We start from the raw sequence: 144,179 nt of genomic DNA on the forward strand, positions 1-144,179 counted from the left end.
GTCGTGATTGTGGACGACATACTATACTGTGACTTTTTTGTCATGATTTTGGACGACATGCTACACTATAATTTTTTTCCCTTTAAATCACATACGTTGTTATATTTTTCATTATGATTTTTTTGTGTCAAGCACAAACTGGAGAGGGACCCACAAAGCAGACTCACAGACTCAGATAAAAGTGTAAGGTCTTTAATCAGGCACAAGAGTAATCAGTTACACAGGCAACGGTATCCAGACCAACAGGCATCAATGGTGGTCAAAGGTGAAGAAAGTCTGGCAACAAAGGAGGGGAAGACAGGGACCTAAATACTCTTAAGACAGGGGAGGCAATGAGACACAGGTGAAACACAATGAGACACAGATGAAACACATTAGGACACAGGTGAGACACATATGAGACACATTAGGACACAGGTGAAACACACTGAGACACTAAGAGGGCGGGGGCATTCATTCATTTTCCGTAAATTCTGTTGAGGGTTGCGGGGGGGGGGCTGGAGCCTATCCCAGCTGACACAGAGACAGATAACCACCACTCACACTCACACTTACAATTAAGTGTCACCAGTTAATCTGCACTGCGACCTGGGAACCACTGGGAGAACATGCAGACTCCACACAGAAGGGCTCCCCCTTGTTCTTACATTTTTTTAACCTTTTAACCAGTTTTTTTTCATGACATACAGTACTATTTTTTGAGTTTCTTTAATAAGACTTTTAAAATCACATACTATACTATATATTTTGTGACATATACTATTTTTTTAATGACATACTTAGTATTATGTAGTCATTTAATCTCATTTAAAACACGATTTAAATGTTTTTTTAGTTTCTTTAATGACACTTTTTAAATCACACACACTATACTATGACTGTTTTTTTAAAACATACCTTAGCATGTTTATCACATTTATACCGTGACTTTTTTTCATGACATTTTTTAGAAGATTTTTTGGCACACTGTTATGATTTTTTTATTTTTTTTACACTTTATACTTTTTTTATACATTTTTTTATGACATACAATACCACACTTCTTTATCACATGCTATACTATGATTTTCATTCACTTTTGAAAATTATTATATTAAATAGGCCTGTTGCATGACATTCTGTAATCTCAATTATAGATTGAAATTTCTACGGAATAGTACAACAATTTTTTTGTTAATTACAATTCAGTTTGATACTTGTATTGTGGTTATTCCCCAGGTTGAATCACATAAACATGTTGCACCATCACAACAGAAAACATTTAACCTTTTCTCTTTCATTGTATGATAAATCAGTATCAGCTGTTATCCACCACATTTGACCTGATCCCTTCAGAGTTAATAGCCTCCAATTTACTGAACTAATTTCAGCTACATTTGAAGTTTAGGATACACTGAGAACACAGTTTACACAATGTGTCAAATTAAAAGCAATTAAACAGTTAAGTACTGTTTTTATCCATCATGTAAACCATTTTACAGGATTTTGTTTACTGATTAATTGTCGGTGAGACACATTTAGGTACGCTGGTTATCAAGTGTTTGAGCCGTGCCTGTAGAGAGTGGTGTGATAGATGAACAATGCTCTCACATTTCACTCAAACTGTTCAGGCCGTCGCACAAAGGACGTGAGAAGTGTGACTCACCAGTTTGGCCTTTAGATCATGACATAATTAAAGTGTAACCACAGGACAGACCAAGGTGATAAAACCTGGGTCAGTCTTCTTTCTCAGATCCTTCTGGAGACGTTTGTAAATGTCTCAGTTGGTTCTTCTTCTTTAAATGTGTTTGCAAAGAAAACACCAGACAACCATTTCTTATCTTTCCATCCCGTTTATTTGTAGTGCAAAGTAGAGCGGACAGAGCTACACATCTTGCCTCAGATCCCTGTATGACGTACGCTATGCTATAACCTACTAGACCATTACATGATACAAACAACCTAAATGTTGAACCCTTCAAGCTATGCAAATGTGCAGCAGAGATAGTGACATAACACCATAAATATAAACTCAAACAATGAAACATGAGTAAAAATAAAAATGTGAACACAACAGCAGGTTCTGGTCTGAGTGGTCCATAGCACAAACATTTACAGGAACTAAGAACAAGTCATCAAAACAGCAGCTCTGATATGGGATAGACTAAAATAACATCTGTTGAAGGGAAAAATAAACCAGTAGTGAATGAAGGCAGAAGTAGTGTTGATGAATGCGCCATCTATTAGAGGCTTAACCTTTAAACCGCCTCCGACTTCCTGTCAGCAGACAGCTAAAGGATTCCAGCGTATTGATGAGCACATTTCCTTCCAGTTCGGTCAAACTGTAAATGAGGTGTAGCAGCGGTAAACAGCCATTAGCTGAGTGATTATCCTTATTAGTGTTTTCATCATAATGGACTCACATTTTGTGTTTCGGTTTTTCCAGTCTTTGTGATAAACTAGGAGGCGTTTAAAAGCCTAAAGTCACATCAGTTTAAAGTGGTGAGTGCAATTAGGTCCAACCCACAACCAACACCCTGTTTTAATCTTTGGGAAGAGAATGAAAAAAAAAATCATAGTAAGGGAGCATTATTAAGAAAAATCAGATGCAGGTGTCACGTTATCAGCAGCCATGTTAAGATACGGCTGCAGTAGACGAATTCTTCAAAGGAAAACTTTGTTATTTTTCAGCCTGGAGTCTTTTTTCCTGTGTTTTTGTGTCTGAGTGACTCATGGGAGCAACAATGTTTGAAATAGGTCCAGTATTGACAGAGAGTGCTGCAGCTAGTGGTGGAGGAACAATGTAATCACTCGAGGGAGGTGTGTCCTGTAAAAGTGTTTGTTTTTGCCCCTGACAGGCTCACATTGTTATTAAGTGTCTCACAACCTTACAGAAAGGATCCTGACAAAAACTGAAACGTTCGTAATGGAGTCTTTTCTTTTCAGCTAAATCTTTAAGATAAGAGTAAGAAATGCTTTCTGTACTCATGCCACGTTTTGTTGCGCTCAAATGAATTGTTTTCAATGAGGACATGCGGCAGCGGCGCTCTAGCGTTTGAGCAACTTGAGCGTTTGAGTGTTTCTTACTCTTATCTTACAGATTTTCACGTGTTCATGAGGGCCTGTTTTTCAAGGCACGAGGGCTGCAATCCAAGAAAAACGGAGTTCAACTTTTGGAACGCAGCGCTTACTGCATGTGTGACGAGGAACAACCAATCGCAGCCAAAAGATATCTTTCCCTTCTTCCAAAAATCTTAGTCCGTAATAAAGTTGATCATTTTGGTGCAGGACTGCCAGAACTTAACATCTGCCCAGCAAACGATATGCCAACACACAAATAGCATTTCAAACAGCAGGATTTCATGTTAACAGGCTACGATACAGTACTTGTTAAGGTTGCTTAGCAACCTCAGATGCAACCTGCCACCGCACTCTTGAAAGCTGGCACAGAAAAGGCACAAAAGTAGCGCCCAGTGCTCGACCTCGCGTTTTCCAGGCGGGTAAAGACGCGGCATGTGTGCGGCCTCTAACACAACAAACTCTTCCCAGCACTGGTCTCTCCAACTCATCATTCCATTGTTTTCTTTCGAGAACATGTCACCTCTCGTGAGTTTTTAGGACGAGACTTCTCGTTAGCAAGACTTGTACACAAATCAGATCGGAACAAACTTTTCATTTCTCTTCAGGGTCCTTTCCATAATGCTGTCAGACACTCACAGTAACAATCTGAGCCCGTCAGTGGCAAAAACAGACATTTTAAATGGCTGTAAAGTGACAAAGCACACCTGCTCTGAGTGGTTATACTGGAGCCTGTCCACTGCTGCCAGCTGCTCTCTCTTGATACTAAACAAGTTTCAAAAATCACTGTTCCCATCAGTTACTTAGACCCCACAACATGGGAAAATAGTATCCAGATTGAAAAATACTGCAGTTTCTCTTTAAGTAAAACCTTCTTGTACCAAATGAGACGAGGAGATGGGGGCTGACACTGCAAATACTTCAGACTTCAGTCTCATCCATCGAGGGAGTATTTTTAGTTTTCAGTGAGGCACTAAACACCCCGACCTTCCAGGAAAGTGCTTTGGTGTTTCAAATAATTCTTATCATGAAAATTAAGCTTAGAGAAACTGATTCAAGTGAATACGATAGGAGAAAAGACTAAAGCCACTAACACACCCTCACGGTCTTTACATCGCTTTGAGTTCCTTCTAATTAAAACAAAAAAGCTCAAACTCAGAACACATGGTCAAGACGACAAAAACAAAAGCTATGAGAAAATCCAAAACAAACAAAACCAAGAAGATGTGCTGACGGCTGAGTGTTCAGTCTAAAGCCTGGGTGGCTTCATGTCTTCTTTAGCACTTACAGCAGTAAATGTAAAACCCCTACTAACTCCTCTCTGACTACACATGTGAACTGTAAATCACATTAAATCCTACCGTATAACATAAAAGACAAAAAAAAAAAAAGGTTTAAAACATACCTTAAAGAAACAGGATCGAGTCTGTGAGGCTACAGAGGAAATAAAAGTCACCTTAAAAGGTGAGACAGCCTCTTTAATGACTCCCTCTACTCTGGTCTTCTGTTTCTGTGAGTTCACTCTGATTCTAACAGCAGAGTTAAAAAAGTCTCCTCCAGGGCTCCGCTGGGAAAATAAACATTTTCGTACCATTAAGAGCCAGCAGGGGGCAGCAGCAGCATGACGAATACTCTGAGGTGCAGTGATCCAGTGAAGGCTTTAAGGCAAAGATACAGGTGACTGTGGATCACCTCGTCTTCTCTAGGCTTCTATCCAGCGTGTTGTCTCCTGTCTGGACGTCTTATCTCGGGTGGTGTCGCATCAGGCCTCTCCTGGCGTTGGTGGACTGCCTCTGCTGAGCGAGGAAGGACATGGCCTGGTTAGATGGCCCCAGACGCTCGCCAGACACTTGTTGATGATACGCCATCCCCTGAGCGAGACAGAGACCAAAGGAGGAGTGAAGAATCAGGTGTGGGTGTGAAAGACAATGCGTAGAGTCAGGACGTGTGTCTCATGCAAATCACTGACGTCCAGTAAAAATCCTTGTTTGGATTCAAATAAAACATAATAAAAAAATCATAAAATCAAAGGTGGCAGAATTGTTTCTAACTAGAGAGAGACACTACAGATAAAAACATAAAACACCTTCAGGCTGTCTCCGTGTTTCCACTCACCATGTTGTACCAGGCAGTAATGATGAGTTTCTCCTCCTGGTCATGCCTGGCTCTGCTCTTCTCGTAGTCATGCTGAGGAGCAGATCATCGTGTGTTAGTGAGATTTAAAGAGCTGCAGTGAACTGCTTTGTTTCCTCATGTCAAAAGGTTCGTACCTCCAGGTGCTGGATTTTTCTCTCCTTCTCTGTCAGCTGGTTCTTCAGAGCCTGGATGTCAGGAGACACGGGCGCCGGCTGCTGCTTGGGATCCAGGGTTTTGATCACCTGCACACACACAGGACGTTTATTAAAATATTACTCCACTCATTTAGTGTTGCACTCCTGAATCACAGAGTTTAAAGCTTCATTTATAACATCTGAATTCAAAATTAACATCAGCAGGGTTATACTACTTGTAGAATTAAGCCCAGTAAAGACCAAAGAGTCGAGACGAGATGAAACCGTTTTAAAATGTGCAAAGAAAAGTTGCAGCGGTGTGAACTGGTTGGTCGGCTGATGGTGTCACCTGGAACTCAGCTGCTCAAATCACCGGCTGCTGCTTTTAAAGCATGTCACCTGTTTCTACGGCCAATTGGCTTGTAGTGAAGTCTGCTGATCAAGTCAAAATGACCCCCAGACTGCGTGTTCGCTTGCTGCAGCAGGTGCTCCGTCCCTGCTGAGCCCCCGCCTGTCAGCAGACCAAGCAAAGCACCCCAGACGTCCCTCTCCCCAGCAACACCTTCCAGCTCCTCCTGGGGGACCCCAAGGTGTTCCCCGGCCAGATGAGATACAGTCAGGTCCATAATTATTTGGACAATGATACAGTTGTCGTCATTTTGGCTCTGTACACCACCACAATGGGTTTTAAATGAAACAATGAATACCTGCTTAAAGTGCAGACTCTCAGCTTTCATTTAAGGCTTTTTTCAAAAATGTAGTATGAACCGTGTAGGAATTACAACCGTTTCTTCACACAGTCCCCCGACTTTAAGGGCTCGTAAGTATTTGGACAAACTAACATAATCATCAATTAAACAGTCAGTTTTAATACTTGGTTGCAAATCCTTTACAGTCAATGACTGCCTGAAGTGTTGGACACATAGGCATCATCAGATGCTGGGTTTCTTCCCTGGTGATGCTCTGCCAGCCCTTTACTGCAGCCGTCTGCACTTCCTGCTTGTGTTTTGGGTGTTTTGCCCTCAGTTTTGGCTTCAGCAAGAGAAACGCATGCTCAGTTGGATTCAGGTCAGATGATATGACTTGGCCATTGCAGAACATTCCACTTCTTTGCCTTAAAAATGTCTTTGGTTGCTTTTGCTTTTGCTTCAGGTCATTGTCCAACTGCACTGTGAAGCATCGTCCAATGAGTTTTGAAGCATTTGGTTGAATCTGAGCAGATAATGGTGCCCCAAACACTTCAGCTTTCATCCTGCTGCTCTTCTCAGCAGTCACATCATCAATAAATACAAGAGAACCAGTTCCACTGGCAGCCATACATGGCCATGACATAACAGTACCTCCACCATGCTTCACTGATGAGGTGGTGTGCTTTGGATCATGAGCAGTTCCTTCCCTTCTTCCTTCTCTTGTCTTCCCATCATTCTGGTAGTTGATCTTTGTTTTATCTGTCCATAGTATGCTGTTCCACAACTGTACAGGCTTTTTAGATGGTTTTTGACAAACTCTAATCTGGCCTTCCATTTTTAATGGTTTGCATCTTGTGATAAACCCTCTGTATTTATTCTAGTGAAGTCTTGTCTTGCTTACAAGAGCAGCAGGATGAAAGCTGAAGTGTTTGGGGCACCATTATCTGCTCAGATTCAACCAAATGCTTCAAAACTCATTGGACGATGTTTCACAGTGCAGATGGACAATGACCTGAAGCATACTGCAAAAGCAACCAAAGACATTTTTAAGGCAAAGAAGTGGAATGTTCTGCAATGGCCAAGTCATATCATCTGACCTGAATCCAATTGAGCATGCATTTCTCTTGCTGAAGCCAAAACTGAGGGCAAAACACCCAAAACACAAGCAGGAAGTGCAGACGGCTGCAGTAAAGGGCTGGCAGAGCATCACCAGGGAAGAAACCCAGCATCTGATGATGCCTATGTGTCCAACACTTCAGGCAGTCATTGACTGTAAAGTATTTGCAACCAAGTATTAAAACTGACTGTTTAATTGATGATTATGTTAGTTTGTCCAAATACTTATGAGCCCTTAAAGTCGGGGGACTGTGTGAAGAAATGGTTGTAATTCCTACACGGTTCATACTACATTTTTGAAAAAAGCCTTAAATGAAAGCTGAGAGTCTGCACTTTAAGCAGGTATTCATTGTTTCATTTAAAACCCATTGTGGTGGTGTACAGAGCCAAAATGACGACAACTGTATCATTGTCCAAATAATTATGGACCTGACTGTATGTAATCCCTCCAGTGTGTTCTGGGTCTGCCCCGGGGCCTCCTACCAGTGGGACGAGCCCAGAACACCTCTAACAGGAGGCGCCCAGGAGGATCCTGATCAGATGTTGAACCACCTCAACTGACCCCTTTCAACATGAAGGTGCAGCGGCTCTACTCTGAGCTCCCTCTGGATGTCTGAGCTCCTCACCCTATCTCTAAGGCTGAGCCCAGACACCCCACGGAGGAAACTCATTTTGGCCGCTTGTATCCGCGATCTCATTCTTTTGGTCACTAACCAGTAGGGTTGCCCATTGACGATAGAAGGGACGAGATCGAGGCTGAACGAGGCTGAGTGAGAAGAGACAGAGGGAGGCTGCTTAGTGAGAGAGCTGAGGGTGGGGGGAAGGGGGGAGATCAACGCCTCCGCCCGCTCGACACTAACGCGCATGTCACGGAGCGGTGAACAAACCAAACAACACAATGTCAGAAGAAACTGAAAAGATATGCCGTCTATGTAAAGTCAACTTGCTAATTAAGGAGCCATTACATGTTCAAATGCCAAAGAGAGGCTATAAGTGAACGTTTCAGTGGCGACACGTAATGACCGCATCCCTGCAGGGACTGGCATTGCGGCCGGGTATATTGGGGCGGGGACCCGGGTAAGAAAGATAATTCTCTGATGTTCTGCATGAAAGTATGGGTACACTGTTTTGCACCACGTGCAACGTTGTGGTGGAGCACAAACAAAATGCAAAACATACTGAGAGAATCCCCGAAACACGGTGACAACAGACGAGACAAATCACCACGACAGAGGCTGCTGCATCAGGTCTATTGCACGTGCTCAAAGAATCAAGGTGAGTTAGATATGGTTAGGAGAAACGTTTTGTAGTCTTTTTTTGCAGTTTTCACTTGCTGCTTCAATTTCATTGCAAAAAACATCTAAAATCATCACAACCTGCATCACAAATTTTCAGAAAAGCTTCTGTGAAATCAGCACACTTGGGGGAAAAAACAGCCAGTGAAATCCTGGCAGGCCTGCTTGAGTATTTCATACAGCAGATTTCACAGAGCTCTGGAGCCACACAAGGCTTTACACAACTTTTTTTCTCATGTGCAGTAGTACAGATTTTGATGTGAGAAAAAAATAACCCTCATAGTTTTGTTTTAGAGCCATATGCTGAGGACAACATGTTCCGTTTAGGTGGACTGACCGTTCTCGCCTTCTCCACATAGCGCTTGTATCGCTCCTCCATCTGCTTCATGTCCTCGTCCTTCTTCCGCAAGATCTCCTGGAGTTCATCTATCTTCTTTGCCACTGAGAGAGAGAAAATAAGGACAGTGTTAAAATAGAGAGGAGAGAGTGGACACTGGCAGGTGCTCAGACAGGCAGAATATTACATGACTTACTGTTGCCGTCCACTTTGGGCTCCAGGTCGTCAATGACTTCTCTTTTCTTCTGGAGATCTGAGTGAGCTTCATGGAGCCTCTCCCTGCAGTAGCCACATGCCAGGAGTGTGTGAGCTCACTTTTGTTTGGGACTAACAAGGATAAATAGTCTGTAAGAAGCAGCAGAGTACTTACAAATGTTCCTCGAGCTTCTTCTTCAGTAAGGAGGACTTTAAAGAAGAAGAAAAAAAAAACACACATTAAAATCAAATCAAACACACAAGGCTTTTTAAAGAACACACACATACATAGACACAGTATAAGCTGCAAAAGTCAAGCTGGCAAAGAGTTAAATCACGGGCCAGGTGGACAGAGGGTGGGCCGTACTTACGATGGCCTGATTTTGGCAGAGTTGTTCGATGGGGGCAGGCACAGAGAGACAGACAGAGAGGGGCAGGCGTTAACAGTGAATCACCACAGCAAACATGGGTTAAAATCCCACACAACATAAATCAAAGTAGAACAAACAGTGCAGTCCTCGACAGCTGAGTGTTTAACAGTCATCTTCTAAATATACTCAAAACACCATGCAGCTAGTTGATAAGGTTTTATGAGGAAACAAATGTAGGGATGCACCGATTTATCAACCGAACATCGGTATCTGCTGATAGTCGCCTTGTTGACTGCCATCGGCCTGTCAGCAAATCATATGACATTCACCAATGGCAGTGGCTGATGTTTTTCTGCTGTGTCACATCAATTTTACTCAGGTTAGAAGCAGGACTCGAGACTAACAGCATGGCATCATCCAGAGGACAGAAGGACGAGCAGAGATCTTCCCCGGGACGCTGCCAGGATGAAAGGACGCAGTGAACTCACTAATTATTATGTATTTAGAAAAAGTAGGGATGTGTGCAATTAATTGACGAATCGATTAATGTTGCCACCCTCGCCAGTCGGCTACTCGTCTGATAAAGTTAAGAGAGCGTGCATGACAGTTACCATGTGAGCATGTGTGTAGATGTGTTTCTGAATGGGATGAGTTGGAATGTTAAACACTCAGTAAGAAATATGTTGTTTGTTCATTTTTATTTAGTGAGTTGTGACGTTTTATAGGACGTGTAATGTTCACAATGCACGGTGCGAAGTGTCACATGTTTCAGAGACATTTATAGTGCCGTTTGGTTATTGAAAAATGTGATTAAGAATTTCTAATGGCTCTTTTAATATACACAATATCAACTATAATATTAAATTGTGTGAAATTTTAAGTGTTTTCTGGGCGTTTTCTTACTTTAAGACTAGTCGACTGATTTAAATGTATTTGTTTAAACATCAATAAGTCTTCAGGAACATCCCTAATAGAAAAGCTTTTGAAGCATTTCTTTATGGGATGTTTTTCATGTGAAAGGTCAAATTAAAGGTTGTTTCATAAGTCTGTGTGATTGAATTTCATTCAAAAGGTAGTGTAAGAAAAGGGTGAATGACCTTAAAATAGTTATTTTTTATAATGAAGATATCTTTGCTGCTCTGGCACAAAAGGGGGGAATAAATAGCAACAAAAACAAACTGAACAACAACGTCAAAAACATCTGTATCAGCTATTGTTAGCGACTGTTATTTTAAACAAGGGTTCCTACAGCTTAAGGCAACATTAACACTTTTTAAGAAGTTTTTAATGCCTCTCAGAATTAAATTCAAGTCCAAAAAGAAAAACAAACAAACAAACACACGTACTGAGATCGATTACGTAGGGTTAGGGACAATTTTACCCACGTATTCACTAGAGTTAAGACTTTTCTTGCCGGTTCTGTGTTTCTCACTCTGCCTAAATCCTCATTGTGTTGAGTTTAAAAAACATTTTGCATAAATACACTGAGCCTCATTTGGATTGTTTCATAAGATAATTAGGAGGGAGTTTACTCATTTTCTACATTAAACCTCAGAAAAAAACCTGAAACTGTCCCACACAAAGATAAATATTTATTAAAGATATTTTTGGCAAATAGCAGGAAAGCCATAACTCGAAAATGGTCGCAAGTTGAACCTCCAACACTGGCCCGACGGCTGGGGATTATACACGAACGATACTGTATGGAATACTGTATTTATTTATTTATTTATTTATTTATTTTAAGGCTCGAGCTCAAGGCTTGTCAAGCCATTGTGAAAGTGTGACAGTGTATGCCAAAATGTAAGTGAGAAAATGAACTGTGATTTGACTTTATAACACCCATGACAACCTCCAAGTTAAAAAAAAAAAATCCTACTTCCAATGTCTTCGCATTTGAAAGACTGATTTAGGGCCTTGTCTTTAAATAAATGAATTCAATGCTTTTTAGGACTTTTTACAGATTCGCAGGAACCCCGTTAAACATCATTATTGGCCAAGAGTTTTACCATCGGTGCATCCCTGATAAAAATGTTCCCATGCACACTCTGTAAATAGTCTCTATATTCTGTCAACATGATTGTAGGAAACTATGATTCGTGATGAGGAGAGTTAAAACAAAAGTGGGAAGGAAGGTCTCCCGGCTGACTCACGTCCTCAGTCTTGCTGTCCTGCTCGTGGAGCGCTTTCTGGAGGTCCTCGATCTGAGCGCGCAGCTCTGAGATCTGCTGCTGGTTTAATCTTGGAAACAAACAAGAAGACAGGTTAGCAACAGAAGGAGCGAAGAAAGATACAAGAAACAGAGACAATAATAAGTTAAAGGAACATTGTGGAGGGAGTAACAAACAAACGGGAGGTTGACGGTAAAGATGAAACACAAGGTTATGAAGTTGATACTGTGGGTGGAAGATGTATGCAAAGTATCATGTGGATCTGTGTACATCTGCTGCAGGCGGTGTTCATCTATTCCCCCAAGTGTGCTGTCTGGCCATTCACCGCTTTGCTCTCTACTGAGCATGCTCACTCCACTCCTCTCCTCCTGTTACTGTTGCTGAGGATGCTTCCCACACCCTGGGCCTGGTGTTGCATGGACACACACACACACACACACACACACACACACACACACACACACACACGCGCAGTCCACCCACATGTCCACATGCCCACAGGCATGTAAACACACACACACACAGTCAAGGGACAATCTGGCTTTCTGCTGTCTGTCCTCCAGTCCAGCCCACACAGCTCAGTTGAGCACACAGTCCAGAGGGTGAGTTGACATTTAGGCAGATATCACTCCTACCGTCAGCCAAACAACCAGCTTAATGTCCAGGAACACACAATATGGTGGCCTAGAAGGATTACTTAACACAACAAGAACAAGAACTTGGACTGCACATTGAGTACACACACACACACACACACCCCCCTACCTGTTCTGAGTTTCCAGGGAGTTCTTGCTGCGCTGAGCCTCCTCCAGCTCAGCCTGCACCTCCACTAGTTTCTGCCTGTAGGTCTCCTCCTGGACACACAGCATCTTGTTTTCACTCTGTAGACGCACCACCGTCTCCCTATCCGAGGAACAGAACAGTGAGAGGAGAGGGGCAGAGGAGGTGAGGGGGTAAAGAAAGTGGAGGGCAGATAAAATGGGTCAGAGAGTGGCAGAGGCGAGGAAGGTCTGCTGAGTTATCTGACAACGCCCCGACCTAATGTGCAGCACTGCCATGTGTTGCTATTTCGGGGGCCAACTGTGCCTCGGACTATAGGAGATGAATATAGAGCAGGAGTGGGCTGCTGATAGTGACACAAGTGCATGTGTGTTACACGTTTAGAATATAATCGTTTACACTCAAAGGAATACTTCACCCACAGAATGACCATCTGTATGTTAGTTAATCATGACGAGTAGCCCAGAACGGACAAACCAAACACAAGCTCTACACAGGGGATTTGCATTTGTGTGTCAGCTACTGTAGTGAGTGTTGGAAAACCACAATTTTTTATCGTTAAACTGCTTTATCCAGCGTTTTTAGTGGTTTAAATCACTGGGTCCGTTTGTTTTGGAGAGGAGGGAATCTTCGTAGATAATTCAACTCCTGGTAAAAACCTCATGAACAATGAACACTGAAGGAATTCTAACTGGGAGAAGTTTCAGCTGGTTGTAAGTTGCAATCCTCACCACGAGATGTCACTAAACCCCCTAAATCTTACACAGTGTTTCTTTATACGGTAACGTTTTAGCAGAAATGCTTGTGTTTGTTAAATTCTGAGCGTAAGACTGGATAAATGACACTTGGATTATATTGCAGGAGTTATGTTAGAGTTTTTAAACAGATGCTTTGTTATAGTTTTGCCGTTGTTAAACGTGGTCCCCGATCAATCAATAAATTAACATGTAAACAGAAAAAAAAAATTTGGTCATTTTTTTGGTTTAGGCATCTGGGGCCTCATAAAGCTTGCTTACGCACAAAACGGGGCTTGAAAGTGGCATACGCCACTTCCCACGCAAAGGTTGAGATTTATAAAAATAAACTTGGCGGGAGAATGTGCGCACCTGTAAGCAAACTCTGAGTCACGCGTGCGCACATTTTGGAGACACTGCGAAGTGGCAACGCAGACGGCGAGGTGGAGAAGTGGAGTCAGATTTTTATTGATGTCTAATACAAATTTAATGTCACACTATATCCACCTTAGATCCATGTTATCATTGAAATTAAATCCAGCAGCCTTATTTTGCGCTTGGAGTGAGTGATAATTGTTTCATAAAAACGTTGTAAAATCCAACTCAAATCCTGAATTGAAATTCTTTCTAAATACGTATTTAATCCGCACTGCCTCTAACGTCTCATTGTCCACTCTGTGAGCACAGGAGGGGGAGAGGATGGCGCGACTGCATGGAATATATTTATTTATTTAGCTAAATATTTCCAGTGCATTTATCATGTCTCGAAATACAGCCATTAAGCACAACCGTTACACTCATTTCATCAGCCCTACTTTGACATGTGCATGACAAAACCGGCATGAAGAAACGTGTTCGCCTATTACACTTTCATCTTTGAATTGTATTTCAAATTACACGTTGTATTTTGGGACAGGGATACCACTGGTTCATGCTGTAATTCAGGCCGGGAGTCTGATCAGACCAATTGCTATAAACATATAAATACTGCGGTGACCCTCGTGCGTTTTTTTTCCTCTGTCACTGTCCGTGCAGTCCCACAGACACAGCTGACAGCATCAGCAGCGCTGACGTGTTGCCACTTTTTTTTTTGCTTTCCTTTATTAGTGATCCCGCTGCTGTGGCCACCAAATAAAATCTTTCTTCAGTCCTCCACCTCCCGTTCAAGGGTCTCTAGCTCAATCTCGGAGAAATTCCGTTTTTTGGTTCGTTTCTCACACCTGTCGCTGTGACTCACACAACGAGAGAACACTCGCATGCCAGCTTATTTATATGCAGATCGCATTCATGAGGTGATTTGCATGACCATTTATGGTTGAACTAGGGCATGTAGAGGGCGGAATATGAGGCGGATCTGGGTGCGCACAACTCCAGGAGGTCTGTGATTTATAAAGAGAACACTGTGTCCAAGTGTGCGTGCGCACGGTTTTATAAATCAGATTATTTTTTGGCGCACGCCATTTTCAGCTTTTGGGCGCACGTCAACTTTTAGTATGAATCCTAAGCACTCTTTTATAAATGAGGCCCCTGATCAGGATCCTCCTGGGCGCCTCCTGTTAGAGGTGTTCTGGGCTCGTCCCACTGGTAGAAGGCCCCAGGGCAGACCCAGAACACACTGGAGGGATTACATATCTCATCTGGCCTGGGAACTCTTTGGGGTCCCCCAGGAGGAGCTGGAAAGTGTTGCTGGGGAGAGGGATGTCTGGGATACTTTGCTCAGCCTGCTGCCCCCGCAACATGGCTTCGGATAAGCGGTTGAAAATGAATGGATGGATTTTTTTGGTTAAGTATTCCTTTAAGTTTGACTCCTATGTACACATGTATTCCTCACACCACAGATACAGCATGACAAACATACTTGAGCTCAGTGGGCATGATCTCTGCAGCGAGGTTTCCTACTGTGACATCATTGTCACACAAGCCTCCTGCAACAAGACAGAGAGAGAGAGGGAAGTGTCAGTGGGTAACTAAATTAACTAAATTTAATTTAAAGGGTAACTTCAATATTTTTCAACCTGGACTACAGCTACAGCGCACCAACTGGGCAGTCTGCACTGTCAATTAACGTCTATTTAAGTGCTTGTTTTTGCCACTGACAGGCTCAGATTATCATTTTAAGTGCCTGACAACATTACAGAAAGAACCCTACAGAGAAATTAAATATTCTTCTGTACCTTTCGCTTGTTTCAGTCTGTTTTGTGTTCAAGGAGAAGTCTCGTTCTGATATCTCACTGACTTTTTCACATTGCTTAAATCAGCTAAATATTCGTGCGTGACACTGAAAATCTTTAAGCTTAAAGAAAGATACAAATTTCAAATTTTGTTCACACCAGTAACTTGTGCAAAAAAACACGGGAAAATAGGGTCCAGGTGAAAAATATTGGAGTTCTCCTTTAATGATCCTTTAATGAGGCAGTTCAGTTTGTGAATCGACTCACCAGTTCCACTGAGACACCTCTGTTGGACCTGTGCACACCTCAGCTCATCGTTTGTCTCTCGAAGTGTGTCTCTTTCCGAAATCAGACGCTAAAGAACAAAGCACATCGAAACAGAAACTTCAGCTTCAATCAGGTTTCCATGTTAAAAAACCTTCTTGGCAATAACATGGTGTCTACAGGTATCAGACACAGATTTAATGCTTTTAACGACTTTTTAAAGATCATTCTTATCCAAATTTAAGACCGATTTTTTTGGACAAATCATCTTTTTCTTGCATTGTAGGTTAGGTATAAAGGGAAGTAGTGGTGGTTCTGTTGATTCAGCTTGATTCATTTTGACCAACAAGTAAATAAATAAATAAAAGATGGGTGAATAAAATTAGATAAAATATTTGTGGCAAATAAGGCCTCACAAATTCAAATTTAAGACTATTACATGACGCTGAAGTCCTAATATTCACTAAATTGGATCCAAGACATTTTCAGACTTTTTAAGGACACTCTTAATAAACCGGATTCTGATTGATTCCTTGTTGCAGGGCTGGTGTTGCTCTGTCTTTACTTGAATGTCCAATAAAGGCTTAAATGCCAAAGATATATATTTATAAAAATCAGGGACCGGTTGCATTGAACACCTTAGTTTTCCCCCTAAGTATGACACCTAAGGCTTAATGTTCTCCTTAGCTGAGGCTGTGTGTCATCTGTCTGTGGCTAATCTTGCAAACTACTGGACCAATCAGCCCAATATGTTTTGTGCACATTTATGACTGTATGCTCTAGGACCCCTCGTCAATTCACATTTCCTTAAAAACCCGGAACCGGTTGCACAAAACACCTTAAGATTTCTTCTTCAGCATGACACTTAAGGCTTCTCTCACTGTAGGAAGAAACAATGAAAATGAATTCTAAGGGTGGGTTAGTTTTTTCATTTATCACCATAAACTGGGTCACGCTGCAGTTAAGATCAGTCAGTTAAGTCAGAGGAACCTTAAGGGGTTTTTTTTTTACCTTGTTTGGTTGCTAAGGTCTTTTGTGCAATGGTCAAGGGATTCCTTAAGACCAAGACAAGGAGAAAACCGTAAATAAAGGGAAACCTTAAGAAGACTAAAGGGTGTTTTGTGCAACCAATTTTGTTTTGAGGGAAACCTTAACTGGAACTTTAATGAAAATCTTAACTTAAGGTGTTTTGTGCAACCAGCCCCTGATATTTAGAAAAAAAGTAATGCTCCATCAGGTTTTGTTGGACAAGCTGTGAAATGCGCATGAAAATGGACTTAATTTAATTTCACATCATTAATAAAAAGACAGTAATTAGGGGAAATCTGATTAACAGCATGAGCATCAAACCCTGTGGAGCGATGAGTTTCTTTTATCTGGACTCACACACTTCCTTGAAGTAGTACAAGTAAATGTACACTTCATGTCAGTACAGTATGTATTCCTTAATTACTCCCACAAGTAAGCGAGGACATTAATCACTCCTGTCAGATTGCAGGAGGTGTTAGAATTGACACAGGACGTGGGAGTCCACTGAAGAATAGTACGATATTTGCCTGGCAACAATTCCTCCTGCGGGGATGTGAGTCCTGTAATTACCACAACAAATGTTGATCCACGCAGGATTGCCATCACAAAAATATATGAACTATATCACTGCATGTTGTCTATTAATATGACAGGGCTTCAGTGTGTGGTCATGATATCAGACAGAAGCTGTGCACTGATAAAACAGCTCAGTAAGAGCTCTCTGTAAGAGGCACGTGTTCATTCTTTCCCCACCACAGCTGAACTTTTATTCTCTGACAATGTTCACCAACTCACTTCTTTCTCCTTTAGCAGTGCGTCATACTTGTCGTGAAGGTTCTTGTACTCAAACTGCCATTTCTCAGCTTTCATGGCCTCTGCTGAGTGCTTGGTGTGAAGCTCATGAGCCTGCAAGTCAGAGAGCATAGCAACAGTCTGCGTTGGCAAGAGCTCTCTGTAAAAACTGCAAGGTTTTCCAAACACGTGCACACACCAGACTGTGTTTAACATCGCTTGGACGTCAACACAGGAATAACTATCACTCCCTCCTCCTTTCAGCCCACAGCTTGCCTGTCTCTTGTAGGTGTCCAGCTGATTGCGGACAGCGTTGGCCCTGCGGAGCTCCTCCTCCAGCTCGCAGGTGCGCTGCATGTACACGGTGTTGCGCTCCTCCAGGAGGCGCACCTGTCTGCGCAGGTCTCCCAGATCCTCCAGCTTCCTCTTGTACGTCTCCACCAGAGCTTCGAGCTGGTTCACCCGGTCAGACGAGTGCCTGAGGGGGAGGAGAGGACAGTGTGGGAGGCGTTAAGTACCAGAACAGAAATATGACTTCTAGCTAAGTACACATCTACACGGATGTATTGTGTTTAACTATGAAAATCAACAACTCTGACGCAAGCCAGTGTCAATGCATGAAATTCATATTATCAACACAGATGTCAGAGAGGAGCTGAATGGACGTCTGTGTGTGGGCAGTGTGGGTGTTGTTTCTGAGAGTGTAAATTGATAATAGATGAACTACTGCTTAAAGGAGAAGGCTGGTGCTGTTCTACATTTTTAAATCCTGTGAAAAGATCAAAACAACGTGTTAGTTTGTCTCTCATTACTCTTCTACTGCTTTGTTTCTGCTAGTGAATATTTACAACACTAAAAAAATGTATGTGGGATTGATATAAATAAACTGTGCAGTGCCTAAATACATGATAATAAAAGAACATCTTGTTCAGAGCAACAGTGAAGCTCACTGATGTGTTTTTAATAGTTTCTGTAACACAGAGGACTCACTACAGCAGACTCTGCAGGGTTTCTACACATTTCCTCATTAAATTCCCAGACTTTTTGAGACTCAAACGTCAAGAATTCTCTGTAGATTCAAACCATATTTGACATCTGAATACAAATAACAACTGTTGGCATGTACAGTACAGGCCAAAAGTTTGGACACACCTTCTCATTCAATGCGTTTTCTTTATTTTCATGACTATTTACATTGTAGATTCTCACTGAAGGCATCAAAACTATGAATGAACACGTGGAGTTATGTACTTAACAAAAAAAGGTGAAATAACTGAAAACATGTTTTATATTCTAGTTTCTTCAGAATAGCCACCCTTTGCTCTGATTACTGCTTTGCACACTCTTGGCATTCTCTCGATGAGCTTCAAGAGGTAGTCACCTGAAATGGTTTCCACTTCACAGGTGTGCCTTATCAGGGTTAATTAGTGGAATTTCTTGCTTTATCAATGGGGTTGGGACCATCAGTTGTGTTGTGCAGAAGTCAGGTTAATACACAGCCGACAGCCCTATTGGACAACTGTTAAAATTCATATTATGGCAAGAACCAATCAGCTAACTAAAGAAAAACCAGTGGCCATCATTACTTTAAGAAATGAAGGTCAGTCAGTCCGGAAAATTGCAAAAACTTTAAATGTGTCCCCAAGTGGAGTCGCAAAAACCATCAAGCGCTACAACGAAACTGGCACACATGAGGACCGACCCAGGAAAGGAAGACCAAGAGTCACCTCTGCTTCTGAGGATAAGTTCATCCGAGTCACCAGCCTCAGAAATGGCAAGTTAACAGCAGCTCAGATCAGAGACCAGATGAATGCCACACAGAGTTCTAGCAGCAGACCCATCTCTAGAACAACTGTTAAGAGGAGACTGCGCGAATCAGGCCTTCATGGTCAAATAGCTGCTAGGAAACCACTGCTAAGGAGAGGCAACAAGCAGAAGAGATTTGTTTGGGCCAAGAAACACAAGGAATGGACATTAGACCAGTGGAAATCTGTGCTTTGGTCTGATGAGTCCAAATTTGAGATCTTTGGTTCCAACCGCCGTGTCTTTGTGAGACGCAGAAAAGGTGAACGGATGGATTCCACATGCCTGGTTCCCACTGTGAAGCATGGAGGAGGAGGTGTGATGGTGTGGGGGTGTTTTGCTGGTGACACTGTTGGGGATTTATTCAAAATTGAAGGCACACTGAACCAGCATGGCTACCACAGCATCCTGCAGCGACATGCCATCCCATCCGGTTTGCGTTTAGTTGGACGATCATTTATTTTTCAACAGGACAATGATCCCAAACACACCTCCAGGCTGTGTAAGGGCTATTTGACCAAGAAGGAGAGTGATGGAGTGCTGCGGCAGATGACCTGGCCTCCACAGTCACCGGACCTGAACCCAATCGAGATGGTTTGAAGGCAAAGGGGCCAACAAGTGCTAAACACCTCTGGGAACTCCTTCAAGACTGTTGGAAAACCATTTCAGGTGACTACCTCTTGAAGCTCATGGAGAGAATGCCAAGAGTGTGCAAAGCAGTAATCAGAGCAAAGGGTGGCTATTTTGAAGAAACTAGAATATAAAACATGTTTTCAGTTATTTCACCTTTTTTTGTTAAGTACATAACTCCACATGTGTTCATTCATAGTTTTGATGCCTTCAGTGAGAATCTACAATGTAAATAGTCATGAAAATAAAGAAAACGCATTGAATGAGAAGGTGTGTCCAAACTTTTGGCCTGTACTGTATGTTGCATACTTTGTCAGTTTCTGACAAATCCGAAATATTTTCTAACAAGCTCACTAGAAGCGCCCGACTCAGGGGTCAACCCAAAGGACCCAAGGACGGGCTGTGGGTCAACCCACCCATCACTAGCACTCAGGTACTGTAGCTCAAACAAAGCAAGTGACACTAAACCCAGACAAGTTCATCTCTGCCTAAAGAGGAAGTAAACTAACCAGGGCTACCTACACAGAACTGAAAATGAATGAAACTAGAACTACCCCCCCCCCCCCCCCACACACACACACAGTGAAGCTGACCTTTGACCTTTTGGATATATAATGTCATCACTTCATCTTTATATTCTATTTGACCTTTGTGTGAAGTTTCGTCATAATTATCATAAAAATTCTTGAGTTATGGCCAAAAGGTGTCACAGTGACTTTGACCTTTCACCAATAAACTCTGATCAGTGTATTCTCCAGTCCAGGTGGACGTTTGTGCCAAATGTGAAGAAATGTCCTCAAGTTGTTCTGGAGATAACACGTTCATGAGAATGAGACGGATGCAAGGTCACAGTGACCTTGACCTGCGACCACCAAAATCTAATCAGTTTATCGTTGAGTCCAAGTAACTTAAGAAATTCCCATGGTGCGTTTCTTAGATATAGCCTCCATGAGAATGGGGAGGACAGACGGACAGATGGTTGGATGGACAGACAACCTGAAAACATGCCTTCAGCTACGGCTATCGCTCATGCAGAGGCATAAAACATTAAAAATTCAATTTTAAGCATGCCTGTGTAGCCTTGTTGATTCACTGTGTCCATGGAAACGACAACACAGCCATAGGGGTATCCTTGTACTGACAAGGATAGTCTGTTTACTTTTCTGATAATGACATCACTATGTGACTCATAGATGTTCAGACAAGTTTATTCTCTGGTTATTTGTGATGCAGCAGATACGTGCAATTCAAAGATACTGATGCTTCTTTTTTCAAACTAATTTGGATATCTGGATTTGATCCAGTTTTAAGGTACTTGCTGGGGCGGAGTGATTTTGCACGCAGTAGCGTACAGGTGTAGAGGCAGCTCTGCGTAGGAGTGTGGTAAACATTTCTGGTGGCTGGCTGCTAAAAATGCCATGAAAACACTCTGCTTATACGGATTTATTTTTAGAAATTCAGAATTGTATATTTTATAAAACAGCATAGAAGCAATAGTCTGGAAACAAAAACATTTCACCATACTTTCCATATTTTCCAGACCTGGAAATTACTAAAATCAGACTCCATACCAGTGTCAGAAATTAGCAAGGGCCACGGACCATTTGGCCCACAATTTATCCAAGAATGCCCCCAAAAGCCATGTTCCGGGGGCCATGTATTTATATTTTTAACAGCATTACAATCTGACATTAAAGTATAATTTTATTTTCATTAAATTAATTTACCGTCACGTCTACAACTCATTTTCCAGACATAATCAACGAGATTGTACTGATTACGTGAGAGTAATCTGATAGAGAAGGGGAGGGGGCTTTGCTGTACCATAAGTATAAACTAACCATTTCTTGGGTGATCTGTGTCGACACAATGATAAATTAATGAAAAATTAAGGTAGAATGAATGTTAAATTTTAAATTAACTTACTTCCAGGATTGCATCTAAGGAATTTATAGTAATTTGGCCTTTTTAACAGTAAAAGTAACTGTAATGTGGTGAAACATTAGTACTGCTATCAGTAGATTAACGGTTAAATCATCACATTTAAACTGGTTGAATTATAGGAAATCTGAGTGATATTTTGCAACCATAACTTTATGTAACCCATTATTCATTTCATTTATAGTGGTTTCTACTGAAGAGTGAAGACACTATCTTAGTTGGTTTTGCTTTTCATGTGCTTATTGTTAGAACATAATTACAATTTTTTGATGGCCCCCAAACATTTTGAAAATGCCCCCATTTTTGAGACCGTGGGGGCCAAAATTGCCCCCAAAATATTTTGTTAATTTCATACCCTGCTCCATACTTTTCCATACTGTGTAGGAACTCTGGCTTTGGCTACAGAGACAATACTTGTTAAAAGGGATCAATTCATTGCAGGTGTTTGTCTTTTCCTGGGATTTGTTGATTGTAACAAATAGGGCTGCCCCCCAATACTTGACGAAACGTTAGTTGACCAGAAAGGTCATTAGTCGGCAAGATTTCATTGGTCGCTTAGTTGCAGAAAATGAACAAAAAAAACGTGAAACTATCAGGAGCTGTACCTTGTCAAAATAAATCCAAACCTATATGACTGGATCATGTGGGAATTTAATTTGAAAGGACAGACACAGGAAGTGTCCACGCTCAGCAGTCAGACAGGAGTCAGGTTAATTTCCAGGGCTGGTACCTGCGGTTATTCCACAGGCTAGTTAATAACATGTAGGGCAGGAAATCCAAAGTGTGGGATCATTTTGAGAAGGTGAAGGACGAACCCAAGGTGATATGTAAACTCATCTTCATTGGTCGACTACAAACATGACGTATCATCTGAAACATGGAAGTAGCTACATGCCCATTAGCCCACAGCGTCATTAACAGGCGGCTCGCTCAGTGTGTGACGTGCACTTGTAGATAAAATATAGGCCTATATTAATGAAGGTTCATTAGTACGGTTTGTATTTCTCTGTAATGTAGCACAGTGTTAACAATGTTACTGATACTATTCTTTCTCACACCTTCAACTCAAACCACCAAAATATATCATTTAATCATTACATTCATATCAGAAACATGCAGGAGACTAGTCCACTGATGGACCCTGATGAGGACTGTTGGTCGACTAGGAAAATTCTTAGTCGGGGGTGGGCAGCCCTTGTAACAAAAATACAGAGCATCACCAGACTTGAAGAGACAAGAGATACATTGTCAGTCACCATGGAGCTTTCATGACTGGTCTCAATAAAGAACTGGTTGATTCAAGTTAAATAACAGCCCATAAATTGTCTTATTCACAACAACTGCAGAAGGTCACCTACTATTATCTCAACGAGAATTGTCACCCAATGTTTACAATGCATTACATAAATGAAAATCACTGTAAATTCTGAATGAGCTGCATTAATGTATCGGGTCTTCCCTCATTGAGATTACACACAATCCCAAATGCTCTGTTGGAAAGCTACAAAGCAGAAAACACAAACCCTCAGTGTCCATGTGATGTGACGCCCACCAAGCATGACTTTCTGCAGTTTGGCTGAGTACAAACGTAGGTTAGCTTGTGAGAGGGCCTGAACTGTTTTCCACAACAAATTCAACTTTACTCAGGCGGGATTTTGTAAGAATAACAGCGCTGCTCTCACCTGAGGATGTCCATCTCGTCTTTGAAGGCCTGGGCCTCGTGCGCCAGGCTGGTCAGCTCTTCGTTTCGTTTCTGCAGCTCGGTGACCTCGCGCTCCAGTATCTCTCCCCGCACTCGCATGTCATCCCTGCTGTTCTCCAGCCTGAGATACATATGATGGCAGAGCAGTGGTTTGTGTGACTGAGTGAACTGAATGGACTCATTGTCAGATATAAAGTGGAGCAGTATGACTCAGCAACAGCATTTGATTTACATGTATACATAATGTTAACTATTACTGTACTTATGAATGTCGAATTCTTTGAAAATCTCCAGCTACATTTTCTAAAATTTAATGTGCAAATGTCAAAATGTCTGTTATGTAAATGCCTGATGAGTGTTTGCCAGATAGTAATCTGGACTGTCTTCCTCAGCAACTCTGAAGGCCTAGGCACACCAAGTCTGTAAATTGTTGCACATTTAAAAATAAATATGTTGTTTTAATCACATTTACAGACTGACGACAAAACTTTCGTACATCAATTATGCTTTTAGAACAGGTTCAAGTTTTGTCAGGTTATTTGAATTGGGCAGTTTGATATAAATATTCAACTATTTGTTCCTCTTTTCTTTGGAAAGTTTACACAGGGTTCAGCGGTACGTTTAGTGAGCAAGTGATATTCAGGTGATGTAGTTAAAAAGCCAAGTTAGCCCTTTGAGCTAATACGTGCTAATTACGACGGATTGGAAATGTGCAACAGCACTGTTTTGCCGACCCTAGGTATCCAACACAGGCCAGAGACTGTATCATATCAAGATGCTGTGAGATGTAAATTCACAACTTTTAAGCAGAAGGCAGAAGACAACGTTATCTCAGAGCCTTATCAGGCAAAGCCTCTCCTCTTCTAGGCAGACTCTCCTGGGTCTGCAGCTGCCTGGAGTGCTCACTCTGAAGCTAAATCTGGGGACCGAAACATCCCCAGAAGTACAATGATTAACCCAACAACTGCTCGACTTAAGAATCTCAGTTGACCATGGGGTCTCCGACTGATAATTCCAAACCTTTGACTTTCACACAACAGCCCTAAAGAGTTGTCTGACAAAGGAAGCAGTGAAGAAAACGTGGCGTAATCTGCGAGACACATAAATCCGCAACAAGAGAGAGTACCAGGCCAGACTTGGACAGTGGGCCAGCAAGAGAAAGAAGTGGAATATAGCCTATGGAAGAAATGTCCGTATTGAAATCTTCCACAACATAGAGAAGGTGACGTTAGCCTATCCTGAAATGCACAGCAGGAATGACGGTGCTACAGCAGAGTGAAATTTAATAGCCGCACAGTATCATTTTGTAACTCAGGTAAGCAGTGTGTTGAGAGAAGTGACAGCCAGGGAGGTAACTCAGGTGGAGCAGATGTGTCTTAACATTTTGTCTTGTATTGCATCAGACTCAGTGTGCAAAGTTTCCGTGCATAACAGCTTTTATCAGATGAAGACTTTTTTATCTGATGAAAAAAAACATGAAAAATACGGCTTGAGGTGCAAAGGCCTCAACTCTGTGTGTGTGTGTGTGTGTGTGTGTGTGTGTGTGTGTGTGTGTGTGTGTGTGCTGCTTGTACCTGTAGTTCTCCTCCTGAAGCTGTTCCATCTGACTCTGCAGCAGCAGCAGCTTCTTGCTGGTGATGGCAGTAGAGGAGGCGTCCAGAGAGTCACAGCGGCTCAACTTTTCCTTTAGGGAGCGTGTCTCTGCCTGTAGGGTCGACTTCTCCTCCAGAGCCACCGACAGCTGAGGCAGAAGAGAGAGGAAACAGAGGATATTGTAAAAACAGGCGTAAAGAGCAGGACACTGGGTATGGGACTGCTGACACAAAGAACACAACGTGACAAAGCTGTACGAAGAAAGGGAAAGACAAGAAGATGCATCAGAAAAGTCTTTAACGCTTTTCTTTCAAAGGATAACATATCAAGAACACTGACACGAGCGGTTGATATCTCTCTGAAAATAAACATGACAAAGACACAGTACTGGCACGCGACAGATTCAAGGATGAGAAACACAGATCCACAGCGACAAACTCACCGTTTTTCATGCTTAGAGGACATCGATCACATGCTTTGCTCTCATTTTACATGCTCATTGGCCAAAGCTAGTTAGTCAGCTGGTGTGCGATGGTCTCAGGCAGATGGAACTTTCTCAATAGTGAAGTTGTTAGCATTTACCCTCGGGGTCACAACCAGACTCTCGTGATGTAAACAGATGAATATGCACAGCTCCATTAATAATACTGGTTATATTGTTAAAGTTCAGGGGGGAGAAGTGTTTTTATTTCAAGCTGATGAAGTTACAAAATGTTTGTGTTTGAGTTACAGTTAGACGAGGTGGCATTCCAGTATTAAAAAAGGGGGAGCGTTCACTTACCTGCTGGACATCTTTCCAGTTTGAACACAGCAAAACCCTACACTGAACTTTAAGGACAGATTGCATGCTTTAGCACAGGACCAGTAACAGTAAATAGCTTTCAAAACAACACAAATGACTAATCCCTAACGCGTGGGCTAAGTAAGTAAACAAACAGGTGGGCTGAGAGCAGTACAAATTATTGTTGGCTACTGCTCCATCCCAAGGCAATGTGTCAGTTTTATCTCGATGTTATGCAACTATTGACTGGAATTTATCTTTAAAATACACAAAATTAGTCCCCTCGCAGTCGGTGGTGCAAAAACAAGCCATGGGAACACAAACAAAGTCTCAGGCAGGCTAATCAATAAGGGCCAGAGCACAAAAGCTGCAGGCGCACACACATTCAGCAACATGCTGCAACCACAGAACAGATAAACTGGGCCTCAAAAGAAACTGAAAGTCAGGAACATTAAAGGTGAAATAGTTTTATATTACTCCAAAACTACAGAATAGTTTGTCTTTTGAGATAAAACCAACAGCTCTGTTAGACAAATGGAAGATGAAGCAGACCCAAGCACAAGCACATCATTTCAAAGTTAAGCTCTGAAGATATTTTTGGAATCACAACTTCCTGGTCCGTTACATGATGCCTTTGGACCCATTGAGACTTTTTCCCATAGACTCACATTGTGAAAGACGTCTCGTCACAACCCCATGAAATGACTTAGGGTGCTTTCACACCTGCCCTGTTTGGTTTGGTTCAACAAAACTCAGGTTCCTTTGCCCCCAAGTGAGGTTTGTTTGGGCAGGTGTGAACACCAAAACAACCGGACAGAGACCTTCTTGAAGAGGTGGTCTCTGTCCGGTTAGAAATTAACTCTGGTGTTGTTCGTTTGTGGTGAGAACGTGTTCCAACGTGATCCTAACATTAAATGCCACTAGTGAAAAAACCCCCACTTGCCAAGCCTTATTATTGTTGCCAGGCAACCACGGACTCACCTCCTTTTTCTAACCTTCCCGTGTAAACATTCTACTGTTGATCTATTCATTTTCGTTATCTGACAGTAATCGGTGTGTAGTTGCTGACATGTTGAGGCAGAGGGTACTGTCTGTAGCTCTGGCTGAGGGTGAGAGGCTGTCAGCAGATAAACAGAGATCTGTGTGGGTACATGAGACCCTAAAAAAGAGGCTGGCTCATGGGAAGTACCACCAGTTGGTCCAGGAGCTTCTCCTCCATGATGGCTGTTTCCAGGCAGATTTTAGGATGACTCAGGGGCAGTTTGACAACCTGCTGTCTATCGTCAGGCCGTATAGCTCTGGGTATCCAGCAACCACTACCACCAGTTTCTCCTCCATTGTTTACCAACTGTAAACTTGTTGTCATGACCACCACAGAAGGCCCGCCTCTCAAATCATCCGACTGGACAATAGGACAAGAGATGATGTGTGGTGTTTTTCCACTTTGAGTTGAAGTTTATTTAACTGGAGGAGTTCAGAGCACTCCGGCAATAAAACGCTAAGTGCCTAGTAGGGCTGTCATGAGAACCAATACTTCGGTACCAAGTCGATGCCAACACGCAAAAAATACGTTGGTACCTGTTTTTTTTCAGTACTGTAAGTACCGGATACAACTTTGCCCTCAGTGGGCCGTGTCATTTCCTGTTGGAACTGGCAGGGGCAGTATACACATGTCAGTCTGTGCCAAGGACGAGCGCCGAAGAAGAACACCTGTTCTCCATCATCTTTGCTAGAAACGATGGATTCTACAAGTGCTAGAGCTTAGATTGGGCCAAAAAAAATCCAGCCCGACCCCACCCGAGCCCATGCATGTTCTGGCGTCCCTTTAACTGTAATTATGAGCCCGAGCCCGGTTTTAACCCGACTTTTTTTAAGGATATGAACGTGGACATTGAAGGCTGACTTTCGTCTTTCTTTCCATGGCAAGCCTTCGTCATGTGCCTCCTAAGTGTCAAGGTCCCTGTCTTTTTGCTGTCATATACCAGCATCGTGCTGCACATGGTACGCCTGACGAAGCCGACACACACATTGTCACTGTCGAACACTCACATGTGCGCGGCCAGTGGCACCGTCAAGGGGTATCGAATGAGTATCGAGAATCATGGAAATTCACCAGTATTGGTATGGACTACTGAAATTCTGGTATCGTGACAAGCCTAGCGCCTAGAGCGCAGAAATGTGAGGCATGTTGCAATGCAAAACCAGCGAGCAAAAAGCTTCATTCTCATTACAAACAATTACAAAAAGGCGCCCTCAGCTGCTAAAACGCTTTCTGTGTGATCAGGACCTAAGATTTTAACCTGGGGATGGCTCTTACTGTGATGCAATCACAGGAGGTGCCACGTAGTTGTAACAGAGATTAGCTCTGACATCGACTGCTCTTCGAAAATGTGTTTACAAAATAGGACAACAGAAATTCTTGGCAGACTTTGGCAGGCGACAGGCTGCACACATCCAACTTCTCAGCAAGGTCACCTACTTATCTTTGCCCTCTTGTTGTGTGGAAAACTACAGCATGAAATCAGATTGCGGTTGCTCAAAGTCTGATGGAGAGAGGCCAATTATTGGCTGAATTCTTTGTTAAACCAATGTGAGTTTGTTTGGCTGCACTGTAAACAGATACAGCAGTTGGTCATGACTGTAATTCTATGTAAGGAGTGTTTGCTGCCCCTAGAATACTCTGTCCCGTTGTATTAAAATGTACTTGATGTCACCACCAGTAACCACAGGCGATGCCAAATCAAACAGGACTAAAATTTCGAGGACTGGAAGTCTATGGCCTCAAGAAATGTTTGCCAAGTAAAACATAAACCCGATTTGGTGTACCAACCTGATGTTCCAGGTCTCGGCAGCGCTGGCTCAGGTCCTCCTTCTCGTCTGCCTCCTCGCTTAGAAAATAATACTTCCTGGACTGCAAACAAAGAACAAGGAGACAGAGGAGATGTTATACCAGTCACAGTAGGAGGGAGAAAACATTAATAAAAGGGTGCGGGAAAACACAAAAGAGGGATGTAACAGATCCTCTGCGTGAAAAACAAGCACACAGAGGGGGAGTGAAAGTGTTGCTGTTTCACCTGGTAGTCAAAGTCCCCGTAGGTCTCTGGGCTTCCTGGTTCTGATGAAGGCTCCTTTGATAAGAGCTGAAACAAAGCAGTCAAAACAAAGTCAGTGTAAAGCTCAAATTTTTGGAAGAATACCTGTTCCTTATTGGGTTTTCTAAATAACTTTGATAAACCTGCACAGGTTATTTTTTCCAGCTGTATGTGTGCCAGTGAAACACTAAACAAAGTCTTGAAATATCTCAGAGTAAGGTTTCTGGGACTCTGTTCAGTCTTTCGCTTATCCGGATTTCTTTGATTGTGAATTAACCATGACTAAGAGCCGGGATTAATGCAAAGTAGAGAGAACCAAGAGGATAAGCGAGAGGCTCACTCACCTCCTGAATGGCTGTCATCACAACATGCTGGACAGATTCCTCAAGTGTCATTATCTGCTGGATTTGCTCTGTGTTTAGGAGAAGACAACAGAGAGCTGTGAAGGTGCAGCCAAATACAGATTAACACAAATACTCTACTAAACACCAAACAAGCATCCATCTGCAGAGAGCCAGTGCACATCGAGCTCCTGTTTAAATAACAAATGATCAGTTTTCTCCCTGAGTTGTAACAGTTGCAAAATTGTCTTGTGGGGAGAAAAGCATGTGTCAGTGTAAGTTATGGTGATCACGACTGACATAAACCAAGAACCATGTGATTTGACTTTGAGTTAATCCTGTGTGTTATTTTCACAGATGGCTGCATCTAAGGGGTTTTCATTTTTTCCCCTTTTACAGCTCACACTTTACTGGGGATGATGCACCCAAATCTGAATACATTAATTGGGAAAGCACAAATGATGCATTGGAAATTTATTCTAAGAGACATCGCTCATTTTTATTTGTGAAAAAAAAAAAAAAAAAAAAAGACGTTTGTGCCTTTTATTTCTTTAAATCGATTCATATCACTGTAGAAGGCCATGAGACACAACATGGGACTTTCACTACTTGGTCATTTCATTTACTACATCATTGAAAAGTGATTGCTATATTTTAGAGCTGCAACTATTAAATATTTTCATTGTCGATTAATTTATCTATTATTTTCTCAATTAATCGACTAGTTGTTTGATCTATAAATTGTCAAACAATGGTGAAAAATGTTGATCCAAAGACCAAAATGGCATCCTCAAATGTCTTGTTTTGTCCACAACTCAAAGACATTCAGTTTTCTGTCATAGAGGAGTGAAGAAACCAGAAAATATTCACATTTCAGAGGCTTGAATCAGAGAATTTTGACCTTTCTTCCCTTAAAAAGCTATTCAAATGCATTAATCAATCACCAAATTAATTGGTGATTAAATGAATAGCTGACAACTAAGAGATTATATTATATTCTGATTGCTCCCACTGCGTCAGCACACAGCAGGCTGAGAGCGTATTAGGGAGGAGGAGGTGTCATTTGCAAGAGTAGGGATACAAAAACCTGGTGCGGCAGCTGGATTTATTTCAAACTCCTCAACTTCTACATCAAAATGAACGATAGAACCTGTAGTTTTTACCTGCATGTGTTAATTTCCTTTACATTTAGAAAACTCAGTTGTGATGCCGAAAGAAAATAAAATCGATTCAGTCGGTGTTCCTCCATTAAAGGGAAATTTCAGTTTATTTCAACCTGTCTCTTATCGTCCTAAATTTGTTTCAAGTGACTAGTGACATAAAAATAATAGTTAGCATTTTAGCCATTAGCCTAGATACAGCCGGGGCGCATAGTAGCATCAGACCTGTTAAAACGTAAGTGAACGGGCAACCTTCAAGGGCAAAGTTAGTCCACTAAACAAGCTTTTTTTTCCCACAAAGACCGCCTCATATCGTTAGGATAAATGTCAGAGAACATATAGAAAACGACATGTAAACGTGTTGTCTTACCTTACCGGTGTGCTGCCATGTTTGTTTACCATCTAGCTCTGCTTTCCAAAGCACGGCCGAAATATATCTCGCAAGAACAAGCAGCGATCTCATAATGTGCCTGAAATCTCACGAGAACAAGCAGCAACAGCTGGAAGGCAGAACCGGACAGTAGCCTAAAAAATGTTCATTCATTTATTTTATGAAAGATTTATAGAATAATGGCTGACTTTTTGCCAGACTTCGACTTTGTGGAGGAGGAATTTGATTTTGCAGAGTTTGATGGCCGCCCTTATTTATTTGAGCCAGAATACACTGACAAAGAGCTTCGTGAAATTGAAGAACGGAGGAGGAGAGAGAGAGAGGCGCAACAGGTAGAGGACGAGAGAGGAGGAATGGCTGCTGCAAGGCTGCGTAGCTCTGGAGATTGGTGGTGTAGCTGTGAATGCTGTACCCCAGTGCCCACAGAAGAGGAATGCCTCTGTTGCAAGGAATGGGACCGGTTGCAGCCTTATTTTCAAGGTCTGGATGTGACCGAGGACGAGACACCTCCACCTGGAGTAGTATCCAGCTGGGCTTTATCTAGAGCTCGCGAGATTTCAGGCACGGTATGAGATCGCTGCTTGTTCTTGCGATATTTCGGCCGCGCTTTGGAAAGCAGAGCTAAATGGTAAACAAACATGGCAGCACACCGGTAAGGTAAGACAACACGTTTACATGTCGTTTTCTATATGTTCTCTGACATTTATCCTAACGATATGAGGTGGTCTTTGTGGAAAAAAAGCTTGTTTAGTGGACTAACTTTGCACTTGAAGGTTGCCCGTTCACTTACGTTTTAACAGGTCTGACGCTACTATGTGCCCGGCTGTATCTAGGCTAACGGCTAACATGCTAACTATTATTTTTATGTCACTAGTCACTTGAAACAAATTTAGGACGATAGGAGACAGGTTGAAATAAACCGAAATTTCCCTTTAAAGATGTATCCTGCTAAATGCATTAGCAATAGGTTTAATGGAATATTGACGTAGCGTCCACTAACAACCTAAAAACCTAACAGCTAACAGCCTAAAAGTCCCCCAAAATAAATCAAACTAGTCCTTTAAAAAACATTCTTTAAAAAAATATTTATTTAATTAACTATAGTGACTTATTAATACATTCATATTTACATTTATTTATGCATTTATTTCCTCATTAATTTATCTCGTCATTTATTTCATAGGCATACAGACAATTCATAAAACTTAGTTTAGTTAAAAATGAAAAATAATGAGTGAGTGATATGAAAAGTACAGTATGAGGATATGGGAATATATTTCATTATTATTTTTATGCCATTATCAAATCACGTCAATGTTTTGAGGGCACAATAACTGCATTGCCCAAAAAATGTAGTTTAGAAAATGCAGCATTTGCTCAGTTAATGCGACTGAACATAAACCACACCCACTTCTGGTCTTCTATCTACATTAATGAAAAGTGGTCATTATATTCTAGAGCTGCAAATATTAATTATTTACACTGTTGATTAATCTGTCTGTTATTTTCTTGATTAATTGATTAGTTGTTTGGTCTAAATATTGCCAAAAAATGTCGATCAGTGTTTCCCAGAGCCAAAGATGACGTCCTCAAATGTCTTGTTTTGTCCACAACCCCAAGGATATTCAGTTTCCTGTCTTCGAGTAGTAAAGAAACCAGAAAATTTTCATATTTTAAAAGCTGAAAGCAGAGCCTTTTGCTTGCTCTTAATTACTCAAACTGATCAAATGAGTTGGCAATTAATTTAATAGGAGACAACTAATTGATTAATTGTTGCAGCTTTACTATGTTCTGATCGCCCCCACAAAATCAGTGCTCAGTGAGCTGAGAGCGCATTAGAAGGAGGAGGTGGCGTGTAGTGTAGTAGATAAAAAAGCTTTGTGGCGGCTGTATTTCCCCCGATCCCCTAAAAATTATACATTAAAATGAAGTTTAGAAAGTGTAGTTTCAGCAGCATGTATTAATTTCTTTCATTAAAAAAGTCGAATATTGAAAATAGAAAAAATATTTTACCTCGTATTTTGGTCAAGAGAGAAAGCGATACAAAAAGTACAGTATGAAGATGTAGAATTTCTTTTCATAATTAATTATATGCCATTATTAAATCAATTTGATACTTGGAAGGTACAACAACTGCACTGGTTAAAAAATATATAACATTTGCCTGATTTAACTTGACTTCCTGTATAAAACAGAACCTCTTCCTGTCTTCTATCTAAATATAGATACAGAGAGAGATAATGACATCTCTGTGCACCTCAACACTTTACCTTGTTTCTTCTCACAGCTGACAGCACAGCCCAATACGAGCTGCACCAGCTTGCCCAGTTCAGTGACGTCTCCCATCTCTCCTATGAGGTTCACGTCTGGCAAGTGCTCATCTGACACCTGGTGACCGAGCACCTGTTCATACGAGTAAGGCGAGACATTAGAGCTGAGCCTTGAGTGGATTTAAATGCTTCTAAAAGTTAGAAATAATAATGTCCTCTTACATCGTGATAATATTCCAGCATGCTCTTCAGAATCTTTTTCAAGTTGCTGACCTGAAAGATAAAAACAGATCAAGGTCACAATCTTGATCTTTATTTTAATCAGGGAAAATAAGTTTAAAAAACAGACATCAGACATCTTGGTCATTCTAGGCTGCCGTAGGCTCTTCTGTCACATCCTACTGTTTCAAAAATTACCTTGAGGCGCCAGTTGGCCCCACTCTCCTCCTTGATTCTGCCGAGCCATGTCTCATTAAACCAAGAGGGGTCTCTGTTAATGAGGGGACAAGAGAACTCCAGTGAGGACAAGGACGACACATCTGTGGGCATCATGATTGACAGAGGGCCACAGGGCGATGAGGCCCCGTGATTCTGTTCTGCTAAGCTCTGTGACATTTCAGTACAACAGTCTCGTGACTCGTGGGAATAATGTTCTTGTTGTGAGATAACTCAAGAAGCAGTCAAGCTTCGGGTTCTAAGTTTAAGTCCCCCTCCAGGCACATTTTAAAGTATATGAAAATACTAATGCTAATATTTGGGTTAACACTGTTTTCCCATACAAAACAAACTGCAAAGATGCTGGAAGCAGATCTACTCCTTCTCCCTCATTGAGAAACTCTGGATCTGGTCTCCTTCCCGCCTACCAGCTACTTGCGGTAGGTTGACCCACAGATATGGAAACATAGACTTGACTGAGCAGCGGCTCTACTCCGAGCTCCTTACACTATCTCTTAAGCCTAGTTCACATTACACGATTTTCACCGTGATTTTGATGTCGCAGAGGATCTTGAGAGCCACCTTGGGTCGGAGGTGAGTCAGCAGATAGTCTGCCACGACGAGTCCTCGTGTGTGAACAAGCCTACGAGCGAGTCGCCCCCTCATCTGTAACTGGGACTGGATATCTGGCATGCTAGAAAACTGGAGAGGTGTGACACGACTGACAAAGAGCATCAACCAATGAGAGGCAGGATACGTCCCACGTCAGCACGCAGGAGGACGGAAGAAATGTGAGGAGGACAAGCCGCAGGATTGCCAGGTCCGCTTATTAGCCACAACTTTGGGCTTGTTTCTAAAGTGGAGTTGCTTATTTGGGCTTGCTTGCTGACAAGCTGGCAAGCAACAACAACAATGGCGGCGTCCACAGGATCACGGGGAGCGCGTTGTGTTTGGACCCAGGCCCTGGAGGCAGATCTGATTCAACACTGGGAAGAATATCCATGCCTTTACAATGTGTCGTCTCCAAGTTAAAAAAAAAACGTAGTTTGGTGACGTCACTGCGTTATCTGGGGCTCTGTCGGCGAGGGCCGCTGACAGAAACGATTACGATTACGACAGTCTCCGCGACACAAAAACAGGGTGAAAATCGTGTAACGTGAACTAGGCTTAAGGCTGAGCCTGGACACCCCACGGAGGAAATTCCGCACGGGAATGGGTATCGGTGTTAGGCGTGAACTGAATTTATGTGTAACGCTCTCTGCTTTTCATCAACTCTTTCATCGTAACAGAATATAGCAACTTCCACCACTGCTCATTTTAGAAAGGACACAAGAATACGTAAGGGTCAAATGGAGAACGGATTATAGATGTTTGTTTCTGGCTGCCAGCGAAACTTTGCACACCAACGTTAGAGCCCTCGTTTCCTACTCGTTTAGAGCAGACAGGAACCATCGTAAACGTACATTATATAGCCCAAAGCCTTTCACAATTTCCATATCATGATCTTTTTCATAAAATTTCAGGACTGTCTGCCTTAAAACCCAGAAGGCAAACTTCTCCAAACAAACATGTAAAACATGTTTAACAGAAGTATCTAAATCAGCTCAGTAACAACTGTCAAAGTTCATAGACAAAACAGTTTTTTTTAGCTTGTCGCTCATTATTAGCCTAAGCATATTTACGCTGCATAAATTAGCCGAACATTGTTGAAACAGAGCAGCTAATGTTGCTGTAGTGAGAAGTTAGCAGAGTGAGACGCCCTCCAGGCAGGTAACGTTAGGCTGTATTTTAGCTTTAACAGCATTGTTTATGTACGGCATGCGTTTGTCTGTTGACCCCCTTTGTTTTTCTCCGAAATTCAAAATACTTCCACGCTCCCGATTTATTCCTGAGTCAATAATGTTATCCTCATCATCTTTCTCTCAGCTGCTCGCCATCTTCCTGCCACTGTTTGACAGCAACACAGGTTTTCAAAATAAAGCGTAGCCAGAAGACCACGATACAGATCGATGTTTTCACTCACTGATGACTTTGTATCGCTGATCATTGAATCGATATATCGATCCAGATCGATGGATCATTACACCCCTATATGACAATAAATTATTCAACATCATGTAAGTAATTTACTTCACTCACTCCTCTCGAGTGTCCAGCTGCGATTTCAGCGTAAACATCAAGCTTCTAAGCAACTGGAGATTAAACGTGTTATTCTATGTAGATCTAGTCTCGCTCACCAGACCTTTCTCAAGAAAAGAAAGGTCTGGCTGGGCCGACTCTCACTTTAAGATTGGAGAAAAAAACGCCCCGGCTTTTTTTTTATTTCTTTCAATCAATCACAATCGTTCTTGGCGATGCCACAGCAACGGTGCGCTTGCAATATTGCCGGGGGAAACAGGTTTTGGTGTAACACGCCCACAAAAATATCGCCTACAGGACGTGAACCATGGCAGAAAAATGGCTACATCCCTGCAAGATCAAACACCCCAAAAGTTAGTAAAGGACGTGTTGAAAACTGCAACCGGAGGTGGTAGGGCGGGACTTCAGCGGGTGGCTCGTTCCGCCCAATGAGAGGCTGATCTATGCAGCAAACTTCCGCCCACTCAGACTAATGTAGATCACAAACCCTTGACTATTAAAACAACTCACTGAAATCAGTAGAGAAATATAAAATATAGTGCTTTTTAACCACAAAAATTTATGTTTAAAGGCAAGTCTTGCCCCCTCCAATATGGCAGCGACACTGACGTATCACAGCAACAGGCTGATGCGGACAATGCGGCATCTCCGTATATATGGCTATAGGTTGATTGGTAAAAGAGTGTTGTGCGTCAAGTTGGCTAGCGTTAGCATTAGAGGAAACATCAGAGAGATTTAGCCATACATGTCTGAGCCTCAGTCAAACCCACACTCAGATAAAGAGTCTATTGTGCACTAAAATCGGCCACTAGCCGTCATATTAGAATGGTTTGATAGCTTGTTAGCTTGTAGGCTAGCTGGTCATGCCTGACACAGCGTTAGACAAAAATATCTGTTGTGATGGAGTTTTTGGTAGATAGTGGAAGGAAGCTCCAGAGTTTGCTTTGCACCAAAAAAGTGCACACTCTTGCTAGTTTTGTGTCAAAGTGTGTTTCTCCTTCAATATGCTTTTTCCATATTAAACAGCGACTGGCTTTCATGTTAGTGACGTAACTAATCTAGCTTTCCTGCCATGCGTTTAAATCCCATATTTTAGCAAAGTGAACAGACACCTTTCTAGAGACAAACTTTGCAAAGAGACAAGTCAGAGGACATATACAGACGAAAAACACATTTTTGCGTGGAGAGGAACTTTAAAGTGACATTAAACTAACAATTTGATTGACAAACTGTTACGTTGTCCATTTGTCTGTGTGCACATGAGCACAAATGTCCCACCACAAGCTCCAAAAGGTCACCATGCCCGGACAGATAAAATGACACCTATGTCTTCAATAAAGCTGACCTCACAAATCTAGACTGTCTTTAAATGGTTTACATTTTGCATAGATAGTGGCCGTGTGCAATTCAAAGGGCAATTCACTGCAAACCACACAGATAAGCAAATCTCAGTGAGCAGGCTCTGAATGAATTTCTACCAGCTCTTTCCTCTGGGTTCATGCTGTGCACTTAGATAATCAAGACAACAAAACAACTATAAATACTGGAGCTTCTTATATATGTGCTCTTACATTCTGTGCAGCACGTGTGCGATGGCCACTCCGCTTGTTAGGTCCTGCTTGCTGTTGCATGACGGCACCTGAAATGTCTGCAACTGAGAATGAAGACATTGAGAATTAATGTTAATAAATTAAGAAATGGACTAAATTATACATTTCATGCACAGACATACTTTATTTAACTTTTACCCAAAGCTAAAACAGACTCAAACATTTTGATGAATGCGAGTAATCTGTCGATGTGGGTTAAAAAACAAAAAAATCCACAAGCATGAACTCCTTTAGGCTGTTGTTGTAAATAATTATAGTTAATTTATTTATTCATTTTTTCTGGCAAGGAGCCTGCTATTGATTAGGAACAGCTTTAATGTTACTAATTTGGTATAGTTTTGTTTATTTTGGCCATTGTCCCACTTATACAACTCAAATACACACAAGAAAAATATAATAACAATAATAATTCATGACTTTTGAAGTAGTGTCCCACCAAAAGGTGAAGACTGAAGCCTTAGCTTATTGCACCTGCCCTTTTTTACAAGAATTTGTTGTACTGTTCTCTTTAAGAGGTATACAATTAAAATGAAAGAAATAAGCAAAACAAAATATATGTATATTATACATATAAATATATATGCCCAAAGTCCCAAACAAATACTCATATACACACAAAAGCATTCATAACTCAGTTTTATATTTATCAATCATCTCATAATGTTTCAGACATTTATAATTCCTTTCAAAACTATCCCACAAATGAACTGATTTAACTGTTATACATCTTTATTTTACATGAAGGACGCACGATAATATCAGCATGTCATCGGTATCAGCCAGTATCGGCTTTAACATGAAATATCAGAGATGGCCGACATGCTTTTTCTTATTTTGGACTATGAATGAACATTACATACACTGAAAAGCATTGTATTTCACATGTTCATCTGCTGGTGGGCTGCCACAATAAGATGCATAATATGATGTTAATTTCACAACAGAAGAGACTTGACGATCACTAAAATTATGTAGAGAAAAAATGGATATATTGATATTGGTTATCAGCCAAATAAGATGTCAAATAAGGATCTGTCTTTGTTTGTGGTGCAGGGACATTTAATTGGTGACTGTTTTCTGCTAGTATGCTAATCATATTTACATGTTTTCCAAAGGAGACTACAAGAAAAGGTGACCTATATGGTATGAGTCATACATTGTAATGAACTTTTTTTCCTGGGAACTATTCATTTTAATGTAAATGTGAATGTGTATTATGTAAATACTGGGTCTAATATTTCAATAAAGGAGCATCATCACATCATCGGAGCAAGATTTAGCCCCAAAATGGAGGTTACTCACCAAATGAAATCATGGAAAAGCATATATCTTAATAACTATCACCAGGAGCTGTCTTGTTTGTCTGTGTCAATGTTTTAGTCTAGGGCTGTTATTTTATTAAGTGTTAAATGCTAATTCTTTTGTACACCGTCACAAATGTACAGTTGTGGAAGATGGGAAGAATAGCTGCCACAATGCAGTAGCTAATGGGTATCCTAATTAACTAAACTGATATATTGGCATAATGGATGTCAACAAAAATCCAATATCATGCATCCGTGTTTTGCATTTGTTCTAATCTTTGTTTTTGCAAACATACAAGTTCCTTTTAGTTCATTGTGACTCACTTTAATTTGAAACAACTTCTGGGCACAGTCTGGAAGCATCTTGTTTTACAGTTTTTAAGTCCACCAAATCTCTAAGTTTGGAGCACGTGAGTTAATTAATAATTTGCTGACTGGTTCTTGATAATCAGCTCTATTTATGACTCTTAGGGCTCTCTTCTGGAACATTAAAATTGGATTTGTAATTGTTTTGGGATTAAACAGGACTTAGAACCTGCAGTAAATAAAGCATTATTGTGGTCTGAACATTACAGAACTGTCAAATAATGCAGAACAAAAAACAGGAATTTTGTCTAAACCCACCCAGTCTTTCTTTACACTACTTAAATGTCAGATGCTAGGCAGTTGTAGGGGGTTGCAGCCATACAGGCTGGTAATAGTAGTTGTCTTAGTTCAATGCTACACTTGCCTCTGTGTGGAAAAGCCATCACAATAAGAGCCATAAGAGTACTTTTAAGAGTACGCATGTATAATATGATGTTTATTCCAATACAGAGACTTGATGATGAATAAAATAAGGTGAGGAAAAAATGTCGGTATCGGTTATCAGCCAAAAAAGTTGTTATATTTTGGCATATTGGACATCTATGTATGCAAACATACAATTCCCTTGGTTTAATTTGGAAAAACTTGTGGAAACAGTCTGGAAGCATCTTATTTTCTTACTTTACATATTAATTGTGCAGTTTTTAGGTCCACCAAATCTTTAAATTGGGAATATGTGAGTTTATAAATAATTTGCTGGTTAGTTCTTGATAATCAGCTCTATTAATGACTCTTATATCTCTCTTCTGGAGCATTAAAATTGGATTTGTAATTGTTTGGGGATTAAAGGGGACTTAGTACCTGCAGTAAATCAACATTATAGTGGTCTGAATGTTACAAAACTGTCAGGGATTTTGTCTAAACCCACCCAGTCTTTCTTTACACTACTTAAATGTCAGATGCTAGGCAGTTGTAGGGGGTTGCAGCCATACTTAGAAAGCTGTTAATATAAGTGGGTGTCTCAGTTCAGTGCTACACTTGCCTCTGTGTGGAGCAGAGCCAAACAGGTGGATTTCCCTGGTCTAAATAAGTTACCATGTTGGATAACCTGATATAAGTCTCTCAGCTTACACTAAGTTATTTGAGTTTGTTTAGTGGACTCTGCTGACACGGCTAACAGCCTGTAACTGATAACAAGCTCACACAGTCCACCAGGAGCAAACTTCCAAGGTGTTTACCTAGCTAGTTAGCTTGTCTAGCTAGCGACAGTTAGCTTCAGACACAACTTTTGTAGCTAACAACTGCTAATATATTTACTTACCAAGTGATTAAAGCAGCTAGTTATCGACTAACCGAGGACTTCACGTACAAAACTAACGCTGCCTCCTCTGTTATATCGCCTGCTAACACCTGCTGTCACCTGTTAGCCGGCGGTTAGCCTGGCTAGGACACCTCGCTAACATCAAACTTACCCAGGTTAACAGAGAATCACACAGCTCTGCTTTGTCCAGACTCATGGTGCCGTGTCCGGTGTGAAACACACACACAGAAGCTAACACACACACTCAGGAGGTGGATTTGGCTCCTCGGACTTTCTTTCTCCCCCGAAGTTTGTTACTCAGTCACTCCTTTCACTTTCCACGTCAGTCATTGTCCAGCCACGGCCTCCTGCTGCTCCTGCTGCTCCTGCCCCCTTCGCGTTTCAACCTCCTGTTATCCAAGCGAGCTTCCGTATTAAGAGCGTTCCCATGGAGACGGATTATGTTGCGGGTCAGCTTGTCTGGTCATGATAAATAATAATGGTGATGATGATAATACCCTGCTGTCTTTTTAAGCTCTTATAATCGTGTTTGCTTCAATGCTAAGAAAGAATTTCATGAATTTCACTTTGTATTTAAAGGGAAACACCACTTAAGGTAAGTTAAGAATTTATTTTCGTACTCTAGAAAAGTTCAGTCAATATGTATTAATATTTATTTTTTATTTTTTGAGCATTGATTACCTGATTTTATTAGGAGCTAACTGGCTGAGAAAGTCTTTTTTTTTTTTTTTTTTTTTTCATTTTTGTAACATTCTTTATTTAACCATTTGAAACCAGACTGGCTTCATGTCTCTCAAAAAATATGGGAAGAAGTAAATGTGCAACGACATAAGAAATGAATCAAAACAATTGCAAGAAATTAGTAAAAAAACATAAAATTATAATCAGGAAAATTTATTTAAAAAAAAATAAATTCAGATTCAGAATCAGAAATACTTTATTGGTGATTCATTACAGTCGCTTCGATATAAAGAATAAAGTATGAGATTGAAGTATGTAAATATTAAGCAATAAAATAAATAAAATAAAATAGAAATAAAAATGTACATTAAAATAAAAAATAGAATGTGTATTATGCTACAGTGTTTAAATTAGTACTGAAGATATAAAAATATTGAAAATAAAACACACACTTTATTAGGTACACCTGTTCAACTGCTCGTTAACACAAATCAGCCAATCACGTGGCAGCAATTCAACACATTTAGTCATGTAGACATGGTGAAGACGAGCTGCTGAAGTTCAAACGGAGCATCAGCACAACCATCTCTAGGGTTTACAGAGGATGGTCCCAAAAAGAGAAAATATCCAGTGAGCCAAAATGCCTTGTTGATGCCAGAGGTCAGAGGAGAATGGCCAGACTGGTTCAAGATGATAGAAAGGCAACAGGAAGTCAAATAAGCAGTGGTTCCAACCAAGGTGTGCAGAAGACCATCTCTGAAGCAACAACACCTTGTCCAACCTTGAAGCAGATGGGCTACAGCAGCAGAAGACCACACCAGGTGCCACTCCTGTCAGCTAACAACAGGAAACTGAGGCTACAATTCACACGGGTTTTCTCACCAAAACTGGACAATAGAAGATTGGAAAAACCATATTCAGATGTAAGCATGGATCCATCCTGCCTTGTATCAACGCTTCAGGCTGCTGCTGGTGGTGTAATGGTGTGGGGGAGATTTTCTTAGTACCAACTGAGCATGGTTTAAACACCACAGCCTACCTGAGTATTGTTGCTGAGCGTGTCCATCCCTTTATGACCACAGTGTACCCATCTTCTGATGGCTACTTCCAGCAGGATAACGCACCATGTCACAAAGCTCACATCATCTCAAACATGACAATGAGTTCACTGTACTCCAATGGCCTCCACAGTCACCAGATCTCAGTCCAATAGAGCACCTTTGGGATGTGCTGGAACGGGAGATTCTCATCATGGATGTGCAGCCAACAAATCTGCAGCAACTGTGTGATGTCATCATGTCAATATGGACCGACCCCCAACAGGATAGGCAGCTATGGAAAGTGAATGAATGACTGAAATGAATGCTAATAAACAGTCAATCAATCAATCAATCAATTTTATTTATAAAGCCCAATATCTCAAATCACAATTTGCCTCACAGGGCTTTACAGCATACAACATCCCTCTGTCCTTATGACCCTCGCAGCGGATAAGGAAAAACTCCCCCCAAAAAAAACCCCTTTAACGGGGAAAAAAAATGGTAGAAACCTCAGGAAGAGCAACTGAGGAGGGATCCCTCTTCCAGGACAGACAGACGTGCAATAGATGTCGTACAGAACAGATCAACATAATAAATTAACAGTAACAGTGTGTCACTACAGCTCCCACCACTGTTGATGCGCAGAGCAGCCATCTTGGATTTTGAGGTTAGGGTAGTTGAGGTTATTTCCGTGATTTTCCAAGTCGGAAATCAGACTTCAGAGGCGTTGCAGTTAAAATTTTCCGACTGGGAAATAACAGCTTCCTCAAATTCAGTTATGGCTTTTGGTTTTCCCACCTCAAGATTTTCAGTGGCTCCCTCTGGCCACACCTATGGAACATTTCCAAGGGCACCACTGCTTCTGATACGTCACGAATACCCACAAACAACAGCAGCCAGCGGACTGAGCAGTCAGATTCTCCTTCAGACAAGACCAAGTGAATCCAAAGTAGTGGGAAACACTTGGAAAAGAGAGCATGGTGTTTTGTGTTTTGATAGATAACTGTGATTATTTCTTTAAAAAACATCTGCCACCTCCTCACCTCAGCGCAGAGACAGAATGGTAGTTCCAGGCTGCCATCCAGGTTTATCTCATGAAGACAATCCAAACAATGAACGGTGGCCAGTATCTGTGTTGAAGGCCCCACTCACTGTTTGCTGTATTCAAAGTTCCCTGAAGCACCACTGGATGGCTCTAGTTGACAAATAGCTATAGAAAACAGCTTGATGCACAACTGGCCGCCCTGAAGCTCACACTGTCCGTGACAGGTGTTTGGTCAGTCTAATAAGACATGTTGTAGCCAAAATGTGAGTTTTGAAACAAGACTGACAATATAGATGAATCACTTATTGGCATTTTATCAATCACATGTGACCCTCTGTGATTGTACAGTATGTCCCACAGTCTCCTGAGCATTATCAAGAGACTTCCAGAGCAGGAATGTCCTGACCAGGTCACACTTGTTTGTGATTTCCCCCTCGGGAAAAAAAAAAAAAACTTTAGCAGGTTTCTGTCAAAAGCCTCGCTGTCATAGTATTAACATGATGTCACACACGTACTCCCTTTCCTTGGTATTCTGCGCTGCTCCCTGTTCACACGTCCCCTTCCTGCATTCTTTGTTGCTGTCACAAATCAAACTGCAGCGACCAATCACAGCCACACACACTGCCCACTGCTTCCTGTTTACTCTTGCAAACCCAGCCAGTGTACCAAGTCCACTGTGTGCTCGTCGAAACACCTGCACGGGATGAAATATCTGCTGCACTTCTGGTTCCTTCCATCCATCCAAAACCAGTCTGGTCACAGCACCGCCTCAGATGTGGCTTTACCATATTTGTCTGGCCAGAGTTCCTGTTTGTCTGGATGGTTTTCTGGCCAGAGGAATGCACATGTTTACCCATTCCCCTCCTATTACAACTCATATACTTCACTAACAACTTCACTTATCTCTCTCTCTCTCGGTCGATTATAGCTGAACTTTGACTGTGTTTTTATAATTTCCTGTAGTTTCTATCTGTTGGTACAGGCCCACGTGGAAACACTGTTTTTAATTGAGAAAAAAAAATCACTTTCTCAGTTGTTTTCTAACACATGTTTGCTTCAGGACTAGGGTCTCAGGTTGAGTAACCCAGGACTGCATAAAAACACCTGGGAGGAAGTGAGGTTCATGACTTGTGGGGGGCTCAGCGGGGAAGTTAGTCACTCACTGAGGGATAGGTCAGGACTGACTAATGCTTGAGTGGCAGGAGGTGTGGTGTAGGGGCTCTGGCGAGGCAAGGCTTGAGCGGAGGCTGACTATTTTTGGCCGGCTCCTCTTCCTCCACGCTAATTCCTCTTTTCACCCGTTCTCTCTTTCCTTATTCCCCAGATGTGTTTCCTTCCTGAAAGTCAAAAGGCTTTACTTCTCCTCTTTTCCAACCCCTCACTGACGCACTTGCATCCCTCTGGGGGGAACTAGGAGGGTGGAGGTGGGAGGGCCAGCAGCTAAGATTGAGTAATTATTCCTTTTTTTGAAGCTTGCGGTTTTCTTGTTTGGAAAAAAAAACGGGGATGGTTCCTTCTTTTTGAATTTTTTGAGTGCAAAGAGTAAACTATCTGCTGCATTCTACAACCGGCGAGGTCACATAGTTTACTGAAATTCCTCTGAATAGTAGACAAGAACAACATGTTTTGCATATTTGCTTTTATATCCTAAAGTCCCTCTCCACTCAGAAATGTTTCGCTTATTGTTACATCACTTGGATGTTTGACCTTCACTCTGCAGAATGATTTATGTGCAGTTTGACACTAAAAGCCTGTTTTCACATTCATCCGCTGAAGGAGGAAAGTTTCTTTAAACACGTTCATGTATGAGCTTGATTTTCTGACACCAAAACTACTGCATTCTTCATTTTTAGGCTTTACTAAGAGACTTTCACACTAAAAACTCAGTTTGTCTGCTGCATTAGGACTGTGTGGGTGTGGTTTGACTAGATCTGATTGACAGCAACCACACAACCCACCAACTGTCATCAGTTTCTAATTCAAACGTTGAATTAAAAGAGGGCGGGGAAAAACAGAAATACAGAAAAATGCTCACGTGAAGCAACTGAAACCTCTAACTCCTCCAACTCCTCCTCTAACTGGCAGAAAATAGTGCGTTCATGTTGGATCCTATCACTTATAATAAGCAGCTGATAATGAGTTTTAAAGGGGTAGTTTAACATTTTTTGAAGTGGGGTTGTATGAGGTACTTATCCATAGTCAGTGTACCTACAGTAGCTGTCAGTTGGCACATCCCCAGTTTGGAGAAGCAGACAGGAGTACCGCCACAGAAGCTGAGCAATGTACTGCTGTATGTAAGGGCAGCAGTGAAACATATCTTAGAAACAAAACAACATCAGTTTAAGTGAACACTATAGTTAGAATATTTTCAACTCTTTACCTTGACCTCAGACAGGGAAGCCATTAAAGGCTTCACCTCCCCATCTATGCCCTCGTCACTGTTGCCAGACTCCATTGAAAAAAACAGTCATTTAAGCTAGCTGCACACAGGAGCTGCTGGTCTACTGCTGCCTCCATCAATTAGTTAGTCTGTGTTATTAGCCCCTTTCACACTGCAAGATTTCCTGCGAATGTTGGGCCGTTTTGCCGGCAAGCTGCGAGTGTTTAGACACACAGAGCCGGATTCGTGAGTTGATCCGAGGTGCCCAGTTTTCCGCCTCGTAGGGTAGACATATTGGCGGAACCCTTTTAGTTTAAACAGACCGAGGTGGCCTTCCACCACAGGAGGGGCTGTTGATGATGCCGCACGTGCGACCCAGTGGCGGTGGATAAACAGGAAACAGCTGATAGCAGGAATTAGCGAGCAGCTAGTAGCAAGAGGGAAACACAAACCTGACAGACACTGTAAAGATGAGCAACTGGGGAGACAAGGAATTGCGCGCCCTCCTTGTCCTCGCAAACGAAGAGGCCATTAACTGTCAGATGACGGGGACGGTGAAGAACAGGCCGACTTATGAGAGAATCACAGAAGGACTGACCAGCCGCGGCTTCCCTCCCACGTCACTGTTTACGTCACACGCTGAGCTACATGTTGTGTTACTTGCTCACGCCCCCCATTGCCCCGAAAAAGGGCCAGCAGCTCCTGTGTTCAGCGATGTTAAATTACTATTTTTCTCAATGGAGTCTGGCTTTGAAGAGAGTGATATAACAGCTTCAGTCCCCTGTTTGTAATGGCTGTCTGATGGCAAGGTGAAACAGTGAAAATATTCTAAATATAGTGTACACTTAAACTGATATTGATTGTTTTTGGTGGCTAAAATCTGTTTTGCTGCTTCCCCCGTCCACAGCTGTACTGTGATTAGCATCTGTGACAGTATCCCTGCCAACTCTTTTGTAGGTAATACACTGACTATGGATAAGTACCTCACTCAACCCCCACTTCAAAAGATCCAAACTATCTCTTTGACTCCTTGGGAGGGTGCTGATGGGAAACAATGATACACCTGACTAATTTCCCCAAAGGGAACTAAATGTTCCCTTATACTGCCATGGAAGCTAAGCAATGTACTGCTGTTGACAGGGGCAGCAGTGTACGCCATATTTAGAATATTTTTACCAGTTCACCTTGCCGTCAGACAGCCCTCTCCAACAGGGAACTGAAGTCATTACCTGTATATACTTTACAAAACCCATAGGTGTAGATATCAGGGGGGGCCGCAGGGGGACATGTGCCCCTCGAAATTTAAAACATGTGCATCTGTACCTCAAAGTAAAAACATAGATGTAGAAGAGGTGTTTTATTTTGACAAAATTAAAGACATTGTCACTGTAAATTGATGCAGAAAATAAAAATGATGCATAAAAGTTCACCAGAATTCACCCCCCTCAATGTTGAAATGAAATCTACACCCTTAGTCCCACCTTAAAAATCTATGTCTGTACGAGCATATGCTATATTGAGAGTATCTTACTGCTTTACCTTTCTGTCAGACAGCCCATTCTCATGGGGAACCCACCAACGGCTTCAGTTCCCATCTATGCTCTTGCTAGGAGTGGGGCGATTCATTGACGATTACGAAAATTTGCAAAACGTGCATTGGTGCATCGCAAAAAAGTAGGCTGCATCTGGGGAAAGCATGGATTCCTGAAGTGACCGAGCTGCAGTTGAAGATCTCGCCTACAAAGTGAAAATGACTTCTCACAGGAGCGCACAGACACATGAAGTGAAAGCATCCCGGGGCACTTTGTCAAGACATCAGCAGAGAGCACCGCCCTGTTTACATTTTGTCCCCACCCAGGCATGATATATTAGGATTATCAGCACGCGGAATGTGTTTCTCTTGATAGTAGCCACTTAAACTTTCTGCACGGCCGCTAATGACACCACATGCATCATCTGACATTGTTATTCAGCTGTTTTATATTTCCTGTTTACTTTAACAGGCATGTGCGAGCGACAAAACAGCTTCAACTAACAGACCAATGTTACAGTCACTGACTTCTGTTACAGTCTACGAAAAAACTTCCTACATATTCATTATGACCACAAAATATCAAAGGACCATATGGGCCACATTTTTAAAAAGGGTTTTTCATTTCATTCTTTTTATTGAAATATTTTTTAATTAGTTTAAATCATTATTTAATCATGCGCTTTGAATTATTGCTCGTGTCACTTTTCCCAGTCTGGAAGTCACTTTTCTGATTATTGTGACGCCACAACATTTACCTCCTGCAACCCCCTTCACACACAAACAGGATTGGAGACAAGGGGAAACCCTAGCGGAGGCCAACACCCACCACGTTGGTCATACAGGGACCGGATGGCTCGTAGCAGTGACCCCGGTACCCCTAAGTCCCACAGTAACCACCACAAGAATCCCCAAGGGACACCATCGTAAGCCTTCTCCAAGTCCACAAAGCACATGTAAACTGGATGGACAAACTCCCACAACCCCTCTAGCAGCCTCGCAAGAGTAAAGAGCTGGTCCACTGTTCCACGGCCAGGATGGAATCTACATTACTCCTCCTGAATCCGAGGTTCAACAATCGGTCGAAGCTTCCTTTCCAGCAACCTGGAGTAGGCCTTTCCCAGGAGGCTGAGCAGTGTGATACCCCAATGGTTGGAGCACCTTTTTGGAAAGTGAAGCTTTCAATTTACTGGTACATCTATGTCCCAACCCTCACCTCTGGGTAGTGACCGCAAGAAGGAGATTGCGGATACAAGCAGCCGAAATCAGTTTCCTCCGTGGGAGTAGAGCCGCTGCTCCTTTGGATCGAAAGGGGTCAGTTCTGATCAGGCGCTTCCCGCTGGGGGATCCGTGTTCCGGGCATGTCTGGTAGGCCTTGGGGTCTCTCAGGAGGAGCTGGAAAGTGTTGCTGGGGAGAGAGACATCTGGAGTGCTTTGTTTGGCCTGCTGCCCCTGCAACCTGGCCCCGGATAAGCAGATGAAAATGGATGGATGGATGGAACCCCACTTCAAAGAATCTGGACTATCCCTTTAAGGATCTTTAACAAATGATGGGAAATCCATATCAGACAGAGATTATCATTCCAGACAGAGTATTCTTTTGTCTTAAAACATGTCTAGAGAGGGCTCTTCAAGTGTCTGCACGTGTACCTTTACATTTGTACCTTATGTTCTTATTTTTAGGTCAAAGTTCAGCCAGGAACAAAGTGTGAAAACCTGCTCCCTGAACGTCCTCACATGCCAGCATGTGAATGAACGATGTGGTGCAGAGAGACAAAGAAATGCTGCACCTTTAAATGAAAGAATGCCAACAATGCGCGGCTGTGCCCAGGCATTTGGAGCTGGAATGTGTTGGAAAGCTGGCAGCGGTTTATTTTCCCCTACAGCTTTCCCAGGTGTTACAGGGAAAGGAAAACAACAAAACCACGGAACAGAGATGGACAGGCCAAGAATAAAAAAGTAGGCGTGTGGAGGAGGGTGAAAAACACCCAGGAGTGTGATCAGAAAGCCCCTTTCTAGACATGAGGTCACCAGTGTAGGTACGCTTTGTCAGGACATGTTAAACAGATTTATAGTCCTCTCTGCCTTATCAGCTGTCTCCTCCCTCACACTCACACAGATTTATGTCTGGTAGTCAATAATAATCACCTGGCAGGGAGTGTTCATTTGGAAATACACGCGAATACAAACAGGTTGTTGACCCACAGAACGGTCGTCTGCCTTTAAAAACCGGCTCTCAGCTGAATTGTAGCATGTGTTAAACAAATTTATCCAGCACGAGAGAGAATATACAGCCAGTTAGCTCAGCTCCTCTCGGGTGACTCAGAGATTGTTGTGTCTGTGCCACTTAAAAACAGCAAAGTTTTACTCATGTTGTGTAACAGGCACTTAATAACCCTCATATTTATTGATCTAAATCTTAACGTGACTCATGGCAGCAGCAGAAACTGCAGCGCTGTTCTTTACAGGCCTGACCCACTGTAACATCAAACCAGAGGCCGAGGAAGAGGAGAAGGAGGAGGAGGAGGAGGAGGAGGAGGGATCAGCTGTGATGTGGCAGCAGGCTGCCCCGTCAAGTGTTGTCATGGTATCTGCAAAACAGGTGTGCTCTGCTCACTTGTGCTCTCGCTGCACAATTAAGTTTTGATTTACTCCTTGTTTGTGTTTTTGATAAGTCCCTATCTCGGTCTCTGCCTCTCTTTGTGTCTCGCTTTCTGTTTCGCTGCCTCACCCTCTCTGCCTCACACACACACACACAAACAGGCAGCACATGGCCAGCGCGAGTGAGTCACAGTGGTCTGGTAACAAGTGCCTCTTCTCAGGGAGAGTCCCTCCATGTGTCCTTGTGATTAGGGCCAATCCCCTCGAGTGTATCAGGTGCACTGCTCCTCTGGGCAACGTGAGACTTGTCGCTTCCATTTTGTGCTGGTTTAAATCCAACAGAGAGCAACCGTGGTTTTGTTGTTTTTGGCACAGTTTTTTTGACATGACACTTGTGCATCTAAAAATAGAAATATTGAAGTGTATTCTATGAGACACTGGGACTCTGGAGGATGCAGCTACTTGGATGTCTCGCTGACAGTATGCACAGAGGGTCGACCTGCCCAGAAGCAACCGGCACTGTGCTAGCTACACACAGCACACAAAATGATAGAGATAGGATGAGATACGCACAGGCATAAATCCCGCTTAAGTCCTCTCTTTACCAATCAACAGACTGCAGTGTTTCTTGCTCCTCCTTTTAGTATCAGATCGGTGTGCTAGGTGCCTCAACAGAGGGGTAACTGAAAAATGGTAAAAAATACAATGGCTCTATTGGTACCATCCACAACCTTTTACAATGGAAATGCAAAAATAACTGTTCTAATGTGAACCAAACTGAATTGGACTACTTGGTGAAAACAGAGCTTTTCAGTTTCAACCAAGTGGTGGATCAACTGAACAACAGACAGATCAACATTGCCTCCACAGAACTAGCATGGCTAAAAATAAATATCACATGACATTGTTATTAACTGTCATATACTGCAATTAAACATTTCTTTTTACAGAAGGGTTACTGAGAATAATTTTGTATGAAGTGTTACATTTACAAATCACCATGAGTCCCAGTCCAGGTCATGATTAAACCATGAAAGTGTTTAAAGCTAGACACTTTGAGAATCTGTATAAATAAACCTGACTTGAATTTACTGCATTGCATTTTTCACTGTAGCTCACTTTTATGCACCACTTGTTTATTCTCTACAAGCTCTTTGAGGCCTACTAATTCATGTTTGTTTATTTTATTGCCATATAACGGGAGCAGTTCATCGCTGTCATCAGTTGCAAGTACCATATAATATCTGCAAATATCACCTCTTGAAGTGCGGCTTAAAGGTGTTTGAATACAGTGCTATTTAGTGGTCATGAATGCAGTAATTATCGTGCAGAACTAATAACAGGTTCAAGGCATAATACTTAAACCTGCTCCTCCCAGCACATGTTCACAAACCAGCAAACACACTGATACACCCACGGTGGACTGGAACAATAATGGAGTGTGCTGTACGCTTCACCTTGTCGTCATCAGTCAGGTGTATCTTTGCTCCACCCTGTTTGCCTTTTCAGATGAACTCCACACACCCTTTACAAGAATATCGTGTCCTACAGGGGTGCTCAATGTGGAACAGGACTTGGTGGCGAGGTAACACTGGTGTTAGCTGGCAGGACTGACTGGGTCAGGGTGTGTGGCTAACAAGACGGGGCCTGCAGGAAGGCCTGTTAGCCCAGTAAAGTGAGCCATCAAAGTCAGTACTGCTGGGAATTAGTGAAGTTACAGCTGAGGTGGTAACTGTCACGTTTCTCTGTCTGTGTGTGTTTGTGTGTTGGTTTGGGGATGTAAGTAATGTGTAAAACCAGGTTTATAGTCCTCTGTTGAATCAAAGCTGTACCTACTAGGCTTTACACCCTGATGTGCACCTCTCCAGTACTATGACTACAAGTCACAGTTACGCAGACCTCCTGTTTATTTCTGTAAGCTGAAACCATTTCCCTCAGTGGAAACGAAGCTTTTATTTACTTTAATTTCACAGATAAGAAACAATAAATTGTGAAGACAATAAAGTCTCCACAAAATAACATTCTAAGTCCTGTGTGTGATTTATCCTGGCTTCATATGAGTAGAGGTCCGCTAGGTTCATTTAAACGATAGGATTTGTCATAGGCTTATGCTAATAATGTTAGCATGTTGTATATGTAGGAAAAACGTGTCTAATATAAGACAAGTGTTGTGTTGGGGAACCTTGATGTATTATGTCACCTTTGTTAAATGTTGCTGTTCTTCCTGGGTTCATATGAATAGAGGAAAAGTCTGTTAGCTGTGAGGCTAATTTATGCAATGGATAATGTCATGGGCTAATGCTAATAATGTTAGCATGTTGTATATGTGGGGAAATGTGTCTTATAGAAGACAAGTGTTGTGTTGCCTTTTTCAAATGTTGCTGTTGTTCCCGGCATCATATAAGTAGACGAAAAGTCCACTAGCTGCAAGGCTAATTTATGCAATGGGAAATGTAGTAAGCTTAAGCTAATAACGTTAGCATGTTGTAAATGTGGTTAAAACAAAAGATATTTGTTTTGTCTCTGAACCTTGTGAGTTATAAAAAAGATTAATTTTGTACTTTGGTTTAACATTGTCACTATTAAGCCATGTTTTTAACATGTGCTAGTTGAATAAGTTAAACTTTATTGCTCTCTACAGAAACCCCACAGCCAAGTAGCGTTTTTTCTAATTTAATTTTTATTTAAATTTTTAATTTTATATACTTTATACTTTGTTTGGAGGTGTAATTGCAAAATGACGCAGACACACCACCGCATTAGTATGAATGCTCTGAGTATCTGAGTAGAGACTATGTACAGCTACCCAGTCAGGGTACCAAGTGGGTATGGGCCTAAAATGGGCGTCTTATCCTGGGCCTATTTGAGTAAAACCACCCGTGTGGGCAATTGGCATGGGGCCATTATGGAACCCTTGAACAATCCCATATAGGGCCCATTCTTCGGCTCATTTACTACTCACGTGGGCCTGCACACAAATGTTGTGTGTCATGTAAGCAATAGAGTTAGGAATGATTCCAGTCACCATGAACATGTGATTGTTGTATTAAGGTACATGTGAAAATATGTAAAGCTATTCTTCATTAGCCAGCGACAACACTGATCCCAGAAGCCACTCTTCTTGACCGTTTGCTGGGTGTGAGACCAGATTCTAATGAATTATGAACACATGCCAAAAACAGTCAACCACACCTTTAACCTTGCACAACTTCCCTATTCTTTCTGCCCACATACTCTCAGCACACACACCCAGACAATCCTCACCCTTCAGTTCTGCGCTCAGCCTTCTGCAGCCAGCTTAGCTTAATTGATGCCCTTCCCTAACAGCACTAAATTACACAGCCGGGCTTTGAGGGCAGAGAGTGGGTTGTCAACAAGTGTGGCCTGAGTGAAGCCGTGGCCCTTCACCCATAGTGACACTCCACCTGACTCAGCAGCACGCAGGCAATGTTTACTGGACCTGTCCACCGCAATCAACACGCCCGCAACTGGCCTGACTGTAATTCCACTGTTAACCTCGTCACTGCCGAGAGAGGGGGGACTGGGGGAGGGGGAGGCTCCTCTCCCTCCCACTTTGTCCTTCCTCATTCACATCAGGGTGCATCAGTTGGGCAACAATAAGGCTCACGCACAGTGCAAACACTTCATGCAAACACAATGGAAGTATTTGCTTAATTGTCCTGCTAAACTGAATTTCAGTTTCATTTCATTTCATTGTCTGCACATAATGCACAGGAAGTCAAATTCAGTTTTTTAAATTCAAAATTTAAAATAAAAATGGAAAATGTGTTTAGGCTTGCTTACATTTTACTAGCAGAAAAAATAATTTGAGTGTATTTGCATTTTCTCTTTCGGACTGTGTTTCATGATTTATGGTTAAAAAAAAAAAAAAGTTTTATATTATTGTTATATATTATTGTTCTGCTATACTGCCCAGTCACCAGAGGGAAATGTTGGCATTGTATGTTTCTGCAAACCAGGGATATGTTACATTTGCATATTTCATATGTATCATATCAACGTTTCTAAAGTGATGTAGTATATGAGCTGACTTTGTTATCTGGAGGTGGAGGGGATGGTGTGCCACCTAGGTGAGACACCTGCCAAGCTGTTCATGACCAGTTAACAACTTAAGTGGTATTAAGACATCCCTGCTTTTCCTGCTGGGATGGTGGCAGTTGTTTTTTACAGAGACATCACTGTGTTTCCTGCAGGATAGTGCCACTAAAAGGTAGATTTTCACTAGGATAACCCTACTTTTCTTGCCATGAAAAGGGAGCTAACAGTAGTTATTTTCATGGAAACATCGCTGCTTTTCCCGCTGGGATAGCGTCATGAAAAGCAGTTGATTTTTAAAAAAAAAAATGCATTTCCTGTGTTTGTTTTTCACCATGACATCCCTGCTTTTCTTGCTATGACAACGGAGCAACCAGTAGTTATTTTTATGGAGACATCCCTGCTTTTCCCGCTGGGATAGCGTCGTGAAAAGTGGTTGATTTTTTTTTTTTGTAATGCATTTCCTGTGTTTGTTTTTCACCATGACATCCCTGCTTTTCTTGCTATGACAACGGAGCAACCAGTAGTTATTTTTATGGAGACATCCCTGCTTTTCCAGCTGGGATAGCGTCGTGAAAAGTGGTTGATTTTTTTTTTTTTGTAATGCATTTCCTGTGTTTGTTTTTCACCATGACATCCCTGCTTTTCTTTCTATGACAACGGAGCAACCAGTAGTTATTTTTATGGAGACATCCCTGCTTTTCCAGCTGGGATAGCGTCATGAAAAGTGGTTGATTTTTTTTTTTTGTAATGCATTTCCTGTGTTTGTTTTTCACCATGACATCCCTGCTTTTCTTTCTATGACAACGGAGCAACCAGTAGTTATTTTTATGGAGACATCCCTGCTTTTCCAGCTGGGATAGCGTCATGAAAAGTGGTTGATTTTTTTTTTTTGTAATGCATTTCCTGTGTTTGTTTTTCACCATGACATCCCTGCTTTTCTTGCTATGACAACGGAGCAACCAGTAGTTATTTTTATGGAGACATCCCCGCTTTTCCCGCTGGGATAGCGTCGTGAAAAGTGGTTGATTTTTTTTTTTTTTGTAACGCATTTCCTGTGTTTGTTTTTTACCATGACATCCCTGCTTTTCTTTCTATGACAACGGAGCAACCAGTAGTTATTTTTATGGAGACTTCCCTGCTTTTCCTGCCAATATAGTGGCATGAAAAGTGGTTGTTCTTTACTGAGACATCAGTAAAAAAGTGCGTGATAGTGGCACAAGCAATGGCTTGTTTTTTACCAAGATATTGCTGTATTTCCTACTGGAATAGTGGAAGAAAAAGCAGGTGTTTTTGCTGAGACATCACTGCTTTTGCTGCCAGGATTGTGCCCCCAGAACCAGGCATTTTAAGCAAAAATTTTATCTTCTCCTTACCATTACCAAGTGGTTTTTGTGCCTAAACCTAACCACACATTAACCAACGTTAATGTGAAATGTAAAGCTTTAGGGTATCCACTACATGATAATGACAAATGTATTCGAACAGAAATGTACAATGCATTTTTTCTGCGTGCACGCATCAGTCCTGGTTGGCCACTTGTTGCTCGCCATCTGTCTTTAGCAGTGTCAGCACAAAGTTAGCGTGGACTGTCTGACTGAGACTGATCCACTCAGACAACCAACTATAGTGACTGATCTGGACACAGGTGAACCAACTGTCCCCTCAGCTCACACATACACAAGTGATGGAGGGGCTACCCCGCTGACTGGCACGCCATGACACACAGCCGGCTAACGACCTGAAAGAGTGAAAGCTGCTGACCCCACATGTTGTCTCATTTCTGAAGAATCCATCATCCACTGTAAACTAGCATTGAAACTGTCATGTCTCTGATCTCCGTTGAGCCAAAGCTCAGTCGCTGATTGAGAAGCTGAGTTGGACTCTGAACACAAATCCAAAGCTCTTTGAAGTAGCAATGGCTATCACAAGGTCAACACACAGTAAGAGGTATGCCGTTGCTACAAAGAGAAATATGCACAAAGAAGAAGTGATCGCACCTGTGGTTTGGGAGATAATTACAGGAGAGCGAATAAAGGCTGAGTCTGAAAGGTGTGTCATGTAGGATTAGAGCCTCGTTGAAGCGATAACTCCCACGACCTTTCAACTCCTGTTTTAGGGTCAGCCTGAATTCCTCTCGGCACAGCGCCTGCAACACTGCTCGGCTGGATGATCTCACTCCCACTCCCAGCTCACATACATGGAATGACTCTGTCTGTTATCATCCTGGATTTTATTGTCTTCACTGATTAATTTTTAACACTCTAAAAACATGAGAAATTTCATTAAGTTCAAAAGTTCAATACAAGAGTCAAAGATGTATTTAAGTGTGTCACACAACAACTCAAGAAGCTGTAATATTTCTGACAACTAAGTATATTTACTCAAGTACTGTACTTGTACTCTTTCTATGTCATGCTGCTTTATACTTCTACTACACCACATTTCAGAGGCAAATATTTATCTTGTAGCTTTAATTACTTTCCAGATTCTGATTAATCAACAAATACATTCTGATACTATAACTGTATATATCACTCAGGGGAAATTCACAAGGTAACCAGCAGTGTATAAAGTAATAAAATACAAATACCTTGAATAAAAGAAGCTCCACATTTACAAGCTGCAATATTAAAATGATGCACACATTAATTATAACAAGAATTAAATGGGTCATTCTGCAAAATATTACTTATGGTACTTAAGGTATATTTTGATCCTAATACTGCTACTAGTCCGTTGACTTAAAGCAAATTTTCAATGCAGAACTTTTACTTGTATTAGATTTTTCTACAGTATAGCGGCATTGCATTTTCTAAAGTTTTGTAATTGGTGTTTTACTAAAATATTTAAGTGTATTGTCAGTTTGTGGATATAAATGTGTTTTTATCAGATGTATTGTTCATTACAAACGTATAATTCTAATTTATTTACTTTACATGGCCTCTTGTGGAAAGTTTCAATTGTTAAAAGCACAATAAAAAGTGTGTTAAAAAGTACTAGTTGGATATTTTTACTGAAGTTCTTTTTGCATTTATGTTTTCTACACTACTTTAAAAAAAATCATTTATATTTTTTGTTCTTTTCATGGTTGTTTGTGTGTATGTGGGTATATCTAATGTTATGGCTTAATCTTTTTTGTATTCTTAAAAACAAAACAAACTGACTAAGCTGTGAGAGATATTACTGTAGTGCTAATCCTCCTTTTTGTTTTTGTTTCAGACCGTTGCCTGATTGCTGCTGTTAGAAGATTTTCTTTATTTTTGTCATTATTTTCTATTTCAATAAGGATTAGAATCCTATCAAATTATTTTGGTATTTTTTCTCTTCTTTTCTTTTTCTGTTATTCATTAAAACAACGGTGTATGTATTTTGTGTACAAATGTTAGCAAATGCAGCTCAAAAAAATTTTTCATATACATATATATATATATATATATATATATATATATGTATATATAAACACCAATCAGCCAAAACATTAAAACCACTGACAGGTGGAGTAAATAACATTGATCATCTTGTTACAATACAATGTTCTGCTGGGAAACTTTTGGTTCCTGGCATTCATGTGGATACCACTTGACACGCAGCACCCAAACACCACTGTGGACCTAGCACACCACCCCTAAATGGCAACAATGCACCTCAGGAGTGGCCCAAGGAACCTGACGGAGAGCTCAAGGCATCGACCTAGCCTCTAAATTCCCCAGATCCTGATCTGATTGAGTAGTCGTGGGACGTGGTGGTACCTCAGAGGTACCCCCGATCCACAGTGGGCCTTTTGGATCGGACTTGGCTCTGACATGTCAAGGCATGGACAGGGGACCTCTGGGGGTGTGCTGTGGAGTGGAGTCTGGCACTGGGGCATTGGCGGTGGATCCTTTGAGACCTGTAGGTTGTGAGGTGGGTCATGTCATGTTCCTCTGGCAATTTCTGAGCATTGTTCGTGGTGAGGCATGGTGCATGTTCTGCTGGACCCCCTCCAGGGGCACTGCCAGTGAGGAGCGTTATTGCCATGAAGGGGGGAACTTGCCAGGACCAAAGGTTTCCCAGCAGAGCATGGCATTGTGATGAGATGGTTAGTATTGTTCATGTCATCTATCAGTGGTATAAATGTTTTGGCTTATCTATCTATCTATCTATCTATCTATCTATCTATCCATCCATCCATCCATCCATATCTCCTATGGGGACAAGATGAACTGTTATTTCTAATATTGTATACATTAATCATATTTTTACATTTCAGTGCACAGTGAATACTTTTATTTTTTATACTTCTTATTACATTTTGCTGGTGATACTTTTACTTATGAAAGGTTTTGAGTGCAGGACTTTTACTTGTAGTGGAGTACTCTCAGTGCGGTATTAGTACTTTTTCTTCAGTAAAGAATCTGAATACTTAATCCACCACTACTACACACTGGTGCCATGTAGGTTAAACACCATAAAATCACCGTTTAACCACTGTGTAAATGGCTCGTTTGTGCCCAGAGGCCTTTAACTACTGCACAGGCCAAAGAAAGCAGCTTATGAAGTTCCTCAAGTGGCTTAAAACAGTGCAGTCTATTAAATTCTCTTTAGGAAACATGAAACTAAGCGAATCATTTGAATTGATCCCCTAATTCCTTTTAGATTAACAGTGAATTAATTTGTCCGTTGGTAACCTCACCAGTATAAATCACTGGTATAAAAGGCCTGCTTATGATGTGGAACAAAGGCTTATCTGTTTCACAGGCTATTCATGACATCCCCCCGCACTGCTAACAAACTTTCAAATGTCCGCCTCACATAATTAGAGCCGTTTGCAGGATTGGCCCCCACGGAGAGGGATGAAACAATCCCACAGACAAACATTAACCCAGGCCCTGACCCTGCAGCCTGTCAAGAAGATGAACGTCTGAGACTGGAGCGAGAGAGAGAGAGAAAAAAAAAAACAGCATTCCATTTCCCGTAAACCAGGAAGGGGGAGGGAGGGGGATTTTGGGAAGTTTGGTGAGTCATCACTTTTTCTTTTCTATACCGGCGCTCCCCCCTTTTGGCACCGTAACGCCGAGCTTGAATACCTCCACGGCAGATTGCCCCATCATGCTTTCAATGGACCCTCTTAAGTTTTGACAAGCGCCTCACATTGAACGTTACTGCCAGAGTCGCAGCTGTCTGCACGGCTGTCACCATCATAAGCACTCTTTGTGTCAGATCCCTCACTTTGAAACCTGAGGAGATAACAAGTTAAAGCATAAAAAAAAGAGCATGCAGTGACTTGAACTGCTGCTGGCTCAGATCGGTTTGTCACTCAGGTTTGTTCTTGTGAGTGTGCATGTGTTAAACAGCTCCTGTGATCGGGTCAAATACAGTGGGTGAGATGAGTCAGTGGATATCTGCCACCATGCTGAGAATTTATTACTTGCTAACTTCATCTTGTGTGACAATAACAATGCTGACGAATGCTTGTAAAGTGATGACAGTGCTCAAATATAGGAGCTTTTACAGCAGTTTTGGGTGCACCCCATAATGGAAAGTGCTTAAATTCTCATAGAGAAAACCACAGATTTTATTGCTCTACTTTCTTCTCCTATTTTTGTGTCAGCTCTTTTGTGTGACCACTCATTCGTCCTTCAAGCGCTCTGTTCCACTCACTGATCCTCAACATCATTTTGTGGTTAGGGACTCTCCCCAGCGGGCCCCCTGCACACCACACAATAACACCCTCAAGCCCTCTATTAGGGGCATTTAGCTCCAGGGGCCGAGCCTCTCCTTCTCCACTGTTTGGTGCTACACACACACACACACAGGATATTTATCACTCTTTAATGACAGACTTCACAAAGGGTGATGTCACCGGCCGCAACACAACAACGTACAACAAAAGGCCGGCCGTCCCACTCTCCCCTCAGCTGGACCGCAGTGACCTCACTTGATTGATGGGCCTCAGTCTTACTGGGCTCTTTGTGCCAGCACAGCCGTCATGGTATGTGGCACATGAGGCCTCGGTGCTGCTGCTGCTGCTTCTACTGCTGCTGATGACTAAGAGTGAGTAATCAAAACAGTCGCAGAAAACTGGCCTGCTTCACAAAGATGGTTGTTACAATTAAAATGTCATGGAGCACTTGATATAAGGCAGTGTTTGCTCTTGCGGACAAGCGTCTCTCGCCCTCGTCAGCTGTGGTGGATGGTCAGCCTGTTTGTGTTGTGTCTGTGCACAGTTAGTTAGAAGCAGAACATGCACACAGTCAAAATATGTGGCTTGAAATCAAGAGGCAACCTCAGGGCAACCTGTGAACAACTGCAGTTCCTCTAACGGCCACTTGAGGCTGGCTCCAAGAACGAGTCAATCCTCATAGACCCTTTTAGAGCTGACATCACAATGACATCATTTCATTAGCTGGAGCCAAACCTGCCTCTCCCCCACAGGGCTGTAGGCTCCACAGGAGTCTTAAAATGTGCTTGTCTTGTTGTGTTATTGGGAGCCAGAATAGAAGGAGTCATGGCTCAAAACCAGCCACCACTGCCCGTCAACAAAAACAAAGACAGCTATGGTTAAATGTGATAAGACCAAAGGACTGGACAGAGGCCATCATCAAAAATGCTCACATGTGCAGCGCACACTTCATATCAGGTTAGGGAAAAAGTATTTCCTGTTGTAGGGATGAATAAGGTTATGTGTATTAAGGGTTATCATGTCCACCTCATCAGAAACTGGGGAGGGATTAAGAGGAATATTGGATTTCTCCATAACTCTGTAACTTTTTAGCACATTAGCTAACGTTAGCTTCGATAGCAAAACAAACTGGAGGAAATCGTGGTCCTCCTTTGTAAGATTGGCTTCCTGTGACATCATCCATCCACTGAGTGAGAGCATACGGGTCGGCCAGTCTGGTCCCGTTGGTCAGTGTTTACTTATTCAAGTAACACTGGCGGTCCCGGAGAGTGAGTGACCTCACATGGTGCGTTGGTAAATTCAGTCTGACGCTCTACACTAAAATGAGAGCCCTGTTGGTGGAAGAAACGCAGCGTTATATTTCTATATAGTTCACATAGTCCACTGTTCTGAAAGCCCATTTTTCTGACAGCTTGTTAACTCAAAAAACAAACCACCATTAGTCCCATTTCTCTGAAAATACACACAATCTGCAGTTAGACAACCCAGTCGCCAAAAATTAAAATGTCCACATTGCAATGTTACATGTCTGTAAACCACAGATATTTTACATTTCTAATTTATTTTGTACCATATGTTCAAACTTTCTGTTCCTCAACAACCCTGTGGTGAACGTGTGGTTAGGTTCAGGCACAAAAAACACATGGTAACGGTTAGGAAAATATGTTTTAGTTTGAAACACCCACATCTGGTGACACAAAAGACGCTGGAAAAGCAGGGAGGGGTTGGTGAAAAAAAATACCCAGGATATGTTGCTCAAACACTGCTGGTAAACGTAGTGAAGGGTCATTTCAAACAGCCGGGATCTGAGGCTCAGACACCGCTAAGAAATGCCAGTTAAGGCAGTAAAAACACCTGGGATTGGTTGTTCAAACCCTTCGGTGAAAGAGTAGGTCAGAAACCTACTTCTTCAAAAGGACAAAAACCTGAAAACTAAAACAAACTGTCATTGCTCCCCAAGGTTTTGGGCCATCGGAACAATGGTACAGCACCATTTTGTGTTAGCGAAAATAAGGATTAGCTTTGGCATAATCACAGTTATCCATAGCTATAAATGCATCCTGCTAACCAAGCTAGCAGCTAGCGTTACCTCCACCATGTCCTCCAAATGTGGTCACTTCTGGCTCCAAAAATTCCAAGATGGCGACGGCTGAAATGCCAAAGTCAAGACTTTAAAACAGTCTGCAAACCAAAGGGTGCACTCAGAGGCTACGTCCATTATTTTACACAGCCTATGCTTGAAATATGTATGTCTTTGTTCCATGCTGGCTGGTTTGAACGTGACATGGAGGCGTTATCGGCTCCGAGTCACCTGTCAGGCTCCATTTGTAGACGTGCCAGTTGTTGTCGGGAGGCGTTTGTCCATCATGAACACACACTGTATTCATAACAACAGCAGCATGGTGCCCCTGTGTTACCTCTCTTCTCCTTCTAGTGTAGTGAGCTTCACTGATTTTACAATAAACAGACAGAAAAATCCCCGTTACACAGAAATCTAATCAAAAACACATCACTCCTCCCATCACTGAAAGTGAAAAATGAAATTAATTAAAGTGGAAAATGCTTTAAATAACTTTCCTCTGCTCTTGATGTCTCACACACACACAGACATATACACACATTAATAAGCCTGTGTTAAGTTAAAAGCACAAATCCTGTCCCACGGCAATCACACACAAGCTTTTTTCAGTTTCCAGTAAAGGTAAATAACTTCAGCAGCGTTTCTCTGAATGTCTTCCCCTGTGCATAAACACACATATTTAACTAATGCACTCATCAAAGGCCTTCCGTTTGAAATATAAAGAGAAAAAAAAACCCTCAACAACCTCTACCGTGATTTATGAAAAACAAAATCCATTACTTCTCCAAACCCCTGGTTGTGGTTTTCCTTCAAACGGGTGCTTTGCTAGCTGACTCACTGGCTGAAGTACAGCGGATTTCCACTTCCACTTTGGCCCGCTCATCTGAAAATGCTACAGAAAAACAGAAAGACGGAGGAAGGGGAACGGAGGGAGGGAGAGATGTGGATCTGGAAGCCATTAGACGCTGGCAGCTGTGGCCTGGAGTGGCTGATTCAGAGGAGGAGAGGGAGAGGGAGGGTACGGCACATGATTGCCATAATGAATTTAATATCTGTGCATGTGTAGGTCATTAATGCAGAGCCTTGTGATTTAGCAGCAGGGAAGATGGAGATTGTAAAAAGTAATTTCTGAAAGCAGTTGTTGCTTTTTTCAGCTTCGACTGCTCTGCCTGCGTTTCCCCCAGAGAGCCATAAAGTCTTATCTGGATGTTTATCCATCCTTTTTAATCTGTTATCTATTTCTTTAATACTTCCTTCCTCTCTGGGTAAGTTTGCAGATACCACACCCACTGAACACACACACCCACACACAGGCTCTTTCTCCGTCAACCCACCTCTGTACCCTGAATCTACTTATAGATTGATACACAAGAGAGGGACAAATTGTATGGAAGCCTTAGACCCTGATCACACTAAAGGCGTTTTAGCAGCTGCAGGCGGCTTTTTGTAATTGTTTTAAATGAGAATGAAGCTTTTTGCTCGTGGTTTTTGCGTTTTGCACCTCATGTTTTTGCGTTTTGCACCTCATGTTTCTGTGCTCTAGGCACCTGGTGTTTTTGCTGCAGCGCTCTGAACTCCTCGAGTTGTAAAAACTTCAACTCAGAGCGGAAGAGCGCCTCATGTCATCTCCGCTTCATCTCTTTTATCGTCATCTTTTTTCCCATTGTCCGATCGGATGATTTGAGAGGCGGGACTTCTGTGGTTGTCATGACAACAAGTTTAGGTTTGGTAAACAGTGGTGGAGAAACTGGTGTTAGCAGTTGCTGGATACCCAGAGCTATACGGCCTGACGATAGACAGCAGGTTGTCAAACTGCCCCTGAGTCACCCTAAAATATGCCTGGAAACATCCGTCATGGAGGAGAAGCTCCTGGACCAACTGGTGTTACTTCCCATGATCCAGCCTCCATCTCTCCATTTGCATTTTCTCCATTTCCCTGTGGCCAACAAACTATCTGCTGACAGCCTCTCAGCCTCAACCACAGCTACAGACAGTACCCTCTGCCTCAACATTTTAGGAACTAGATACTGATTACTGTGGAGAAAAATAAACGGTCAGCTGATAACACAGGAAGGTTAGAGTGAGGACATGACGGGGTGGTTTCCTGGCAACAATAAAAAGGTGCTTTACATGTAAATAAAAATCCGCTCTTGTTCTGAATTATTGAGATAATAATGTCTTAAATTCTTCCCAAGTGAACGCACTACACTTCCATAAAATGCAGGGGCGATTGCACAAAACCCCTTAAGTTAAGATTTTGTTTAAAGCCCTAGTTAAGGTTTCCTCAAAATGAAATTGGTTGCACAAAACACCCTTAAGTCTTCTCCTTAAGGTGTCCTTATAATGTGCACTTAAGTGTTTATGGTTTTCTCCTTGTCTGGGTCTTATACTTAAAGGGAAATTTCGGTTTATTTCAACCTGTCTCCTATCGCCCTAAATTTGTTTCAAGTGACTAGTGACATAAAAATAATAGTTAGCATGTTAGCCGTTAGCTAGTTAGCTAGATACAGCCGGGGCGCATAGTAGCGTTAGACCTGTTAAAACGTAAGTGAACGGGCAACCTTCAAGTGCAACGTTAGTCCACTAAACAAGCTTTTTTTCCACAAAGACCGCCTCATATCGTTAGGATACGTGTTGTCTTACCTTACCGGTGTGCTGCCATGTTTGTTTACCATTTAGCTCTGCTTTCCAAAGCGCGGCCGAAATATATCTCGCCAGCTCTAGATAAAGCCCAGCTGGATACTACTCCAGGTGGAGGTGTCTCGTCCTCGGTCACATCCAGACCTTGAAAATAAGGCTGCAACCGGTCCCATTCCTTGCAACAGAGGCATTCCTCTTCTGTGGGCACTGGGGCACAGCATTCACAGCTACACCACCAATCTCCAGAGCTACGCAGCCTTGCAGCAGCCATTCCTCCTCTCTCGTCCTCTACCTGTTGCGCCTCTCTCTCTCTCCTCCTCCGTTCTTCAATTTCACGAAGCTCTTCATCAGTGTATTCTGGCTCAAATAAATAAGGGCGGCCATCAAACTCTGCAAAATCAAATTCCTCCTCCACAAAGTCGAAGTCTGGCAAAAAGTCAGCCATTATTCTATAAATCTTTCATAAAATAAATGAATGAACTTTTCAGGCTACTGTCCGGTTCTGCCTTCCAGCTGTTGCTGCTTGTTCTCGCGAGATTTCAGGCACAGTAAGAGAATGCTGCTTGTTCTCGCGATATTTTGGCCGCGCTTTGGAAAGCAGAGCTAAATGGTAAACAACCATGGCAGCACACCGGTAAGGTAAGACAACACGTTTACATGTCGTTTTCTATATGTTCTCTGACATTTATCCTAACGATATGAGGTGGTCTTTGTGGAAAAAAAGCTTGTTTAGTGGACTAACGTTGCACTTGAAGGTTGCCCGTTCACTTACGTTTTAACAGGTCTGACGCTACTATGCGCCCTGGCTGTATCTAGGCTAACGGCTAACATGCTAACTATTATTTTTATGTCACTAGTCACTTGAAACAAATTTAGGACGATAGGAGACAGGTTGAAATAAACTGAAATTTTCCTTTAAGTAATCTGTAGACCAATACCCAAAAGACTTTAGCAACCAAAACAAGGTAAAAAAAAACTTAAGGTGCCTTAACTGCAACATAACCGAGTTATTGGTGCATCCATCATTTTCATCTGCTTATCCGAAGCCGGGTTGCAGAGGCAGGAGACCAAGCAAAGCACCCCAGACGTCCCTCTCCTCAGCAACACTTTCCAGCTCCTCCTGGGGGACCCCAAGGTGTTCCCAGGCCAGATGAGATATGTAATCCTTCCAGCGTGTTCTGGGTCTGCCCCGGGGCCTCCTACTAGTGGGACGTGCCTGGAACACCTCAAACAGGAGGCGCCCAGGAGGATCCTGATCAGATGCCCAAACAACCTCAACTGACCCTTTCAACCGAAGGAGCAGTGGCTCTACTCCGAGCTCCCTCTGGATGTCCAAGCTCCTCACCCTATCTCTAAGGCTGAGTCCAGACACCCCACAGAGGAAACTCATTTTGGCCGCTTGTATCCGTGACCTCATTCTTTTGGTCACTACCCAGAGCTCATGAACATACGTGACCTAAAGTCAAGTTTATGGTGATGAATGAAAAAACTAACACACCCTGAGAGGAGTGTTCTGTGACCTGGCGAACCCAATGGATACACTTTTGATTTTACACTTTAGATATGACTTTATTCATTTTCGTTGCAATTTCATCCGACAATCATTTTCTGTTTTCAGGTATTTGGGGATCAAATTTACTCTGTAGTTTATGCTTTCTATGACTGTATTCCTCCAGAAATTTAATCTAATAATAATAATCTGACGGTTGTCACAGTGACATCCTCTGATTATAATCAACTATCAACTATCTTTTGGGTTCAATAATTCAACTGCTGCAACATTTTTCACCTTTTGAATGTGTATATTAATTGAACATACAATGCACATAACTGTGCATATTTATGTTTACTTTAATTCTATTGTTTTTTTGTCCTACCGATGTATATAGTGGAGTTAATTTTCGCACTTACAGCCTCAGCGCAGTGACAATATATATATTTTAATATTTTAATTTTTATATCTTAAGTGCAAGTGTTAAACACGGTAGCATATGGCACATTTTATTTTTATTTTAATGCACATTTAATTTCTACTTAATTTAATTTATTATATTTTGTTTCAATTTATTTTATTTTATTTTTATTTAAATTAAATAAAATTAAGTGAAATTAAATTAAATTAAATTAAAATTATTTTATTTTAATTTTATTTTTTCATTTTATTTTGTTTCATTTTATTTCATTTTCATTTTTATTTCATTTCATTTTATTTTATTGCTTTATATTTATACACTTTTATTTCATGCATTCTTTATTCCTATTATTCTTTATTCTTTACGCCAGGGCCACACTGCCAACGAAGTGCTGCGAAGTGCAGCAGCGGAGCATTTCAGTTCACATCATACGCGCATTTCTCCACGCCGGTCGACAAGCGCTTCTGCTCCCAGCTGTTGTCTCCGTCACATTTGGGGCTGTTTTTCCATCAAGGGTAAGTAAATAACCTCATAAAATTATACGCCATGTTTTCCTACCAACTGTACATGTATGTCCACTTCTTAGTAATGAGTATATGTATATAAACACACACACATATATACATTGCATTTGTCAAAAGGGGTGTTTTATTTTGAAATTTGTTTTATTCTGAAAATTGACCGGATGCTGTTGTTGTTCTTTTGTTTGACTTCCTGCCTGGCTTGACACATTCACTCGCGGCTCGCACAGAAAATAGACCAGACGCCGAAATGATCGCTGCAGGTGTGGATGACACAATCGGTTAACATGGGCGCCGAAAGGAAACTGGCTTCGCTTCGAGGCGCTTCGAGGCTATTCGCAGCGCTTCTGCGGGTGGTGTGGCCCTGGCGTTATATTGGAATGACTATAACGTACCATAATTTCTCCTCGGGGATCAGTAAAGTATTTCTGATTCTGATCCTGATACACAGAGCTCAGTCTATGGACAGAGTTTCTTCCGGTTCATCCTTGTGAGTCAAGTTTCAGATATGGGTCAGGCAGAGGAAGTGAGACATGTTTGCCATAAACAGTAAGAAGTCTGAATCCACAGGAGCAGCTCCAACTCTCCCATATCCTGTTTGAAAAGTCCACAGAGATGCCCCTCGTATGAGTCGGGGGACCGGAGTGGTGCTCTGGGTTTTCACCCGTGACTCATCGAATCACAAGGATGCACATCGTGCGACTCATCCCAGACTCAAAAACACACTCTTGACATATGCAAATAATGTGTTCAAGGTGCTGATGCATGTCATATGCAAACAGGGCAACACAAACATACGCAAAACATGGATGTAAATAATCGCTGTTTTGTTTTGAGTGATGGCAGCGTTTTGGAATCCTGGGCCGTGATTGACAACCATGTGAGGGAGGAAATATGACTTCCCCTGAGTGACGCTCCACAGGGGGATTTTTCCATCTGTCATGGGCCCTTAAAAATACACACATAAACATACACAACATGCAAGTTGATGTGAGAACGCTGCCTTCATCAATAGCTCCACCCAAGCTACTGTGTAATGTCAGCCTGGTAAACCACTTCAGCTTTATGGTGAACCATACAGTTCACGTGTAGTGAATACAAATAATTAACTGACAGAGATGATCTTGTCGCCCTTGTGGTTAACAAAGCAGAGAGCAGCATTGTTCAGTGATGTACGACATGAAAAGTTGGGTCTGTCCCTGAGCCTGAATCTAGATTTCATATCCTCACTCCAAAATAACTGAAGCACTTTCTGCATGGGTGACTTTCGGTTACACTCACCAATGGCACTGAGAGCTTCTCCCTCTTCACCTCCCTGCTCCTCTCCTCACCTCTCTCTCTTTCTCATGTTGTTGTTCTCAGCATCTCTGGTGGTCTGACATCATCACCGCGGTGGTCTGACATCCGTGTGGTCCTCCAGGTCAACGAGAGAACACAGACATTAACCGGGTCAGAGAACACACACACACAGAAAGAGAAAGACAGAGGGGTTTTCACCTGGTGTGAGTAACTTTGATGGCTCAGATTAGTCCCGCTTGTGAGACCCTTACAGTTAATTTAAAGAGCCTACTGGTAGCAGTCGTGTAGATAAAAACACTTTGTACTGCTATCAAAGCATACCACAAGTTTATACAAGTATCAGGGCTATTTTAGATGTCTATTTCAGCACATGTCAGTACAGGGTAAAAATAAATTTGTAGTCACTTAAAACTACTTTAGATACTTGAACTGAAACCAAGTTCTCTGGAAAGTAGGAAATTTGTGGGCGAGGAGCCAGAGCATGAAGAATCACTTGAGTTTAAGGCGTGAAGCAATCAGTCAGTCACCTTATTTGTCCTCAGAAGGAAACTGGTTTGCACAACAGTTCCCCAAAAAAACCAAAGCACTTCAAATCTGGAGAAGATATAAAGCTGATAAAAAAAACTGATGCAAACAGAAACAAACAACTTCACACCACTGCTGCCGGTTGCTGCGGCATCTTACTGACGAAGACCTGGGTCAAACTTATAACCAAGAATGGGGTGTGAAATATTAACATCCATTCAGCTGCAGTTCTGCAACAGTTAGAGCGATCTAAAGAGTTGGAGTGTAACCAGAAACTGTATAAAAATAATGGACGTAGCCACCGTGATGTCACCCATTGGTTTGTGGTGTCCCGTTTTGAAGCCTGGAGTTTGGCACTTTCATCATGTTGGTGTTTTGGAGCCAGAGGTGACCATATTTGGACAAGAGGGAGCGCTTAAAGACATTATATGGTCTGTTTCAGGTTTGCATTTTTCAATTACAACCAGCTGATTCCAGTTATTCTAGAATTACCAAGAAAGCATCATTTATGTGATTAAATCAAATAGAACAGGACATGATGTCAAGCTCAGCTCACATCCCAGCTACATCAGCTGATCTCAAACAGCCCGATCAACGGATGGAGCAGCTGACTGATGGAAGGGAGTCAGCTGATCAATCACATGATTCCTTTCTATGCAATCAATTGGTGAATCTCATTCAGGGCGCCCTATTTAAACTGCTCTGGCCTGCTCCTGTTGCTGCTTCCTCTGCAAGCTGCCTCCACCCCAGCTCCTCCTTTTCATGTTGTGTCTGACTTATTAATGTCATTTCTGTTTGTCATTGACGCTGCTCTGTTCTGTTCCCCGGGGGTCTTTGCTGCTGCTCTCCCTGCTTCAGGCTTTCCATGTAGGCACATGGAAGGGCAGAGAGGTGTGCTCTCTCCAAATTAAGGCTTTCCATATAGACCATTTCGGTGTTGGTAAACAGTGAGGTGGGCGGGGCCTCACTGGTGGCAGAAACTGTGACAGTTCCATTGTCAACAGTACAGACAGGAGCGCAAAAATCAAGAATCATAAAGAATATGGAAGATCCATACACCTCCTCAGATTATTTTAAGGGTTTGTCAACCGAAGACAGGTTAGCTTACTGTAATAAGCTAACAATTAGCAACGGAGTGAGGTTTCCTGACCTGTACTTTCTGTCGGGTCCCAACAAAATGGCCGAAGCTACAGTGGCCGGACATTTTTTTATATCTTGTGGAGAAACCCAGCGTTTATACACATGACAAACTCAAGGCATATTAATCCCTTGATGCTTATCATAATTTTGTACTTTGCGGTCATGTCCAAGATATTGAATACTGAGATTTATCTGATGGTTTTTGTGCGCTACGGACTGAAGTACTGCCTAGCCAGCGACAAGGACACAAAACAATGATGTGCAAGACGTGGGCGATTCTGAACAAGTCTACCAACTATATACTGACAGCAGTTGTATGGCTGGGTAAGTGTTGTTTAACGTAACCTCGCTAGTCAGACCTCAGACATGGGCAACATACAACCCCGGAACTGGGGACGTGCACGCAACGGCCTCAAAGGAAATCAAAACGACCCCCAAAACATCAAAAAAATGTGGCATTGTGTTAACAGAAAACAGAACAATCATAACCTGTCTACCTTCCTGGCGCTGTGTGAACGGCAGCCTGTTGCAGCAGCTCCTATTTTGTGTATTTTAAATTGCTGCTGTGACATTGAAATTCCCCCCCCGAGGGATTAATTAAAGTCTATATGAGCAATTTAGTTTGTTTACATGCTAGCGTTACACGCTAATGTTGCTAACTTTAGTCAATGGTATAGCCTACTGGGGATGCCTGTTTTGTGAGTGCTAATTTATCATTATGGACTACATCTTTGTGTGTGATAAACAGTTGAGAAAATCTTACCTGATATGAAATCGGCACTGCAGAGTCAATAATTACAGATGGTTTCATCATTCCAGTTCGTACGTTTAATAGCTTGTAAACATTAACGTCTCCTATTTGCCTCAAAGGGCATCTTCAACGACGGAATACGGTAAAAATTTAGTTTGCAGTTTTTACCATTTCTTTTCTGACACCCAACAGCACAACAAAACATTTCCTCTTCTTTTATCTTTATTTTCCCCGTGAGCTCTCCGTTTTCCTCCGTTGATGTACAAGGTATTTCCGGTGTTTTTCTGCCACCAGGTAGCTGCGGTGATGTAAGCGTGACGTCGACTGCGAAGTGGTCTATAGGCACATGGAAGGGCAGGGAGGTGTGCTCTTCCCAGTGATGCAGTTGCAGCGCCAATCATACGGGTAATTTCATACCACAAAAACAAAGCTTTTTTGGCTTCATGTGCCACTGAGCAACTTTTATATGAATGAACGGGGTCTCACGGCCAGCGCTTTATCCATGTCTCTTAGGGTGCTCTCAGACCTAAAGTCGTCTCCTTTGGTCTGAATCAGGGACTCATGTTGTTCCAAAGTTGTATAATTGCCTAGAGTTGGTTCGTGTTCTCACGGCAGCATTTAGAAGAGGACCAGATCAAATGCCTTGTGTGAGAAAGCTGCTCTTGATTGGTCAGAATTTCCATGTGGGAAAAATCCAGCAAGTAAAGCAAACGTTGAAGAAGAGTACACTTGCAAGATAAATGTGACACTTTCTAATGTCACAATGGAGAGACAACTACGCAGGTTGATTTTAGTGCTGCTCATCGTGGACTATATTGCTGTCATTGTTCATTTTAGTCAAAGCATACAGTTTGAAAACGAGGCGCGGCTCCAACTAGAAAACAATGATTTGATGCATTGGATGTGCTGAATGTGCATATTAAGGCAGTACAGGAGGAGGTGCACATTAATAATCCTCCAGGACTGTAACATGCTCATGTTTAACCCAAACAATGTGTCATGTGACTGCAGTTGCTTCACATCCAGGTCGGAACACCTTCTCACCACAAACGAACTGCACCAGAGTTCCTTTGGAACCGGACTGAGACCACCTCTTCAAGAAGGTCTCGGTCTGGTTGTTTTGGTGCACACCTGACTGTGATTGCTGTGTTCACACCTGCCCAAATGAACCACACTGAGGGGGCAAACGAACTTGAGTTCAATTAAGCGGAACCAAACAGGGCAGGTGTGAAAGCACCCTCAATATATCCATGGTAGCTGTGCTGTGGCTTGTTCTTCGACTCTGTGTGGGTGCTCTGTGTTTTTGAGTTAGCTGCTAACAAGAGTCTGTGGCTTGAACCTTTGTTTCAGCTCCTTCAGCAGACACACCCCCAGCGTCTAAGATCAGAGAGTACTGCTCTTTTTTTTCATGATTTTGAAACCTAATTTTATGCACATGGAAATCTTTTTAACCATTAAAATTTGGTTGGGTGGTTGACAACACAATTTTCTGTGGTGTGCCAACATTCATAACACATATTGTTTTTGCTTTACTTTATTAAAGTTTATGTAATTATAATAAATTCTACGTATATTGAATATATTGATGAACATCTGTATTCTGAAATAAACCTTTTTGTAGCATCAGAAGTTGTTTTACTTCGATGATACATGCTGGAGGTTAAAAGGTTACTTCACTGTGTGCGTGACATCTGTCTCGTGTCACTGCTGATCTTCACTTGATATTGACGTCGTGGCTCAAAACAGAAAGATATCACTTCCTTTTAACATTATATTTAGCCTTTTAGTCACTGAAATCAGCCAAAAATAACAAAGTGGATGGTCAGATCCACCCATGATCTTTGCATGCGGAGGAGGTGTGGGATGCAAAGTGTTGAAAAGGGGCGACGCTGAGATGATCGAGTGGTTTATCATCATTTTATGTCAGCACAGTTTGTTTAGAGATTACTCACACATTTACATACTGTGTCTACTAGTAAACAAACTGGAGTCACGTAACAACACAGTGAATGGATGAATTTATTCTTAGCAGCATGAACACATTTTGACGATGGCTGTATCAACACATCAGGCAAAACACCCTACATGTCTAACACCACCACCTTCTTCCAATGGAAACACCTCTATAGAAGCAACCTCATGACACACATGAGGAGGCTATTCTTATTATTCTTTTTCTTTATGGAAAATGTTCCTCCTTAAACATTGCAATTGTCTCCTACAGCTCTCCTGCTGTGCTCATTTGTACAATCTACAGAGCTGCTGAGGTCACAGCTTCCTTGATTTGTGGTTTGTGAGGCGATTGAGCAACATCGTTCATTGACGTACACAAACTTCAACCTGATGACTCGACTTCTGAAAACTCCTGTTAGTGTGTGTATCTTGGAAAGGAAAATGATTCCAGATAATCATAACACTGCCGCAGGCTCTGTTACATCAGCTGAACACCACAAACAGACAATTAACACTGCAAAGTCAATGAGCAGGTGGTGGACAAAATAATCTGAACTCCTTCACAGTGTAACGAGCTGCAGTAACTGCTGCTTTTCTGAACTCACTGTTGAGATTGAGTCACATAGGAGTTTAATTTTTAGACATGCTGGCGGCAGTAGTGATGTCAGTTCGTCAGTCACTCCACCACTTTGGTCTCAACAACTACATTGTAAACCCCAATTTATCTATGGTACAAAACTTTAATGTAAAGTCTACACAAATGCCCCCGATTGTCAACATGACAAAAAGACATTGGGCTCTAGTTTCCCGGCGCAGCGCAGGGTGGCGCAGGGTGGCGAACCCCGCGCTGAGCTAGTTTCAAGCAGCGCAACCCGAGGCGCGCTCAGTTTGGTAGTTTGGCAGACTGAGGTGCGCTGAGATGGGTGTGGCGGCGCAGCAGGGGGAGGTGTCGACAGATCCAGCTTGGCGCAGTGACAGTTTCGTGCCAAAAGGCTTCGCCGAAGGTGCGCTAAAAGCTCGCCAGCTGAAACCAGGTCTACTGTCAGCGCAGGTGGAGCGCAGACGGTGTAAGCCGAAGTTTGGCTGACCGGCAGACAGTGCGCACACGTCACCAAAACCTCACAGGCAGGTTTCCAGAATATCAGGCACATTAACGATGCAATAAATACCCAAAAAAACACTATTCAATGCAACTATCTGCAATCAACACATAAATGTATCTCTATATCGACTGTCCCGTCACATCTGATGTCAGATCAAATGGCACGCGTAATGGAAACCCAACTTGATTTGATTAACACAGTTGCAAACTAATGAGTTCACATCCGTCTCAGCCAACCACAAACAGCCACAGCATCAGATAGGGAGTATATATTCAGCATCTGTCATCTTAGAAAAGTCAAAAGAAAAGACACAGAGACTGTGAGAGAGAAAGAGAGAGCGTGTGCGCACGAGAGAAACGCAACATTGATTTACAATTGTGGTGACCTCCTCCCAGGCTGCCTTTGCATCATCAGCCCGTGGAGGTCTGCTCGCAGTTCCGTATATTCGGACACTGCGAGCAGACCTCCCGGACCAAAACATCAGTTTCCTCCTGGGAGAAGTTTGGCCGTCTGACGCTGCTGCTCTCTTCTGCCATGGCGAATTGAGTAAACTCTCATTACGCCTTCACGCGGCGCATTTAAGGGCGAGGAGAGGGGCTCATTTGATTGGTGTGATGTGTGTAAAACCCACTCCACGCCTTCTCTCCTCCCTCTTTCCGACTTGCGCAGGTAGGAGGGACGGAGGTGGGAAAGAGGAGTAGCTGCGCCAGGCGCAAGGTGTGCCAAACTTGCAAAATCCGCCTGGCCACACCCAGTTGGCGAAGCACAGGTGTGCTGCGCTCCTGCCTCGTCCGGTCTGCGAAACTAGAGCCCATTATGTTCACTCGGCACAAAAACTCACCCCTTGTGTGCCTGACATATTGTTTGTATGTTAAGTCAGTGTACTTGACCTGAAGTTATAAAGCCCATGTCGCCTCATTAGTTTAAGGCCAATAAACGACACTGTTATTGTGCACTGTGGTAAGGCTGTGCAATTAATTGTCTGGTGATCGCGATTACGATTTTGAGGTCAGCGATTTCAAAATTAATGAAATTGAGGATAAACGATTTTTGGTCACGGACGCCTGGAGATGTTATTTTGTCTCCTATGGAAGCCGCTCATGCGCAATACTGCCCCTCCTCTCCTCTATTCACTCCACGAGCCAGTCAAGTAGGTGAACTACGAATAAAGTGAGGGGCAGGTGATCGTGGAAGATTTCAAAAACAGCGTGTGGAAAATGGCAGAGGGAGAGCGAGAGAGGTTGGTCTGTGTCTGTGTGTGTGCACGTGTGTGTGTGTGTGCGTGCGTGCATCAGGGCCGAACTCCGCCGTGTGCGATACAGAGAGCAAAGGAGAATTGTAAACGCGCGACCAATATAAGTCATCACGTGCGCCGCATAATCGTTTTCATAATCGTGATCTCAATTTTGACCAAAATAATCATGATTATGATTTTTTCCATAATCAAGCAGCCCTATACTGTGGTGTGTTGGGGGTAAATGGGTGGAGTTTCCCAGCATGCCGTGAGACAATGTGTTTGAGGCGAAGAAAAGTGTTTAAAGCCCGATCACACAGAAAGCATTTCAGCCACTTGAGGCGGCTTTTTGGAATTGTTTTTAATAAGTATGAAGCTTTCTGCTTTGCTTGAAGTGTTTGCGCTGCAACACACCTTGTGTTTCTGTGCTCTAGGAACCTGCCGTTTTTGCCGGAGCGCTCTGAACTCCTCGAGTTGAAATAACTTCAGCTCAAAGCAGAAAAGCGCCCCACGTCATCTCTTTTATCGTCATCTTTTTTCCCATTGTCCGATCGGATGATTTGAGAGGCGGGACTTCTGTGGTTGTCATGACAACAAGTTTAGGTTTGGTAAACAGTGGTGGAGAAACTGGTGGTAGTGGTTGCTGGATACCCAGAGCTATACGGCCTGACGATAGACAGCAGGTTGTCAAACTGCCCCTGAGTCATCCTAAAATCTGCCTGTAAACGTCCATGATGGAGGAGAAGCTCCTGGACCAACTGGTGGTACTCCCCATGATCCAGCCTCTTTTTTAGGGTTTCATGTACCCTGGTTTTAAAATCTTACAGGAAGTGAACACTGCTTTTTGAGCGCACCTGCTGCACGTCCACATAGAAAACAATGTATTTGAGGGCGCAAAAAAGTGGCATGTGTGCAGCCCCTTACTCATCTCATGTTGGAAAAATCTTAATATCCAGTATTTTCGAGTCAAAAAGCTCAAGTCCAAGTTGAGTCTTTTTATTCTGTGGACTGTAAGGTCATCAAATTTGTGACTTAAGTCCACACCTCTGGTTTTAGGATCCTTTGTTCACCTTGGAGACACGCAGGAAAAACAAAGTTCCCTTCACAACGTGACACAGGATGAGTAACTAATATACAAATGATCATTTTGTGTTTGATGTGTTCCTTTAAATCTTTCCTCACAAAACTGTTAGTGCCTCGGAGCACGCTGCGACTACCTCTGCTGAAGGCACCGTGAGAGTGTATTGAACTCGGCATCCTGCCACAAACAGCCGCTGCTTCCAGGGCCTTTCTCGTAAATCCATTGTGAAAGCATCAGGGCTGCTGACCAGGACAAGCAGAGCGAAAATGAGAATACAGTCCTTTTGAGGGAGAGATGGAAAGTTACAGGGACATGAAAAGGCTATTTTTCAAAACAAGGGAAAAATCCAGAAGCTGTGTGTGTGTGTGTGTGTGTGTGTGTATTTCTTTGGAAGCTGCATTGTGTTAACTGAACTCCTCGAGGGCAAGAAAACACAGCAGAAATCTAACTTCTAGTCTTTTGTGACAGCCGAAGGTGACACATGACACGGTGAGATGAAGATCAGATAAAGAATTATGTGACATTCCTTTCTGCGCTATCTGATTCCACACGGCTATTGTTTGCTCTCTATGTGTGTGTGTGTGCGTGTGTGTGTGTGTGTGTACTCAATCATAAAAAGCTTTAAAGTGCTCTTGATAGATTCCTGTTTGTTTTCTCGGCACAAGATCAAAGTCAGGTGGCCTTAAAATTAGCTCGTAGGGGTTTGCATTGTATGACGCTGCTGAGTAAAGGCCCAGAAGAGCGAGCGACTTCTTTAATGTTGATCCAAAAACCAGACTATCCACTTCGTAACACCATTTCACAGGTGAGAGCTGCGTCAGCCTCTGTGAAACTAATCCCCACAGTGAGTCTTCGCGGCAGCACCGAGAACACTGAGGTAATGATTCTGGGTCCAACCTGTTAATTTAAGTGATCCGAAGAGGCGAAGCTATTCTCAGTGACAGAATCGGATTATGTGACGATCCATATGCAATCACTTTATATGCCAAGGGAGAAGACAGACGTGGAGGAGAGATGGCAGAGAGGAGACAGAGGGATTAGAGATGAGGAGGAGGAGGTGTGGGGGTGTGGGAGGATGGAGATGGAGATGGGAGAGAGAAATAGCCGGGTTGCCAGGACTCCAAAGCTTGTCTGTCATTCCGTGCGTCAGTCCGCCTATTCCCAGGCTCAGACGCAGGTACAGTATTTGCGCAAATGAGAGTATATATACACACATGCACGCACGCACACACAAAACACACGTTTTCTCACTCTATCAACGCAGGCTGGAAATATCCCTTTTTATCCCCTGTCACAGCCTAATTAGATTCCACCACCACAGCCGTCCTTTTCCCTCCACATTTTTCTCTCTTTTCTTACCTCACTCTCACTCTGCCACACTGTAGCACTGCAGACCTTCTGGCTGTTTCCCTGGCAACAGCTGCTTCCTGTTTGTCTGTCTGTGTTGCCACGGAGGAAGGATAGGGGTGATTGTGGCGGCGGCAGCTCAGTAATGATAATAAAGTGGCCCTGAAGAGGACATCAGGTGTGTGTCGCTAGTAGATTTGATCAGCTTTAGATGATGCTAAAGCTAATGCTAACGGTTAAAAAGCTGTGAGCTGGCTGAAAACTTCATGTCAAGCTGACTTATTTATTACATTTTGACATTTTCTTCCACAGCTACAAATAATTTCTGCACACTGTCATTTCTCCAGCAGTGTTTGACAGGTTAAGGGATGATTTACGAGCACACACACTTACCGACTATTTATGCTCTCAAAAACTTTGACACCATAAATAACTAATGTGAGACAACTAGGATTTGTCCCCAGGTTCATTGTAAACTCTGACTTATCCATTATCCTGAATTCTTTCTTCATCTGCAACATGTTAGTCTTAAACTGGTGTCCTCTCACAGAGTTGGTGATTCAAACTAAACTTTCATCTCTGTCAGAGAAAACTGATCTGAGTTCAGACTGTTTACTTACACCATCAACCCAGAAACCTTCTCCAGTCCGGACTGAATGGAGTCCTGCGGGGTGAAGCTGTGAAGTCTGGCCGCCAGTGGCTGCTTGCTCTGCTGCCATTCAGCAGCTAACAAGCGGAGCTAGCTGCTAACAGCCACCACTGCAACTAACAAACTCCAGACTGACAGCTGATTATTTACTGCTGAATTACAGCTCACAACTCTCACTAACGGGTGACACTGCTCCGGTCTGACTGTTTCTGCTGGCTACTGAAAGATCCTGGTGCAGACTATTTACTGGAGTTTACCAGCCTGTCGCTCATGTGGCATTTGAAAATAATTACAAGCACGGCTGCTCTCAGCTTTCTGATAGTCCACCACTGACATTTCATCACATCTCACCTTGTCAGTAAAAATGAAGCATTGATTTCATCTTAGTTTTTATTATCAAGATGTAATTTTAGCTCGCCATTCTCTTGTTTTCGTCATGGAAAATAGGGTATTGACGAAAAATTTTCGGCATAGTTTATATCAATGAAATTAGCACTGATTTAGGCTTCTAAAATCAGAAAAGTGGTGTTCATTTGTGAAGATTATCTTGTTGAACGAAACACATAAGACTCATAAGCACCCTCTTGCATCAGTTTTGGGCGTTCTTGGACAGCGTCTCAATTTTTTGCTTGTTACAAACTGACAACGTATGTAAAACACCTCGTTTTTATGTTTATTTCATTTGGGTTAAGCAACAAAAGCATGTGTTAGGTTTAGGAAAAGAACACAGTTTGGCTTTTAATTCAAACGGGAAACAAACAGTGGTCTCCCAGGTGAAAGTCCGCAGTTTGTTGGACCCATCACCTCACCTCGCTTTTTATATTACAGCAGCTGCCAGCGTCATAACAAACTGCCACCACCCACTGCGTATTGTACCTCCAAGAAACTTTTGTTTGGCACAGTTTATTTTGTTCAGTAGTTCACAATCCAACATAAAATGCCCCCTGGCTTTTTGACGAAGGAACCAGACTGACCCTAACCTCTGTGTCAGCCTACAGAAAACATCCCTGCAGCACTCTGTAGATCAGACAAACACACTGCTTACACCTTTTTATATTAGAAAGATAAAAAGACACCAGCTGCAAACTCTTTAGATGCCATGTATCACTCTGACAACAGCCTCATTCACACCTTCAACATGTGGAGGAATCCAAAGCTCGACAGGCCTGCTGTGCCTGGTTACGGTTGCTAAGCTACGATTGGGCAACAGCTGGAAGGGTTTAGGGAACGGTCAACTGTCACGTGAGTTTGTACTTCCATGTTCTGTTTCCACAACTCTGCATGCCTGAGTGTACAGTCTATTAAAGGATGCTGCTATTACTCCTCGTTATGCTTTTTAATCATGAATAAATCCACCAGATTAGAAATCACACAACTCCACCTGACCCTGAGACTGAAGAACGTTTTGTAACTGCTGACTAATTAAAGAGTGGAGGCTTCAGATTCCTCCTTTCATTAACAACAGCAGAATCACAGCAGTACATACAGCAGCCTGTCTCCAGCCTGACACATGTGCTGTAAATCAGTGGTGCACTCTGGGGGGGCTTGGTGCTCTTGGTGTCCCCATATTTAAAAGGAATGCAGCAAAAGTGTCCAGTGGTGAATAAAAGACAATGCATGGTGCCTTTAAACTTCGCTATAAAACTTTCCCCACCACATGCAGCTGGTGCCCATTTTTCTTCTTTCACCCCTGCCCCTCAAACAGTCACTGCTGAAAAACATATTCCACAAATAATGAGTTGTACAGATGTTGCTTGGTTTCATAAAGCCTACACAGATCACAAGCATAATTAATCATTTGCACTCTGTAAACACTGATGTGGGCTCTGCCGACCTCTGAGACGAAGGTCAGCTGAAGCAAATAAGATCACAGAGTCCCTGTGAGTGCACAGGTTGTGTTTTAAAGTAGAGTAGATGATTAAATGATTGACTTATACAAACTCCTTATACAAAAAAGCATGATGTTTTAAAAGGAGCAGTGTGTTGGATTTTGTTGCTTCTAACCGACCACTGATGCACGACGAGACGAAACCGCTTTAGAACGTTGCAGAGAAAAGTTGCAGTAGTGCGAACTGGCCGGTCTGAGCTCGACTCAAGCCGGCTGATGGTGTCACCTGACACTCAGCTGGTCAAATCACCAGCAGCTGACTTTAAAGCTCATCACCTGTTTCAACAGCCAATCAGCTTGTCTTTCGCTGTTTCATCTCTGCTACAAATGCAGCTGTCACCAGTATCTCACTGTCACTATCTTCATTAATATTCTAAGAAGCTACAAATTATATTCAGCCACAAAATAAGTCTGAAAAGCTGCAAATCAGAACAGAAGAACAGAGAGTTGTTGCATAAACATGATACACCGTCTCATCTAGTTGCATTGGTGTGAACTGGCAGGTTTGTAGGAAGTTGCAAAATGGTGCATTCGAGTAGCTGCCTGTTTCAACTTGTTTCACTGTGAATCTTTAGTCTGAACTGAGCTTTTGCGTTCAAGATAGCAACTAGCTGAAACTTTTCCTGTGTGCTAAGTGTGAAGTCCTGGTTAAGATTCCTTTAGTCTTCATTGTTCAGGGGTTTTTACCAGGAGCCGAGTCATCCGCAGAGGTCTCTTCCTTCCCAAAACACACAAACCCAGTGATTTACAAGAGTAAAAGCTATGTAGAGCCAGTGCTTGGTTTGTCCATTCTGGGCTACTGTAGAAAGATGGTGGTTCAACTTGGCCGACTCTGTAGACAAGGACCCGCTTCCTATGTAGATATAAAACACTTCATTTTAAGGTAATAAAAACACAATGATTTTTACTTTCAGGTGACAATAAACTAAAGAAAACATACTTATTATATTATATTCCATCTCTGCCAATATGCCCCTAAATCCTCCACACTGGACCTTTAATCTCCTCCATGACAACCTGCTTTTACATAAACTTTCCGCTCCATCTACAAAGAATAAAAACATTTCCCAACCTAATGTCGCCTTCACCAGTTTACTCAGTTATTGCAGCTGTGTTGTTTTTCCCCGGCTGTGCCTTTGCACAACCTGATTCTATGGAAACACTCATCAAAGTGTTGCAACATCTGCATCATATGATGTAGTTAATTTCTCATTAACCTTTCCGAGCAGAGCATGTGTTGTAATTTTCATGTCTGAAAAAGGGCACGTCAGCATCAGTGGATTGTTTGTTCTTGCATGTTTGAAATGAGAATTTTCCACCCGGTGTTGTCAATGACTTTTATGTATAGGTGTGTGTGCGTGAGCGGCGCTTATAGAGGCTTCAGCTACACATGAATGCTTTGAAGTAATTGTGTCTTTGTGGAGCAAGAAGCCAAACTGACACCCTGCATATTTGTCTAAGCATACCAGACGTGGCTGAGTGCCGCATCCCTCAAAAATGGCGTTTGATAAATGCCAAGAATGACATCAAAACTTTGCTCCCAAGGCATTTGTTTAAAGAGGAGCTCTTTGTGGAAAGCGACCGCAGTGTTTTGGCAAGAGGAGGGGGGTATACCCGTATCTTACAGGAAACAATAGCTGCTACTCGAGAAACTTCTCAAGTTCACAGGTACAACACATGGTAAGTAGCGTATGTGGGGCGAGTATCTTGTTCCGCACCGGCCTGTTTCCCTCCCAACTCGCAAACTGTCAGAAGATAAAAGAGGAAACACAGCAGAAAGAGAGTGGGAAACACAGAGCGACTTCAAAGCTGGAGAAGAATTTCTTTAAACATGGTTCTCCAAAGACCACATCAAACACAGGGGGAGGTGAACAGGGGGAGGGAGGGAGCTGGGCTGGGTTCATGTGTGCGCATGTACGTGGGCGTGCGTGTGAGTGTGCGTGCATCACAACATGGCACCAAGTTGCAGAGATGCATCTAGGCTACGCCGCTCCAAGCCCGAGCGCTGAGAAGAAAAAGAGGCTGTCGGCTCGGATAAAGAGTTTGGAGTGTGTGTGCGTTTCTTCTCGTTCTGGGAGGCCTCTTCAGCACCCAGAGAGCACTTCAGCACAGCGGCTGCCAAGGAGACGATCAGAGGGTGGCCCCGCAGCCCACACACACGCTCACGCATACTCACCCCGCCGCATCAGGGCTCCCATCACGCAAGTGCACAGCCACACACAAACACACACATCAAACGACACACTTCATGCTCTTTTACTGCGTATAAACCAGAGTGGATATTGATTGTTTTAAACAGAGCATTTACGACGCAAATGCTATTCCTAGGGCTTAGAGTACACCCACACACGTTTTCCCCCATGGCACACACCAGCAATACTACACACACACACACACACACACACAGAGGCAGAGATGCACAAACAAACAGCGATACATTAAAACAGACGTTCTTGGCATTCCTGTAAAACCCTCTGGTATCATCACACAATCACCTCTGACACAATGGCCCTTTGTCAGGGAAAACCGTGACCTTTCCCCTGTTTTGACCGAGGCTGTCTGCCAAGCGCCAGACCTGGCATTTCAGGCCTCGCTCGGTAACAATGGCACAGGTGGAAAAAGAAATGGAAACTGCTTGTAAAGTATTCCAGTCTGAGGTTTTCGGACTGTCTGACCCCGTGGCTCCTGTTCTTCCTTTCTTTTCATGCCGTTCTTCCTATTTCTCCGTTACTCTGACTCTCTGGCAGACGAGGTATTGTGGGCCTGCATCCTTCCTGTCTGCGTCCTCTCATTGGGTCTCTGCTCGCCTGCTGCTGTCCCTGCCCGTCTGCTCGTTTGTCTGTGTTTCGGCCCCTCTGGCCGCCTGGCTTTGTGTTTGTTTCTTCCTGGTCTCTGTAAACCATTATGGTGATGTCTCTCCACCTATCTGAGGCTATTTAGATTTTTAACAAGTCTGAAGCTCTGTTCACAGGCGACGAGTATTTACTGGGCATCTTGAGTAATTTGTAATGATTGCGGAGATCATCTGTGATCTTAATCCCGTGTGATCATCCCTGTGATTTGGGACAGGAGAGGAGGGGGTGTTGTTGTTTCCTGATTTCTTCTTTCCCATCATTTGGGCACAAATTCACAGTGCTCCTCTCGCCACACAGCACAGCAGCCCAGCTGCCAGAAGAAAATGTTGGTTTTGTAAGTTTGTGGAAACCAAGAATATGCTACATTTGCATATGTCACTGGAACACATCAACATGTCTAACGTATATGAGCTGACTTTGTCATTCAGAGGAGGAGGAGATGGTGAAGGTGAGGTTACCTGGGTGAGATGCCTGCCACTTAAAGTTACACATAATTAAGTGTGGGGCTGCTTTGAGTTTAACGGCTGTCTGCTGATACTGTCCTCAGCTTTCTCAGTCAGATCCACCACTCGCTCCTCCACAGCTCCAGCCTCTTGTCCAAATATGGTCACTTCTGGCTCCAAAACAAACAAGATGGCGACAGCCAAACTAACCAAATGTCAAAACAGGAGTCCAAAAAACAATACCACGTCTGTTATTTTCATAAGGTTTATGGCTTTCTCCCTCCTTTTTGGCCTTTTCAACACAAATGTCAGTGAATATAAACAGTTCAAGCTGCTGGTTGTCGTCCATGTTTGCTTTGGTACAAGAACACATGACAACTACCGTCCTTGTGGGATTTCACTACCACCAAACTCAGGTGGTTACCAACCAGCTTTTGTACTCAATCAGAAGCTTTAAGCTCCTTCCTGACCGTCAAAGATGAAAAAAAAATCTGCACAAGATGGTGGAAACACGGATGGATTACTGAATGGGCGTACTGAGCACAGGCCCAGGGGCCCTGAGTGTCAGGGGCCCCCCCTGGCCTTTACCTGCAAAATGCCACTCAAAACAACACGTACCAACCAGTAAGAGACCCAAAACAACCACAGAAACAGCTCCAGCATCTTGTCCAAATATGGTCACTTCTGCCTCCAAAATCCAAGTCCATAAAACAATACCACGTCCATTATTTTCATAAAGTTTATGGCTTTCTCCCTCCTTTTTGGCCTTTTCAACACAAATGTCAGTGAATATAAACAGTTCAAGCTGCTGGTTGTTGTCCATGTTTGCTTTGGTACAAGAACACATGACAATTACCGTCTTCGTGGGATTTCACTACCACTAAACTCCAGTGGTTATCAACCACTTTTTGTACTCAGTCAGAAGGTTTATGCTCCTTCCTGACCATCAAAGGCTGAAAAATCTGTGCAAGATGGTTGAAACATGGATGTAGTACTGAATGGGCCTACACAGACCCAGAGGCCCTGAGTGTCAGGCCCCCCCTGGCCTTCACTTGCAAAATACCACTAAAATGAACCTGTACTGACCAGGAAGAGACCCAAAACAACCACAGAAACAGCTCCAGCCTCTTGTCCAAATATGGTCACTTCTGCTTCCAAAAATCTCTATAATTACTCTAAAATTTTTGGCCTTTTCAACACAAATGTCAGTGAATATAAACAGTTCAAGCTGCTGGTTGTCATCCATGTTTGCTTTGGTACAAAAAAACATGACAATTACCGTCCTCGTGGGATCTGACTACCACCAAACTCAAGTGGTTACTGACCAGTTTTTCAATATGTCGCCTAGCGTATGTATTCAGTCAGATGGTTTATGCTCCTTCCTGACCATCAATCAAAAATCTGTGCAAGATGGTGGAAACATGGATGGAGTACTGAACGGGCCTACTGAGCACAGGCCCAGGAGCCCAAAGTGTCAGGGGCCCCCTGGCCTTTACCTGTATAAAAGTCACTCAAATAACATGTACCGGCCAAGAAGAGACTCAAAAAGACCACAAAAGTCCCGTTTCCACCACGCATACCGTTCAGTACGTTTGCTCAGTGTGGATGGTACCAATATAACCGTTCCTTAGCGTCCCCATGTTTGGTCCCCCCTCTGTTGGGGTACCTAGCACACAGATCTGGTACTAAAAGGTGGAGCTGTGAACACTGCAGTCTGTTGAAAGGATGTTTTGCTGCCTCTCACAGCAGCTGGAGTCTGAGAAAAAATAACTTCATTCACTGGGCCGACTGCTGGCAACTTTTAAGGTGGAACGTTAACTTGTAATGTTACTCAATGCATGAGTTGACGACGTGAATCCATCAACACACCTTAAATTTCACTGTGACAACTTTGACCATCACTTTAGTTTTTATATGACACACACTTTTAGTAATGAGTGGATCTTCAAGCTTTTATATATATTAATTTTGACTGGATAATGTGAGCTGCATATATTCTAATCCTCACTTCCTGTGTGCTCCAGCAACACTAAACCCCTGAGCTTGCCTGAGAAGGACTAAATGCACAAAGCTGCTATTTTTAAATATCCCATGGAGAGAGACTCTCACTGCAGCCTGTTCTATTTTGTTCTGAAAATGTGGGCGTGCAGCCTCGTTCTACAGTACAGTACTACATAGAGACGCAAAACCACCACGAAGTCTGTGTGTCTTGCTCCTATATAGGAGAGCTGGTGGGGCCTTTTGCATATCTGTGCCCAGGGGCCCACTGTGTGGTGTAAAGGGTGTAAACAAACTTTATGTGTAATTTTTCCAGTTTTTGTAGGACTCAGTTCATCTTCACATTTCTCCCCAAGCTTTGGGAACTCTGCGTGCACCACTGCAAGCTGCAGTCACACAGCTGTAAGACTTCTCGAGCTCATTTGCTTATTTTCTGAAGCAAATGTAAAACAAGTGTTAAAATTTCTAAAGCATTGCATCAGAAAAAATGTCAGATATAACATACACCCACCAAAATACAACACCTCAGTTGTGTTAAACTGGTAGGAGTTGGAAAGGCTGACCTGTGGAAAATGAGACGTTATTATTCTGAAGCCTACAGCTGTGTGTCCTTTGATGGCAGTGGTGAACGCACTATCACAGGCACAATCAGTTCTCACATAAGAGTTTACATTTGTCGTTTATCATTGGCATCTTCCAGTGAATTAAACAGCAGATACTAATACACACACACACACACACACACAGACGACCACAGGATGCGATCAGAATTCTAACATCCTCTCTGCCCCCTCAACATCCTGTGTGAAAACCCTACTACCGCAGCAGCACAGGAAGTCACGTCTGTCAGGAAGGACACAGAGGTTAGCTGGGACATGACGGGGACAACCACAGTGATCTGAGCTGAATTAAAAGATGATGCAAACATTGCAGTCAATGCTAATAGAGTTTAGGTTCAATGCAGCTTCCTTCTCGCTGTATGTGCGAGCTGAAAAGCGTCTGACAGGCGTTAAATAAGCATTCATCCCCACACGAGACACTCAGTCAGCTGATGGAGAGCACCAACCTGTGTGAAAGACTCAGCACTAATGGGATTAGGTTTGATGCTGCAGATGATTTGCCCCAGGACAATGCTCTGCTCTCTGATCCTTCCTAATTGATACACGGATGTGGGCGGATGGCTATAGCATGGGGAGAGGGAGGAAGATGAAGAAGCGGAGTAAAAAGAGGCAGTTTTGTATATGCAGAAAATAGAGGAGGCACCTGCTGGGTCCACATGGCTTTGAATGGCCCAGTTTAAGTGGCTACACTCACGCATGCATCAGTCTGAAGCGCTGCCCCTGCTGTGAGCAAATGTGGTTGTGAGCATGTGGTGCCTCTGATCAAGGCTATTGGCAAGGTGGTTTGTGTTATCCGGGGGGGTGGGGGTGGGTGCAGAGATGGTGGGCTTGGTATTTTATTTTGAGGGGGTTGATTGAAGCACAGGTGCATGTTGTAAAGGAGGATAGTTAAGAGTGAAATGGGGATAGAGAGAAGAGGAAATAACAAGTACAGTAAACAACAGAGAGAGGAGCAGAGATAGAGGTCAGGAGTTTGAACGGCAGCTCTGGTGCAGTTGGTGAAAGTTCATAGTGATGGCAAATAGATGATTGATCCCGGATAAGCGGATGAAAATGGACGGATGGATGAAATATATTCTAGAGTAGTGTTGGGCTTTCGGAGAGCAAAGTTTATATAAAACATCATCTTGTTGAATCAACATCTAAACCAATCAGCTGTTAGATCAGATGAGAGCCAGGCGTTTCCCATCATACTCCAGGTCTTGCAGTCATTGGAGAGCAACTGCAGAACCTGGCTCTAAAAATTGGCTCTAAAAACTGCTCTTCAGGGCGTCGGTGGCTTAGTGGGTAGAGCAGGCGCCCCATGTATAAGGCTGTTGCCGCAGCGGCCCAGGTTCGAATCCAGCCTGTGGCCCTTTGCTGCATGTCATCCCCCTCTCTCTCTCCCCCTTTCATGCTTACCTGTCCTGTCCATTAAAGGCAAAAAAAAGCCCAAAAAAATATCACGTTTGTGTGACGTCGTTAGACAAGTAAGGGTCCTTTCCCGACAAGCTAGCTTGGCGTGTTAGCCATCGTCAGAGGCTCTTCATGGTGAGGCACGACCCGGGGGCTTTGACGGCCAGACGGGCAAATTCCAGTCCGAGGCAGCACGAACACACCTGGTGTCTGTACTCGAAATACAGAGTCAAGCCCCGGAGTCTCCTGTGGTGTGAAGGAGGTTAATGTTAGCATCTTCTTAATTGGACTGCATGCTAACTGAGACACAGTGTTAGCATTAGCGGGTGTGCTAGCCTATAAAACTGGTTGACTCTCCAGTCTGGTGAAGACCAGAGGGTCGAAGTGTACTGGAGGCAGCTAGCACCTGGTGGCGGAGCTGTTAGCTTATGGCTCTGAAAGTGGACAGTAAAGCTAGCTAGCCTGTGCTACAGATCGAGATATGCTCTGATGGATCCATCTGATGCTGATGTTGCAATCACCGGCCAATCAGGATTGGCGTGGTGAGATAAATGCTTGTGAGGACTACGCAGGGAGGCGTATCCCATAACGAATGCCATGAATGAGAACTAGCCTGGCATGCATTGTGCAGCCAGGGAACGAATTTGCGAAGGCTTGGCTCATCTCAAATGAGCCTAATAGGTGATGGTTTGCTAAATTTCCAGTCTGGTGTCAGCGCAGGGCAAAAACAAACCTTAACTATATAACAGTTAACTTTCAAACAGGTGGTGCCCTTTTTCATTTTCCCTCCTGACCCTCAGAGTGTCTGTGTAAGCCACTGATAAAATCTGTAGTCTCATTACTTCGTGTTTCTGTGTCGCACTTGTCACTGTGTGACATCTGTTTTCTCTCAAAGCTTTCATCTTAAAGGTGAAGGGTGAAATTCATTCATTCACCCCTCTGATGTTGAGGATTCTTTCCAGTACATTCAGATCTGTCAGATAACAGCAGCCTCATAACGTCATGAACTGGTTAATAGTTAAGTCAGAGTTTCTCAAAATTAGCTGATAACTCTTGACGTTTTTATAGTATATACTGAGTGTGTGTACTTGACGGTAAGGAAGCAGATGGGGAGATGTGTGTGTGTTTCTGACCCGCTCAGCAGAGAGAAACATCTGTGTGTGGATCCACCTGCATGCAATCATCTACACACAACATCCGTGCTTATCTCTCAGCGCGCACAAAGAAACCAATCTTCTCACCCAACACCACAATTAAACACCAAAAGATTTTTCTATTTCAACTCTGAACCGCCGTACACATGTCCATATATTCAGGATCAGATGTCAAGAGTGTTTGTGAGTCACTGATTCTGAATGCTCATGGTCTTGGCAGGGGTTACAGCCTGATAACATCAAATGAAAGTTGGACACACACACACACACACACACACACACACACACACACACGTGCACACAGTTGGAACCGTCCTCTATGTGAGTAACTGCAGAGGCTGAGCTGAGAAGTCAGTTATGGAGTGCTTGTGGTGGGATAAAAAGATACGCAGATGCCGGCCAAGTTTGCACTTTAAAGTTTCTTTTACATCTGACACTGAAAGTCGTTTTCCTCCTCAGTGTCGCGGGGCGTTGCAGCGTTTCAAAAAGATGAACGGAGATACTCTCAAACAGTCACTTGCACCGCATCGTCGTCTCACAACGTCAATGGGATGAGAGTACAACTCTGGTTATTACTCAGCAGAGGAGAAAGCTGATGGCTCCCTACAGCTGCTCTGCTTGATGGGGAAATCATCAGACTGAGATACAAGAAGATTAAAAGTGCTGAATAAAGTGAGAGGAAACAAGTGCAGTTAGAGTTTGTGATTAGGATCAATATCTCAGAAAGTGGTCATATAATCACTCTGAACAGTCATGAAAGCCATAAAAACACAGTGTGTAATGGGTCCAGTCATAGGTGTAGATTTCAGGGGTGACGCAGCAGACATGTCCCCTTCAGTATTTAGAATATGCACCCCCCCCCTCCCCAAAATAAAGACATGAAAGTAACAGTTAACTTGAATGAAATTAAAAACACTTCCACCATAAACTGCTGCATAAAATTCACCAGTATGCAGGAAATTAAGGTCCAGTGTGCAGGATTTAGGAAAATATATTAGCAGAAATGGAGTATAATATAATAAGAACGTTTTCATCAGTGTATAATTGCCTGAAAATAAAAATCGCTGTGTTTTTATCTCCATAGGGAGCACCGCCATGTTTTTACAATAACCCAGAACAGACAAACCAAACACTGGCTCCAGATAGGACCATTCACGTTTTTGCGTCAGCTGCCCCTCCACGCAAAGCAGATTGTTTTAAAACATGAAACAGCTTTATTGAGTGATTTTACCCTTTCAGCTCGTTCTCAGTTCTAACTTGTAAAATACTGCCACTTTGTCAAAGATTTCTGCATCAGATACGACACACAAAGGCGTCTTTTGCGGCACTATTATACGCACTGAGTGGCAGCTATTTCTGGGACCCCTGGCAACAACCGAACTCTTCCAATACTGCTGCTTTGTCAGTAGGACGTCGGCGTCAGACACAGATGCACAAAGGCAGCCTCCTTGGAGGTATAATACGCAGCGGGCAGTGGCAGTTTGTACCAACGCTGGCAACTACTATAACTAGGGCTGTCAAACAATAAAAAATCAATTTAAGTAAGGACATCTAAATTGATCGCATGCATCAACTTTTGCTGTTAAAGTATGCAAAGGAATTTTGTCAGATGTGTCGTAGTAAAGCTGCTGGATTTTGGACACAGTTGTCCCCCTGTCCTCTACCAACAAAACTGGTCTGCAATCCATTTTTTTTTTTTTTTTTTTTTTTTTTTATCAGGGACCATGTACAGAGAACATTGGACCAACAGAGTAAAGATGCACTGAACCAGATTATAGCTTTTTAGCTAGTTTCCATCTGCAGTCCCTGAGACTGAAACAGTACAAGAAAATAGACTGCATTTAAATCCATGGGACGACGCACACGCAGCATCCAAAGTGCGAGTGCTCACAGTTCCAGAGAAAACAGTCATACAAGGTGCACACGCCCATACAGTGCGCGCAGTGCAATGAGGCAGATAGAACACCCACATGTCTCATTTGGTCTTCATGTAATGTGTACATAAAGTCAATAGTGCAAAATGAGAACAGGATATTCACAGGTGTTAAATGGCGATTAATCTACTACATAAAGTGCATGGTGCAAGATGAGAAGAAGATAATCACAGGTCATATGAGCAACAGATCTACACATTAAAATAGGAGACACATACAGGGTACCTATACCAATATGCAATGGAACAGTAACTTGATCGACTGCTTATGAAAAAAAAAAAAAAAAGAAAACAGGACAGCATACCTCGACAGCAGAGTACCTACTCAATGCTGACAAGTCTGGTTACTTAAAATCATTTTACAAGGGAGTTAGTGAGTCAGTCACATGTAGACTTCCTCAGTTGGCATCTGAACGCCTGGTCGAGTGCGGCTTGACGAGGCTGGCTGTTAGCGCTAGCATCACAGGCTGCGCTAGCTCGGACCTCCAGGTTCGCTGCTCTGTGTTGAGGTGACATTTCAGGCTTGAAGTTCTCCGATGGTACGGAAATTGTTTCCTGCAGAAACTGTAGAGAACAGTGCTCCTATCAACAGTTCAATCTGGGTGTTTTTTAAACGTAAATGTTCGATTCACGGGGCCAAGCAGTGTCGTCTTTTATGCCACCATCATTTGACAAAGCTCCTGTGGCCTTCAGTGATACACCAGATCAAAGGGCAGGGTCAAAGTTATTTTTCTGTGCCTAATTAATCAAAATTACTGCGTTATTTTGACGAACGTAACTGTAATATAAAAAGCGAATTTGAATTTAGAGCCAAGCAATACATTTTTTTTATACCTAACACATACTTTTGTTGCTTCAACCGAAGGAAATAACTTTACAACACATGTAAAACCGTCATTTTTAGGTTAATTTTCAAAAAGACTGTATGCAGAAACTAAGCAATCCCAGTTAAAATGGACATAATGATAACTCTAGCTCATGAAGTATCCCAAAATGAAAGTACACAAAATCTTTTACAACGGCATAAGAAAACCGTTTAACTATCACATAAGGATCTCACCTGTGACTTCTGGTGTTGTCATGGCAACATGTACACAATGCTCTTATCAGCGCCAGCTACACAAGACGGTCAAAGTTCAGGTCACATTGTCACGATGAGGGGGGCTTATGTGTCCACACTGTGTGGGTAATGATGCCACACTATGTAACAGTACATACTGAAAGTAAAAAGAAAACACTCGTGGTTCAGAACGCTCCCTAAGTGTTTGTCGCTGAAAGTTTCCTTGGTTGGGACCCCTGAACCCCCCCAATTAAATGTGTCCCCCCACAATGATGAAACAAAACGTTCACCCCTAAGACGGAAGCTAAAACCTGTGAGGATATGAAAGGAGCCAGTGAAATCGTGTGTCTGTGTTCGAGAGAGAAGCAGAGAAGTGAAAAACATCTATCAGCAGCACATACACCAGCAGCGTGTGTGTGTGTGAGCGTGAGTGTGCAGGTTGTGGGGCAGCTGTGTGTGTGTGTGTGTATATGCAGTGTGAGGAGAGTGCTGGGGGGAGACCACCTACACTTCCACCTGCTCTGCCTTTTAGAGGGGGCCTCTTCAATCACAAGGCTGGGGTCATTATGGATGCGAGCCTGTAGCCGCCAGGCATTGTTTAGCTATTTCTGTCCTCGTGCTTTACAGTGAAACATCGAGCAAAAGCCCCCATTAAAACCTGCGCTTCAAAAACGCGAGCAGCCACGACAGGAAACATCAGGTCCTGTGCATCAGTCTCTCCGTTTTCTTTCTCATGTTGAAGAGTAAAATCCTGCTTTCTGAGGCAACAGCTGAACCCTGAACTTGTTTAGGATCGCTCCACTAACAAATGTGCTGCATTATTTTTAGTCAGAAAGCAGAGGAGCAAATATTTGCAGCTCTGCAGAGATGCAGCAGCGTAACAAAGTTTTCTTGATTGTGGAGGTAGATGAGATAATAAATGAGGACACCTCTGACTCTGCTCGGACTGACACGGTGATGAGGAATGACAAAGCAGTGAACTGTTTGACAGGCGCTGTGAAGATGACTAAGTCCAAACTTTCAGAGTGAGATATGAAGGGGGAACATGGTGTTTGTTCTTCACTTCAGGGAAAACTATCTGAAGGCTTCTGATGCCACAGAAGTTTTTTCCTGCTTCAAATCGACCGTGTCTTGTTATCTGATGGGCGAGTTGAGAGGTTAAACAAATGTATCGCGCATAATTAGAACAGTTGTGGGCAAATTTGTTTTCTGGAGTTAGATGAGAAGTTTGATTTCACTCATGTCAGTAAATGTGAAACTACAGCCAGCAGCTGCTTTGCTTAGCTTAGCATTAGCTCACAAAATACACCCAACCAGCACCAAAACAAACTTTATCAGGTACACTGTGCTAGTACCAGGTTGAACCCTCTTTTTAATTCTTGGTGTCACAGATTCAACAAGGTGCTGGAAACATTCCTCAGAGATTTTGGTTCATTATGACTGTGGAGGCCACTGGAGTACAGTGAACTCATTGTCATGTTTGAGATGATGTGAGCTTTGTGACATGGTGCGTTATCCTGCTGGAAGTAGCCATCAGAAGATGGGTACACTGTGGTCATAAAGGGATGGACACGCTCAGCAACAATACTCAGGTAGGCTGTGGTGTTTAAACCATGCTCAAGGCAGGATGGATCCATGCTTCCATCTGAATGTGGTTTTTCCAATCTTCTATTGTCCAGTTTTGGTGAGAAAAGACTCACAAGTCAGTCTTTAGACGCTTTGCTTAACTAAAGACTGATGACTTTCTCCCTGATTTTGTGTTTAGATGGGCGGATACAATTTCAGAGTTTAAAAAACTCCCTACGTTGCAGAACCAATAGTAAATCCGCAGGGCGGTCCTACGGTGGCTCGCTGAACTCTTGTGCTTGTAAACATAGTCCCACTAGAAACACGTGCAGCGGTACAAAATGGCTCAGCCGCGCTCGCAGAAAACATCCTTGGAGGACATTCTCGCCAACTAAAAGAAACAAACATAATCTTTTACAAGGCCATGACTCATCCGGCCGGCCGGACTATAGAGGGAATCGCCTTGTTGTTTACAAATACTTCCGGGTAGAAAACCAGCAGAGCTTTTATATATATATATATATATATATATATATATATATATATATATATATATATATATATATATATACACATATATATATATATATATATATATATATATCACATTTTTCACATCACTGTATCACCGTTTAGACTAATCCGATGTTTGTAAAGTCTATAAACACAGTGATTGAACAAACATTACTATTTTTTAGCTGTTAGCCCTGTTAGCCGTTAGCGGTGTCTGTAATAGGTAATAACTCATTAAACGGTCCGTGAAAAAAATATCTTTTCCAGCGGATATCTTAGTTACAACATGATTGAGCTAGCAAAGCAGTTTGGTGTTGCTATGTGTGGTATTTATTCAGTTTTGGGAAATCACGATGTCTAGAAAGCATCAGCTGACAGGGACAGCTAACAGCAGCAGCAAAGCTAACATCAGGACGTCATCTGTTAAAAGCCTTCCGTTGTCGGATACGACATGAAACTACTCCAGTTAGCTCAATCATGTTGTAACTAAGACATCCGCTGGAAAAATATTTTCTTCATGGATGAGCACACGTTTGATAAAACGGAGTTAAATCTCTCGGCATCCATTTTCAAGCTCTCTGTGTGTTTGTTTCCTTGCGGACGAGAAAAGGGAGAGCGCACATTTCCGAGAAGGCGTGTCCTTTTCAAAAATGCAAGAGGCGTTGCTTTGTTGCCGGTCGTTTTCGCCGGTGTGTTAAACACACTTTAGAAAGGAGTGTCCCCAGACTATCAGAAGGCAGAGATCTCTGATTGTCTGGTGCCGAGACTAGAACAGTGGTTACATGAGCCTCAAAACCAGACACAACTCAGCCCTGAGCAGAGTGACCATCCTCTGACCAATCCCCAGCAGAGGGGGGCCAAACATGGGGACGGTAAGGAACGGTTCCATTGGTACCATCCACAATAGACTGCTCGGTGGAAACAGGGGTAAGGCATCAGTATTTGTTGACCCTGGGAATGAGAACAGGCTGCATGTTTAGTACAGCCATGAATCTTCTTATCTAACATCTTGGCAAGAAAGCTACTAAGTGTGTTTTCCAAAAGGTCAAACTACTCCTTTAAATCAAATAAATGATCTCTGTTTCTCTTCGTTGTGAAGGCCTCCTCATATCTACACAGATAGCTTCTGTTTGAAACAGCAGTAAACAACTTTGCCATGCAAACAATTAAAGAGTGATTTGTGACCAAACAAGACTCTTAAATTGCCCATAGAGAGTCTATATTTGGAGCTGAGCTTCCTAAATGCACTACTTAAGGTAAACTACATTAAATGTGAGGTAATTAGTGAGCCACACAGCAGACCACAAACTGCTAATTGTGCTGCCTGTGGTTGTCTCTGCCTGCCTCCACCCAACAGGACCTGCAGACTGCTCTTAATGCTAACCTCGGCATATATCCTGCACGAGATCATCGTCCGAGAGCAGAGCACGCAAACAGTAATTGTCAGCTGAGGTGAGATACAAAAACATGTCAGGCTGAGCCAAGGCATGGGGGCACCGTGAGCTGTGTACAAGGTGGTGCACCAGCAGAAGTGAATTTACATATGTGAGTAAGAGTGTGACTGTGAGCGAGAGTGGAGCGGAGTGTCTGTGTGAGTGTGAGGAGGGGTGAGTGGATGAATTATGTGGGTGTTTGTGGGGGAGTTGGATGATTTTTACAGGCACTGATTCACTCGAGGGCGTCCGTGTCCAGGCTTGTTTAAGATGTTCTGGGCGTTGGGAATGGCGCTCAGTTACAGGATCACGCAAAGGCTCCCTGAGGCTTAGCAGGAGTTGCCGACGCAGACAAAGTCAGAGAATCTGTGGTCTTTTATGTTGACAGAAAAACTTGCATGTGAGTGTTTGCCCCTGGAAACTGCTGGCACTGCACCTTTGCTCTCAACTAACCTGAGACGATCCCTGACGATTTCTGTCACAGACTAAAAGCACATGTGTTGTATGACTGAGTGTGTTGCTGTTTGTTTATATTACTTTATGAGGTTTGAGGGTGTGTGTGTGTGCGTGACTTAAGCTTACTCACTCCTCTGTCATCGACTTGAACCTTGCACCTCTTTGTCTGTGCCGACCAGTGATGTCACCCCTGTCGAGGTCATGACCTTCCCAATCACTAATATCCCCCCTGAAGGGATTCCCTGGTCAGGCATCACTATGACGTCCCGGTGTCTAGCACTGCAAAGTTTCCGGTGTATTTATTTGGACTCTGACTAGGAGGGAAACCAGGAAGTGGACCAGACACTGAGTATGAGACAAGAAACAACTGCTGACAGGCGAAAAGGAACAGAGAGCTTTGATGGTACTATCTCAACAGGAAACACGGTGATATCTTAATAAAAAACAATCGCTTTTGGCTGCACTATCCCCTGTGGAAAGACACTAATGTTGGGTGAAAAAACAGCTACTTCTGGTGGTACGATCCCAGCAGGAAACGCTGGAATGTCTCGGTAAAAACAATCACTTTCTGTGGCACTATCCCAGCAAAAAACGGCAGCAATGCCTCGATAAAAAAACACAGCATTTTGTGGCAATATCCCCCGGTGGAAAGACACAGATGTCTGGGTAAAAAAACTATTGGTGGTGCAATCCCAGCAGGAAACACAGCAATGTCTCTGTAAAAAACAACCACTTAATGGCACCATCCCTGGTGGAAAGACACTAATGTTTGGATAAAAAACAAATGCTTTTGGTGGTACTATCCCAGCAGGAAATGCAGTGATGTCTCTGTAAAAAAAACACTGCATTTTGTGAAAATATCTCCAGTGAAAAGACACTGATGTTTGGGTTTAAAACAACTGCTTTTGGTGGTATAATCCCAGTTGAAAACGCAGGGATGTGTCAGGAAAAAACAACAGCATTTAGTGGCACTATACCAGCAGAAAATGTGTCTGTAAAAAACAACTACTTTTCCTGGTGCTAACCCCGGTGGACAGACACTGATGTCTGGGTTAAAAAAATGCTTTTGGTGGCACAATCCCAGTTGAAAATGCAGCAATGTCTCAGTAAAAAAAACCCACAAATGCTTTTAGTGGCACTATCCCAGCAGGAAATGCAGTGATGTCTTGATAGAAAACAACCGCTTTTTAATGGCACAATCCTGGCAGGAAACGCAGTGATGTTTCAGTAAAAAAACAGCCACCTCTCATGGCACTATCTCTGGTGGAAAGACACTGATGTCTGGGTAAAAAACACAAGTACTTTTGGTGGTACGATCCTAATTGAAAATGCAGGGATGTCTCAGGAAAAAACAACAGCATTTCGTGGCACAATCCCTGCAAGAAATGCAACAAAGTCTTGGTAAAAAAACAACCACTTTTCATGGCACTACTCCCAGTAGAAAGACACCTATGTCTGGGTAAAGAACAAATGCTTTTTGTGGCACAGTCCCAGTTGAGAACTTAGAGGTGTCTCAGGAAAAACAGCCCCATTTCAGGGCACTAGGCCAGCACCAAACGCAGAGACAACTCAGTAAAAAACAATCACTTTCCACGAAACTATCCCAGCTGAAAACACAGCATTGTGTTGGTAAAAAAACAACCACATCTAGTGACACCATCTCAGCAGGAAATACAGCGATGTAAAAACAACAGCTGTCACTGTTCCTCTCACACAGGTTTCTGATAAAGAGGATTTTATTGGTTATCAAAGGAATGTGGGTTGCAGTGAGAGCAGCAGCTGCTTTCCGATCAGGCTGTGTTGGCAAAAACCTCCAAAGTGGGGAAATAACTTCTCGGGCTGATGATTTATATTATTCTAAAAACCCGCTGATTGTGAGCCCCCTGGAAGCTGACATTGCAATACTCTGGAGGCATTTTGTTTTAATAAAAGCCAAAGCCATGTTTTGACCATGTGGCAGATAAAGAACCAAAAGGAAACACACACATAGCCGAGCGGCTGTGGCTGTGTGACGGAGCCAAACCATAACTGAGAAGACCCACTCAAAGGGAAATGTCAAAGCAGCTTGGCAGACGGCGAACGCGCCGGGATCAAAATGTGTGCAGACTTTGGTGGAGGAGAGGAATTCATGCAGTGTTTTATTTGCCACTTCAAGACTGTGCGGATAAAATGTCTGCTATCTCATATCCCTGCCTGTCTTTGCCCTCCTCCCCTGAGACACACACACTCACTCACACACACACTGTACACAGAGAAAAGAGATCTGGAGCCAATTGTTCTCTCATGCCACAACACTCTCACCCCCGCATTCCCCTCTGTTATGCTAAATGTCCTCTTGTGCTACAGGCACCCTGGCTTTTAACTTATAAGTCTGAACTGGGCACGATCATTAAGAACACATTCTGTATTCATTACCATGATTACATGTTCGTGCCAATAAACAGAGACAGAGCGAAGGAAGGAGGAGGCAAACAGGGTTGAATGAAGCCATGGGACACAAACATGTTGACCTCTAACATCAGTGACCCACACTTTGACTGACTAACACTTTTTCTGCCACTCTTCCCCTCTATCTCTGCAGAACATGGCCCACTGCCTGCGAGCGAGGCCGCCCCCTGAAGCTGCGGTCATCGACCTGACTCACAGCTCCTACAGGGCAGTTTCAGGTTCACTGAGCAGGACGGACACGAAACCTTGTAAAGGAGAGCTCAGTGCCACTTCTGTTAGCAACCCAATCGCCAGAATAAATGTTGGCAAATCTGCAAACCACGGATACGTTACATTTGTAAGGTATTATGTAGCAGACACATTAAAACTTCATGTATCTTTACATTTCAACAACACTGTGGTAAATGTGTGGATAGGTTGAGGCACGACAACCACTTTGTTATGGTGAAGAAAAGATCATGTTTTGGCTTAAAATATCCAATTTTGGTGGCAGCATCCCAGCTGCAAACACAGCGATGATTCGGAAAAAAACAACTGCTTTTTATGGTAGTATTGAGACAGGAAAGACAGCAATGTCTCAGTAGAAAACAACCACATTTTATGCCGCTATCCTGGCAGGAAACACAGCGATATCTAGGTAAAAATAACTGCTTTATATCACACTATCCCCACTAGAAATGCAGTGATGTCTTGGTAAAAAATAACTGCATTACGTGCAACGATCCCGTCAGGAAATGCAGCAATGTCTCTGTAAAAAACAATAATATTATGTTGCACAATCCCTGCTGGAAACACATTGATGTTGCTGTAAAAACAACTGTATTCCATGCCACTATCCCCGCTAGAAATGCAGTGATGTCTTGGTAAAAAAATAACTGCATTACATGCAACGATCTCGTCAGGAAATGCAGCAATGTCTCTGTAAAAAACAATCACATTTTGTTGCACAATCTCCGCTGGAAACACATTGATGTTGCTGTAAAAACAACTGCATTTCGTGCCACTATTCCAGAAGGAAACACAGCAATGTCTCAGTAAACAACAACAGCTTTTTGTGCCACTATCCCCGCTGGAAACGCAGTAATGTCTCATTGAAAATTAACCGCATTTCATGCAACAATCCTGGCAAAAAAAGCAGTGATGTCTTGGTAAAAACAATTGCTCGTCATTGCACTATCCTGGCAGGAAATGCAGCAGTGCCTCGAAAAAAACCATTGGATTTTGTGGTGGTTACTGCTGGAAACAGAGTACTGGCTCTGTAAAAAAACACCTGCATTTGGTGCCACAATCCCCGTTGGAAACGCATCAATGTCTCTGTGATAAACAACCAAATTTAATGGCACGATTGGAGCAGAAAACGCAGTGATGTCTCTGTAAAAAACAACTACTTTTTGTCGCTCTATTCCCGCTGGAAATGCAGTGATGTCTCACCTCAAAAACATTTCGTGCCACTATCACTGAAAGAAAAACAATGACAGGTTGCAAAGCACCCATGTTTGGTGGCTAGAAAGCTGCTGGAAATGCAGTGCTGCCCCACTAAAAAACAACCGTTTTTGTTGTTTGTTGATCTCGAGCGGTCATCTGCGGTGACCTGTAGCTTGGCAGGTGTCGCACCTAGGTATCACCCACCATGTCCTCCACCTCAGCTTATATACATGTGATCAAATATATATCACTTTAGAAACGTTGATATGAAGCGTACAAATATAACGCATTCATGGTTCACAGAAACCAAAATTTCCTTCTGCTGACTGTGCTGCAGTTAAACTGTCCACTGACAGCACTGTGTGTGAGACCATGCAGCTGCCCAACAGGCTTTTTACTCGCCCCTCCTTTTTTCAAGAAGCGAGCAAGAGGTTGTGACACACACAGAGGACGCAGAGGTTACAAATCCTCCAGGGAGACAAGTTGTCCTTTATTTGTCTCTAAAATGATCAAAGGCTTCAACTTCATAAAAACTAGTTTGGTGTCAGCATGGATTTCATGGCACAGAACACTTAAAAGCAGAGATTAATAATTTAAAAAATTCAGTGACATATAACATAAAATGTGTCTCCAAGTGATAGATGTACAGATTTTCCGCTGCAGCTCATTTGGATTTCACTGTGTTGTGCGTGTCCTCGGTACATTGCCATGGGCATGGGCGTAGGCGCAGTCTTTTTCCCTCCAACTATCTCCTCACATAAGATCAGCATGATCTTTTTTTAACTTGCTTTGGCAGCGTTTTGAGACTTATACGTGTCCATCACTGTGTCTAGTACATGTCTGCTGTTAAGCCTGATGTTGTTTATGGTTTCAGTCCAGCAATTTGTCAAACTTGGGCTGAAATTATGTTAATAAGTCCTATTTAAAAAGTAAAAATGATAAATAAACAAGACTAAGAGTCGACAGCCAAGCTCGCAGCTCGGTGAGGCTGCACCAAATGCTAACTTCAGCGTACAGGCTCACATTAAATATGAGAGTGGCTGAAGTTTCACCATTTCATCGGTCAAGGGAAGGATCCAGAGAAACAAGATGAGGCTTGTGTGGCTGTGCCGTGTCAATAATGTGAATGAATCATGACACGGTTAAGGTCTGAGTCTGCAACATGACCACAAATACTGATAAACAAATACTGAATCTTAAAAACAATTATATTCTGCCAGTATAATATGATCTATACAAATTTGAAGCATTTGAAAATTAATTTAGAAAATAACTGTATTTTAAGTAATCCCCACTCATATTTTTATAAGACAGCCTATCCTTTTTAAATGTATTTGAATATTTTACCTCCTAATTCATCAGTATTTGTAGCGTCATGTTTATCCACCTGAAAACTTTTGTTCGGTGTGTGTTATTTATTTCTCCAAAGTTTTTGGGATCAGTAGGACCTGATAAGTTAAAAAAAAAAAACACTAACACAAATATGAAGCTCATAGTGACCCTAGAGGAAAAATCAGGGGATTACCAAAGTAAAAATTGGTCCTCTGGGAAACATGAGTGTCTCTACAAAATATTCACGGCAGCTGATCCAATAGTTGTCTCAACATTTCATCCTGGACTGAAGCAGCGGACCGACAGACCAACCAACAGCTTGACATCACCATCTCTAGAGACATGCTGCTGGTAGAGCTAAAAATAAATCCCATCATAATAAAACTAAATTGAAATTCTTGGGTATTATTACTTCTACAAGATGCTTCCCATAACACTTGATTACTTCCATAATTATTCTGCCAGGTCTTTGAAAACAAGTCCCTGCACAGTTTGGGCACAACACTTCTGTTAAGGCAGAACTCCAGACCTTGAAGATGCTCTGATATCAGTGCTGTCATGCAGTATTAGGTGCACTGATGTGTGTCAGGCTCAATCAAGCATCTCTGATTAGAAAGCTCATGAACTGTAGCTTTCAAATTAGCAGCGCACGGTGAGATGTAAATGAGGTTGAAGCCGTCAGAAACATCAGCAGCCGAAGTGTTAAAAGATCAACATCGTCCGTTAGGGATTTACAGAGCGGAGTGGAGGAAAACACCATCAGGCCATCATGTGATGTTGACAAGGATGATGATGATGTGAATGATGATGGATCCCTCTATTAATAGACCAGTGGCCACAGTCACAAAGAAGAACAGCAGCACTATGGATGAGAGGCCCCATTATGTCCAAATGAAGGAGTCAGCCGCTCTGTCAAGAGGGCACTTTACAAACAAACCTCATTTCACTGAGCCTGTCTTTCTCTGTCCCCTTGCCTGGCCGCTCTCCCTGCGCTAACCCCCATCTCTTTTCTGCTGAGTGGGTGTTTGGAGGAGTTGTGAAGGTCAGGGGAAAGACTCTGAAGTGAGGAGGGAGCTCGGGGCTTTGACCTCTGATTGGCCCCGGCCGCCCAGTAGCTGGTCTGAGTCACAGAGATGGAGCGACCAAAAGGGCGCTGCGTTGTGGAGGAGCAGACGACGGGCAGGCTGCTGCCCAACTCTGACAAAAGGAGAGTTGTGCAGAGGTGGCGAGGCACAATGGGACGGTTTGAGAGGAGGAGGTGAGGAGAGCTCAGTCCTCACCATAAGCACCTTATTGTGAAAGCCTGCTTTGTTTACAGACTAAAGCTATAGGGTGAACAAATTAAGGGGATTTTCCTGTGCGTAGGAACTGGTGATATTGTAAAAAAAAAAGAGTACTGGTTAAAGGAAGACTTCACCTACGAAATGATCATTTGTAGATCAGTTACTCACCCCAGGTTACCTGGAATTCATGAAGAAATATTTGTTTTTCTCACATGCCTACACGGTGCACAGAGAATCCAAAAAAGGTTAACATTTTGTATGAATTGAAGCAAATATGGTCCGTGTTTAACAACAGCAAAACTATGTAAAAAACATCTCTTTGCAAACTCTCACACAACTCTTGCAGTATAATCCAAGTCTCATTTATCCAGTCATACTGTATGCTCAGTACTTCCCAAACACTTACATTTTCAATAAAACCTTTCAGTGTTAAACACTTTTGAAAAAAGTGGGATTAATACTTTTGTGTCAGCTCTATGCAGAGCCTACGCCGTAATGAGCATTTACACTTGTGTGGTAGTGTGTCTGTGTCACTCTGCAGTTACACCTCCAAAACATTAGTCAGCAGCAGGGTTTTTATGAAGTGCTGTAAAATTTAGTCGATTCAAAACACACATTAAACACACATTAAACATGGCTTAATAGAGACGATTTCAAACACAAGTACACAAATCAGCTTCACTATAACTCGCAGCATTCGCAGACAAACACTTGTCTTTATCTGGACACATTTTCCCCTCAAATACAACATGCTAACGTTATTAGCACAAGCCTATGGTATTTTACATTGTGTAAATTAGCTTAGCGGCTAACAGACTTTTCCTCTACTCATATGAAGCCAGGGACAACAGCAACATTTAACAAAGGTAACGTTACAAAATTCAGCTCCATTACAGCTCACAAGGTTCACTGACAAAACAACTGTCTTATAGTGAACACGTTTTCCAAACAAATACAACATGCTAACGTTATTAGCACAAGCCTATGGCATTTTACATGGTATACATTAGCCTAGCAACAAGTGGAGATTTCCTCTGCTCATATGAAGCCAGGATAAATCACACACAAGACTTAAAATGCTATTTTTGTGGAGGCTTTATTGTCTTCACAATTTATTGTTTCTTATCTGTGAAATTAAAGTAAATAAAAGCTTTGTTTCCACTGAGGAAAATGGTGTCAGTATACATTAATAGACAGGAAGTGTGCGATGTGTAGTTACATTTCTGGGGAGGTGACCATCAGCTCACGGTGAAGGGTACAGTGTACCTATGGCGTAGGCTCTATGTCGACGCAGAGCCTACGCTGTAGGTATGGCATCGATTCAATGCAGAAGTATAAATCCTGCGTAAAGTAGTGTGCCCTGAATGTGCCCAGGCAAGCTACTTATCCATGCGTGAGAGTTTCTCTGTTTAAGTGACTAATGGGAATGACAACTTTTGAAAATGGTCCAGTAATAACAGAGAGCACTGCATCCAGCAGCGACAAAACAGGCTGCAATGTAACCACTGGGGGCATGTACACCGTCAGTGTTCATCTAAGCGCGCTTGTTTTTGTCACTGACAGGTTCAGACTGTCATTCAAAGTGCCTGACAACACTGTGGAATGGATCCCTACAGAGACAAACCTTTTTGTTAAAGAGTACGATCCTTTTTGTTTAACCAGAAACAGCCCCAAAATCTCTGACAACAAACCCACCAGACTCCATTTAAATAAACAGTAATTTAAGCGTGAATAGATCCGGCATATTTTCCCATCTAACTGGGTAAAGTAAGAGTTTATTTCAACCAAACCAGAGTCTTCAATTGTTGGAACAGTGGAAGGACAAACAAAGACGACGAGTGAGTTTTGTTTTGTTTCTGTCAACTTCAAGTGAAGTGTTTTTATTATGATAAAATAACTGTTGCTGTTCTGATGAAACAAAAAGGATCTTACTCTTTAACAAAAAGGTCTGTCCCTGTAGGGATCCTTTAAATAACACTGTCAGACACTTATAATAACAGTCTGAGCCCATCAGAGGCAAAAATAAACACTTTTAGTGGACGTACATTGAACAATTGCCCCAAGTGGTCACACAATAGCCTGTTTTGCTGCTGCTGTCTGCAGCACTCTCACTCAATACTGGACCAGTTTCAAAAACTGTTGTTCCCATTAGTCAATTAGACACAAACGTGGGAAAATAGGGTCCAGGTTGAGAAATACTTAAGTTACCCTTTAAATCCTAACTTTTGGTGAAAATACATGTTTGTGAAGTACTGATTGTATGACTGGATAAATAAGAGTTGTGCAACAGTTTTTAAATGGATGTTTTGATATAGCGTTGCTGTTGTTCAACGTGGACCCTGATTACTTCAATTCATGAAGAATGTTTGCCTTATTTTGGATTCTTCGTTCAGGCATGTGAGAAAAACCATGTTTTCCTCAGGAATTGAATACAACACAGGATAAGTAGTTGATTAAATATTGGTCACTTTGTGGGTGAAGAGTTCCTTTAATGTTACACAAACACACAAAGACAAAAGATCATTCATTCTAAAAGGTATTTATTATTGGGGTTCATTTCCCAGCACAAGAGATGTGGGAGACAACTGATAAAAATTTCCACTGAATCCTTCTTATCTCCTTCCTTCATGCAGATCACATTGTGGTCAAAAAAATTCACTCATTAATACTCCACCCTCGTGAAATACGTGCTTGTTCCCACACACACACACATACACACATGCACATGCACACACACACGCACACACTCTGCTTAATCTTACGGTAAACAGCTTCCTTCCACCCTCAGGCCTTGCCTTTCCCAAACTCACCCAGGAACAAGAGCAGGTAACACTCAGTTGGTTTTGGCGCTCGTCCATGTGATCCCGACTGTTAAAACCGAGTCTGTTGCCAAGCAGCTCGTCCTGCCCTGGAACTCTTTGAAAGTTTGCCCAAAAAATATGCATAAAAAACAACACAAAAGCCCGGTGCTGGTTTTCAAATTTATTTTTGCGATAAGCAGGACTTCTGTAGGAAAAAAAAAGCAGAACTCAGAGGAAGGAATTTCTGTACTTGAGTACACAGAACAACTCTAAATCTAAACAGACTAAACAGAGATGTGACTAATCAAGATGTGACTAAGACGTCGGCCACATTTTTTTTTTGTTTTTGCAAAAGCTGAAACCTGATAACTGAAGCGTTCAACCACATGTCGTTGTTTAGAGCCGAGTCCGCCCAAAAAATTCACAGCACTACTGTTTATAATTGATGGGGGTGATTAGCAGAGATTGTTCAGGACAAAAACAAAATCACATATTAATCTGCAACACATCGTACATCTGTCTCAACGTTCACACATTCGTCTCTCCCACTGGTTGGGTAACATGAGTGTTTTTGACTAACATTTGGCAGCATGGCATGGTGCCACCTCACGAGTGTTCCCGTAAACACTCACCACTCTGGACCCTATACTGTTGTGCTTTGCCAAAATGTCACTGGGACTGTGGTCAACCTCTACCGCAACGCTGAATAAAACTTAAACCCAAGCAGAGCGGAGCAGAGCAGGGCAGCAGCAGAAACAGGCAGCTGCACACAGAATAGAATTTATAAGGGAGGTGGCAAAGTGGAGGCATAACACTGCCAGGAACTGTTGTTTTCCTCTGTTTATTCATATTCCCATGGATACTGACAAAAAGGCATAGATTTAAAATAGTCGCTCCGAATACCACAGAATTACCTGACATGAGGTCATTATGATCAGGCGTGGAGACCTGAAAAGTGCACACACTCTCAGGCCAATTTTCGGACGTCAACACGACAGATATATTCTCCTTTCTGAGACATTTTAAAACAATATGATGAGTAACTTCTGTCCTAACAGGAGCATTCCCTTTAGGCCTTAACACGATAACAGGTCTGTCTGAGCAAATATCTCTGTATGTGTTTTTTACAACAAGTACATGTTGTTACAGGGAGTTCACTGCCAAAGGGAAAAGCTGTTGAAAGCTGGATCCAGCCCCCTGCTCCAGCACAGGTTGACTGACATTTGGATGGGAATGACAAAGGTTAAATAATCAAAGGTGGAGCTACGCTTGTTTTGGAATATGCAAATATGATGATATTCTTGTTTAAGTTGGCGGTTTGCCGTAGTCAATTTTGTAATTTAGACAAGTGATTCCCAACTACGGGTAAACACAGCTCAATGTTGTCTTAATATGATACATTAAGGAGCCCTTTCAAATGTTTTTATGTTCTCAACAAAGTTTCCCAAGGTCAGATGTGTACAATGCCCTGGGTCAATATGTTGAAATCAACACCCACGTCTTACAGTCTAATAATGTTACACACTTTTAACCTTATAGCCTCAAGTTTGTGGGCAAGACTGGACTTTAAGCAATGATATCTCCACAGTGGCTGAACAGATTTTAACCATGAACTGCAAAGATACCCCGAATCAATCTGACAATGCATCAAGGGACGTAGGACCCCGGGAACACAGGGATGACCCTGTAAGGAAAATATTTAATAATATATTTAAACTAAAGACTTGTTGCGAACAGTTTATATGGATAACATGTCCATAAAGTTAACTAACAGTAATGAATGAACAGTTGAGTTAGTTAGTAAAGTTGAAATGGTAAACTAAAAGTAAAGAATAACCACTTAAAACAGTTAGCTAACAGTGACGAATAAACTGTTAGAATAGTTAGCTTAAGTAGTCTAATGTTAATGAATAATCTGCTGAAATAGTTAGCTAAAAGTGACATTATAAATGCAATGTTGAAACGGTTAGCTAAAGTAATCGATAAACAGTTGAAATAGTTAGCTAAGAGTAATCAGTAAACGGTTGATTAGCTAAAAGTAATGGATAACCAGTGGATAGCTAACAGTAATGGTCAGCTAACAGTAATGGTTGGTATGTTGAGTATGTATGACTATGAAAATTTCATTGTAACAACATCCGCTTTTGTATGGTATAAAGGGTTAGGACCCACTGATCCAGACTGATCTGTCTGTTTCTATATTTTATTATTCAGCTGTATTAGACGTAATCTCTTCTGGGCTCCTGTACAGCAGTTATCTGCAGATGAAACATGTTATTGATGTGTTTCCTGGTATAAACAATTGTTGAACATGATCATCCCTCAGGTGCAGCCAGAGGATTTAGCGCCTGCCGAAGCAAAGCATCCTACCTGACTTGTTTTGGCTGTGCAGGGATACACAGCCTTGTGTATGTGTGGGCGTTGGAAGAATTACAAACAGGAGACAAAGGTTTCCTTCTCTGCAACCGAAACAGGTGCATGATTGAGGAATCACATTTCCTTTCTATGTGCTCTCTGCTCTCAGAGAGGGAACCACAAATCTACCTGTGGAGCGAAAAGCAAATGAAGGGTGATATTTGTGAAACAGACTTCATGCAGATCAAAAGGCTAAATTACTGAACATGAATCTTCCTGCTTGAGATTACTGACTGGGTTTGGCTCATGTTGAACAAAGTTTCCTCGTCATGATCAAAGAAGAAGCAGGGTTACCTCAGGCAACGTGCCCAACATCAGCAGCATCTCACAAACCTGTCAGGATACTGCAGGAGGAGGTGTTTGTTCTGTCACTGATCACACACACACACACACACACACAGTTTGCTGCTTCACCAGTGTGTGCCACTGAAGAGTGTTTTAGGGCGTCACAAACACTAAGAGACGTCAAGTCATTTGATGAAATTAGATTTTAATATCAGTGACAAAAAAAATAAAACTAGGGTGAAGTCAAGTTATTTGTGACATCTAGGTAAATGGGATAAATAAAGCTTTTTAAATCTCAGCAGCTGAAACCAAACATATTGCATTACTACTACAAATGTCTTGTACATGTAATAATCATTTTGACTGTGATAGCTAGGATGGATTAAAAAAAGTCAAGGTAAACCATGAGTTGATTTTCTCTTTTTGGTAATACGAGTATTGCAGCTAAAACAATTCTCACAGTACACTTTAAGTATTATGGGAAGGGCTTTTCAGTTAGTACTTAATGTATTCAGGTAGAAAGGGAGAAAAATTAAGCAAAGGTTGGACATTTTTAAAGTGAAACCAGAATGTTTTTAGGCTGGTTTGCCAGCTGGTGCCATCAAATCATGACTTAGGCTACTGTGTGCCACCCTGTAATATTACAGACATTTTTAGTATATTTGTTACTCAAAAAATACTAAAACAGATGCATGGAGTCCATGTTGGCACTGATGGACTCAGGGGGGGTGCCGCCTTGGTTGAAAACGCCAAGCTAAAGTGCCCTCTTGAGTGGCGAATGTGCCCTATCAGCTGCCTTCTTGAATGATGAAAATGAGAGGATGTGCCCTTTTGGCTGCCCTCTTGTCCCCACGTCATGCAGGAGGTGCTTTTTTTTCCTTTTCGCCCCTGCCCTTCAAACATCCCGAATCCGTCACTGCATGTTGGCCATCTGCGTAATATTGCGAAAATTAGGCCTATCCTGACCCGAAAAGATGCAGAAAAATTGGTCCACGCTTTTGTTACCTCAAGGCTGGATTACTGTAACTCTCTATTATCAGGTAGCTCTAGTAAGTCCTTAAAAACTCTCCAGCTAATTCAGAATGCAGCAGCACGTGTACTAACAGGAACTAAGAAACGAGATCATATTTCTCCTGTTTTAGCTTCTCTGCACTGGCTCCCTGTAAAATCCAGAATTGAATTTAAAATCCTACTGTTAACTTATAAAGCTCTAAATGGTCAAGCTCCGTCATATCTTAGAGAGCTCATAGTGCCATATTATCCCACCAGAACACTGCGCTCTGAGAACGCAGGGTTACTCGTGGTCCCTAAAGTCTCCAAAAGCAGATCAGGAGCCAGAGCCTTCAGCTATCAGGCTCCTCTCCTGTGGAATCATCTTCCTGTTACGGTCCGGGAGGCAGACACCGTCTCCACATTTAAGACTAGACTTAAGACTTTCCTCTTTGATAAAGCTTATAGTTAGGGCTGGCTCAGGCTTGCCCTGTACCAGCCCCTAGTTAGGCTGACTTAGGCCTAGTCTGCCGGAGGACCCCCTATAATACACCGGGCTCCCTCTCTCTCCCTCTCTCCCTCTCCCTCTCTCTCTCTCTCTCTCTCACTCTCACTCTCATCCTATTACTGCATCTTGCTAACTCGGCCATTCTGGATGTCACTAACTCGGCTTCTTCTCCGGAGCCTTTGTGCTCCACTGTCTCTCAGATTAACTCATACCGCAGCGGTGCCTGGACAGTGTGACGTGTGTGGTTGTGCTGCTGCCGTGGTCCTGCCAGATGCCTCCTGCTGCTGCTGCCATCATTAGTCATTAGTCATACTTCTACTGTTATTATACACATATGACTATTGTCACACAAGTATACTGTCAGATATTAATACATACTTTCAACATATTGTACCACAGTAGCCAGAACTATAACTATAATATTATTACTTTCATTAATGTTGTTGTAACCTACTGTCATTACCTGCATCTCTCTCTCTCTCTCTCTCTCTCTCTCTCTCTCTCTCTCTCTCTCTCTCTCTCTCTCTCTCATTGTGTTATATGGATTACTGTTAATTTATTATGCTGATCTGTTCTGTACGACATCTATTGCACGTCTGTCCGTCCTGGAAGAGGGATCCCTCCTCAGTTGTTCCTCCTGAGGTTTCTACCGTTTTTTTTCCCCGTTAAAGGGTTTTTTTTGGGGGAGTTTTTCCTTATCCGCTGTGAGGGTCATAAGGACAGAGGGATGTCGTATGCTGTAAAGCCCTGTGAGGCAAATTGTGATTTGTGATATTGGGCTTTATAAATAAAATTGAATTGAAATTGAATTGAATAGTCTAGAGTTAGCCGTTAGAGTCACATGCCAACATGTCCATTGTCGACAATAACCCCTTTTGCACTGCCTCTTCAAGGCGGGAACTTCACACCGTTATACCGTCTTGCCGTTCTGTATGAAATGTACAATCACGAAATGAAGGGACAGAGTTGTCTCACCTTTAAGGTAGCATCAAACGTAGTAACGCAGTATAAAAGAGACAGCAAATAGGACGGGATCATGAGCGGCACAGGTGAAACATTTTGACAACATTTTGTGTGCAACCCATCGCAGGAGATTGAAAAAGCAGGTAGTAGCAGTTAGCAGCTAACTCAAAGAAAAACAACAGCTAAAAAGGTCCGCAAATTGGGAACATAATGAGGTCTGGGAGCTCCTTATCCTCCAAGCAGAGGACGAGATCGGCCGCCATGTAACAAGGTCTGTTTATGATTGTTATTGCCATGTTATGCCATTGTCATTATTTAGAAAGCGCTGCTGACACATATGTTATATGTCACACTAGAGGCTGATGCTGTTGTCAAAGCCCTGATACACCAAGCCGACAACTGGCTGTCAGTTGATGTTGGGCCGTCAATGAGCATCGGTGCGGTGCCCGTTGCCCCTTGTGAGCCCCCATCAGCTTTTTTTTTTTTTTTTTTTTTTTTTTTGGCTAATCAGCATGTTGAATCTGTGTCGGCAGAGCCTGTCTGTGAATGAAGACGCTCTAATTCTCTAAAAACATTAGTGAGAAGAGTAAACAAAGTCAAGAGAAGGTGAGACTGAAACTCGTTAGGTAAGGTAAGATTATTTTTTGAGTCCTTGAGCCCTTTAGCAGAATTGTTTCCTGGTTGTTCTTGTTATTGTTCAGTGGCGCACAGTAAACATGCTCTGTTCTTTCAACACTGGATCGTGTGGTTAATGTGTTAACTGGCTAACTAGCATCAAGACTGTCTCCCGGTTTTCCTTTCTTGTTTTTGCAGTGCGTTCTTGTGCAACTTTTTTTGCAGAGGCACGACAACGGAGCGGGGGGCCTTCGTCACCACTAGTTCTCTGAAGTTGGTTTGGTGTGTTCTGGTCTCACCACAGGCAAGGCGCGGATAACTTAACTTGCTTCTTCAATAGCTTCCTCCTTAGTGTGGTGTGGTGATGCCAGCATTACTCAAAAAGAGTGGAAATGTATGAAAAAATGCAATGACAGTGAGTCGTAGACTGACTGAACGTGGAAAAGCTGAGACATATTGTTGAATGCCCTTTCTTTCTTAAGTTACCTCAACCTGTTCATCATCTGTTACTAAATAGATACACTTTTTTTAAATGTACTTGTAGACTACTTCACACTAAACGAAAATGAAAAAACGTGTAGGTTGTTATTATTTCGAGGTTATTCTACAGTGGTTTTACTGGTCCCACTTGAGATCAAATACGGTTGAATAAAGCCCATGAACTAAAATGATTTCAACACCTTTGGCCTACTCCGTTTCAGTCCTGTTTTTGTCTTGTTTATCTTTTGCTTCTTTCGCTTTTAATGCTAAAAAAGCGCTAACTTGATGTTTATTTATTGTCTATCTACCAGTGTATTTGAGTTTTATCAGTTGGAAAATGACAGAAATAAACTAAACGAAATGAAATATGGCAGCAAGAAAACAGGGAAAGCATGGCAGAAAAGTTGAGTGATCTTTTTTAATGAATAGCTAGGCTACATTAATGATTTAATGAACTGATAAATTGATTTCACCACTTTAAAAACAAACCTGACTGTCCCATTTTACCTGAACATGTCATCAGAGTGAGGTCAGGGGTCTTGATGTGTTTGGAGGTCAAAAGTTTCTGAAATATTTTACTTGGCAACTTATTTTATCTATGTGTATACATAGCAGAGATACATAACAAGGTCAAGACTTTTAGAATTTGAGGTGGTTCACGTGTCAAAAACTCTCTGCCTTCACCCCTGTGTCTCAGACTGTACGGGGTGTTTTTTTTTTACCACAGATAGTTTTAAACCATCTGTCCTGATCAGTACAAACACATGGATGTGTTTTAGATGTCTCAGCTCAGCTGTCCTCCCTGCTGAGACAGAAAGTCCCGGGTTTATACAGGAGCTGGACTGCTGCTGCTGCTGGAATGAGGCCCTGGGGGCGTGGCTTCCCGGTTCTCTCGGAGAGGAACCTGTACGTCACCATGCCCATATAAGGCGCAGGACTTCCTCCACAGGATGGATCATAATAAACAGCAGCAGAAGTCCGTCTCAAAAAGGCTATGAATCATATTTAATGGAGCCAAAAATCAAACTGCTGATAACCTGATTTATATTTCATGTCACTCTGGTTACTTTAGATTCATTTAAACAAATAATGGCGCGTTTTGTGACAATTTAACACCATGAATGAATGATCTAAAAGCCTTGATTTCATCTAACAGATTAATATCTCCTCTCCGCTGATCCAGTAACTACTTATTCAGTCTCTAACTGCGCAGAAAGCTGTTTAACTAAAGTGGGCTCTTGTGTTTCTGACGCCGGTCTCTCCGCTGCGATGCCTCCTCCGTGCGCTCTCATGCCTACAGGCTTGTTTACAGTCGCCTCTTCCCGGCATTAGCGTCACTTGACGTAGCGCTCTCTGGGCGTGGACACAGAGCCGTCTGACCAATCACAGCGCAGCACGGCCCTGGCAGCAGGAGCGTGTGTGTGCCTGTATATAAAGTGAAGTTCAGAGCCAGCGGAACACACCTCTACAAGCACCAGGAGCTGCAGCACTAACTCACAGGAACTGAGAGTTTAAACTTTTGCCTGACAGAAGACAAACAGCAGGCAGACACTGGACACACAGAGACACTGAGACAGATTCTGTTGGACCTTACTTTCACTCTCTGATCTTTGGAGTGATATTTAATTCCCTTTTGATTTTGGGACACTGTTGAGACAGACGCCGAGTGCCTGAGTTGATGCATGCTCTCTGCTGACAGACATTTGTTGATAATCGAGAGCCTGTGTTTCTAAAAGCAGCTGGTAAGCTCACTTTTTCCTTCCGACTTTATGTCTACAAAGATGGAACAGCCTTTTTATCATGACGACTCTTTTCTGTCGGCTTACGGCCACTCAGATGCAGCAATGCACGACTACAAACTGCTAAAGCAGAATATGAATTTGAACTTGACAGAGCCCTATCGCAACCTGAAATCGCAGCTGAGAGCCGAGACAGACCCGTACCAAGCGGGGCACCAGGACGTGGGCTCCCTGAAGCTGGCATCCCCTGAGCTCGAGAGGCTCATCATCCAAAACAGTAACGGTGTGATCACCACTCCCACCCCGGGCCAGTACTTCTACAACCGGGGCATCACTGATGAGCAGGAGGGGTTCGCTGAGGGGTTTGTGAAAGCCCTGGACGAGCTGCACAAGATGAACCAGATGCCCCCTCCCAACGTGTCACTTGGAGCCGGTGGAGTTACGACGTGCTCGGCGGCGGCCTCTAGTGTCTTCGGCTCCGCCTTGCAGCCGGAGCCTCCCATCTACACCACACTGAACGCCTACTGCCCGAACACGAGCCTCTCTTCCGCATCCAGCTACCCCACAGCCACCATCAGCTACCTGCCGCCGCACCAGCAGAGCCACCCGCAGACCTCGACACACGGCACGCACCCGTTCCAGCACAGCCTCCCCGGCTCCGGGCTCCATCCGCAGCGGCTGGTCGCTCTGAAAGAGGAGCCCCAAACTGTGCCGGACCTCCTCAGCAGCGACGGCTCTCCTCCAATGTCCCCGATCGACTTGGAGACCCAGGAGAGGATCAAGGCGGAGCGCAAGAGGCTGAGGAACCGGCTAGCGGCCACCAAATGTCGGCGGCGCAAGCTGGAGCGCATCGCGCGGCTGGAGGAGAAGGTGAAGGGCTTGAAGAGCGACAACGCGGGGCTCTCCAACACAGCCTCGGTGCTCCGGGACCAGGTCGCCCAGCTCAAACAGAAGGTCCTGACACATGTGAGCAGCGGCTGTCAGCTGATGCTCACAAGCAAGTTGGAGGCGTTTTAAGCAGCAGAGACTACTAAGAGACTGATAAGTAATAACACTGGAGTTCTGCATGCGCAGCACTGGGACACCGGCTCATGTGTGGTCAGCACTGACAGCAGCACAGGGCCGAGGCGGGCTATGTGTAGACAACTCTTTAGGCTATTTAGGGTGAATAAGACTGACTGAAATGGTACTTCCGGATGCTGGACATCGCTGAAAAGCACCATTCAACCCTTGACACCAGGGCAGCATCCAGACTGAGCAGACACTGAGCAGACACAGCGGGCACGAGCCCAGCGAGTCGGGTTTACTAATGGTAGAAAATGGGAATGATTATTGTATTTCTTTGTATTTTTGCAACTGATATTGTCATGCAATGCTGCATTTATCATTGTGTAAATTATTTTGGTTTGTCCGGTTGATCCAGACAAACTTCTGATGTCCAATGTTTACACTGTCTTTTTTATTTGTGATGTGTATTTAAGTAAAGTGTCTTAAAATGAAACTGAAATGGCGCACTGGAGTGTTTGTTTCTTATAAATATATATATCATAATCATGCAACACAAACAGCAGGGAGAGGTGGGGGTGGTGTTGGGGGGGTGGGGGGCGAGGAGGACAAACCAGGTTTCTTTCCTACCGTATTGTTACCACAGCAGTTGCTATAGCTCCCAGTGAGGAGCCCTTACACAAGCACATTCTGGTTTCAGTGTTTTTACGCACGGAGCGTGGCCAGCGCACGTAGGCCTTTCCTAATTACGCACGGGCATGTCCATATACGGGCATGTTGGTGTATACTTCGTCAGATGGGAGGATTTCTGGGAACCCCCGCCCAGGTAATGCAAACTGGTTTCATCTCAATCCCGCCTTCTATTGTATCGATAAGGCCCGCGAGCTTCATGAGGGTGGCGGAATTTCCTTTTACTATTGTGCAACTTTAGACTTCAGAGCCTGTCACACACGAACAGAGCAAAGTGCAGCAGGTAGAGGGATGAAAGTGGGTCTGAGTGAAGCTAAAGGACACCAGGAAGTAGGTCAAACAATCATTTGTGATCATTTAAACATATATGAATCCAAATAAAGACACGATCATATTCTTATTTCCGTTTGGGAGAAACCTGTCGGAAGTCCCGCAGCGCATATTTGAGGCGTCTTCATAAGTGAAAGATCTGCACACGACGGGAAGTGACAGTGGCTTCAGGAATGTCGGGGGCGTCTGGAGATGCCACGCCGCTTGGCAAAGCAGTGGGCGAGTGTGGGCGTCCGGAGCGCGCGGGAGCATCTCTGGATGGACGGAGATGTGCGCGCTGCCAAGGACAACATTCCGGTGGGACGCATCAGAGGCCAAATATGTGCGGCACCGGGGGCTCACGAGATGGATATATTGGGGGGGGGGGGGGGGGGGGAGTCCCGCGTTAAGTAGATGTGAGTGAGTCATTAAGCACTCATGCTATTAACCAGGGGTCAGTAAATGCGCCCCAGATGCACCAAACAATGATAATATGAGGTGGGGAGGTGATGATGGAGGAGGAGGAGGAGGAGGAGGAGGAGGGCTAATTGCTGCTGACTTGAGGGACCGTTTGGAGCTTAAGCAGGAAAATCTGAAGCAAAAAAAAAAAAAAAAATAACTGTCAGTGTTTTTGTGACCGTTGGCCGAGAGAGAAGTGGCGCAAACAGGCTGGTCTTAAAACAGAGAGGGGGATTTCTGTCGTGCAGCCTGTGACGTACAAGTAAACAAGGCAGCAGGCATGGACTCAGAAAATAAGATGTCTCTCTCTGTCTCTCTGTACTCACAGAAACCACTTCAAAAACACGAAGGAGTGAGGGCTGCGGTTTCTGAGCTCACTCTCACCTCATGGTGTTTTGGAGAGGAAGGTTTTTAGCTTCTTTTCATCTCTATTTAAAACAGTCTAATTTCCATCAATAACAACTCCCCTTTTTCGTGCCAAGGGACGTGGAAACAGAACCGGGCACACCCACACAACTTCTCCTTTCCTTTGACTTTTTATCAAGAAACCTAGATTTCAGGGGATGTACATTTTTTGTTATCACGCTGCCTGTTTTTGCCTTTGTCAACGGTTTGTAACAAGGCGGGAACCTTTGAGTGAAAACTTAAAAATCTAATTTCCCATTGTATCATTTATTGTAAGTATATACAGCCATAAAATATGCCACTGCCCATATTAATCACTGCTACTAAGAAATGTCTCTGCAGTTAAACTCAAACAAGACAGAAGTAATAACCTTTGGCCCTGATCACACAGCAAAGAAATTACAACCCTTGATAGGTCCTCTGGCAACTAATATAAAATCTGCAGCGAGAAATGTAGGCGTCACGTTTGATTCTCAATTGAACTTTGACCCACATGTCAGTAATCTCATTAAATCCTGCTGCTTCCAAAGAAATATTACCAAAATCAAATCAGCTGTTTCTTGTCCTGACCTAGAAAAGCTTATTTATGCTTCTGTATTGTGTAAATCTTCAGTAGCTCGGCTTCAGCTAGTGCAGAATGCTGCAGCTGGTAATTTAACTGGGACAAATCGTAGGTATGTAGTAGTATCACCCTGATCATCGCCTCTCTCCACTGGTTACCTGTTAACTTCAGAATTGATTTTAAGATTCTTTTAATAACTTTTAAAACTTGGTTTAGCCCTCAGTTATATAGCTGAGCTTCTGACTGCCTATGCTCCAAGTCGACCTGAGATCCTCAACCCTTCCCTCATTAGTCATCTCTAGAGCGAGGCTGGTAACTAAAGGTAACCAGGCTTTTGTCATCAAGGCCCCGAGGCACTGGAATTCCCCTGCCCCCCTGCAGAGGTCCGGCCTAAGCCCCGGATGTTCTCAAATCCTAGAAACATCCCTGACCCATATATGGATTACTGAACAAGCCTACAGTACCAGACACAGGGTTCCAAAGTGTCAGGCCCCCCTGACCTTCACCTGCAAAATTTCATTCAACAGGTGGAGACACAAAGAAGGAACTGCAAAGTGACAAAATGACCTCAAAGAGACACACAATGACTGCTAAAGATGTAAAACAACCACAAAAGCCTCAAAATGACCTAAATCGGACACAAAATAACTGCAAAGACTCATGAAATGACAAAAAAAAGACACAAGCTAATCTAAAATCCCCCCACGAAATGACCTTTAAGAGACACACAATAACTGCAAAAGAGGCAAAACAACCAGAAAAAGGCTCAAAATTACACAAAAACTACAAAGAGACACAAAAACACACACAATTACTGAAACAATACCCACAAAACTACTTCAAGGAGACACAAAATAACTATAAAAATGGGCAAAACAACCACAAAGAGACATAAGAGACAGATTAACTACAAAAACCCCCACAAAATTATATGGAAGAGAAATAATTACTACAGAAAGTAGCAAAACAACCACAAAGACTCCCAAAATGACAACAAAAGACACAAACTTATCTAAATTACCCCCACAAAATGATCTCGAAGAAACACACAATAACTGCAAAAGAGGCAAAACAACCACAAAAAGCCACAAAATGACCTAAATGAGACACAATAACTACAAAAAGACACAAAATTACCATAAATACCTCAAGCTTATCACCATGAATCACAAAACAACTACAAAATAGGGCAAAATAACCACATTGAGACATAAAATGACCTAAATGAGACACAAGACGACACAAAAACCCACAAAATTACCCGAAAGAGACACAAAATAACAAAAAGGGCAAATCACAAAATCACAAATGATTACCAATATGAGACACAAAACAATTGCAAAGAGACACAGAATGACACAAAATAGACACAAGCTTATCTACAATCCGCTCACAAAACTACCTCAAAGAGACACACAATTACTCTAAAAACTACAACTACAACAACTACAAAATAAACCTATGAGACACAATAACTACAAGAAGACATAAACAGACACAACACGACCTCCAAAAACACTTCAAAATTACCTCAGAGACACAAAATAACTGCAAAGACTCACAAAAGAGAATTACCCGAAAGAGACGCAAAATAACAAAAAAGGACAAAACAACCACAAAGACTCATAATATGACCAAAAAAAAGACAAATTCAGCAAAATCCCCCCACAACATGACGAAGAGACACGTTTTAACACCAAAGGAAGCAAAACAACCACAAAAAGCCTCAAAATGACCTTTAAAAAACACACACACACACAAAAATACCACAAATAAGACACAAAAACACACACAAAAAAAATCTAAAACCTCCCCACAAAATTAGCTTGAGACACAAAATAACTACAAAAAGGGGGAAAATACCACAAAGAGACATAAAATGACCAAAATGAGACACAAACCCCCCAAAATTACCTGAAAGAGACACAAAGTAACTACAAAAAAGGGCCAAACAATCACAAGGAGACACAAAATGACAAAAAAGATGCAAACGTATCTAACATCTCCCCACAAAATGACCTAAAAGACACAATAACTACAAAGAGACACAATAAAACTACAGAAAGTAGCAAAACAACCACAAAGACTCACAAATAACTTACAAAAACCCCTACAAAATCACCCGAAAGAGACGCAAAATAACTACAAAAAAGGACAACCAACCACAAAGACTCATAAAATGACAAAAAAAGGACACAAACTTAGCTAAATCCTCCCACAACATGACCTTGAAGAGTCACACATTAACTCCAATGGAAGCAAAGCAACCACAAAAAGCCTCAAAAGGACCTTAAAAAACACACAAAAATACCACAAATGAGACAAAATTCTAAAATCTCCCCACAAAATTACCTTGAGACACAAAATAACAACAAAACGGGAAAAAATTACCACAAAGAGACATAAAATGACCGAAATGAGACACAAACCCCCAAAATTACCACAAAGAGACACAAAGTAACTACAAAAAAGGGCCAAACAATCACAAGGAGACACAAAATGACAATAAAGATGCAAACGTATCTAACATCCTAGCAAGCAATAGTCGTGATTTAAACGTATTGGCTATATTTAGCTCCGATTTAGTCTAGCTACATGTAACCCAAATTTAGCCGATTTAATTTTGAAATTGATTAAATGTAATTTTCGCCATTGCAGATGGCGCGCGGTATGATATTCAATCACGTATGGAGAGTCAACAGTAATTAAAATATGTTTATCTCCATTTTTTGGACATGGTCTCTACATAGCCGTATAATTGATGACGTCTACACTTTGGCTATGGTTAGACGTCTACCAAATTTTCACTGACAGCCCAAATTCAGCCGTGATTTAGCCTAGACGTCAGGTCTTCATGTAGATGGCTATTAGACGTTTTTTAAACCAAAAAATGCTTGCTGGGCTACAAAATGACGTCAAAGAGACACAGAAAAACTGCACAAAACAACCACAAAAAGCCTCAAAATGACCTTTAAAAAAAAAGACACATAAAAATACCACAAATGACCAAAAAAAATCTAAAATCTCCCCACGAAATTACCTCAAAGACACAAAACAACCACAAAATTACCTAAAAGACACAATAACTACAAAGAGACACAAAGAGACACAGAATTGCCTAAAAAAAACAAGAACATAAATTTACCTTCAAGAGACACAATTAAACTACAAAAAGGGGGAAAATTACCACAGAGAGACATAAAATGACCGAAATGAGACACAAACCCCCCAAAATTACCACAAAGAGACACAAAGTAACTACAAAAAAGGGCCAAACAATCACAAGGAGACACAAAATGACAAAAAAGATGCAAACGTATCTAACATCTCCCCACAAAATGGCCTCAAAGAGACACAGGCAAAAACGCCTCAAAATGTCCTTAACAAACTCAAAACTACCACACAAGAGACAAAATGACCTTAGAGACACAAAAAGACACAATTACCTACTACAAGAAGGCCCCTACATGTAGGCTCCTGTCAGTTTTTCCAGTCCTCTGTAGGAGAGGTGGAGGGGCCTTTCACACGTCTGTACCCAGGGGCCCACTGTCTCTTAATCCGCCCATGCCTTGATCATGCAGATGGGTGAAACTAGCAAACACTGAAAGGCTGAAAACAGGCAGTTCATTTATTACACTGTATGTAAGATAAATATTAGCTCAGAGCCCCTGAGCTCCACCATGCAAATAAAGGTAGAGTGCAGTACAATACCGACTGGGAGAAATGACAATAAAAACATGAAGAAGATAGTATAAGATATGAGTATCAGGGCCCTGAAGTAGCGACGTGTTTTATTCTGTGTAAAATATTCATGAGTCTGAAGTGTAAAAAAAAAACAAACAATAACACCTCACTCACTCACAATCATCACACAGCTACTTCATTTACAGCTCCTACTCAGAGCAATACTTTTAAATACCACTGCAGTGTTCAAGTCTCTATTTACGCACACAGCAGGCCTACATATTATAATACACACACACACACACACACACACACACACACACACACACACACACACACACACTCCAAAAAACAAGCCAATTGAAGCCATACTGGCTCTCCACACGCCTCGGCCCACAACCCACACTGAGTGTCTGTGGGAACATCTGTGATGCGAACGGTGACGTATGAAGAGCTCTAGGGTGGGTTTGATTTTCCTCTCCACGAGCCCCCTTCCCCTCCCACAGACACACACACACACACACACACACACACCTCTCTCTCTGGTCTTCTGCTATCTTCTCGAGAACCATGAATATTCCTCCCACCTTGCCGCGGCCATCTGAGGTTCTCACACAAGTTGGATCAAAAGTTGCATCGCTAGTTTTAGCCGGCGAGCAGAGGACTGATCTGGGGAGGGGGTGTTCGGTTTGTCATGAGACCTAGATTGAGGAGAGTTATACAAAACATTTGAACATATAGGTCTATAAAACGCTACCACAACTGCGTGAAGCCTTGTCTTTAGTCTTCAGTCTGTTTTAAATGTTCCTCAGGATTTTTATACATTAAACCTGTCAGATAATAAAAATGATTCATCGATCATCCGCCTCATTATTTCAACACAATGTCATGCACCAACTGTTCCCTTCACAACACTGCCAGCTCTCAGAGGAAACTGTTGTGGTTTCCTACAAACCATGGATACGTTTCATTTGCATGCTTTATACCTATCATATCAATGTTCCTAAAGTGATGTAGTGTAAGAGTTGACTGTCACCTAGAGGTGGAGGGGATGTTGGATGGAGAGACACCTGGCAAAGTGCAGACCGCTGTTTGAGACCACCAAACAACTAAAATGGTTGTTTTTTTTACCAAGACATGGCTGCTGCGTTTCCTGCTGGTATAGTGCCAAGACAAAGGTTGTTGTTGTAACCGAAACATGGCTGCATATCCTGCCAGATTAGTAGCTCTAAAAGTGGCTGTTTTTTACATAGACATCACTGCATTTCTTGCTGGGATAGGCCCATGGCAAAAGCTGTTTTCATCAAGACACACTGCCAGGGTAGTGACACGAAAAAAGCAGATTTTTACCGAGACATTGCTGCATTTTCCGCCAGATTAATAGCACTAAAAGGGTTTGGTTTTTACTGAGATATTGCTGCATTTCAACGCAGGATAACGCCACAAAAATGGCTGTTTTCTACAGAGCGATCGCTGCACTTCCTGTCGGGATGGTGCCACGAAAAGGTTGTTTTTTCCAAAATGTTGCCATGTTTTCTGCTAGAAAAGTAGCACAAAAGTGTTATTTTTTTACTGAGATACTGCTGTATTTCTTGCTGAGATAGTGCCACGAGAAACGTTGTTTTTACAGAGACATTGCTGCATTTCCTGCCAGGGTAATGCCACGAAATGTGGTAATTTTTTTTCTGAGACATCATCGCATTTCCTGCCAAGATAGTTGGTAGTTTTTTACCGAGTGATCGTAGTGCTTCCTGTCGGGATAGTGCCATGAAATTACCAAAATTTTGCCGTGTTTTCTGCCAGAAAAGTAGCACGAAAATGGTATTTTTTTTACCGAGACATTGCTGTATTTCTTGCTGGGATAGTGCAACGAGAAAGGTGTTTTTAACCAAGACATTGCTGCATTTTCTAACAGAATAATAGCACAAAAAGTGGTTGTTTTTTTACTGAGACATCACCGCATTTCCCGCCAGGATAGTGCCACAAAAAAAAAAGAAGCTTTTTTTACACAGACATTGCAGCATTTCTTGCCAGGGTAATGCCACAAAATGTGTTTATTTTTTTTCCGAGACATCATCGCATTTCCTGCCAGGATAGTGACACGAAACAAGCAGATTTTTACCAAGACATGGCTGCGTTTTCTGCCAGATTAATAGCACTAAAAGTGTTTGGTTTTTACTGAAATATCGCTGCATTTCAACGCAGGTTAATGGCACAAAAAAAGGTCGCTGTGCTTCCTGTCGGGATGGTGCCACGAAAAGGTCGTTTTTACTAAAATGTTGCTGTGTTTTCTGCCAGAAAAGTGGTTATTTTTTTTACCAAGATTTCGCCGTATTTCTTGCTCGGATAGTGCCACGAATAAGGTGTTTTAACCAAGACATTGCTGCATTTTCTAACAGAATAATAGCACAAAAAGTGGTTGTTTTTTTACTGAGACATCACTGCATTTCCCGCCAGGATAGTGCCACGAAAAAAGCATTTTTTACACAGACATCGCTGCATTTCCTGCCAGATTAGTAGCACAAAAAGTGGTTATTTTCTACCGAAGCACCGCTGCATTTCCTGCCAGGATGGAACCACGAAAAAGGCTATTTTTTTTACCAAGACATTGCTGTTACTTGCTGGGATAGTGCAGCGAGAAAGGTTGTTTATACCGAGACATTGCTGCATTTCCGGGCAGAGTAGTAGCTCTAAAAGTGGATGTATTTAACTGAGACATCTCTGTGTTTCTTGCCAGATTAGTAGCTCTAAAAGTGCTTTTTTTACTAGGACATTACTGCATTTCTTTCTGCGATAAGGCCATAAACCAAACCACACGTCACCCACAGCATTGTTGAGACGTGAAGTTTCAACATATCTGTGACATTATAGCATAAATGTAACGTGCGTGTGGTTTGCAGAAACGTACAGTGGCAACATTTATTTTGCTGATTTGGCTGCAACAGCAGTGGTGGGATGTAACTAAGTAGACCTGTTTACTCGAGTACTGTGGACTACTTAAATACAAATGTGAGGTACTTGTAATTTATTTAAGCATTTCCACTTTATGCTACTGTATACTTCTACACACTTACTTCTCAGAGACAAATGCTGTCCGTTTTACTTCACTACATTTTTCTGACGGCTTTAGTTACTTTTCAGATGACAGTTTTTCATCCCCTTCTTGTCCATTAAAAAACATGTATTTTCACATGTGTTGATGTTGAATGTTGGTGATAAGCTACAGGATGAAGTGTTTCCTTTGTGTGCTGAGAAAGGCTTTGAATGCAGGACTTTCACTTGTTGTTTTAGTACTTTTACTTCACCAAAGGATCTGAATACTTCCATCACAACAGGCTGACAGTAAAGTATGGTGGTCATCTGTTTTGCTGTCAGACAAAGCTGTGACTGAATATACAGTAAACACAGAGTTGGCGTTTTCACCACAGCAGAGCAGCGGCCTGAGAGGAGGTCTACGTTCACACTTATACAGTTCAGCATAAAGCAGTGAGTGAGTCACAGAGGAGTTTACAAGAGTTTAGTGGGTACACACCGCCATCTAGTGGAATATCCAAGGAACAGCAGCTGAAAATCATGAACTGCAAACATGAGAGATTTAGCACCAATAATAGCTGCCCTACTTTCTCTTTGTGACAACACATACACACACTAACACACACCAATAGCCTGCAGGACAGTTGTTTCTCAGATTGTCGTCAGCACCGTGTGAGGGATCCTCTAATGGGTGCACAGTCAGGCACAGTGAGACACAAGCACCTTTTATGCTGCCTTTTCAAAGCGGGAATTGTTGTCCTCATGCTGAATAGGGGCGATAGAGTTCTCTCATCTTTAAATTGGCAGCGTAGGCAGTAACAGCACCGAAACAACGTCTGTGTAAAAGAGACAGCCGGCAGGACAGGACCACAGATGGGACAGGTGTGATGCTTTGGTGCTACCCACTGTCAGGAGATTTACACCAGTGTTCGCATCCCTTCACTGGCTACCTCTCAAATACAGGATTGATTTTAAGGTTCTTTTATTTGGTTTTAAAGCTGCACGCTCCCAACCTGTTAGAGCCTCAGAACAATGTCTGTTAACTGTCCCGTGATCAAGGCTGGTGGGTAAGAGTGCTCCAAAGCTCTGGAATAACCTTCCTCGCAATCAAATCCTCCCCCTCCACTGACACTTTTAAGACAAACCTTAAAACGTGAATGTTTTCAATGGTCTTGGTTGTCTGTAGTGGTTTTAATATTTTAGTATTTTATAATCTTTTTACTCATATAATTGTTCTTACCGCTGTATTTCTGATTTATATCTGTGTACATAGTATATTGCTGTATATTTGTGTGTCATTCTTTTATTTTGTACAGCACTTTGGTCAACTGCAGTTGTTTTTAAATGTGCTATATAAAGCCAGCATGCACTGGAGCGTTTTGCAGCCGAGTGTGAAGCAGTTGGGATGAGAGTCAGCACCTCCAAGTCTGAGGCCATGGTCCTCTGTCGGAAACCAGTGGTTTGCCCTTCCGGGTTGGGGGAGAGTTACTGCCTCAAGCGAGGGAGTTCAAGTATCTCAGGGTCACGAGTGAGGGTAGAATGGAGCGTGAGATGGATCGGCGGGTCAGTGTTACACCGGTCCATCGTGGTGAAGAGGGAGTTGAACCAGAAAGCAAAGCTTTCAATTTACTGGTCCATCTATGTCCCAACCCTCACCTATGGTCATGAGCTCTGGGTAGTGACAGAAAGAATGAGATCGCGGATACAAGCAGCCGAAATGAGTTTCCTCCGTGGGGTGGCTGGGCTCAGCCTTAGAGATAGGGTGAGGAGCTCGGACATTGGGAGGAGCTCGGAGTAGAGCCACTGCTCCTTCGCATCGAAAGGGGTCAGTTGAGGTGGCTCAGGCATCTGATCAGGATCCTCCTGGGCGCCTCCTGTTTGAGGTGTTCCAGGCACGTCCCACTGGTAGGAGGCCCCGGGGCAGACCCAGAACACACTGGAGGGATTACATATCTCATCTGGCCTGGGAACACCTTGAGGTCCTCCAGGAGGAGCTGGAAAGTGTTGCTGGAGAGAGGGACGTCTGGGGTGCTTTGCTTGGCCTGCTGCCCCTGTGACCTGGCTCCGGTTAAGTGGATGAAAATGGATGGATTATTTGATTTGATTTGATCTGATTTAAAAGGTAGCTGATAGCAGTTTCTGATTTTTGAAGCCTAAATTCAATCACTAGAAGTAAAAAGCCAACATTAGGCTATAAACTACACCACGGTCACATGACTTAGGCCCTGATCACACAGAAAGCGTTTCAGCACCTGGAGGTGCCTTTTTGTAATTGTTTTTAATGAGAATGAAGCTTTATGCTTGCTGTTTTTGCATTGCTATGAGCCTTGCACTTCTGCGCTCTAGGAGCCTGGCGTTTTTGCCGGAGCTCTCTGAACTTCTTGAGTTGAAAAAAACGTCAACTCAGAGCAGAAAAATGCCCCACGTCATCTCTTTTTTCCCCATTGTCCAATCAGATGAGTTGTGTGGTCTGTGGTGCTCACGACAACAAGTTTTGGTAAACAATGGAGGAGAAACTGGTGGTAGCTGTTGCTGGATACCCAGAGCTACACGGCCTGATGATAGACAGCAGGTTGTCAAACTGCCCCTGAGTCATCCTAAAATCTGCCTGGAAACGTCCATGATGGAGGAGAAGCTCCTGGACCAACTGGTGGTACTTCCCATGATCCAGCCTCTTTTTTAGGGTCTCATGTACCCACACAGATCTCTGTTTATCTGCTGACAGCCTCTCACCCTCAGCCAGAGCTACAGACAGCACCCTCTGCCTCAACATGGCAGCAACTAGCTGCTAATTACACAGATTGATTACATGGGACTGTGAGTGTAGGGACGTGATGGGGTGGTTGCCTGGCGACAATAAAAAGCTGCTGCAAGCCAACGTGTATGTTTTATGTCACACTAGAGGCAGACGCTGTTGTGTGTCACAACCCTCACGCCTCTTTTGATTCTGTGATGCCAGCATGCTGTCTAATCACACATGGGAGCGCATGACGCTGCCATTGTTTGGTTCTGTGTCAAAATGCAATGATGGCGTAGTGTAGGGACGTTGTGGCAGCCCTATAGCACCATCTCTGTGTAAAATGGGTTACTGAGAAGTCCACTTAAAGTATGATTTATCACAGTAGTAAAGCAGGGGAATCTGGCACTGGTAAATGCTCCTGGTTTTTATGTACACAGTGTACAATCATTCTAACTTCAAATAACTTCAGCATCAAGGAACAAAGGAACTCACATTTTCACTCAGACAGTTGATGTCAGTAGGATCCAGGGTGCAGCTGCAGGTGGTGCATAAAGGCCTCACACCTGAACTCACATAAGCTCTCATCAAGCCAGGCTCCTCCTTCTTCCTGCTCCAGGCCCCTCCTCCTTCTGGCCCAGGCTCCTCCTCCTTCCTGCTCCTCCAGACCTACAACTCAATCAAGTTTCGATCTGCAGATAGAGCCTGATTGTGTCATCGTCAGTGTAGTTAGATGGGATGATTAAAGTTTAAATTATTCCTCACACTGCCTGGATATTAAACATTCCTCTCTAACAGGGAAAAATGTGGACATTGGGCAGTTTTTTTATGGGATAATGGATTTAACAAACTCTACTGTCACTCCGATACAGGAAGAGCACATGCATTGTTCATCTTTATAGATGCAAACCTGCCTGTGTGCAAAGACTCTAGGATTAATATACAGTATGTATTTAATGTTAGTGAGGGACTGTGTGAAAAGAGACTGTCCTCCTCAAGATTATGACCACAGAGGTTGGTGATACAAGCAGCTTGTCATGACCATAGACTGTAGAAATAATGGACGTAGCCACCATGATAAAATGGTGAGCTACATAAAAAATTTTCATCCTTATACAGTTGTCATGATCGAGGACAATAGCTATAGACCTAGAGACCAAAACTGTTTTCTGTCCCAGGCTGTAAAACGTATTTCTGCAAGCTGGGCATTTTAACATGAGGTCTGTGGAGACTGACTCGCTTTTGGAGTCAGCCTCAAGCGGCCGTTAGAGGAACTGCAGATTTTGGCACTTCATGTTGGCTTTTTCAGCCCTGGATGTTGCTGCTTTGTTCTTAACCTCCAATATACGGGCTGCTGTTTGTAAAGTGGCTCACGCTGAAAATAACATCAACATTTTGCCACATTTAGCTTCAAACAATGTTTAAAAAAGTGTTGTGAAACCTTTTGCCACATTTACAGCAATATTTGTTAACTTAGAAATATATTAAATAGTTAAATCTAAATATTAAATGTGGCACCTAAATGTTAAATCTAAATATTAAATCTAAATCTAAATCTAAATGTTAAATCTAAATGCTAAATCTAAATCTAAATCTAAATGTTAAATCTAAATGCTAAATCTAAATGTTAAGTCTAAATGCTAAATATAAATCTAAATGTTAAATCTAAATGCTAAATCTAAATATTAAATCTAAATCTAAATGTTAAATCTAAATGCTAAATCTAAATCTAAATGTTAAATCTAAATCTAAATGTTAAATCTAAATGCTAAATCTAAATCTAAATGTTAAATCTAAATCTAAACATTAAATATAAATCTAAATGCTAAATCTAAATATTAAATCTAAATCTAAATGTTAAATCTAAATCTAAATGTTAAATCTAAATGCTAAATCTAAATCTAAATGTTAAATCTAAATCTAAATCTAAATGTTAAATCTAAATGCTAAATCTAAATCTAAATGTTAAATCTAAATATTAAATCTAAATTCTAAACTAAAATTCACAACACTTTTTTAAACATTGTTTGAAGCTAAATGTGGCAAAATGTTGATGTTATTTTCAGTGTGAGCCACTTTACAAACGGCACCCCATACCAATACAACCCCAGGAGCATTTACTGAATTAGTGCCTCTATGGGGGGTGAATTTTTATATAACTCACCCGTTTACGTGTTATCAAGTCTTAAAGTTACACATATTTAACAGTGTGCTCACTCTGACTCACAGGCTTGTCAGCAAGGCGTCACCACAGCCAATGAGTCAGATCCACTCCTCATTCCTCCACAGCTTCACCTTCTCATCCAAATATGGTCACTTCTGGCTCTGAAAAAAAAACAAAATGGCGACAGCCAAAATGCTGAGCTCAAGGCTTCAAAGCAGAAATCCACAAACCAAAAGGTGACGTCACAGAAGCTACGACCATTTTTCAGGGCACGGAAGCTGCATCGACAAACAGTCAGGCATCTTTCCCTTTATCCGTAAATATTAGTCTGTGGTAAATATGGAGATCATATAAGTGCAGGGCTACCATAGCTTTACATCTGTCCCATGGACAATATTGTTGGCCTAATACACACTTACAAATCATGGAGGAAGATCATCTCTGCACTCAGGATTTCAGGTAGGCTATGATATGGTGTTTAGCAACCGACACAACCTGCCGCTGGCACAGATTTGGCACAAAAGTAGCACCTAGCACCCAACCTCGTGTTTTCCAGGTGGTTAAAGACACGGCATGTGTACAGCCCCTTATGGGGTCAGTTTGAAACGTCGCTAGTAGCAATGTAATATGAGTGCCTGGTCAACACATTCTCACTCCGACCTCGTCCCATATTGACGTTTGGTCATGGACTTTCCACGTCCACATACGACGTCCAAGGTACCCTGGGTGTGTTGGTTGTTGACGTTCAGGGACGCTGTGTCAAGTTCTGCCTGTTACATGCATTGTCTTCTTTCAAAATACACTTGTTTTCACAGGAAATTTACTGTTTACATACAGTCTCTTTCAAAATAAAAGCACTACGTGGTACAGCACCGCAAATTTATGTTTTTTTTTCCACCAACAACAAACACACATGGTTAGGGTTAAGAAAAAAAGAACAGGGTTTAGCTTTAGAATCTTACGGGATGCAAGCACCGCTCTCCCCGGTGAAGGTCGGTGTTTGTTGGACCCATTCAGCACCCCTAACTTTTATTCTTGTCCCACTGTGTTTCCCCCCGATGCCGACGAGCGCCGTTAAACTTTAACAGCGACTGGCCGCATATCATGCCAACGTTAAAGGACGGCAACTTTCACGGCAGAATGATACGCCGCCGGGTGGTGCGTCAGTTCAGAACGCCACCTGATGGTGTCAGTTTGAAACGCAGCCAGTAACAATGCAATATAGATGCCTGTATAGTCCCTGTAGGGTGGCCACGAAGGGTGGTGGATGGGTTCAACAAACCCCAGACTTTCACCCAGGAGGCCACTGTTCGCTTCCAGTGTGAATGTTGATAACAAACCATGATGGGGTTTTTTTCTCTAAACCTAACCACAGGCTTTTGTTGCTCACAGAAATGAACATAAATATCAGGTGTTATACTGACATTGGAAGTTTATTTTGAAAAAGACTGTACGCATGTAACGAGCAGAAACTGTACATTTCCTGCAAAGACAGAAGTGTGTTCTGAAAAGACATAATGCATGTAACAAGCATAAATCAACACAGCGTCCGGGAATGCCAATAACTGATGCAAGAGGTTACCTAGTGTGTCATGTTTAGACGTGATAGTCCACTGACCAAGCAGCAATATTTGACAAGTTGGGGCGGCAACATGGTGGTGCAGCGGTTAGCATTGTTGCCTCACAGCAAGAAAGTTCCTGGTTTGACCTTTCTGTGTGGAGTTTGCATGTTCTCCCTGTGTCAGCGTGGGTTTCCTCCAGGTGCTCCAGCTTCCTCCCACAGTCCAAAGACATGCAGGTTAATTTGTGACTCTAAATTGTCCGTAGGTGTGAATGTGAGTGTGAATGGATGTCTGTCTCTATGTGTCAGCCCTGTGATAGTCTGGTGACCTGTCCAGGGTGTACCCTGCCTCTCACCCAGTGTCAGCTATTTCTTCAGAGAGATATTACTTTAAAAGAAAAACTGAAACAGAGAGTACACCCCTTCCTCCTCAATTCCAATAATTTTCATACAGTCCCTAAAAATACTGTGCTGTATTTCCTGTATTGTAAAATATTGTGTGAACTGAATTATCCATCAGGATGTTTCCTTTTTGATGTAAGTAATCCACAGATAGAGGACGTGAATGAAACCAGACACACAGAGGCAACATTAGTCACCGCTGAGGTGTACTCTGTGTGTGTGTGTGTGTGTGTGTGTGAGAGAGAGAATAAGTGAGAAAAACAAAGACTGAGAGTGTTTTTAGTTTGAAGGTCAGAGTTTGGCCCCGCAGTAACAAATTAAAACGATAACCTCATCTATGTAACAATTAGTTTCAGACGGTGGCCTTGAAAAACACTCTGGAATGATGCTGAAACAAATTAAATAGATAACCTCATCGCTGCCACGTTACAATTTGTCTTATCACTGAAGCGCTCACACAGTCGCAGTCATTAGGCTTAAACGTGTACAGAGCGACACTCATCTGTGACCCTCTGCGTCCGGCTCTGCTGTTCGCTGCGATGATGACTTTCACAGAGGACACGTTATTAGCTAACATCATCAAGTGGCACAAGTTCACTACAGAAATAGCTGCCGGTGGATTCAAATGGCCTCACACACACACACACACACACACACACACACACACACACACCGAGCCTCATTGTCTGTCCTTTTAACAAATGTCAAGCGTGGCATTATCAACAGGATGCACAGCGTGTGTTCACTGCAGCTTCACCTGCAGAGGGCACACACACTGCTCCACTGACAAATACATCACCAACAGGATTCATGTGTAAAACCCACGTACAAGTCAGTTCTCATGAGATTATTCTATTGTTGGTTCATTTAAAACATTTTTCCATGGGTCTGATTTATGGGGTGGGTCTATTTCCTGGATTCAGTCTTGCTGTCAGTTCAAAGCTGAATCTGTGGAAGGACGTAAATCCCTCCGAGCCCAAAAGGCATTTATTTGAAATGCGGGCTGTTTAATAACATCAGACTTTGATGGCGTTAGAATAAATTGTCCTGATGCTTATTTAAATATAAGACTATTTGAATTCCTCCCTCAAAGCAATGGTCAGGAGAGGGCGAGACTGAGTGACAGCTGTCTGAGCCGCAGGGTGAACACAGTTGTCATGCTGTATATCTGTAAATTTGCAGCCCAATCGTCAGATGCAAATGTTGGTATTGTATGTTTATGAGAACCGCTGATATGTTACTTTTTATATCCACATCTCTAAAGTGACATAGTATATGAGCTGACTTGGTCATCATGGAGGGGGTGGTGGATGGTGTGACACTTGGACGAGACGCCTGCCAAGCTGCAGACCACTTTTCAAGACCAACAAACATCAAATGTGGCTGTTTTTAGCAAGTTATTGTTGGTTTTCTTGCTGGGATTGAGCCTCGAAAGAGGTTGTTTTTTACTCAGATATTGCTGCATTTTCTGCCAGAATAGTGCCATGAAAAGTGGTTGTTTTTTATAGAGACATTACTGCATTTCAAGGTGGGATAGTGCCACGAAAAACGGTTGCTTCTTACAGAGATATAGCTTCGTTACCTGCCAGAATAGTGTGATGAAAAAAAGTTGTTTTTTTCTGAGCTATTGCTGCATTTTAAGGTGGGATAGTGCCACAAAAAGTATTTGCTTTCTACCAAGATATCACTGCATTTGATTGCGTTTGCTGCCAGCATGTTGCTTCCACGAAAAATGGATGTTTTTACCAAGCCATCGCTGCGTTGTCTGCCGGGATAGTGCCACACAAAGGTCTCTTTTTACCAAGATATCACTGCATTTCTAGGCGGGATAGTGCCACGAATAAAGTTTTTTTTTTTTTTACCAAGATATCACTGCATTTCTAGGTGGGATAGTGCCATGAAAAAAGTTTGTGTTTTTTACCAAGATATCACTGCATTTTAAGCGGGAAAGTGCCACAAAAAGTGGTTGTTTTTACTGAGCCATTGCAGCATTTTCTGTCAGGATAGTGCAACAAAACGTGTTTTTTACTAATAAGACACTGCTGCATTTCAAGCCAGAATAGTGCCACCAAAAATGGTTGTTTTTACCGAGCCATCGCTGCATTTTATTCCAGGATAGTGCTACGCATAAGGTTGTTTTTACCGAGATACCACTGCATTTCAAGGTAAGACAGTGCCATGAAAAACAGTTGTTTTTACAGAGGTATCACTGTGTTTTCTGCCAGCAAAGTGCCACGAAAAGTGGTTGCTTTTACTGAGCCTCCACTGTGTTCCTGCTGAGATGGTGCCACCAAAAACCCAAGAGATCACTATGTTTGCTGCCGTGATAGTGCCACAAAAAACAGTTGTTTTTTTACTGCCCCATTGCTGCATTTTCTGCTGAGATAGAGGCACAAAAGTGGTTGTTCCTTACTGAGATATCGCTGCATTTCAAGGCAGGACAGTGCTACAAAAAGTGGTTGTTTTTACCGTGCCATTGCTACATTTTCTGCCAGGAGAATGCCACGAAAAAGAGTTGTTTTTACCGAGACATCGCTGCCTTTCAAGGCGGGATAGTGCCAAGAAAAGCAGTTGTTTTTACAAACATTGCTGCTTTTTAAGGTGGGATAGTGCCCTGAGAAACGCTTGTTTCTTACAGACAATGATGCATTTTCTGCCAGGATATTGCCATGAAAAGTAGTTGGGTTTTTTTGTGCCTAAACCTAGTCACACGTTAACCGCAGCTTTGTTGAAACTTAAAGAAATGTACATATCCACCACATAAATATGTACACATGTAAGGTACGTGTGGTTTGCAGTGATCTGGTGAGTGGTTTGACATATGGAACTGGATAATGTCTTCATCCATAATCAGAGGTAGAGGTCATGGTTTAGACACCAACACTGCAGTCAAATGTTTCTCAGCATGCAAACATGCAGTAGCCTCCTGATCTGTAGGGTTGATGGGTTTGATTTAGTTTTGAACAAGAAGACTGTCGAAACACTTTGTTTTTAGGCTAAAACAATGCTGTTCTCAGTTCACACTGAATGGACATTTGGAAATACAGTTGGCAATGTACAAGAGAGGTCAACTTCAGTGCAACTGCCAGTGGTCCAGCATGTAGAGAAACAACAGAGGCAGCTCGGTATCTGCAGGGTGTTGTTTCTATTTGCAGAGCTTTGAGGTTTCTGATGCACGGTGTAGAGGAACTCTGTATGTAGCTCTGCTCAGTGGGGGTTGTGGTATTTGAAGAAAGGATTACAGTAGCATTTCTAAACAAGGATACTGCTTTGTAAAATCCACCTTCTCAGATAAATAAACATGCAGGAATCTTATGCTTTGCAAAACTTTGCTTGAGTCTCAAGACTTTCCTGTTACACCAGTGATTCCCAACCAGGCAGTGGTGGCTGTAAGGGGGGCGAGGGGGGCTCAGGTGAAGTTTTAGAGTCCTCACATCACTTGCGGAGATCCAAGGGGAGAGGAGGTAGCAACACAACTCCACCTAATGGAGGCTGACGGCACCCCAGATTAAAACGTCCAAAAACACATAATTGAAACCACAAAATATCTCCATACTGCCCGTCTGTAGTGATCCAAGTGTCCTGAAGCCCCGACATAAAAAGTTGTTTGGAAAAACATCATTTGAACTCTGTTTTTTGCCTCATTGTAGCCTGTAGTTAGTTAGCATGTCTACTTCCTGTCACTCTTCAGCTGCACAATATTAAAGCAATAAAAGCCCCTAAAACAATATTAAAAAGTAAAGTAATAACAATAATCCATTTAAATGAGTGCATTTGGAACATGACTGGTGGCTGTATGACACTATGCTCTCTATGACGAGGATATACAAACTGTTTTAGGGTCTTACAGATTAAAAAGGGGTTTGACAGCAAAGTTCAACCAAAAGAACTACGACAGGTTCAAGTTGACATTTACAAATATTGTCTTTATTGAGAATGTAAAGCACAGAAACACATCTCTCTGCAAGCTTACCATGAATTGAACAAACCTGTTTCCCCTTTTTACAAAACATTTACATCTAACAGTGCCTCGCTCTAGAAATACACAACGTAATTATAAAAGACACGTCCACAGTACATTGGTAATATACGTGATCAAACTACCAGAACAGCCTCAGCTGGTACGAACGCTGCCTCTGCGGATTTACTCTGGTAGGCAGATTTGTTTCTGAATATTAAACCTTCCCTCAGGTATTTACTTCTTCATTGTCATTATCATACCACATCCCTTAACGTTCAGTCCTGTAATCTGTTAGAAAGCTACATTCATTATAATCATTGCTCTCTCCGCTATCCCTTATGACATGTAGACTGCACGATACGGCTTCACAAACAGTAAGATCTGCATTTAACAATTGACTAATGCACAGATTAGAGTCAGCTAGACGACTGAGAAGAGAAGCAGGGTGGTGAAGTACTGGTGCAGGGATGTCGTGTTTGCAATACTACATGTTTGATTCATGCACAAGCGCTTAAACTGCAGAACGTTACGTTTGCCATGTGTGAGACTTCACACACCTCATGTCGTAGTGTCAGTGATGTGTTTTACTGAGCCATACAAAGCAAATAAAAAACAGAGTGTCTATTTGCACCCTGTTGAGAGTAGTCACACTGCAGCTACTCAGCTATTTAAACCCATCCCTTACACGCATCGCCACGTTGATGTGTCAAGGTCAGAGGCTATTAGGATCAGGGCAAAGGGGTCATGGTTAGGGCTGGTACAAGCCAATCTCTGATACTCTCTGAGATTACAGTGGTAAATTTACAAGATAAAACTCACAAATGTTCTGCCAGACAGTCAGGTGACGTAGTATAAAGAGCAACGCAGTCCATGGAAGGTGTAGGGTGTGATGGGTGAATGGGATGAGCACAGGACTTTTACACAGGAGACTGAGGTTTGTGTCCTGTGTGTCAGTGTTGGTTTATTATTTGTTTTTACTTCTTTTCAGTTTTAGGGATCTATAAAGCTGCCGAATACACACTGTGTACATGAACTGTGCTGAATAGACCCTTTTGGTTTAATGTCCTATTTTGGTATTGCTAGGACGTCCAGGAATATACACCCCGGTGTCAACAGCCACATCGGGTATTTACACCCTAGGTGCAAATGGCATTGTTGGCTATGAACACCAGGGTGCTTGCCTTTGCATGATGCCCTATACAACTGGGTGTAAATGGCCAAATTCACTGTTTACACCCAGGTGTGAAAAGCCACATTGCCTATTCACACCTGGTTGAAACTAGCCACATTACACCCAGGTGTGAATAGCAACATAAACTATTTATATGGGATGTATATAGCCATATTGACTATTTATACCTGGTTTTAAATAGCCACACTGACTACTTACACCCAGGTGTGAACAGCCACTTCGACTACTTAGACTCAGGTGTGAACAGCCACTTTGACTACTTACACCTGGGTGTCAATAGCCACACTGACTATTTGCAACCAGGTGTGAATAGTCACATTGACTGCTTTCACCTGCGTGTGAATAGCGACATTGACTACTTTCACCTGGGTGTGAATAGCCACATTGACTACTTTCACCTGGGTGTGAATAGCGACATTGACTACTTTCACCTGGGTGTGAATAGCCACATTGACTACTTTCACCTGGGTGTGAATAGCGACATTGACTACTTTCACCTGGGTGTGAATAGCGACATTGACTACTTTCACCTGGGTGTGAATAGCCACACTGACTATTTGCAACCAGGTGTGAATAGTCACATTGACTGCTTACACCTGGGTGTGAATAGCCACACTGACTATTTGCAACCAGGTGTGAATAGTCACATTGACTACTTTCACCTGGGTGTGAATAGCCACACTGACTATTTGCAACCAGGTGTGAATAGTCACATTGACTGCTTACACCTGGGTGTGAATAGCCACAATGACTATTTGCAACCAGGTGTGAATAGTCACATTGACTGCTTTCACCTGGGTGTGAATAGCCACTTTGACTACTTAACCCCAGGTGTGAATAGCCACATTGACTACTAACCCCCAGGTGTGAATAGTCACACTGACTACTTACACCCGGGTGTGAATAGCCACATTGACTACTAACCCCCAGGTGTGAATAGTCACACTGACTACTTACACCTGGGTGTGAATAGCCACATTGACTACTTTCACCTGGGTGTGAATAGTCACTTTGACTACTTAACCCCAGATGTGAATAGCCACTTTGACTACTTAACCCCAGGTGTGAATAGTCACACTGACTACTTACACCCAGGTGTGAATAGTCACATTGACTACTTAACCCCAGGTGTGATTAGCCACATTGACTACTTAACCCCAGGTGTGAATAGTCACATTGACTACTTAACCCCAGGTGTGATTAGCCACATTGACTACTTAACCCCAGGTGTGATTAGCCACGTTGACTACTTAACCCCAGGTGTAAATAGTCACACTGACTACTTAACCCCAGGTGTGATTAGCCACATTGACTACTTAACCCCAGGTGTGATTAGCCACTTTGACTACTTAACCCCAGATGTGAATAGCCACTTTGACTACTTAACCCCAGGTGTGAATAGCCACTTTGACTACTTAACCCCAGATGTGAATAGCCACTTTGACTACTTAACCCCAGGTGTGAATAGCCACTTTGACTACTTAACCCCAGGTGTGAATAGTCACACTGACTACTTACACCCAGGTGTGAATAGTCACATTGACTACTTAACCCCAGGTGTGATTAGCCACATTGACTACTTAACCCCAGGTGTGAATAGTCACATTGACTACTTAACCCCAGGTGTGATTAGCCACATTGACTACTTAACCCCAGGTGTGATTAGCCACATTGACTACTTAACCCCAGGTGCGAATAGTCACACTGACTACTTAACCCCAGGTGTGATTAGCCACTTTGACTACTTAACCCCAGGTGCGAATAGTCACACTGACTACTTAACCCCAGGTGTGATTAGTCACATTGACTACTTAACCCCAGGTGCGAATAGTCACATTGACTACTTAACCCCAGGTGTGATTAGTCACATTGACTACTTAACCCCAGGTGTGATTAGCCACATTGACTACTTAACCCCAGGTGTGAATAGTCACACTGACTACTTAACCCCAGGTGTGATTAGCCACATTGACTACTTAACCCCAGGTGTGAATAACCACTTTGACTACTTAACCCCAGGTGCGAATAGTCACATTGACTACTTAACCCCAGGTGCGAATAGTCACACTGACTACTTAACCCCAGGTGTGAATAGTCACACATTGACTACTTAACCCCAGGTTTGAATAGTCACATTGACTGTTTACACCCAGGTGTGAATAGTCACATTGACTACTTAACCCCAGGTGTGATTAGTCACATTGACTGTTTACACCCAGGTGTGAATAGCTACCCTGACTTTTTACACATGCGTGTGATTAGCCACATTATCTTTTTTTTTTTTACACCCAGATGGTAACAGAAACATTTACTTTTTGCATCTGGGTGTATACAGCCAATATGACTACTTACACCCTGGGTGCAAATAGCATCTGCAAATGAAATACCTGACTTTTGTAAAAACAATTCTCGACCTATTAGCTGGCAATAAAACATTTGTGCAGCCATTATGTGATATTATCAGTATATTTATTATTGAAGTCAGAGCCCTTGCATAATTAAGGATTTTACCTTTAAATCTTAAAAGTTTCTTTTTTCTAAATCCTGGCTGTTTAGCTAGGTAAATAACTGACCAGGTGTTTACTGGAGGTTTTATAAACCAGATACAGTGTTATTGAAAACCATAGAGATTATATGTAGAATGTGACAGTAATGATGATGACAGTTTAGGTCTGTGTGGTAAGGTTAGTTAAAGAAGCAACTCCATTTCAAGAGACAGATTAGGATCTAGACAATAATCTCTAAATATGTTGCCACCTATCACCCCTCTCTACAAGCCGCTCCCGCTCCCCTCCACGTCGTCGACTATGATGGAGCGTTTACGCAGCACAGAGTTCCCCTTCCTGCCGCTCCTGGCCTGCAGGGGCAGCTTGGTCTGGCACGGAGCCCGGTACTGAGGCAGGCCGGTCTTGGTGGTATCCAGCTCCTCCGGGTCATCCTGCTGGGCCCTAAGGGCGGCAATCACATCCTTGTCTGAGGGACTGAGGGTCAGGCAGCCACAGGGGCGACCGCCGTCACCCTCCGCTCCAACCTCTCCGGCCTCTCCCATGTCCTCTGGCTCATCCTCCACCGTCATGAAGGCGTCGCCCCACAGGCTCTCACAGAGATCCCTGCCATGTTGGTACATCTACAGAAACAGACACAAAATATTTATAGGATATGAAGAGGTGATGATTCTGACAAAATGATGGCTGGTCATTATGGGTAGCTACCAGTCAGGAGAGGAGTACTCAGATGTACATAAACATGAACTTGGGGGACGTGCAGAAAACTAGTGTCTCTCATTCCCCAGCAACACTTTCCAACTCCTCCTGGAGGACCCCAAGGCGTTCCCAGGCCAGATGGGGTATATAAGACCTCCAGCATGTTCTGGGTCTGCCCCGGGGCCTCCTACTAGAGGGATGTGCCTGTAACACCTCTCATTGGAGGCGCCCAGGAGGATCCTGATCAGATGCCCAAGCCACCTCAACTGACCTCTTTTGACACGAAGGAGCAGCGGCTCTACTCTGAGCTCCCTCTGGATGTCCGAGCTCCTCACCCTATCTCTAAGGCTGAGCCCAGCCACCCCACGGAGGAAACAAATTTCAGCCGCTTGTATCCGCGATCTCATTCTTTCTGTCACTACCCAGAGCTCATGACCATAGGTGAGGGTTGGGACGTAGATGGACCAGTAAATCGAAAGCTTCGCCTTCCAGCTCAGCTCCCTCTTCACCACGACAGACCGGCGCAGTGCCTGCATCACTGCAGAAGCTGCACAAAACTGCCGATCCATTTCATGATCCATTCTACACTCACTTGTGAACAAGACCATGAGATACTTGAACTCCCTTGCTTGGGGCAGGAACTCTGGTTTTCCAGCAGAGAACCATTACCTCAGATTTGGAGGTGCTGACTTCATCCCGAGCACTTCACACTCGGCTGCAAACGACCTTAGTGCATGCTGGAGGTCATGGTGTGATGACACCAACAGAACCACATCATCTGCAAAAAGCAGGGATGCAATTCTGAGGATCCCACACAAATCACGTTTCTGTGCTCCAAGCGCCCGGTGTTTTTGCCGGAGCTCTCTGAACTCCGTCATCTATTTTAGTGTCATCTTTTTTCCCGTTATCCTATCAGATGATCTGAGAGGCGGACCTTCTGTGGTGGTCACGACAACAAGTTTACAGTTGGCAAACAATAGAGGAGAAACTGGTGGTAGCGGTTGTTGGATACCCAGAGCTATACGGCCCGACAATAGACAGCAGGTTGTCAAACTGCCCGAGTCATCCTAAATAAACAGTAGATTGATTACATGGGATGGTTAGAATTAAGAGGTGAGACCGTGGCTGCCTGGCAACAATTAAAAAGTGTTTTTTTTCCACCAGTGGCATTCAATTTTAAAAAAGGCAGTGTGGCGCACTTTGCATTTTGCAACCTGCAAAACACTTTCTGTGTGATCAGGGTCTAAAAGTACAGAAGCATAACAAGTAAAAGAACTCATTATGCAGAAAGTGTTAAATCATGGAGCCTCCAAGGTCTCAGTGAATATAACTTATTTTATTTGATGAAAATATATGTGTTTCTATTAGTTTTGTTCAGGGACAGGTTACAACTCTATTTTCTCTGTTAGACCTCACAGCCCACACAGTCCCAGACAGCCTTGCACAACTCTTACCTGAGTGTGTGAGGCCTTTCATCTCCAATAATGCATCATATTTCATAAGGTGATATGTTATGAAATCAAAGTGACTGGTAAATATAGCTGTTACACATGGTGGATTAAAAAGATCAAGATTTTTTCCCGAAATGCAATGAAATATGAATATAACTGGTCAAACACAAGTAATGTACAAGTACCTGAAACAGTACTTCAGTAAATGTACTTTTTCATCACTGATAACTTTCAGAGCACGAAAGCTCTTTAGTAACATCTGATGGCTGGTAAAATTCGGCTAAGTGCATTTTTTCCACGCTGGTTTTGCATTTTTAGTAAATGCACATTTTCTGCATGGCTCTTTTTTTGGCAACATCCATCAAGTATGGTCTTTCTTTGCTTGTAAACATCCATTGGAATAATTGATTTTGGCCTTTCAGGGCAGCGCCAGCCTTGAAAACAAACACCCTCTGCCAGGTGTTAGAGGGGGCTGCAGGCACCTGGCAGCTGCTCTCGCAAACTGCTTTTTGTCCGCCTCTCTCTCGCTCGCCTCACCTCGTCTGCAACCAGCCTTGAGAGCAAATTACAAGTCATGACGACCTTGAAAAGCCCACACTGGAATCTGAAAGACTTCATCTCTGCGCCCTCTTTATGGTGCAGCCGTGAGATTCTGTCAAGCTTCACAGAGTAGACGCACGGATCTAAACTAATCAGAAAGGTCACGCTCGGCACCTTGTTGCTATCTGACAGGTATTCATCGCACTGCTCAGTCTTTGTTATACTTTGAGGAAAAACTCCAATTACTGCTGACATTAGCTTTGTGGTTTCTGGAGCATGAAAAATTCTGCTCCTCTCTAATAAGACACGTACACGGATTAAAAGGGATATTGCACAACACTGCAAAAAACAAATCACAATTCAACGTTTAAGCTGTTTAACTGTAAACTGTGTAGGCCTACATGTTGAGAAATAGTTCAGGAAGCAAATTTTCTAAGTTTCAGTGTGTGTTTTTTGTGTTTAACCCTTTAAACTCTGCAGTGGAAACAGTCTATAGTGCCTATACATTGGTATTTTTGCTTATTGTGACATCATTTCTTTGAGTATCTTTAAATGCTTGTATCCCTAAAACCTGTACAGCCTACACTAAAAGGTTATGCAAGTCAATAAACCATAATAACTGCATCAGCTATCCCACTCCAAGGACAGATTGCATTAGATTATGTTTACCTGCTCTGTAGTAGGTGTAAAGAGGCAGACGGGACATTAACACATTCTCTTTGGACATGTTAGAAAATGTTTGGTGCATCAGTAGCTGAGGTTGAAATCAATGACAAAGCAGTGGTATCTGACGACTTTGGAGTGAGAACAGGCCGGCTATTTTGGTTCTTGTTTTAGATCGGTTTAGGATCATGCAAACAACAATTTCCTGTGTCCGTCCAACCTCTGTTTTTTTAAGCTCCTGTTTCCTCACTACTGACAACCTCATAACAAGTCATTAAGGGTGCTTTCAGACCTAGAGTGGTCTCCTTTGGTCTGAATCAGGGACTCATGTTGTTCCAAAGTTGTATAATTGCCTAGAGTTGGTTCGTGTTCTCACGACAGCATTTACAAGAGGACCAGATCAAATGCCTTGTGTGAGAAAGCTGCTCTTGATTGGTCAGAATTTCCATGTGGGAAAAATCCAGGAAGTAAAGCAAACGTTGAAGAAGAGTACACTTGCAAGATAAATGTGACACTTTCTAATGTCACAATGGAGGGACAACTACGCAGGTTGATTTTAGCGCTGCTCATCGTGGACTATATTGCTGTCATTGTTCATTTTAGTCAAACCATACAGTTTGAAAACGAGGCGCGGCTCCAACTAGAAAACAATGTTTTGATGCATTGGATGTGCTGAATGTGCATATTAAGGCAGTACAGGAGGAGGTGCACATTAATAATCCTCCAGGACTGTAACATGCTCATGTTTAACCCAAACAATGTGTCATGTGACTGCAGTTGCTTCACATCCAGGTCGGAACACCTTCTCACCACAAACCAACCACACCAGAGTTCGTTTGTAACCAGACCGAGACCACCTCTTCAAGAAGGTCTCGGTCTGGTTGTTTTGTGTGTGATTGCTGTGTTCACACCTGCCCAAACAAAGAGTTCGATTGAACTGAACCAAACAGGGCACGTGTGAAAGCACCCTAAGACGTACTGCCAAGTCACCGTCTCTGCCTCCTTCTATAGCTCATTTCAATCTTATATCCTTCTCTTTCTTATCGCTGCACATGCTGTTTGTATGTCTCTTCCTCTCTCCATTACTCTAAAGCACACCCCCACCCCAACGTCTGCTTCCTTTCATCCTCCTGTCTGTTGGGGGATTAAGACTGAGTCACACAGGGTGCTCGCACAAGAAAAAGCTGTAATATATGTACCGTGTTCGAAGGACAAAGAGGATGACGGCTATTTCTCTCCACTACATACACTCTGTGTCTGACGCTTAGGTCTTATCGCAGCGACCCCATAATACACACTGGGCTGCACACACACATTTCTGTCCGTCCCCAGGCAGACATGGTTTGCTGCCAAAGCTAATTCGAGCACAAGTGGTTTTAGACAACATGGTGTGATCGAATGAGTGAGATACTGAAATTTCCTGAGGCTCTATCCTGTCCTTCCCATCCTTATCTTATTCAATTCTGCCCTTCTTTCTGAAACCTACGACACTACACCCAGTGTGAAAAGAAAAACAGAAAAGACAGAGGACTTAAATCTGTGACACTGACAGGAAAAAAAGATCCATTTTTCTTACAGCAGACGTCTGTTGCAATGATTTTTCTGGCCGCGGGTCAAGGTCAGAATTAGATGAGAGTCATTATGTAACTGAATAGAAATTACAACAAATGACTACAGGAATGATTTACTGAACAGTTACACAGTTCAAAATATTCTCAAATACTGTTTTATATGGACGTCAACAGACTTTTATAGTATTCCTGAGCAAAATGCAGTTGGTAGCGTTGACTATTTCAAATTTAACACTTCAGATAATGACAGACAAATGTGCGATTGTTTAGTACATCAATCAATGTGTAAATTCAGGGAGAGAGGACAGGGGGTGAGGGAATACGGGGTTAACAGAGTATAGGTGAGCCGTGGCTGTCGCTATTTCATGTGTTTTCATTTCATTAAAGTTTGATTTGGTCATCCAAAAACGTTTTGTTCAACATTTGGTTGAGCTAAAAGACCCTCTACAGAGCTGTATGTTGAGTTTTCCAAGTAAGTGTATTTTGTTTGATGGTTTTGCTAGCAAAAATTAGCATTTACATAGTTTGCTGTAAATGAGACGTACTAACCATGCTAGTAGATAGGGTTAGGGTTATCTCCACCCTCTTGTCCAAATATGTTTTTATTTGGACTTAAAAAATCCAAGATGGCGACCGCCAAAATACCAAAGTCAAGACATGTATAGCTGCAGACATATTTCGTTTGAAGCGTACATGACACGCCCACCACTAGTACAAGACAAATCCAACAACGTAACGGCTATCTGAACCCTGCTACAATGCTACATTGCAGTGAATAAATGAGACCAAATATAGCAATAATCTACTTTATAATTTATAATACATGAAGACGTAAATCACTGTATAAATAAGGAGATGTAACCCTTCCCATTACCCTTATCCTAACCTTAACTGCCTCTCTTTTAACGTAATACTTTATAGCTAATGTTAGCTAATCACTAACTTAGTATTAGCATAAGTAATGAGATGTATCCCTTACTCTAACCTTAACAACCTCTTTTTTAACGTAATACCTCATAGCTAACATTAGCTAATCACTAACTTAGCATAAGTAACGAGATGTAACCCTTCCCATTACGCCTACCCTACCCTTAACCACCTCTCTTTAATTTTTTTTTAATTTTTTGATTTTTACATACTTTGTTAATCCCCGAGGCGAAATTAAATTTTTCACTCTGTTTGTCAATTACACACAGGTCCGAACACACACATGCACAAACTGGACCTATACATGCCCTAAGTGGAGAGATGTCAGAGTGGGCTGCTCCGAGCGGTTGGGGGGTTCGGTGCCTTGCTCAGGGGCACCTTGGCAGTGCCCAGGAGGTGAACTGGCACCTCTCCAGCTACCGGTCTCCAGCTATCTAATCGCTAACTTAGCATTAGCACCAGTAATGAGATGTAACCCTTCCCATTACCCCTACCCTAACCACCTCTCTTTTAACGTAATACTTTATAGTTAATGTTAGCTAATCACTAACTTAACATTAGCATAAGTAACGAGATGTAGCCTTCCCATTACCCTTGTCCTAAACTTAGCCGTCTCTCTCTTATTGAAATACTTTATAGCTAGCTAATTGCTACTTAAGCATTTTCGTCAAGACTTCTGCTCCCGGGCTGACGGACTGATGTGTAGCTATGGTGCGCGAGTCATTTATCTAGAGGGCGGGTCACATAGCTGCAACTATGGTTGTTGTCTGACATGACACACTACACGTGATAAAATGATGGATTATAGCACATGATAATCATTGCCGTTCACGAACTGAGCTGACACCATATGACGGCCTTGTCGGGCTATAATCAGGCTGAAATTGTGTAGCCTGAACCCAGCATAAGTCTCAGCTTGGCTCGGCTGCACTTGGTTGTGCTTGGCTGCTGTAAGTCTCTAGTGCGCCTGCTCAGTGGAAGCAGTGCTGATCATCTGGGTCATTTTAAATGAACCATTTTGGCGTCATGTGCCTCCAAGCGACTCATAGAAATTAACGGGACCCTTCCGCCAGTGCTGTATCATCCTAATACATCCATGGTTACTTCAAAGTCAAGGCTTCAAAATGGGAGACAGTAAACCAGTCGGTGACATCACGGTGGCTATGTCCATTATTTTATACAGTCTATAGACATGTGGGCTATGGCTGTTGGCCCCCTGTACATACCCACTAATTATTTCTTTGGTACTTTAGTATGTTCTCAGTATTTACGCTGTAATCTGCAGGCTGTAACTTCAGTAACCTCGTATAATCATTCTCTCCTTCCTTGGACCATTAATTCACTCCATCTCATAGATGTCGCTGTGGATGTTATTTGTGCCAGGCGCCCGGCCGCTCTTCACTGATGTAACCTCATTCCCACCAAACCCGGAGCAGAAAGAGTGTCTAATGCTGAGATAAATCAGACCTTGGCTGGCAAATAATGTTACCAATGAGTACAAAGACAGAGTGAGACACAGAGTGCCAGAGGGAGCTTTGCATGCAGTGGATGTGTGTGTGCTTATGTGTGCCTTTAAATGCATTAGCTTGTTTCTATGCAAATTGACATCCTCTGCAAATCCTCACTGTATCTGTGCAGATTTATTCCACACACACACACACACACACTCCTGCGTTTAGTTCCTATCTATCAGGTGAACTTTTCAGAAGAGGAGGAACGTTAAGGAGGATTTTCTCA

The 144,179-nt window shown here is 42.7% G+C and overlaps 3 protein-coding genes across 3 annotated transcripts in view; 1 reads left to right on the plus strand and 2 right to left on the minus strand.

Annotated features, from left to right (window-relative positions):
* Positions 1-1,812: 1,812 nt before the first annotated feature.
* Positions 1,813-40,480, minus strand: hook2 (hook microtubule-tethering protein 2). The gene is made up of 22 exons (XM_033644617.2): positions 40,242-40,480; positions 37,121-37,203; positions 33,393-33,465; positions 33,198-33,248; positions 32,976-33,108; positions 29,158-29,225; positions 28,796-28,861; positions 28,552-28,632; positions 24,922-25,088; positions 23,328-23,468; positions 17,548-17,749; positions 17,275-17,385; positions 15,454-15,541; positions 14,874-14,940; positions 12,267-12,404; positions 11,484-11,571; positions 9,135-9,169; positions 8,961-9,043; positions 8,765-8,868; positions 5,328-5,435; positions 5,173-5,244; positions 1,813-4,928 (listed from the first exon to the last, which is right to left on the minus strand). The coding sequence occupies exons 1-22, from the start codon at positions 40,284-40,286 to the stop codon at positions 4,800-4,802; spliced, it is 2,133 nt and encodes a 710-aa protein (XP_033500508.1). The 5' UTR covers positions 40,287-40,480; the 3' UTR covers positions 1,813-4,799.
* A 69,689-nt stretch (positions 40,481-110,169) lies between these two features.
* junbb (JunB proto-oncogene, AP-1 transcription factor subunit b) lies at positions 110,170-113,424 on the plus strand. Its single transcript, XM_033643772.2, has one exon. The coding sequence runs from the start codon at positions 111,954-111,956 to the stop codon at positions 112,938-112,940; it is 987 nt and encodes a 328-aa protein (XP_033499663.1). The 5' UTR covers positions 110,170-111,953; the 3' UTR covers positions 112,941-113,424.
* Positions 113,425-136,479: 23,055 nt separating this feature from the next.
* rtbdn (retbindin) overlaps positions 136,480-144,179 on the minus strand; it is a 17,440-nt gene continuing 9,740 nt past the window's right edge. Inside the window, exon 6 of the mRNA XM_033644384.2 lies at positions 136,480-137,214. Coding sequence (XP_033500275.1) covers positions 136,858-137,214 — 357 coding nt within the window. The 3' untranslated portion in view covers positions 136,480-136,857. The remainder of the gene's footprint in view (positions 137,215-144,179) is intronic.

This window comes from Epinephelus lanceolatus, chromosome 18 (assembly GCF_041903045.1).
Source record: "Epinephelus lanceolatus isolate andai-2023 chromosome 18, ASM4190304v1, whole genome shotgun sequence".
Lineage (NCBI taxonomy): Eukaryota > Metazoa > Chordata > Actinopteri > Perciformes > Serranidae > Epinephelus > Epinephelus lanceolatus.

What these genes read in the sequence shown, in the direction of transcription:
- hook2 (XM_033644617.2), bottom strand. Translation starts at nt 40,286, where the DNA reads ATGAGTCTGGACAAAGCAGAGCTGTGTGATTCTCTGTTAACCTGG. An exon ending in CAGCTGTGAGAAGAAACAAG is followed by an intron (nt 29,226 to 32,975) that starts GTAAAGTGTTGA and finishes TCCTAAACACAG; the next exon opens with AGCAAATCCAGCAGATAATG. An exon ending in CACTGCTAAAGGAGAAAGAA is followed by an intron (nt 15,542 to 17,274) that starts GTGAGTTGGTGA and finishes TTTGTTCTTTAG; the next exon opens with CGTCTGATTTCGGAAAGAGA.
- junbb (XM_033643772.2), top strand. Translation starts at nt 111,954, where the DNA reads ATGTCTACAAAGATGGAACAGCCTTTTTATCATGACGACTCTTTTCTG.